The 144,179-nt window shown below is 42.8% G+C and overlaps 2 protein-coding genes across 4 annotated transcripts; one reads left to right on the top strand and one right to left on the bottom strand.

Moving 5' to 3' along the window:
• Window positions 1-82,938: 82,938 nt before the first annotated feature.
• Window positions 82,939-117,212, bottom strand: Ipmk (inositol polyphosphate multikinase). 2 transcript variants are annotated; one of them, XM_051186890.1, is made up of 6 exons: window positions 116,900-117,212; window positions 101,828-101,913; window positions 99,492-99,588; window positions 94,080-94,255; window positions 89,395-89,476; window positions 82,939-85,905 (listed from the first exon to the last, which is right to left on the bottom strand). In XM_051186890.1, exons 1-6 carry the CDS (start codon window positions 117,036-117,038, stop codon window positions 85,292-85,294), a joined length of 1,194 nt encoding a protein of 397 aa, XP_051042847.1. In that variant the 5' UTR covers window positions 117,039-117,212; the 3' UTR covers window positions 82,939-85,291. The 2 variants fall into 2 exon arrangements, with proteins under 2 accessions (XP_051042847.1, XP_051042848.1); XM_051186891.1 differs by having other exon boundaries at window positions 94,080-94,252; window positions 116,900-117,209.
• A 1,181-nt stretch (window positions 117,213-118,393) lies between these two features.
• Cisd1 (CDGSH iron sulfur domain 1) lies at window positions 118,394-131,530 on the top strand. Of its 2 annotated transcripts, none has more exons than XM_051186888.1 (3): window positions 118,394-118,577; window positions 126,286-126,491; window positions 130,833-131,530. In XM_051186888.1, the coding sequence occupies exons 1-3, from the start codon at window positions 118,547-118,549 to the stop codon at window positions 130,920-130,922; spliced, it is 327 nt and encodes a 108-aa protein (XP_051042845.1). In that variant the 5' UTR covers window positions 118,394-118,546; the 3' UTR covers window positions 130,923-131,530. The 2 variants fall into 2 exon arrangements, with proteins under 2 accessions (XP_051042845.1, XP_051042846.1); XM_051186889.1 differs by lacking the exon at window positions 118,394-118,577 and adding an exon at window positions 125,204-125,360.
• The last annotated feature ends 12,649 nt before the right edge of the window (window positions 131,531-144,179 follow it).

Genomic DNA, 144,179 nt, shown 5'->3' with positions numbered 1-144,179 from the left:
AAATTATTGCAAATGTAGTCAGTACAACATGATAATGACTAGACTGTCCAAAGAATGGAAAACTACATTTTAGAAGGTTGTTAAGAGATACATGGACATTAACTCTGCCTTCTCCTCGCTAGCTCCTTTAACTGGAAGCACATTCCTCAAAAGACAAGTGTGTGGATGCCAAGCATTTTATCCAGTAAACTGCTATTGTATCTCAATTGTCCAAATGGTGACAACTGAAATTTCCTGATTTGGTGAGCCACTCACATACAACCTGACAGCAACAGCTCCCACCCCAACCCACCCCACTTTGCTGGCCCAAACACATATTGCAGATAGATCCTGTGTCCTGGTATCTCTATTGCAGAACAAGGGCTCTGTCTCAAAACTTTACATTTTCACTATGTTTTGCATTTCAAAAATGAAGGTACATGCTCTACTTTCTAGTATCTTTAAAAAAAAATAGCTCAGGGACTGGAGAGATGGCTCTGTGGTTAAACATACAGGTTTCTCTTGCAAAGGACCCAGGTACGATTCCCAGCACCTGACTCTATAATTCCAGTTCTGGGGGACTGAACTCTTGAGTATTCCTCAAGTTGCTACACATAAGTGGTACACAGAACACACATGCAGGCAAGCTATCCATACACTTAAAATAAAATCAATTATTTTTAAAAAGCTCGTGCATGAGAGCTCACATGCTGGGAAAGAATCCTAAATATCTCTGCTGAGTTAATGATTACTGAAACTGTTGTCCGCATACAGCACAGGTGTCGGTCAGACGTTGCATGGGGAGGGAGATAACTCAGCTTGTTCCATGCTATCCCATCTCTGCCTAGTTCATTTTTAAAGTGGCTACAAAAGAAGTGGTTAATTTGTGGTCATTTTCCCTTCCTCTCCAGAAAATCATTACAGAGTAGCACTTTTCTGACTTGTCTGGAAGCCCTGGGCCACTCTAGGTTTCAGCCATTGGACTTGAAGCCCTAGCGACGCACAAGCGGAGATTCATCTCCACTTTCAGAGCGCTTCCGTTACCCAGGAAAGCTTTGGGATTAGATGCCCTGGACTCTCTGGCTCATATACATAGACAGAATCTGCTATCAGGTTTTCAAGGACCCTGGCAGCTTATCATCCACAAAATCCCAAAGGATCAGCCAACCGACAAGGAGTCTGGCATCTATGAAGCCTCTGCCCTTCAGACCAAAATATCTAGACATGAACTCCAAGGAGACAGTGCCTTAGTCTCCACTCTTTTTATAAGAAAAAAAAAAACACCATCTTTTATTCCTACTGAAAGATTGCAATAGCTAACTGGCTAACTAAGAAATCTCACTGACATTTCCAGAACAGCCAGTGCCAGAGTGGCAGCAGAGGGATGGAAACAATGAAATCATTACAGTCTTTGCTGACAAACAAAATTGAAGAAGGGCGCCCTTGTCTCTGAGAAGTAACAGTTAATCAGCAAGTCTTGAGATAGGGAAGCTGGGAGTCTCTGCAGCTCTTGAGCAAGAAACAATAACTTGGGGGGAAATGAAAAAATAATTGGCTCTCTCCTTATGCCCCCTTTGGCTTACTCTGTAATTTTGTGCTACAGCATAACAGCAAAAATGGTTTTTTGAATACTGAGAGGGGTCATCTCATAGAAATGAGCTAACACTTGCTGATGATATTACGAATAGATAATTATTGGATTGTCCTAAGTTTGGGATAAAAGGATTAACTTAAAACCCATTGTTCTGTCTTCTATGTCATGAGAAACATTGTCCCCAACAAAAGACTTACGAGGGATGTGGAAGTTTTTATCCACACTTTTATGTAGATTTTGAGAAACAGGATGGAAAAATAAATGAGGGCAAGGCTTAAAAGAAGGGCTGTGTCATCTAAGCATTGAGAGCATTGATATTAAAAGTACCTCAAATGGAAAATATTCTCTAAAACCTACCTCAGGATGGTGGAATGACCACCCACAAAAGCAAATAGGGAATTGCAAGCATTGTGGGGAAAAGTCAAGAGACAGAGGTTTGATTCTCAAATCAAATCCTGGTAGAACCAAGGTAGCACCAATTATTGATGCTAGAATTCAGCACAGTATGAAAACCAGAACTGCTTTCCATGCAAAGGGGCCTACTAAACACCCACTACAAACCAATTAACAAGCCAGGCAAGGATTTGGGTCTGAGTCCAGAGAGCATTAGAGAAGTCAACAAGAGGCACTGAGTAAGGCAGAATGAAGGAGAGAACAAGGGGGAAAAACGAGGCAGAGGAGAAGGATAGACTAGAGGAAAGGAGAAAGAAATGAGGCAAAGGACAAAGGAGAGAAAGGAGAAAGGAAAAGAAGAAAAGGGATGTAAAAATTGCAGAGGAAATAACAGCATCTTTATACGTAGTCTAATTTTCTATACAGTGAATTCGGGAGGCTTGGATGAGCAAAATTTAGAGACGAAAGAAGTTGTAGAGCTTTGTTGATCATAACATGAGTGATTCATTCTATGTGTAAGCCACTCAAAAGTGCCAGGCAAGTGCTGAAGAGGATGAGGGGGGCCTCACTGCCCCCCCACAGCCCCCACCACCATGGATATATTCAACTAATGGTGGCTCAGGTACAGGGAGACATTTTCTTTATTGGTATAGCTGTGGGTAAGCTGCCTGTGTTCCTACGAGCAACTCTAATTAAACACTTGGTTCCTCCTCCTCAAAAAAAAAAAAAAAAAAAAAAAAAAGAAAGAAAGAAAGAAAGAAAGAAAGAAAGAAAGAAAGAAAGAAAAGAAAAAGAAAAACTTGGAAATAAATCCAACAAGAAGGTGTGCCGGAATTTTGTGAGCAGAAACATAAAACTCAGTTGAAGGACTTAAAACTTCATTATTTATGGACCACAACATCTGATATCTTAAAGATGTCATGTAGTACCAAATTAATCTATGAATTAAATGTAATTTCAGACTAAGTCTATTAGGGCCTCCTGTGCAGCCACCTCTGAAGTTTATGCAGAAACAGTCACACAGATAACCACCATTACGACCATGAGATGACTGTCTCCGAAATCCAGTATTGAGAAACATAGTAAGAAATGCAACCTAAATATTAGACTCTCTGCCAAAGAGAGACAACTAAAACAATGGGAGGAAATATCCCTGAAGCAAATGTTTGCTTAAATGGACACAAAATTAGGCAGTCCAACATGGGGAGTGTCATAGATCAAAAAGATAGGGAAAGTATCCTGTGGCTTATCTCATCAGAGTTCAATGATGCCCCATGCTCCTTACATACAAGCATTGAAGCCTTCACTCTAGTCCTTAGGCAATTTGCTTTTCTTTTTTAATTGTTGCTTCCTTTTAAGCTACAGCTATCCTTTTCAGTAATTGCCACTTTGCCACTACCTACAGGGCTAGTCTGCAAGAGCCAAAGCCTGAGGGAATTCTGTTTGTTCCCGCAGGCACCTACTCTTTCAAAGCTACTAAAGCTTACTTAAATCTCTATAACACTAAAGAACTCAAGATTCAAATGTTGAGGTAGGATCCAACTTCCTAGAGAGGCTGACTAGCAAGCAACTCACTCAGCTCACCTCTTCGAGTCTCCTGAAAAGTCCTCGGGCTTTTTCACCCCTCCTTATAAACCCTTCTCCACCTGGCTCCTCCCTACAACTTCCTGTCAGTTAGTTGCTGACCCAGCCTCCTGACTGCAGGTGAATTTTATTTAATCAAACACATCTTTGCATCATTAAACAAATGTTCCAGAGCATAAACAAAAGTAACACACCTTAAAATAATATTCTATAATAGGTAACCAACCCTAAGAGCTTGACCAGAAATAAAAGGAACTGGGGGTGGGGGTGCCCCTGTCCTGTGCTCTTGGTTCTGGTCCAGGAGGCTGTGAACTTTGAAAGATAAGACTACAAACTTAGAAATCACTTCTGCCCTAGATACATGGAGCATAGTGCCAGCTCACTCATCACTATTGGCCACATAAAAGCAAGAAACTAGTGTTCATTGTGTAAAGTCAGAAACTTAAGCTTGATTTGCCTTAGCAGTTTAACCAACATATCCTAATAAAACTATTATTATATAGAAAAAAATCACTCCCTACCTCAAACCACGTAGACTTTAACTTACTGTAGATCTAAATATTAAAAAGTTAAACCTTTTAGAAATGTCTGAGAGGGGCTGGAGAGATGGTTCAGTGGTTAAGAGCACTGACTGCTCTTCCAAAAGACACAGGTTCAATTCCCACCACCTACATGGCTATTCATAACTATCTGTAACTCCAGTTCCAGGGAAACCAACACCCTCACAGAGATGTACATGTGTATATGCAGGCAAAACACCAATGCACATAAAAATAAATAAATTATTTTAAAATGTATAAGAAAACAAGCCAGATGTCACTGTTACATGCTTATAATCCTATTACAGGAAAAACAAAGGCAGGCAGATAGATTCTATGCAAATGAAATAAATACTGTGTCTGATGAGGGAGATGCTTGAGTGATATATCTCAGGACTTGCACAGTGACCTTCTTTGTCACATCACACGGCTAAACCTGGGCATCTCCAGATTAACAGTCCTCTCTTACCTCATCCTTTATGGCTTTTCTTAGGAATACATTGAGCTCATTAACTCTTGGTTCAGGACACAATCTTCACTCGATAGGCATATTGTGCCTGTAGCATTTGTGACTCTCATATCATGATGCTTTTCTCAGAGAATTGATTTAACTATTCCTAAAGAAATCAGTGAAGCCACAAACCCGTGGTTCTCTCCAGGCTTATTACCAGACCTTGACACTGCCCTGTGTGTAAATCTGGGTTACACATAACCAACCACATGACTCCTGCCTATAGTATTAGTCCCTAATACTCAGACAATATGCTGTTTTCTGGAACAACACAGATATCTAAAATACAGCCCTTGCCCTCATAGGCTCCCACAAGACCTCTTAGAAAGTGACATATAAATACTGAGTAAATTATAATAACATGGGTAACATTTCTAATCTGAAAACTGAAGTTCAAAATCTAAAGCCCTTCTTAACACTAATATGACACCACTAAGTTGGAAACTCCATGCATGATCATATATGGCAGTTCACTATCAAAGTAAGTGCCCTGAAAATAGTGTGCAGAATTATCTTCAGTTTGTGTGGATCAGACTGATGCAACACATAAGCAAGGGTTGTCTTTAACTTGGGTTTTATCCTCAACATCACTCCCTATCCAGATGTTCCAAGAGAATGTCTTAATCCTAGATTGTTCTGGTCTCAAACATTTTAGGTAAGGGATAGTCAACCAGGAGCAAATGCCATGCAAGCACCAGGATACCACCAAGAACTTGGAGCAAATGAGTAAACCCAGGGACTTGGGGAGTGGAGACTTAGTAAAGAATTCTTGGAAGAGAAAGCTACAATGAGAAAAACAACTTTCCAGCAGCCCAAATAAGGTTTATCAGTTACTTTTCTAGAGTAGTGACAAAATGCCATGACCAAAGCAACTTATCCAAGAAAGTGTTTAACTGGGTATACAGTTCCAGAGACTTAGAGTCATTGACAGTTGAGCCAATGCATGGAAGCAGGAACAGCTGAGAGCTCACGAATCGAATCACAAAGAGGAGGCAGAAAAATCACTGGGAATAATATGAGTTTTTGAAACCCCAAGTGACACACCTCCTTCAACAAGGCCACACCTCCTAGTCCTTCCCAAACAGTTCCACCAACTGGGGGCCACATATTGAAACATGTGAGTCTAAAGGGGCCATGGTCATTCAAACTACCACACAGGGAACCCTCAACATCATATGAGCAAGTGACCCAGCAAGTATAGGTGTACATATTTAGCTATCAGGGTTTCTCTAAGAAAGAACTTTAAAGCAATGGTTTAAAGCAAGTTTTACTCCTCATAGTGATTAAGGCTGGGAGCTCCAAGATCCAGGCCCCATCCAATCAAGGTCTAATTACTCAAAGACAATACCTTCCCTCTGCTCAACTCATGGAAGAAGCTACCTAATTTTCTTTATTCTCTTACATAAGGGCACTAATCCCAAACATGGGGGCTCCATCCCTGTGATCTAATCACCCCCCCAAGGCCCTATATCATACTATCATCACCTTGAGATGATATTTTCACATGTGAAGTGGTGACAGGGAGGACACACCAGCAGAGTAAAGAGCGATTGGAAAATATGACAACTGAAAAAAATTCGAATACATATGTCTTCCTGTGCTTATAATTAAAACCACATCTCTATCACCTGTTAAGTGTGACATTGGACCTGTTACTAAACCTTGGTGTGTCTTATCTTCCTCAGAACCCAGGTTTTCAACAGGATTTACTGTAGGAATGTTTGAGTTCTCTGTATGGCACCTAGAACATGAGAGCTGACATAGGGAGATGTTCTTTGTTGGTGCAGTCCCAATGGCTATACGTGCACACTCACACTTGCTGGCCTCCCCATACCAGGATCACTTCTTCCTATGAATTTGAGGGTTAACACAATACACTGAAGCATCAAACATGAGCAGAGGTCAGAGAACCTTTAGAAAAGAGTGTAGCCAAAATAATGAGCACATAGAATTTAGTGAGGAGATCTTAGACTTGTAAAAAAGCTGGAGCTCATTAATGTTGAAAACTGCTTGGCAAATGACTCTGTTAAGAGTCAAAAAAAAAAAAAAACAGATGGCTTAGACATTAAGAGAACTGGCTGCTCTTCCAGAGGACCTGAGCTGAGTTCAATTCCCAGTAACCACATGATGGTTCACAGCCATCCATAATGAGATCTGGTGCCTTCTTCTGGCCTGCAGGGATGCATGCGATAGAACAATGTGTATATAATAAATAAATAAATCTTAAAAAAAAAAAGAAAGAGTTAAAGAAAAACACAATCTGTTATGGGAAATGTCAGTTGATTGAACAGTTCTTAGGACTTTCTATTGAATCATTTGAGTGTTTCATGTATATGTATATATATATATATATATATATATATATATGTGTGTGTGTGTATATATATTTTTTCATTTATTTGAAGAATGTTGGGGGTGTTCCATGCATGCATGTGCGTTTGTGTTTACCAAGGTCAGAAAACAGCATGGGGGAAGTCAGTTCTCTTTTTCCATCTTACCGGTCTCAGGACTAGAACTCAGGTCATCAAGCATGAAAACAAGTACCTTTACCCACTGAGCCCTCTCACATTCACAGTGGGGAATGTAGAAGTTTTATGATAAGGTTAAGTGAAGCCTTCCTTCTTCATGACAGGTTACTTTTCTGATAGAGAACAGATTGGCCTAAAATTGGTGTAGATATACTAAAAGCTTGTAAATGCATGGTTTGTTGTTGCTGTTGTTTAACTAAAGGGGAGAGTGAAAGAAGGGAATAAGGCAGACTGACTGTGAAAAAACACATGATTTAAAAAGTTGAGAGACTCAGGCAAAGCTTATATCGCAGTTAGAGTTAGCAGGAGAGCATGATATTGGAGCAAAGACATGCAATAGATCAAGGGAGAGAAGCTACAGATAGTCACAATATGACACAAATATGTCAAATTGATTTTAATACAGGTATGAAGGCAGGTCAGCAAAAGGATGAACTGGCTCAACAAATGATCTAGAACAACTAGATGCCACCAGGAAAAATGAACCTGGGTCCAAACCTCTTACCTGCAATAAAGTTAATGTACAATACACAGCAGCATCAAATGTGAACAGTAACTGGAGAATCTTCAGAAAAGAGTGTAGCCAAAATCTTGAGCATGGAGAGTTTAGTGAGGAGATCTTGAACTCAATTGCAAAGAACAATTCAAACAGGGAAAATAGTGAGCTGAAGCTCATTGACGTTGAAAACTTTTGCTTAGCACATGACTCTATTAAGAGCTAGAAACAAATTAAATGGTAAAAGAAAATATATGCACATATCTGCCAACAAAAGATGTGTACCTAGAATATATAAAGAGATGGCTCCATGGTTAAGATCACCGACAGAGGGCCTGGGTTTAACTCCCAGCCCCCAGATAGCAGTCCACAATGGTCTGTAATCCCAATGTCAGGGGACACGATGTCCTCTGCTGTCCTCCATGGGCACTGTACACATATGGTACACAGACATATATAGAAGCAGAACACCCATATGTATAAAAAATAAACACATTTTTAATTATTAAAAAAAATCTCAACACTCACCAATTTTTAAAAGACCAATTAGAATGGCTAAAGACGTGGAAAACAGACACCAACTAAACATGGGTGAGAAAAAGCACATGAAAGGCACCCAAGGTCATTAACCACCAATGCAAAATAAAACCACAAGATGAATTACCATGCACCATCAAAATAGCCAGCAGGAAGACAGTGCAGGGGCTGTAGTGTTACGAGTACTCTTTCCCACCAGCCTGGTCCTACAGCCCCAAATAAATACACTGGATACAATATCAGTTACAAAGCTGTTGGCAGTTGGCTTGGGCTACTTACTGGCTAGCTCTGTCTTAATTACTAATCCATTTCTATCAATCTATAGATTGCCATGAGGCTGTGGCTTACCCGGTTATGCCCAGCATGGTGTTACCCCTCCGGCAGCCTACATGGTGACTGACTCTGCCTATCTGTCCCAGAATCCTCTTTCTCTCCTTGTTCCACCTGTCATGCTTCCCAGATGTGGTGGTGCAGGCTTGTATTCTCAGTGCTGAGAAAGCAGCTATAGGCAGATCCTGAGGCTCTTTAACCACCCAGCATAGCCCACAGCCAAGCTCCATGTCCCAGTGAAAGACCCCATCTCAAAAAGAACAGTCAATAGACAGTTCCTAAGGTTGACATCTGGGCTCTGCAAACTAGCACCTACACACACAGACACATGTCCATCTGCACACCCACACACACGCAATAGTGTTAATACTAAATGCTAATAAAGATGAAAAAAACCAACATCAGGGTAACATGCTGGTGGGCGTGCCGCAGTTCAGTTACTGCACCATGTAGCTAAGGGGACAGCTTTTCTAAATACCAGGCATTCATTTACCATACGGCCTGGCAATCACCCTGCTAGGCATCCATCCCAGAAAAATAAAATAGTCACATAAAACAGGCACACAAAGCCATCTTACCCAGAGCCTTTGGGAAAAACAGAACCAGTGGGGGTGGGGGTGACTGCAGTGTATGTCTGTGTGGGTGGGAGAAAGGGAGAAAGGCTGTGGCACACAGAAAAGGTGGCTTTAGATTCTTGGGGCTGAGGACAGACTAGGAGCAGAGTTCTTTTTCCTCAGAAATGTCTTGTCTTTACTCTTAAGACTTTCAGTCTGTCAGGCAAGGCCCGGCCACGTCAGGAAGGGTGATCTGCTTTATTCAGAATCCACAGGTTTCTGTGTTAGTAACTGCCTCATAGTACCATCTAGAATAATGTGGAAATGCATAACTGAAGCCACAGCAATTACAGATATTTTTTTTTCTTAATGACTGTCTTAATTAGGGTTTCTGTTGCTGTGAAGAGACATCATGACCATGGCAACTCTTATAAAAGAAACCATTTAATTAGGACTGGCTTACAGCTCAGAGGTGTTGTTCATTATCATCATAATGGGGGAGGCAGAGCAACACACAGGCAGACACAGTGCTCTGAGAGGTGACTAAGGGTTCTACATCTGGATCCACAGGCAAAAGGAAGAGACAATGAGCCACTAGGCCTTGGTTGACCTTTTGAAACTTCAAAGCCCATCTCTAGTGGCATACTTCCTTCAACAAGGCCACACCTACTCCAACAAAGTCACACCTCTTAATAGTAGCACTCCTTATATGGCTTTGGGGGCCATTTTTATTCAAACCACCACAATAACCAAAACCCAAATGACTGCAGCAGATAATATAAGAAAGTAGTAACAGAGGCAGGAGAGATGGCCCATCACTCAAAAGCACTCATTGGTTCTTTCAGATGACCCAGGACCCACATGGTGGCCCACAATCCCCCACAACTTGAGTTGCTAATCTGTCCTCCCCAGGTACCAGGCACATACACGATCCATAGACATATGCAGGCAAAGTGCTAATATACAAAAAATAAAAATCTAAAGTAAAAATTAATGAAAGTATATAAACCATGGCATACACCAAGTAGGACCATTCGGCAATGAAAAGAATTGATGCATGCAATACCTTAGACAGCTCTGAAAGGCTTTGGGGGGTTTCTGTTTGTTTGTTGGGTTTTATTTTGTTTTGTTTTTCTCCTGTCTCAAAAGGTAATTCACAGTTACCTTTATGTAATACTCATATAACAGAATTATACAAATGAAGAACAGATTTGTGCTTGCCACAAGTTAGGACTCAGGTGAGAGGTTCCTCTTATGATGATGAAACAACACAGCCAAAGTAACTTGGGGAAGAAAGGGTTTATTTAGCTTACACTTCCAAACCACCCTTCAGCATCAAAGGAAGTCAGGCCTCACAATCTTCCAGGCTCCTCCAAAGGGCCTGGGTCACTTCTCCTGCTCTGCTGTCTGCAACACACACAGCTGCCTTCTAGGATCAGGCCAGCTCCACTCCACAGCTGCTGATGTTCTTGGTTGTCGTCCCATGGTACTGGCATTGCCAACATGTGGGGATGCCCTTGGTGCAACTGGGCTGCACTGTCACCAACAGCCTCTTACAGGCCCTCTTCATGGTGCCAAGCCTCAACTCTCACCATGACCCCTTCAAGCCTGCCACTCCCTGGGCTGCTCTGGATGCATCTTCACCAATGGCCTCTCCTGGCCTCTCCTGACCTCTCACAGGGCCAAGCATCAGCTGCTCTCCATGACCCCTTCATGCCTTTAAAACCAGCACCTCCTGGCAGACTCTTACACATGACAAAGTGTAGCTGCCAGCACAAGGTACAACCTTAGTCACCTCTGGAACACAGCTTGCATGTTTGGGCTCTGAGGAAACACTTCCCGGAAGATTTCACCACAGTGATGCTGGTCTCTTCTTAATCACTATTAATTTCTTCAGTCCAGCTAACCAGCATTAATTGTCCCAGTAAAGTAAGGGTTCTGGCCTCTTGTCAGCCCCAGCTAACCAGAACTACAGATTCTTCTTTTTTTCTCAATTTAATAACTTTAAAATTATTAATTATTATTTTTTTATTTAAATTAGAAACAATCTTATTTTATATATCAATCCCAATTCCCTCTCCCTTCCATTCTCCCATGCCCCTGCACCGACTCCCATCACATCCCTCTTCTGCTCCATAGAAAGTGTGAGGACTTCCATAGGGGATCATCAAAGTCTGTCACATTATTTGGTGCAGGGCCTAGGCCCTCCCCCGTTTATCTAGGCTGATAAAAGAGTATGCCTCTATGTGGAATGGGCTCCCAAAGTCCATTTGTATACTAGGGATAAATACTGATCCATTACCAAAGGCCCCAAAGACTGCCCAGTTCTCCTAACTGACACCCATGTTCAGGGAGTCTGGGTCAGTCCTATGCTGGTTTCCCAGCTATCAGACTAGAGTCCATGAGCTCCCCCTTGTTCAGGTCAGCTCTCTCTGTGGGTTTCTGCAGCCTAGTCTTGACCCCTTTGCTCATGACTCCTCCCTGTCTGCAACTGGATTCCAGGAGTTCTGCTTAGTGTTTAGCTATGGGTGTCTGCTTCTGCTTCCATCAGCTAATGGATGAGGGCCCTAGGATGGCATATAAGGTAGTCATCAATCTCATTACCATGGAATGGCATTTAAAGTAGCCTTTTCATTATTGCTTAGATTGTTAGTTGGGGCCATCCTTATAGATCTCTGGACATTTCCCTAGTGCCAGATTTCTCTTTAAACCTATAATGGCTCACTCTACTTAGGTATCTCTTTTCCTGCTCTCCTCTATTCTTCCCCCAACTCAATCTTCCTGGTCCCTCATGTCTGCCTTCCCCCTCCTCTCCTCTCCTCTTTCTCCTAACTCTCTCTCCCATCCCCCCCCATGCTCCCAATTTGCTCAGGAGATCTTGTCCCTTTCCTCTTCTCCAGTGGACCATGTATGTCTCTCATAGTGCCCTCCTTGTTTCCTAGCTTCTCTGGAGGTGTAGAACAACATTTTCTTAACTCAAAACAGCAAACAGCCATGATAGAGTCATTAAGGGACTCTCAGAATTTTCTGAAACTTCACAAGCCAGGTCTCCATTGTCTGCATTACTCTCAACATTCTCATCTTCAAAGAACAGCTCACCAAGCTTTGAACATTCAGTGGCTTTTCTAGCACAGTCCTTCCACAATCCTCCCAAAAAAAAAAAAAAAAAACAGGGTCAGGCCTGTCATAGTAATACCCCACAATCCTGGTACCAATTTCAGTCCTAGTTAGGGTTATCATTGCTGTGATGAAACACAGTAACTTGAGAAGAAAAGGGTTTATTTGGCTTACACTTCCATATCACTGTTCATCATCAAGGAAGTCAAGACAGGAACTCAAACAGGTCAGGCTGGAGGCAGAAGCTGATGCAGAGGTCATGGAGGGATGCTGTTTCTGGGTTGCTCCCTCTGGCTTTCTCAGACTGGTTTTTTGTTTTGTTTCGTTTTGTTTTGTTTTTGTAGAACCCAGGACCACCAGCCCAGGGATGGCACCACTCACAATGGGCTAGGCCTTCTCAATCAATCACTAATTAACAAAATGCCCTACAGGCTTGCCTTCAGCCTGATATTATGGAGACATTTTCTCAATGAAGTCTCCCTCCTCTCAGATGACTTTAGCTTGTGTCATGTTGACATAGAACTATTCATCACAGAGCCTTTTAGTGACAACACAGTTTTATATAATGAGTTTAGTGGTATCTATGCAAGTCTAAAGATATGACTAAAATGCATAGAATGATTTGTATAAACACACATGCACATATATATGTAATAGACATATTTACACATACACACATGCACACAACTGGTTGAAATCACATAGCCCCTGTAGAGTCCTGCCCTGCCCTGTTCTTGTCCTGGCCAAGATATCTTACCACATTTATACAAGACAGGACCACTGAGGAAATGAAGAATAGAGGAGGCTTTCTTCCACAAATTGTTTTTTGCAAAATCCTGTGAATCTATACTTACTCAAGTAAGAGAGCCAAACCTTCAATATGGCTCATTGCATACAGGTACTTACCATACAAGCCTAATACATGTGTTCAATACCCAGAAGATATATAAAGGTGAGACAAGAAAACCAACTCTTTTTACGTGGTGGGAAGAAAAATACAAGGGATCTGGGAAAGTGGCTTTGTTGGTAGACTGCCTACTGATCAAACAAGATCCCAGCACCCACATAACAACTGGTGTACACTTTAATCCTAGCACTATTGACAGAGCAGAGGCAGGCAGAGCCCTGGAGCTTGCTGACTAGCCAATCTAGCCAATCAGAGATCTCCATATTCAGTGAGAAATCCTGACTCAAAAAAAAAAAAAAATAGAGGGAGCGATAGAAGAAACATCTGATGTGGGCCTCTGGTTTACACACATAGACACACCTACTTATACACAAACACACAAAGTATTAGAATTTTAAATCTCTTGGGAGTGTATTTCTAGTTTTTTTACAAATCAATTATTCATCAATGTTATGTCTGACTACCTATAAATCACTGTATTTGGTAGAATTTCTTCTAACAATTTTCCATACCATTGAGACTCCCTTGCCTCTGAATGCTTCTCCAAAACTGTTAAAATATTAATCATGGCCAGCTCTGTTTGCAGACACCAATAGAAGTTTCTAGCTATAAATCTATTCCATATAGCCTGTCCTGTTGCCTGAAGTCATCAATTATCAATCCTTTCCTAACTGCACCAGACAGTATGACCCTAATATGAAAAGGTCTTCCTTTGCTAGACTACCAGGTCTTCTCACAGAGACACAATAGCTCACTAAAAATGTGTCTGCAGCCTCCTGCTGTTGCCTTTGTAGGCAGCAACTCCATTTCTCATGGGACAAAAGAGAGATGGCTTCAGAGCCAGAACAAAACCTACGAGAGAATCTCTGCCAGTGACCTTCATTGCCTTGATCAGCAAGAGGCCTTACCAAGAGCAAAACAGAATCATTGCCATCTCTACTACTGCACTAAGGACTTCAGTCAAACCTAGAGATCTGTAGCTGCCTAAAGACAAACAAGACCCTGGAGCCTGAGCCTAAAAGCCCTCTCTATTCACAGCCTTGTAATCACAACCTCCCTCCTTAGAGAACAAGGTGGCCCTGGCCAGGGCACACACCCACCCCCCCCCCCCCGCATCTGCTGTGTCGTTACTGACCTCTGGCTCTCCATGATTCTCTTTCTTTACCCATGACCTCCTGTTCTCCTGGGGAGGAAGGTGAGGCATTTCATCTGGCTGGCTTTGTATTGGCTCCTTTTGAGAAAATCACAGCCAAGGAGCAAAATTGTCTGTGCTGGGCAATTGAGTCATGCAAACTAGCAGGTTCAAAGAGAAGAGCACAGGGCTAGATGGCAAAGAAGCCTGCTCATACATGCTCTGTTGCAGGGTATTTGATCACACTGTGTGATGATGTGTCTCTGTCCTTTCTTGCCTGCCTAAGGCACCTTCTGATTGGTTTAATAAAGAGCTGAATGCCAAACAGCTAGTCAGAAGAGGACAGGCAGGGCTTCTGGACAGAGATGGGAGTTCTGGGAAAGAATCTGATGTGAGGGATTTGATAACGAGACAGGTAAGAAGTCAGACATAGAGTATTAAAGAGAAGTAATGAGCCATGAGGAATAAAGTAGATTGACATAAACTTACTTTAAGTTTTGAGTGCTAGTTGGGAACAAGTGTAAGCTAAGGCCAAACTTTCATGCTTAGTAAGAGGTCTCTGTGTCATTATTTGGGAGCTGGTGATCCAAAGAAAGACCTGCTACAATGCTCCTTGCATATAATGTGAACTCCCGAAAGGAGCATTAATAAGATGTTAATTCCTGGAGAGGCATGGTTTCCTGATGGTGAAAAGCATCTACCAAGAGGGACAGAATGTCAAAGCAGAGGAATGGTCATAAACACAGCCATAGAGAGTTAAATAACAAGTAAACTGTAGATCTTTACAAGGTGGTAGTTGGTGGGTTAGTTGGTGGGTTAGTTAGTTGGTTAATGGGGCAAAGATTCACTCAATTGCCCAGTACAATTTTACTCCTTGCCTGTGATCCTCTGAAAATACTGTATAATCTCCCAAAATAGTATCACCAACTGGAAACCAAGTGTTCAAACACCTAAACCTATGAGACATTTCTTATTCAAATCACCACACTGAACATCTCAAATAATTAGATTTGCAGACTTAAGCCCTCATGGATAGAGTCTCTTCTTTTAGGATTTTATTTTTATATTCAAATGTGTCTGCATGTATGTGCATGTGTGTATGTGCTAGTGTCTGTGGCTATGTGTGCATGTGGAGGTGTGTGTGTGTGTGTGTGTGTGTGTGTGTGTGTGTGTGTGTGTGTGCGTGTGTGTGAAACTAAGAGCAGGTACCTACAGGTCCATAAGAAGGTGTTGGCTCTCCTGGAACTGGAGTTTCAGGAGGTTGTAAGCCTTTTGTCACCGGTTCTGGGAAGAGAACTCGGATCCTCTGCAAGAGTAGAACATACTATTAACTACTAGGTCCCTAGCGTCTTGATTACACTTACAGTTCAGATGAGTCTACAAAGAAGATATCTTGTCTACAGTGCCTAAAACAGTAGCAACAGAGACGAGTAAGAATCATTAAGAGGATGAAAGAAAGAGACAATGAGTCCATTCTCATTTAGGAACAGAACATAAACCAGGTTTCAGAGTACTGTGAGGTTGTTTGAAAGTCCCAACCATAGTAGTTTCATTTACAGGGTATTTTAATGCCATCTCCAACCTTGTATGAAACATTGGGGACTTTGTATAGAAGAACAACACAAGTTCTTAGTTTTGTAAAAAAAAAAAAAAAAAAATTACAAATCCCGCCCCATCTGTAATCAAAACTTTGCTTCTTGAAAACCGCCTGACACAATCTAAGGAAATCAGGTTTGTTTTGCTCACAACACTGAGGGCTAGAAACCCCGCTGTTCACCATATTTGTCGAGGACTATTTCTTGGCTGTGTTACTGCCTAATGGATAGCAACAATGATCACATGTGGAAAGGAAGGATCGTATCTGGATTAGTAGCCAGAGAGTTTGCTGGAGTCAGGCAAGATCTGACCAAGTTCTCACAGAAAAGACCTTAATCCCTTCTGAGACACTGTTCCCAGAATCCCAGCTGCCCCAATAGATCCCATCATTAAAGGTTCTGCCCTTTGCCAACATCACCACACTGAGGACCAAGCTCCCAACACACGAGCATTTGAGTGACACATAACACCCGCCCAACTCACTTTCACCCACCAATGAACTCCAGAAAGTATTTCTTTCACTGAAGGTAAATTTCTTTTTTTTTTTTTTTCTTTTTAATATGAACAAGCTTCTCAGATGAAGTTATAGCATGAGAGCTACCACAAAGAACTAAAGAGGGAAAGATCCCATGGGATGTTGGCTGGAACAGGCACCTGGTGTAAAGTAGTTGCTACAAAAGAAAGCAGAACTACATTAACATGCATACTTCATGTATGTAGGGTGATCACCTTTCAGGAGGAATAAGCCCCTGTGCTGGTTAGTTTTTTGTCAGCTTGACACTAGCTAGGATCATCTGGGAAGAAGGAACATCAGTAGAGAAAATACCTTCATCAGATGGCCTGTAGGTAAGCACAAAGGGCATTTTCTTGATTAATGATTGACATGAGAAGGTCTGACCCACTTTGGGTATTGCCACTCTGGGAAGGTAGTCTTGGGTTGTATAAGAAAGCAGGTTGAGCAAGCAAGCCGAGCAAGCCAGGAAGCAATGTTCCTGCATGATCTCTGCTTCAGTTCCTGTCTCCAGGTTCCTGCCTTAGTGCCTACTCTGAATCCTCTCCATGACAGACTTTAAACAGAAAATCAAAATAAACTGTTTCCTCTAAGATTGTTTTTTGACATGGTGTTTTATCACAGCAATAAAAAGCAATATTCTGTGTTCCATTCACACTTCCATGAACACCAGAAAAACTGTAATAAAAGTTCTCAAGTTCTACTTAAAAAAAAAAAAAAAGCAAACAAAGATAGTCCCCCAAAAGTTTGCTTTTGAATTCCAATTCACATAGCATCTTAAGCACAGAACAGTAAGTTCTTTGAAAGGTGATCAGTCAATGAAGAAGACTCTGACTCTCTACTGGTGGTAATTTTGAAGAAAGGCAAATGTAGAAAAGGCTGGCTAGCAAAGCTTATTAGGATACAGGCCCTTAGCATCATCTCCAAGCCAATATGGGTCCAAGGTAGTTCTCCGGTGGTCAAGCTGTTAAGCATTGCTCTCCTCAGTAGTGGGACAGAATAACATTTCATTTTTGTAACATTGTGTGCCCTATTTTTAGGCAAGAAGAGAGAATGCAGCTTTCCTAGCTCCAGATTATCTTCAGCTCAACAGCTAAACAATCTTCCTATTTAGGGGATGGTTGGTATATTCTGGTCTCCCTCAGAAGAGAATGTCACATCAAATCTAATCTGCACTGCATTATCTGCTAACGACTTTGAACTTTCCCTGAGCCCTGGGCTCCTGAGAAACAGAGATGGTTGAGTGTCATGTGCCTTTTTCTAAAGAGACATGAACAAAAGGCTTTTACCCTAGACAGGGCACTAATGACAGATGAAAGAAATGATCCCACCCGGACCTAGCTTAGTGACCCTGTGAGTTTATTGGGGTCACTTGCAGGAGCACGGGTGACTCAAAATCGGCTACATCACACAAAGGCCACCTCAGCGTAGGTGATGGCTCACAAAACCTGATTCTGGTGTCTCCGAACAACGTGCAGGCAGCTCGGCAAAAGCCCCCTCCACCCAGCAATTGCTCACTGCCCATGAAGGCAGGAGGAGGGGCTAGAGAAATAGGGGGCGTTCTGAGCTTCCTGAACCTGCAAGTTATACCAGCTTCCTGAGTCCTAAATGCTTCCTTCTAGGAGGGGATGCTTCAGTTCTGCGGAAGTAGCTAACCAACACAGAAGGACACCATCCCACCCACCCCTTCCTGTCTCAGAAAAGGGAATACTGCAAAGGCTGAGTGCTGATGATTAACAGACAGACAGCAAGCTCCAGGTGCCACCCACACCTATCTGTGGCAAGCCAGACAGACCATCCAGATGTACCCTTACTAGCCGTAGCAGTAATTACCTGAGCTGTCTGCCCCACTAGCCAGTCTAAGCCAAAGGTACACTGTATGAACCTAACCGAATTTCAGGGTTTCTCTTCTACCTGGGCTCCTGAATTTTTGCCCACCTTTGACTTTACGCAAGCACTGGGAGCTTGTAGAAGCTTCTGGAAAATAAGACAGGCCTCTATAAAGATGCCTGTTGAGCACAGGCTGGCCACAAGACAAACATCTTCAGCTCAGCTGCCCATTGTATTGCCTGCTGGCTGTTAATTCCCTACCTAGTTCTTCCCCCCTCCCCCCCCCCATCTCTTGCTTTACTCCGCCTATAAAACAATTACAAATTTAAGAATAAGTCTCATGCCTGTGGCTCAGGCTTCCCATATGAGGCCAGAGAATTCCAACATGATAGCTCCCTGTCCCTCCTCATCAGCTGCAATGCCCTTTGTAACCATCTTTCCTTAGTAGGTCTGAATTTGTTTTCTGTTATTTTTACACTACCCAAAGATAATGTACAATACTTTAGAAGTGCATCTTTCCCTCCACCCTGCTTGCCTTTATTAATGATTCCCTTTAATGGCTTTCAAGCCTTCATCCTTGCATCAGAAGCCACATGGGCAGAGAGATCAAATTCTTTAAGGTATTAACAAGCTCCTGCCTCCCTTGTAAGCTAGAATGAAAATGAATAGGTAGGGGGGCCCCTTCATATGCAAACACCCCCAGATAATCAATTCTATCTTAATATCATGCTGGCTGCACAATCATGGCTTCTGAGTCCTTTAATTCACTTCCAGCTGATGCCTGGGGTGCCAGAGAATAACAAAGGAAACACAAGAAGGTGGGTAAAGCTAAAATGTTTCATCAGATCACAGCAAGTTAAAAAACCCAGCCAACTGTAAGCTGCAGAATGTCATTGTCAGCTTGTCCCTGAACTAGTCCAAATGAAAGTCATGAGTGTTTATAAATTACTGACTCTGTATTCTTGAAATACGTCCAGGTACAATGGTACATACCTGTGGTCCAGCTACCTGGGAGGCTGAAAGAGGAAAGTCACATGAGCTGAGAAGTTTGAGATCAGCCTGAGAAACATATGACCCTACATCAAATGTTAATAATAAAAATAATTGAATAAATAAATAATTTTGTCACCAATAGCAGACACTGGAAACTACTATGAGCAATTCTGCTCATACCTCTGACTTTGAAGGATGATAAAATTGACTCTTCCAGGCTTCTGTACAAATTGAATATCTATTCGAGTGTCAGGATGCTGGATCAGGATGATACAGTATCTGCATCAAAACATCAATCTTTTAAGATTTAGTGTGTGTGTGGGTGTGGGTGGGTGGGTGGGTGGGTGTAGGAGCCCTCGAAGACATCGGATTCCCTGGAAGTAGAGTTGCAGGCAATTGTGAACTGCCCAACATGACCACTGCAAATCAAACTCCAGGCCTCCACAAATGCAGCAGGAACCCTTAACCTGAAGCCATCTCTTCATCCCTAGACACTGATCCCAAGCAGGAGAGCCGAGAGCACTGGGGCTTTGATTTTGCTGTGAAAGACTATAACTGAGAACCCATCAAGATGGCTCAATGGGTAAAAGACCCAGCCTGATGAATCTAAATTCAATCCCGGGGATCTAAATGGTCAAAGGAGAGAACCAACTCCTGCAAATGATCCTCTGGGCTCCATACCTGTGCAGTGGTATACACAAGCATGGGTACACATACGACAGACAGACAGTTTTTTTTTTAAACAGACTGATTATTCTTGAACTGTTCTTGGATCAAAAGCCCGTTAGACAACTTAGAAGCCAATGCTCCCTGTATCTTACACAAGAATCTTACACAGTCTTCAAAGTCAGCCAAAATAAGGTTTCAAACACTGCAGTGTGGACAGTGTGCAAATGCAATTAGCTAATATATTTAATCTGAACGGATATCTTTTGGTCAAAGATGCCCTTTCAACGAGATGATGCTGCCGCATGGACTGCTCAGGATAATAACCCCACTCACTTCTTACTTACTTGGTTACATGTTCTTGCTTCCTTGATTTATATTTATGATCCTGAAAATAAAACCCTCGGACATTTCAGACACAACCCAAAAAGTGATATGACACAGTTCCTCTGCCCATAAAGAATGCACCTCCATTCTTCCTAAACAGAAATCAGACACAAAGTAAGGCAAAGTTTCAAACTACACGTCAGAGAAGTGCTCGCCAAACGATCTAGCACTTAACTCATTCTGAAAACCCAAGATACCATGATAACCTCCCTGAGACACTAAACACAGAAGCAGGTGATGTGCTGGAAGCCACAGGCTGCCAAAGCCGCCAGATCAGAATTCTAGCTTATGGGACACTGTGGTGTCCACAAAAGAAAGGGAAGAACCAAGAGACAGAAGAAAAGTTCTGAGGCAGACTTGGAAGAAAGGCAGGAAGAGCCTAGACAATTACTTGGTGTTGGTTGACTGGAGACAGTGTCTCATGTAGCTCAGGCTAGCCTCAAATTCATTCTGTAGCCAAAGATGACAGGAAGACTTCTAATCCTCCTGTCTCTGCCTCTTCAATGCTGGAGTTACCAATATGTATTGCACGCAGTTTATGAGGTTCTAGGGATCAGAACCAGGAACCTAAGCATGCTAGGGAAGCACTCTGCCAGCTGAGCTATGGCCTCAGTCCACATTTGCTCTGTGTTACATCAGTTTCTCCATCCAATCACCCTCTGCCTTCTTCTAGTAGGGAATCTTGTGTTTTTATTAATTTCCTGTTGGAGAAACCAGAAAAACCTCCCCCTTGCCCTGTCAAGGTCCTGAATTTTAACACATACAACAAACCATTTTTGCCATGAGGTAACATCCATTTATTCCAGAGATGAGAACGTAGATATCTGTGCAGCCTTCACCTGGCCTTCAATACGATCCATCAGAAACACCAACACACCCCTTCACAGGAATATGTGGCAAGGTTAGAAGGAAGCCAAATTCCTTTTGTAACCGTGGATAGATAAGGCCAGCAGTTCCAGCATTTCAGGCTCTTTAGAACATTGAGGACTTTCCTGATCATCCTGTTTCCTCAGAGGAATTGCTGGTCACAACTGACCAGCTAATTTTCACAGTTCCTTTCCTTTCAGATTTTCACCTCTAATTAATACACAGATTGTGAATCAGCATAGAAACATGACTACTTGATGAAAATTCTATTTCCCTTGAAATATCCTTTGAAAGTTCTGCCCAAAGAGCTTCACCCAAGGAAACAATCATTATAATCATGAAACCGAATGTCAACAGACTGCAGAGAGACAGTGCCCAAAAGGCAAAGAAATATACAAAGTGAACTTGTTTGTAGTTTTTATTACATTGTTTTATTTAATATTCATTTTGAGGGCTGGAGAGATGGCTGAGAGGTTAAGAGCACTGACTGTTCTTCCAGCTGACTGAGTTCAATTCCCAGCAATTACATGGTGGCTCACAACCATCTATAATGAGATCTGGTGCCCTCTTCTGGCCTGCAGGGGATACATGCAGGCAGAATGGTGTATACACAATAAATAAATAAATAAATAAATAAATAAATAAATAAATAAATAAATCTTTTAAAAAAAAATGCTCATTTTGAAAGTTTCAAGTTAATAACAACCAGCCTGACAAAACATAACTGCTGATATAGTAATTGCACGTCGATCATGGAAGTTACCAACATTATGATGATAAATTGACACAGTATTAAACTGATTCCTACTGATTTCTTATTATACTTGAAGATCAGTACATCTCTCAGTCCTTGTCCAAGAAGCTTCTGCTTACAGTAGACCCAGGTCAAAGTGTATAGACTAAGAGACTGTGAGATGCTCAGCCTGAAATTGTACATCTGTGTCACACTCCTTCCTCCAAAGGCTCAGGGATCACTGAAAGATAAGACAAAAGGAAGGTAAGAGCCAGAGGCAGTGGATGACTACCAGGAAACTCTCTTCCAGACAAGGCAGGGCAGCTGCCCATAGGAATTCACAGTGGTTGTTATAGCATGAAGATCTTTACAAGCCCAAGCCAATCCTAATCCCAGCATAGGCAGGGGAGTTTGACATGATATTGTGCACTTAGCATAGGAGCTATTGGCAATTGTTAGCTGCTGGAAAGAAAAGGCTGGCTTTTCTCTAAGAATGCAGACCTTTGTAAGTTAACTATGCCCCAGTGGAAGACCACATATCCAAGAATATCTGGGCAGCACAAGGTGGCCTTCATACATACATGCATGCATACATACATACATACATACATACATACATACATATCCAAGACAGGGTTTGTCAGTGTAGGTCTGGATGTTTTGGAACTCAGTCTGTAGACCAGTCTGGCCATGAACTCAGAGATCTGCCTGCCTCTGCTTCCCAAGTGCTGGAATTAAAAGTGTGTGCCACTACCACCCAGCTAAAAAGAATTTTTTTTAAAGACAAAGTTAAATGGGAAGGAGATGGATCTGAGAAGAATGGACAGAGGGAGGTTGAATATGATCAAAACACATTTCATGGAAGTATCAAATAACTAGTAAAAATAAGATGTAAAAAGGTAAAACTAATGAGAGATGTACTAAGAGATTGCCAGATTCTGAGGTCAACACTCACACTGTGGTTATAGTCCCTGGCCCCATTGTGTTCTCTAGATTATTTTCAAACAAATGGAGATGTCAATTTTAATTTTTTTATTTAAAAAAAAACTTCCCTTAAATGTCAGCTTATATTACTAAAGGAACTGATTTCAAAATATTCGATGCATATCAACAATGGACTTACCACAATTACCATGGTGGTAGCTAACAAAATTGTCATCTTGTCAGGGTCACCAAGGAGACCCAACTCTGGGCATCTCTGTAAGGGATTATCTAGATTAAGTTAACTGAGGTGGGTAGGCACACCTAATCCATGTGGGCAGTACCAATCCAGGTCCTAAACTGAATAAAAGGAGAAAGGGAGCTGAACACCAGCCCAGCAGTCATCTTTCCCTGTCCTAAACCATGGCCAGCTAGCTGCCTCAAGCACTCCACCATGCAAGGCTGCATAGTCAAACTGTGAGCCAAAGTCAACCCTGCCTTCCTCCAGGTGCTTTTGTTGGGATTTTGTCATAGCAACTAGGAAAGTAACTACATACAGCAGTAATTCGTTAATGGTTTTCAACAATGGTTGGTGTTCAATTAGCCTCACTTATAAGAGAGTGCCTCTGTACATTATTAAATAATTCTGCTTTTTCTCACCCATCCCACACAAGTTCTAAAAACAAGTATCTGTGTTTCTATCAGCTTTTATGTAATGCTGAACAATGAGCCTCAACCAAGAGTATAAGGGGTTATTTATTTGTTTTGAGACAGGATCCTATGCTATAGCCCAGGCTAGCCTAGAACTCTCCATCTTCCTGCTTCAGTCTCTCTGAATTACAGGTGTGTGCCTCTGCATCAGATTGCTATCTAAATCTTAACCATTGCATTATGGGACTATTACTCCACTGGGCACAGGCAGTGGGTTCAAATAAGAACCAAAACAAAGCTTATTGGTATCATTGCAAAATTCCCATCATGTCTATAGCTTTTACTCATTTTTTTTTTATTTTTTGTATCTTTGTATGCTTGTTATTTTCTGTGTTATTATTGTTTTTGTGTGAGACAGGGTCTCTCTATGCCACCAAGGTTGACCTTAAACTTGCAGCAATCCTCCTGTCTCTGCCTCCCCTGAGTGCTAGGGTTACAGTTTACCACCACACATGGCATTTTTATGTCCTGCCCATCTTTTTTCCTGTTTAGCCTTGCCAAATATTCACAAGTTTTAAGTCCTGACAATAAATTCTTTTATTTTTCTGTGATTTTTTCCCCTGGTTGTCTTTGATTCTGTTAAAAAAAAAAGTACATAATATAGTAAATATTTTTTTAAAGTGTTTAATTCATGAGCTAGGTGTGGGATTACAGCTAATACCTGTAATCCCAGCACTAGGGAGCCTGAGGCAGGAAGGTTGTTTTGGGCTCGAGGCCAGGTGGAACTGCCTAGTTAGTTCCAGGTTGGCCTGAGCTACAGAGTGAGCCTGTGTGGACAAACAACCAAAACACAATTCGCTGCATTTCATACATTTACCATCATCGCCAATATCATTTCTAGAACTTGGAAGTGAACACTTTCATAAGGAGACCCAAATGAAAGATGTTCACTTTTAAGACAATCTCCCTCCAGAGGAGGAGTGGAGAATTCACAGAAAAGTCATTACAAGTCTCTGACATCATGGCCATTTTTAATGCTATTATCTAATGCAGTCAGGTCTAAGTCACTGGTGTTTAATAAACAGCATTTATAAGAAGGAAGCCGTCTCCTCACTGGCTCACATTTTGAACACTTGGTTCCCCAACTGGTGGCCCTGTTTGGAAAAATTACAGAACTTTTAAGCAGTGAAGCCTTGCTGGAGGGATGATATTTCTAGGGATGAGCTTTAAGGTGGGTGTTCTGGCCCCACTTCCTGTTCTTTCTCTCTCTCAGCTTCCTGTTTCTGAGACTATGCCATACCTTCCTTGCCATTATGGATTCTATTCCCCTGGAACTGTAAACCAAAATAAGTCTTTTTCTCATCTAACTTGCTTTTCTTGGGATATTTTATCACAGCAACAGAGAAGTGACTTGCACAGAACACTTAACTATATTAACCCTCATTGCCAAAAGCATCAGGCTCCTCCCTGGGGTGAAATCCAGTTAGATATGGGACCCTTTGCATTAAACATCCTCTCAAACAATGCTATGCAATAAGTAAAACTGTAGCCTCATCCCAGGGCTCATTGAATTACAAAGAGGTTTATAAAGATTAACTCACTAATGAATGGCATTTCTGTATAAGACCTGATTCCCATCCTGGAACACTGGCATGCCATCAATAGTCACAGCCTCACTTAGCCATTTTCCTTGCTATTATTATTAATTAGAAGTGAGACAATCAATTCTTAAGAGTATAACAAGCAAACTGCTGGCAGTATTCCTTGAAAATGTATCGGGACAAAAACAATTAGCAGAAACGTAATTGAATTAAAGTAATGGGTAAACGGGAAAGGCTCTACTGGTAGATTGATGGCCCCTTGAGTTCCACCATCAAAACTTTTAAATAAAATGTGGTGCATGCAATTTTGACTAAGCATTTATTCAGGGAAGTTAGCAGCATGAGAAAACAGACATCCTGAACAGACTGTTCCACAGGATATGTAGTCATGGCTTCACAGCTCACCATCTTAGAAAATGGGAGGGACCCACTGTGTGATGGGACAATCCATTGCATACAGTGATAAATGAGTCTCCCTAAAAATGGGATTTCTTTTTCAATCAGAAAACAAACATCACAGGATGGAGGAAGAGAGAAGAGATCATCTCATTTTTACAGCTCATTCAAATATGAAGATAGCACTAGAAGGTTGGCAAAGAAATAAAGTATGAAATTGCTTTCACGGTGTGTGAACATCATGGTCAGCACTGTGCAGTCACAGTGTTCTTTAAGGGACATTTTATTCCAGATCTCAGCTCCTGGGTCCTAACAGCCTATAAAACACCAACATGAGCTAAAAATAAAAGAATAGCAAAACCCTAACCTGACAAGGGAAGCTTGTTGTAATTTGGGCTGTAGATGGGTAATTAAGATTAAATGGGATAAATCTTTCTCAGAGACCAAAACATCTTTGTAAAGGAAGGAAACAGAATGCCACCAACATAACCACTTTGATTCAACAGGGTGCAAATGGAGCGCTGGTTGGGTAGCTCAGCCACTGCTGATTTTCCTGACTCAGAAGAACAAGCAGCCAGATCTGTTAGTTGCTTTCCTGAGGCTGTGACCAAGTACCTAACTAAAACAACTTCAGGAAGGTGGGAATTGTTTCAGCTCACAGCTTCAGAGGGCTCTGTTCATGGGCATTCAATACCACACATTTGGGGAGAATGTGGGACAAGGGAAGCCTGTGGTGGAAAGAGCTGTTAGCTTCATGGAAGACAGGAAACTGACAGATGTGAAACCGAAAGTTATGAGGGCAAGCTACAGCTCCAAGTGGCCTACTTCCTCCGATGAAGCAAGAGTCTTCGCCATCTCCCGAGAATCTGTTCAGATGCTTACTCCATTCATGCACTTAGCTGTTCATTATGTTAGATACTTCATGATCAAACCTAATCTCTTAGGTGTTTCTTGATTTAATCAAGATTAAGAGTCAAAGCATTAGTCCTTGATTCTTGGAATGTTGGGTGTTTGCCAAATAGTAATAGGGACTTGAGTTATCTTCATGGAGTGTTCATTCTGATAGATCAGACAGGTGAGAGATAAGTAACCATTCTCTTCTCTTCTCTCTCTCTCTCTCTCTCTCTCTCTCTGTGTGTGTGTGTGTGTGTGTGTGTGTGTGTGTGTGTGTGTGTGTGTTACATGCATACAAGTATGAATGTGTTGTAAGCCTTTCTTTTCTTTCCTTTTTTTTTTTTTTTTTTTTTTTTTTTTTCAAGACACAGTCTCTCTGTGTAGCCTTGGCTGTCCTGGAACTTGTTCCATAGACCAGGTTGTTCAGATGCTTGAACTTACAGAGATCATCAAGTGCTGGAATTAAAGGTGTGCACCAGCACCACCTAGGTGTGTAGGCCCTTGCTTGAACATGATAAGGCCAGAGGAGGGGGTTGAATGTTTTCTCTATTTCACTCTACTTGAGACCTTTGAATCAGAGTTTCTCACTGAACCAGAAACTCTGCATCCAGACTAGAGTGCCTGACCAGTGAGTTCCAAGATCTATGTGTCTCTGCCCCACTAATGCTGGAGTGACAGGCATGTGCAACTATGCCCAGCCTTTTTACATGGGTGCTGAAGTCGTGTCCTCATACATACAGAGGAAGTGTTCTTACTACCTAAACCATCTTCCCAGCCCCATAGTAATGTCCTTTATGGTCACCACTCAAGTTTGGCAGAGACCCACAAAACCAATAATTACAGCAATGTTGACAGAAAAGCAACAATGTCTCATAGGATATTGAGTGGCCACTCACTGGACAGTAATTATGGAGTGTATAATTTCACTTGATGGAAGGTGTTTCATAACAAACAGTCCTCCAGATCCCTAGAGGCCCGTATTTCACTGGTGTCACCAGTTGTGGACATAAAAGCAGAATGAGTGATTCATGTGCCAAGCACTTCCTCTAGAAGTGTCCTTAGCAAAGGATTCAAAGCAAGCAGATTCTGTTCTTATAAACATAAACACACACGCAGAAATGGCAAAGAAATGCAACATATACAATCTAACCAGGCTGCCTGTGCTACAGGACACAACGGAGCAAAAACTGTATGGCTCACTGGGTCCCATGCTGATCTGCTAAGTTCTTGTTACAGTGCAAAGACAAGCCAGAAGCAAGTGCCTGTCACTCCACGAGACTTCCCTGGCAACCTATTGGTCGGTATAGATTAAGGAAGCCACCATTTACCCCCATTGTCTCCACCAATGAACACTTCTGGAGACAGAAAATCTCATCTAAAGTCCTCCTGTGTATTTAAGTTTTGGAGCTTTCATTCACATCCAAAATGTTACAGCAGGGAAGAGTACCATGTCTGAGAGAGAACCCACAATGTGATAGCCTGGAGTATGCCCCCCCAACATTGTTAGATTGAAGCTATCCATATAATAATACTGAATGTTGGCGATGGAATGCTTAGGGGGTTTTAAAAGGAGAAATGATGTTTTAGAGGAGGAATGTGTATCATTATTGTTATAAGAAGAGAAAGGGACACAAGAGAACTCTTCTCTTTGTTACAGAGTTACTCTTTAGCCATGAGAGGACAGGGAACACAGTGGCTGTCTGCAACATGCAAAGACAGAGCTCATCAGAAACTAGAGCTGCCAGAAGCTTCAACTGGGACTTCCAGCCTCTAACACTAATAAGAAAAGACTCATTTGTTTCATGTACTGGGTCTGTTGTTTTGTCAGACTACCCTTATTAACACATATACCAACTGGAACACAGAGCTGGAAGGTGCGGGAAGTAAAATAAATAAATAAATGTAGAAAGGGTTTTAAGTAAAGAAAAGAGGCATCCAAAGAACAAAGACCTAAGAAATACCCTAGGGTAGGAAATGCCACCATTGGAGGTTGATAATTTTTTTTCAAAAAGCAGTTTCAATGTTACCCTTGAAGGAACAGTCTGACTCACAGTGGCTCTCCCCCTGAGGTACAGGAGATCTTGTGTCATGGCTAAGCCCTTGGCGGGAAAGGCTCCTCTGTTTCTAGGTTCTGAGTCCTTTACTCTGGGAAGCTGGCACAGATTGATTGCTGCCTGCCAAAGTAAGAGCCAAGGCATGTCTGTCTTCCACTCCTTCCTGTTTATTCCATCAATCAACTGCTTGCAGATGAATCTCTGGCACAGCCTGCTGTCCCGGCTAACAGAGTACAGTCCATGCTAATTTCTAACCAAGGCTTCCTGATGGAAGTATGACCATGAGTCACATGCTGTTCTGGCTACACCCCACCACAGCAGGACCATCTGACACCATCTGCAAAATGTTGAAAGGCTAGAACCAGAACACATGTAGGAAATGGGGTCACTTAGCCCAAGTTTTCACTAACTTTGCATCATTTTCCTTTGCCAAAGGAATGATTTCAGTTCCAGGAAAAGCAGCTGCTGTAGGAGAAACAAGATTTTAAATGAACCCCAAGCAGAGAGCAAATCAAACCAAGAAAATAAGATGGGAAGGTAGCTTTAACCTATTTTTTTGCCAGTCTATGTGTGCATTGTGCAGATGCATGTTTACTTGTGTGTGTGTGTGTGTGTGTGTGTGTGTGTGTGTGTGTGTGCATACACAGATATATGTGCATGGCATGGAGGCCAGAGGCTTATATCAGGTCTCTTTCTTGATCACCCTCCAGCTCATTTGGACCCAGAGTTCACCAGTTTTGTGAGGTGGGCAAGTCACATTAGCCATCTCTGCTTCCCAGCTCTAGAGCTACAGGCAAGCCACGTGGCATTCATGTGGATTCTAGGGATCCAAACTGTGGTCTTCATGTTTGCACAGCAAGTGATTTACCCATTCTGCCATCACACACACACCTCACTCCCAGTCCTGACCATTGTTTCTGTGGCAAAATGAGAATGTAAAATCCACATGATAGTCAAGCTCATTTGCTAGGAAAAATGGAAGACTAGACTCACTACCAGAGTTCAATGCTCAGCTCTCAGCCTCTTAAAGCACTAGGTGGTAGGGGGGCCTGGTTAATGTCCTAGATTCATCCTTGGGCTTGTATGTCATTTAGACAAATTACTGGATCCCCTGGACCTCAAAATATCTTACTTACAAATAAGGAATTTAATTATACACAAACCAGTGTCCATCTGAAAGCCAAATTAAATAATGCCTTAACAGTATCCAGCATATAACTGTTGGTCAATGAAAACTGCATAATATTGTGGCTGCTGTATTTATATGTGCTTGGTAGAAACAGTACTGTGATTTGGGGTGGCAGAGGAGGGGGATCAGGAAACATGCAATATTGAGTAACCACTTGTGTAGGGAGAAGTGCCATCTCATGTACATTAAACTATTATTTATTTAGCAGGCATCTATGCATTTACCACAATTCTATGGAGTAGATACAACTACTCTGCAGATTATAACATCAGCTTTGTAAAGTCCATAAAGATTGATCATCTTAGTAGAAACAACAAAAAAAGCTATTAGTTACTTTGCCCATCAATGCCCAGGCAAATTGACTACAGGGTCTATACTCTTGATGGAGAGCTAATAAACCTATGTCAATATCTATAAAATTAGAAACAGAAAGGTGGCCCTCCAGGTAACATAGGAGGGAACTCATGAATCACTTTAAAATGTGGTATGGGCAGCATTTGGGGCACTCACAAAAACCCTGAGGAGCAGCCTGCATGGGACCAACCATTGCCCTCTGCATGTGTGCTACAGTGTACAGCTTGATCTATTTGTAGGGCTCCTAGCAGTGGGATCAGGAGCTGACCTGGCATTTGAGCTGCCTTTTGGGAACCTGTTCCCCATTCTGGATTACCTCATCCAGCCTTGATTCAGGGGGAGGAGCTTGGTCCTGAGTCAACTTGGTGTGCCATGCTTTGTTGAGTCCCATGGGAGGCCTGCCCCTTTCTGAACAGAGCCAGAGGAGTAGATGGAAGGTGGTGGGAAGGGATGGAAGGAAAGGAGAGAGGGGAAACTGTAGTCACTATATAAAATAAATTAAAAGTTTTAATTTAAAAAAAACCCTAAGGAGCAAAGCACCCATCTCAGTATCACAGAAAGAGAGGCAGGAATGGAACCATTGGATCCAGGACACATGTGTCTCTGACCTTCAAAACTCATTCTCCTCCTAAACACAAGCATCTACCCCTGGACCCATCTTGTCCTCTGTGTCTGTGTGCTGTGTGCTGTGTGCTGTGTGTGTGTGTGTGTGTGTGTGTGTGTGTGTGTGTGTGTGTGTGTGTGTAGTTAAGGCCCATGAGAGAAAACACCAGGTTTTTTTTTGTTTTTTTTTTTTGTTTTTTTTTTTTTGTTTTTTTTAATTCCATTGAGTCCTTGTTGCTGGAGATGGAAGACAGGGCTGCCCTCTGCTGGAAGGACCTTCCTGTTTCCACTTCAATTTTGTCATCTTCTCTCTTTTGAGACTGAATTTACTCAACCAGAGGGGAAAAGTAACCCTGGATGTGGTATTCCTTCCTTGATGTTTCTGAAACATCTTGCTCTTTCACCCACTGGCGCTGAGGTCCTCCAGCTCTTGCTGTCGACACAGGAGAATGAGAGTCACTGCTACCTAGTGGGAAGCAAATGGGAGACAGGGACCCACACCCTAATGTCACACAAGAACCTGCCTTCATTACAGTTTTACATTAGCTGGGATAACTACATGCCAGTCTTTCAAGGAAGATGTGACAGTTTGAGTGTGAAATGTCTCCAATAAGTTCTTGTGTTTGAATATCACCAAAAGCTGATGGTACTGGTTTTTTTTTGGGGGGGGGGATGACTTGGTTTGGTTTGGTTTAGTGGGTTTTGTTTGGTTAGTTGGTTGGTTGTTTTGGGGTTTTTTTTGTTTGCTTGCTTTTGTTTTTGTTTTGGGGGGGATTCCCTGGAGGAATTACTTCCTGAAAGCAGGGAGATATGTCTTGAAACTGAATAGCTGGACCCCACTTCCTGTTCCTTATCTGCTTCCTGATCTACTAACATATTAGGAAACAACCTCAGTGCTACGTCTACAGCTAGTATTCCCTCAAACCACCGGGTGAAGCAAGCCCTTCCTCCCAGGGGTTGCTTCTTATCGGGTATATGGTCAGCTGTACAAGGGAGAAAGACTCAAGCAATAGCTTTAAATTCGGACCAGGTGACTTGTAAAGTAGGCCACTACTGTTTATAAACCTCAGGACTGTCCTTAGGATATGAAAACAAATTCTCCATGTGGTTCAAGGCAGGCTATGCTTAAAGCTTCTGCAGCCAGTTCTAGGACCAGAGACACAGGAGGAGAAAAACTGTTCCTTGTTTCCATGGCTTCTTAATTAATATATCCATTCCCTCTGGGGGTTCTGCACAGATACATTGGAATAACACTCCCAGGTCAGGGGGCAACATACTCCTCCCAAGTTTAAGAACACAGCTGTTTCTCTAACTATAATTACACTCTCTCCCCTTCCTGTTTCCCTCAAGTTGCCTACATCAGTTGAGATATATATATATATCTAGAGTTTATCCCAAACCACTGTATGTGTGTCATGAAAAAAAGTCATAGTTATATTGTTTATTGAACTAACAAATACCATATATTACCTATACTAACTTAAGTTTTAAATTTCACTTGTCAATCACGTGTGTTTGTGCTCCTGCTTGTGTACATACATGGCATAATATACATGTATGTGGTTGTCAGAAGACAATTTATAGGATTCATTTCTCTCCTTCCACCATGTGGGTCCCTGGGATTAAACTCAAATAGTTAGGCTTGGCTGCAAATGCCTTAACTCACTGAGCCATCTTGTCAACTCAGACAGAAAACTTTCTAATGACTTTTATGCACAGGGGAAAGAGGTTGAGTGATATCAAAAAGAAACAACTATGACCCCAGGCAGTGGCTCTTAAATTCATCCACTTGTTACAAGCCCCTTTTGTTTAAGCACTGTCTGAACGGGCTGTAGCAAAAGCTCAGCGAGTAAGAGCACTGACTGCTCCTGTGGAAGCCCGAGTTGGATACCCAGCATTCACAGAGGGGACCCACAGAGTGACTCAGACCTTCGGGAATTCCAGTCCCTGGGATCCGATGCCCTCTTCTGGTCTCTAGAGGCACTGCACTCACATAGTGCGTAGGCTAAATTCAGGCAAAACGTCTATACACATTAAACATAAAATAAATACATAATTTTTTTTTAAAAAAAAACGAAAGCGAAGGACCATCGAACGCTGATTTCCCTGGGTGAAAGGGATGCATCTTTGGTTCCTTGCTAAAGCGCCACGGGTGGCTCTGAAAGCAGCGGGGCTTCAGCACCTTGGACAGCTGCACGCTGCCGGGCAGTACTTTGCCCTAACAGAGATAGAAAGGAGAAAGGAGATGGAAAGGCTGGGAGTACAAACCATGCGGAGAAAACTAAATCCTTCTTTAAAATGATGTTTTAAACAAAAAATGAGTCTTAGAGACCACGTAGAAAATGTTAAGCAGCAAATTTTTGTCGTGTAACAGGAATTACGTTGATTTTTTTTTTTTTTAAATATTCTGTGAGAATGGAAACTCCAGTTTCACACACATAAGAACCAGAAAATCCACAACATCCTCGGTCCAGCTTTTCCTTTTCATTTCTGATAGAAAAAAAATACCTATAAGACACAATTGCATTTCACTTTTTATTCTGCTATGAGAGTCAGCAAGATACAACAAATGAGAAAATTGGAGGACAGCAACACAGAATGTCTTCACAGAACAATTTTCATCTTTGTAACAAGGTAAAATGAAATCAACAAAAATACTTTTTTTTTTTTTTTTGGTTTATTGAAGCAGGGTTTGTCTGTGTAACAGCCCTGGCTGTCCAGGAACTTACTCTGTAGACCAAGCTGGCCTCGAACTCAGAGATCCGCCTGCCTCTGCCTCTGCCTCTGCCTCTGCCTCTGCCTCTGGAGTGCTCGGATTAAAGGCATGTGTCATCACCACACGGCTAACAAAAATACCTTAAAAGACAAGAAACTTTCTGGCCCACATCCAAATTGGGTTCAGAATTAATTCTCATAATGTACTGACTTATGAAACCGTTAAGAGGCCAGAGAGTCTTGCCATTCATCGCCCATCATCATATTTTCCACATCACATTAGGTGATTCCTATCTATTGATTGGTCAGAACCAATGCAGAGAAGTACCACATACATTAACTCCTGAGAAGGGGGCCTATCACATGGCATCCAGAACATCCTCCTGTTATCCTTGTTACAATACAAGCAAATTATGTCTTGGGAAACCAAATAGAGCAGTTCACACTGATCGTGCTCCTCAATGGCACAGCACCAATACTTCAACCCTCCTGTCCAATGAGATGCCTCGGCCCATTTATCACTGAAAACCCCTCTCATTAAGAAAGAAGTCTAAGTGTAGAAGCTGAAAGCCAGGAAACTCATCTTATCCCATCAATCATGGGAAAACACGGCATGGCTAAGTTATCTAATTTGTTTATAACTGATTAGTTACTGAAAATCAAAAAAAAAACAAACAGGAGACAGGGGACTAGGAAGGTGGCTCAGCTATTAAGGAGCATGGTATGCATACTTGGGGACCTAAGCTCAAGTCCTAATCACCCATACAAAAGCCTGGTGTAGTGGGGTGCTTCTGAAATCCCAGCAATGGGAAGACAGAGAGGCAGAACTTGGAGATTCAATCGTCAGCCAATCCTAGCTGAATCAGTCAGCTGCAGTTTCAGTGAGAGACCCTATCTCAAAAAATAGAGTACAATAGAGGACTCAGCATCAGTCGAAATATGCAAGATGTGTGTATCTGTACACATACAGACAAAAACAAACAAAAAAGGAAGAAATGTGTTTTGGTCATAATTAAATGAACAATATGAAGTAAGATTTCTCAAAGGGCAGGGACTTCCTCAAGCTCATCTTATGTGTGGCATGAGCCCTCGATGACTTTCCTTAAACATTCAGCTGCCACAATTAGAGCCATTCCTTTCCATCTATCCCACTGCCTATCTCACAGCACCCAAGCAGCCTTGGGTGATATTCTTTCCAAAGCAAACTGTGAGCACTGCACCAAGCTTCTTATGGCTTTGAAAAGGGAAATCACAGAGGCACGATGTCACAAATATTGACAGTTGTCAACAACTGCACCTCTGCACCAGTTACAAACACACAATGAAACTCTAGAGGAATATTTATGAGATTTCTCCCTTGAGAAAAAAAATTACAGACTCTAACAATGTCTGTGATTACTTTGTACTTTGGAAAAATGCATGTTTGTTTCTGGCTTCGTGGAGTTTTTGAATGTACAAAGCCAGCTCATCTCTCCAGCCTGACTGTCCCCAGATAGATGCAGAACATCAAGGCTTACACCTTTTGAGAGGTGGTTTAGCTGCCCTGGGTAAAGACCTCCCTCCTAGGACCTGTCTTTTTCCATTGTAGATCAATGTGCCCATTAATTAGCAACTGAAAGAAAGTTGTAATAAATATTGGTTTCCAAGTCACATATTTCTGAGCTTGATTAAGTACAAGGGCAAGCAGACAACACCGAGCTCAAAGCTCATCACACATCCTATATTCTATACAGAATTCTAAATGTGCTTACCTGGGGTTTAATAGAACACAGTAGATAAAAACTCAGTGACTTACACTAAAAAAACACTGGCTGATTTAGATGGATACTTTAGAGTTGGTATGTATCAGGCAGGAAGACTCTTCCAGTAGAAAAATATACTTTTTATAGATTTTTTTTATTGAAGTGAAACTCACATAACACACATTCATCATTTTAAAGTGAATAATATAATGTCATCATTAAGGTATTGGAAAGCCTATATCAACTAAAGATACAATACTAAACATGAAAGCTATAATCAATCAATGTATTTTGTACTTTATTTTTGTATTACAATTATTCAACAATGAAAGATTCAACTGAAATTCCCCCTATGATGCTAATTTTGGATTTGATTGACTCAGATTGGGTGATTATTCACAATATGCTTTTAGTCTATTATTGTTGTGTCCTGGAGATGTAGTGTGACCTCCATGAAGAGGAACCTATTTCTTACCAGGGACCTGGATGGTATCAGCATCCCCAGAAATGCAGCATGCCCCTGATACTGACAAAATGACTCACATGCCACCCAGGAAGAATGACACTGAAAACTTGACTCTTCCTTACTATGCAGTAAGCCTGGGTCACCATGGAAATTTGTGAAACACACTAAATGTGCTTTAGGAACCTCCAGATCAACTAATCATGTTCCTCCTCTGCTATGCCAGCCCTCAATAGCCAGTAAACTTCTATGGTGCCACATACTGCAGCTTTCCATTCCAGAGAATGTAAGACCCTAGACTTCTATCAGCACTGCTCAGCCTAGTGCTCCATGCCCAGCACCTTGTTGATTGCTTCTGAGAATCTAATAAACAACACAGAATTATACTGCTAACCGCTGAAGGTGACACTCACACTACTGTGACACTTTAACCTTGGAGATGCCAAGAGGAACCTGTGACAAGCCATAAATATCTTACTAGTATAAACAGAACTCCGTGCTCTTGGAGTGCTGAGTCCTTTCTGTGACCAAGTAACCATATCTGTGGGCTGTGATACTATGCAGCTAAAACTGCGAGGGAGATAGTGACTGACAGAGATAGATAGATAGATAGATAGATAGATAGATAGATAGATAGATAGACAGATAGATGATACATAGATAGATACATAGATAGATGATAGGTAGATAGAAGATAGATGATAGGCCAGGCGGTGGTGGTGCACGCCTTTAATCCCAGCACTCAGGAGGCAGAGGCAGGCAGATCTCTGTGAGTTTGAGACTAGCCTGGTCTACAAGAGCTAGTTCCAGGCCAACCTCCAAAGCCACATAGAAATCTGTCTTGAAAACTAAAAAAACAAAACAAAACAAAAAGAAGATAGATAGATAGATAGATGGATGGATGGATGGATGGATAGATAGATAGATTGTATGTGCATATATATGTGTGGAAGGCAGAGGTCCATGCTGAGTGTCTCCCTCAATTGATATATATAATTTAATCTATATTACTATGATTTAAAAAAAAAAAACCCTGACCAGACGCAGCTTAAGGGATAAGAAGCTTGCTTGTCTTACACTTCCTAGACATAGTGCATCATTGAGAGAATACAGGGCAGACACTCAAGAAGAAACCTGGAGCAGAAAGGATGCTGCTCACTGGCTAGCTTCCAGTTCATAATCTGTTAGCTTTCTTATAAGCCCAGGACCACCTGCCTAGGGAAGGTGCCACCCACATTGGACTAAACCTCCTCCTCGATTAACAGTCAAGCCACTCCCCATTTACACCCACATATCATCCTGATAAAGATAATTAATCCACTGAGATTCTTTTCAGCAATGACAAGTTGAGTTATTGCTAACTGGGGCATTCTCCACCTTGTGTTTAAGTCTCTCCTTCAGTCCGATGCCCATCAATTAGGTTAGACTTTCTAGCCATTGAACTCCAGGGATTTGCCTGCCTCTGCTTCCCCTGTATTTCTTTTACATAAGAGCTCTAAGTTTCACATTAATCTATCAATAGCTCGTCACCGCAGATAAGTGGGAGGCCAGGATCCAGTGACTCTGTTCCATTACCGAAATGAATTAAAAGGCTATACAAAATCATCCCCGGCCAAGCCATCAATAACGTGAAAACATGCTCCCTGGGGACTGAAAATAGATGACTGCTTCAGTGTGAACATCCTGTGTGGGGAACGACTCTAATTAAAAGAGTCATCTTCTCTGTCAAGCAGTGGCTGCAAAGTTGCTCATCCATTCTTAGCAAGAGCACGCCTGCCACCTAGTGTTCATAGCTGGAATAATACTCTCTGGCATTTGGAGTGGACCAGTTCATTTTTCCCATAGAAGACCCTATATGGGATAATAAGGAGTGGTGCTTCTGTTTTAAATCTATAAAAACGCAAATAGTCACACTATCACTTAGGCACTCGTCATGATAACTTAATCATTTATTGAAGACTGAGAGGTGTGGTGGTACACATCTGTAGTCCCCAAACTTTGAAAGCTGAATCAGGAGGCCCCTAAGTTCAAAGACAGTCTAAGACAGGTAGAGAGACTCTGTCTTGAATGACACAAAAGCAGCAAAAATCAGTTCAATATTTCCTGAACCCATACCTGGCCCTCATTCTCACTACACTGACTCCACAAAATTGGCAGCCAAAACCACACATTTGCAACCATGGGTTTGTTTTAGCTGACATAAGAAATCCGCATTCACAGAATACAATTACCATCAGAATGCCCTATCCTGATAAAATATCTTGCTCCATCTGATGCCTGCAGTTCACTGGCCTAAGCTGCTCTGTCAGGCTGGTGACAATGATGAAGGCATTTAATCTCTCAACTAGGTTTCCTGAGATGGAAAATGGCCTGAATTTATCACAAGGAACTGTTGAGGAATTGTTATTATCCAGAAGGTACAAAAGAACTTTAGGAGCCAAAGTGCAGCCAGAAGCAGACCATAGCATCACTCTTGTGATGGAGAAAAGTCACCAGAGATGGATGCAGAGAGGAGGCTGCAAGGATAACAGCACTTTCCTCCTCACTGCCCTGCATCAACCATTGACTCTACCCAACTGTTTCAAGCCTCCAAGGTGAGCCACACAATAGTTCTGGACTACGGAAGCAAGCTAATTGTCATGGGGGAGGTATTTATCCAGCCACCACTGTGAACCTGAGTCTTCCTCTAGGCACTGTACTTGGCCACAGAGGAAAGTCACTGGCATTGGCTAAGCACTCATTACGTACAAATGATCAGAGCCTTGCCCACATGAACTGTTTGGCTCTTGCAGTGATACGTTATGTATGATTAATTAAAGCTAGCCTGAGGATTCAGAAACAAAGTCAGCCACAAGCCATAGAAGCCAGGCACACACCTTTAATCTCAGCAGCCAGAAGCTAAGAGGTGGTGGTACACACCTTTAATCCTAGGACTCAAGATTAAGAGGTAGACAGATCTCTCTGAATTCAAGACCGCCCAGGGATACATGAGATTAAATCAGTCTAAAAAGTAACAGATCACACACCTTTAATCCCAGAACTAGAAGGGTATGAAAGATAGAAGCAGGGTCTTCTAATATTCATTCTCCAGCCACACTGAAGGATAGGAAGACAAGAATTTTTTTTTAACTCATAATCATTTAGTCAGTCAATCAGGGCTCAGACTTTCTGCTTTAGAAACAGGAGTCCTCCTTTTTCTTTCACTCAATGACTGTGTTAATTTGTCAGACATTTGCATCTCATGTTGTACCTTGTCAGGGGGAAGAGTCTATCATCTGCGTCCTTCACTTACTTCCACACAGAGGACAGCTTGACCTGACTGATAAGATGAGCGAGAACTCTATTATGCACTGCCCATCCTCTATACTTAGCTGTGGCTTTCCCCCCAAGCAGGTCTGCTCCCCACTGGAAAATGCTCTCCAATAAGCTTCTGCTTGCATAGCATGTACACCCTGAAGAGCTAGATTCCAGCCTCGCTTCTTGGTCCTCTGATTCTTGTCTCTCTAAACGGAAGGGATTTGGAAGCAGCAACTGCCCATCCTGACTCCTCCTACATGCAGTCTGCAAGGGTATCTACTAAAAAGACATAGACCCTTGAAACAACCTCAATGCTGTGTCCCCAGGTTAACACACTGAAACTGAAGATCTAAGGTGGGGAGACCAGAAATGATTACATTCTAAGGGCAGAGATTTCATGACTGCAATCAGAGGAGTGAATTGCTATCCTTTCTAAGCCATTGGCTTGCTAGTATCTGTTATAGCAACACACACAGAATAGAAGGTGATGAGATTAGTTTCCTACAGTTATACATGGAGATGAACCTCAGTGGTAGAATGATTGCCTAATGTGTTTCATCCCTACTACAGTCCCCGGCACTGAGAAAATATTCAACTGCAAGTAGTGGGAGTTTCAAAATTAATATGCTTATTAATTAATTTCCATCAGGGTCCTCTAACTTAGCTTACCCATTAAGTTCTCTTAGGCATACCACTTCGCCCTAAACGAAGCACAAGGTGGGAGGTTCTTGCTCCATTCACCCTTGTGAGAAAGTAACAGACAGCTGGGTGGTGGTAGCGCACACCTTTTATCCCAGCACTTGGAAGGCAGAGGCAGGCAGATCTCTGTGAGTTTGAGACCAGCCTGGTCTACAGGAGCAAGTTCCAGGACAGCCTCCAAAGCCACTGTCTTGAAACCCTGTCATGAAAAACCAAAAAAGAAAGAAAGAAACAGACAGCAAGGCCTCAAAGTAAAAGCAAGGAGGAGCCTAAAGTCAGGCAAAAATTTTATGAAAGACATTGTGCATGGATTCCACAACAAAGCTCTCTGTGGTGTCCACATTCTAGGGATGAAGTATAGGAAGAGGCATTAATTAGGAATACTAAATTAAAAAGTGCTTAGGAACTAGAGAGAAAGGCCTTCCCTCGAGTATCTTCCCTTGATGGAGTCAGGGTCCGGCCTCTGTGGTGGAGCACTGAGCCTCCTGACACTTCTTATACGCACGCCTGTGCACACAGCACAAACCCAATGCCCTCTTGCTGTTCCTCCTTGAAGTACTGGGCATTAAACCTAGGTCTCTTGCATGCTAGGAGAGCACACCTCCACTGATCTATAGTCAGTGTCTTCTTTTTACATTTTTAAAAATCTTTTATGAAACATTTTATTTGCGTGTGAGAGAGAGAGAGAGACAGAGACAGAGACAGAGAGAACAGATGTCAGAGGACACCCTGAAGGAGTTAGTTCTTTCCCTCTACCATCTTGGTCCAAGGTACTGAACTCAGGTCATCAGGCTTGGAGGCAAGTGTTTTTATTCTCTGAGCCACCCATCTCACCAGCCTAACTGTTCATACTAAGACAGAAACTTAATTCTCATTCAGCTTCCCAAGCGGTACTGGAACTTATCCATGATATAACCCTGACAGGGCCAGGATTTGTCATCCCCCTGCCTCACCTCCACAGTAGCTGGATTATAAGCCTGCCACCAGACCTGTATAACCATCTCTTTCTAAGGCCACATGCATTGACTGGGTCACGGTGCTCATGGGGCGGGCTAATTTTGCTGAGTTTCTTTTAAGTTATTATCGTACAAAAGAGAAATAGCTTTTCCAAAGGGATGGCTATTTTTTAAAAAATGCTCCAATTTCCAACTCCCAACCTATGTTCCATATGCAAACTCCATTTCACCGCAGGTAGAAATAGACAGGTAATTTTGATGTCATTTAAAGAAAAGTGCCCAGCTCTTTCCAATTTAAAGGCACAAGTTCTTTTTTTTTTTTTTTTTTTTTTTTTTTTTTTAAACCAGTCTGCACTATTCTTTGGTGCACTCTCTGTTTGAAATGGGTGTTTAATCTCATGTCAGAGTGCTGCCTTTTGTTGCCACGTGGCAGGTGGGAGGGGGCTTTTTAAAAAGATCCTGACCACTGGAATATGCAGCCACAAATGATCCTGTCATTTGTTCTTTCATGAAGTTTTCCAGGGCAATAATTTCATGAAAACACGATGAGCTATGAATGTGCATCCAACACTACCATCCTGTCCACAGCTAAAAGGACAGAACTGTGACCCTCACCCAGGTCCCTGGTAGAGCCAACTTGAGCAGTGGTGGCTCTCCAACTGCATGCTGCACCCACACATGCACAAGCAGCACAAACAGGTGAAGGCAAACATCTCGGAGACACCAATGCCCTTAATTCTTGAGTGAAATGGAAAGCCCTGCCTATCACCACAGTCCTGGCCTGCCCAAGGTCTGAGGAAGAAAAGACACAGGACCCTTACAGAACAAGGCGGGGCTCACAGAGAAAAGCAAATGTGCATTTTGGAGCTCTCGAGCTGGGGATGCCACTCAGTTGAGGAGGACTTGGCTAACATACATGGAACCTGCATCTCATCCCAAAACCAGGCACAGCGGCACATGGCTATAATCCCAGCCTTTGGGAAGTGTACAGCAGAAGGCCAGCCTAAGCTATATGAAAATGTTTCGTAAAAGATGGGGAGAAGCCTGCAGCCTAAATCTTCAGAGAATATTAGAGAAGTGACCATGAAAGGAAGAAAAGATACATCAACTGTTACACGTGACTTGGAAGATGACAGACAGGGCTGACAGCGTCCCAAGCTGTGAATTCTCTGCCATCACGCTTCGCTCTGACAAGCCAACTTATGCTGAATCTTTTTAAAATTTTCTTGACAAAGATAAAAATGGACTGGCATTGGTGGTGCATGCCTTTAAACCCAGCACTCGGGAAACAGAGGCAGGCAGATCTCTGTGAGTTCAAGGCCAGCCTGATCTACAGAGCTAGTTTTAGGACAGTCTCCAAAGCAATTCAGAGAAACCCTGCCTCAAAAAAAAAAAAAAAAAAAAAAAAAAAAAAGGTAAAAATGGATATGTAGACAAGCAATGGATTAAAACATAGAGAAGAGGACCCCCCAAAGCAGGGCCTCTGTTAAAGAAAGAGGCCTCAGGCAAAGAGTGCCAGTTCCCACTGAGATCCCACTACCAGTGCAGAAATATCCCGAGTACCAGCCCAGCCTTTGTCCTCTTCCACCAGCCATTGGCTAGAGGTGAGTCTGGGACCTATTGGGGCGGCCTCTCCCCTACAACCTCCCCCTACCCCGAACTCCCTGGGTTGGCCCCTGATTCCCCTGCTCCTGTGTCCTGTCCCCATCGAGACCACCCTTGGAGCTCTGATACACCCGCACCCATCCCTACCTGGTGCCTGCCCACCTACCCTGTGCCCTACCCTCCACACTGTCCTGCCTCTCTGGTTGAGCACTGGGACAGAGGGTGGAGCCAACAGTCCACACTACTTTGAGGACTTCCTGGAGCAACTCTGAACAAGGAGACCAGCCTATCCACGTGTGACCACCCGAAATTTCCACCTCCTTGGTCTCTGACCCCCACCTCCAGTCCTCTGCTGGAGCCCCAGGCCCCTCCCAGAGACCCGCCTATCTCTGCGGGACCACTCTGAGTTTCTGAAGGAATCTTCTACGGGACCCTCATCCCTGACCCCATCCCTGGGTCCCTGTCTGCAGAGAGACCTTCTAGAGAGCTTGGACCACCCAGAGCTACAGATATTGAACCTCTGACCCACATAAGCCCACCGGGGAAGTACCATAGAGAGAGAGGGAGACCCACCAACACCTACTGGAAGAAGCTATGGGAAGACGGCAATACAAGAAAACACCTAATAACAGAAAGACAAGCATGACACCATCAGGATCTAGGGAATCTACACCAACTAGAACGGAACACAACAACAAAGCAGAAGAAGCAGAAGGGAACAACTTAAAAATTACTGTCATAAAAATGATAGAGACCCTCAAAGAAGATGTGAGAAAATCCCTTAAAGAAATTGAGGAAAAAACAAACAAAAAAAGTGGAAGAAATGAACAAATTCCTTAAGGAAAGTAAAGAAAGTACAGAAAGCCAAGAAAAAACAATTAAGCAGGTGAAGGAAACGGTTCAAGACTTGAAAACTGAATAGAGAAAATAAAGGCAACACAAACCGAAGGAATGCTGGAAATAGAAAAATTGGGCAAAAAAATCAGGAACTACAGACACAGCATAACCAACAGAATTAAAGAGATGGAAAAGAGAATCTCAGGCACAGAAGATAAACTAGAAGAAATAGATTCATCGACCAAAGAAAATCATAAATCCAACAAATCCTTAAAACAAAACATCCAGGAAATGTGAGACACCGTGAAAAGGCCAAACCTAAAAATAATAGGCATAGAGGAAGGTGAGGAAGCCCAGCTCAAAGGTGCCGAAAACATATTCAACAAAATCATCGAGGAAAACTTTCCCAATCTGAAGAAGGACATGCCCATGAAAGTACAAGAAGCATACCGAACACCAAATAGGCTGGACCAAAGAAAAAAGACCCTTTGACATATAATAATCAAAACACCTAGCATACAGAATAAAGAAAGAATATTAAGAGCAGCGAAGGAAAAAGGACAGGTAACATATAAAGGCAGACCTATCAAAATTACACCTGACTTCTCCATGGAAACCCTCAAGGCCAGAAGGTCCTGGATAGATGTTCTACAAGTATTAAGAGACCACGGATGCCAGCCCAGGCTACTATACCCAGAAAAACTCTCAATCACTATAGATGGAGAAAACAAGATATTTAATGACAAAACCAGATTTTCCCAATAAGTATCTATAAATCCAGCCCTACAGAAAGTATTGGAAGGAAAACTCCAACCCAAGGAAGGTAACTACACCCACAAACATGTAAGCAACAGATAATCTAACTACACCAGAAACCAAGGGTAAAGCAGAACAAATATATTCACAATACCACTGCCAACAACAAACCTAAAACAAACAAGCATCAACAATCAATGGTCCTTACCCTCAACATTAATGGTCTTAACTCACCTATAAAAAGACACAGGCTAACAGAATGGATACGAAGACAGAATCCATCCTTCTGCTGCATACAAGAAACACATCTAAGCTTCAAAGATAGACATTACCTCAGGGTAAAGGGTTGGGAAAAGATTTTCCAATCAAATGGAACCAACAAGCAAGTAGGCATGGCTATCCTAATATCTAACAAGTTAGACTTCGAACCAAAATTAATCAAAAGAGATGAAGACAGTCATTTCGTATTCACCGCAGGAGAAATCCATCAACACAAAGTCTCAGTTCTGAACATCTATGCCCCTAATACAAAGGCATCCACATTTGTAAAAGAAACACTACTAAAACTCAAAGCTCATATAAAGCCTCACACACTTATAGTGGGAGACTTCAATACACCACTCTCAACACTAGACAGGACCACATTTCAGAAACTCATCAAAGAAACAAAAGAACTCACAGAAGTTATGTCTCAACTGGGGTTAACAGACATCTATAGAACATTCCATCCAAACACAAAAGAATATACCTTCTTCTCTGCTCCACATGGAACCTTCTCTAAAAATCAACCACATACTAGGTGACATAACAAACCTCAACAGATACAAGAGAATAGGAATAGTCCCCTGTACCTTATCACACCACCATGCTTTAAAATTGGAATTCAACAACAACACAAATAGCAGAAAACCTGCAAACTCATGGAAACTGAACAATGTGCAATTGCACCACTCCTGGGTCAAAGAAGAAATAAAGAAAGACATTAAGGACTTTCTAATATTGAACGAGAATGAGGACACAACATACCTGAACTTATGGAACACCTTGAAAGAAGTGCTATGAAGGAGGTTCATTATACTAAGTGCCCATATGAAGAAAACAGAGGATAGTCACATAAGAGAATTAACAGTGCAACTGAAAGCCTTAGAACAGAGAGAAGCAAACTCACCCCGTAGGAGTAGACACTAGGAAATAATCAACCTGAGGTCTGAAATCAACAAAATAGAAACCAGGAAAACAATACAAAAAAATCAATGCAACAAAGAGTTGTTTTTTTTTTTTTTTTTTTTTGAGAAAATCAACAAGATAGACAAACCTTTATCCAAATTAACAAAAAAGCAGAGAGAGAACATGCAAATTAACAAAATCAGAAATGAAAAGGGGAACATAACAACAGACACAGAGGAAATCCAGACAATTTTCAGGTCATACTTGGAAAATCTATATTCCACAAAAATTGAAAATTCAAAGGAAATGGACAAATTTCTAGATAACTATCACTTACCAAAATTAAATCAAGTATAGACAAACAACTTAAATAGACCTATAACCCGCAATGAAATAGAAGCAGTCATCGAAAGCCTTCAAACCAAAAAAAGTACAGGGCCAGATGAATTCAGTGCAGAACTCTACCAGACATTCAAGGAAGAACTAATATCACTACTCCTCAAACTGTTCCACAAAATAGAAACAGAAGGTTCATTGCCAAACTCTTTTTATGAGGCCACAATAACCTTGGTACCCAAGCCTCACAAAAACACAACTAAGAAAGAAAACTATAGACATATCCCTGATGAACATCGATACAAAAATACTCAATAAAATACTGGCAAACCGAATTCAAGAATACATCAGAGAAATCATCCACCATGACCAAGTAGGCTTCATCCCTGGATTGCAGGGATGGTTTAACATACAAAAATCTATCAATGTGATCCACCATATAAACAAACTGAAAAAGAAAAACCATATGATTATCTCCCTAGATGCTGAAAAAGCCTTCGACAAAACTCAACACCCTTTCATGATAAATGTCTGGGACAGATCAGGGATAACAGGAACATACCTAAACATGATAAGAGCAACATACAGCAAACCAACTGCCAACATCAAACTGAATGGAGAGAAACTTAAGCCAATTCCTCCAAAATCAGGAACAAGACAAGGCTGCCCTCTCTCTCCATATCTCTTCAATATCGTACTTGAAGTTCTAGCTAAAGCTATAAGACAACAAAAGGAGATCAAGGGCATCCAAATTGGAAAGGAAGAAGTCAAACTGTCTCTATTTGCAGATGATATGATAGTTTACATAAGCGACCCAATAAACTCTACCAGGGAACTCCTACAGCTGAAAAACACCTTCAGCAAACTAGCAGGATACAAGATAAACTCAAAAAAATCAGTAGCCCTACTTTTTTCAGACGACAAAGAGACTGAGAAAGAAATCAGAGAGACGTCATCCTTTACAATAGCCACAAGCAACATAAAGTATCTTGGTGTAACGCTTACCAAACAAGTAAAAGACCTATATAATAAGAACTTTGTGGCTCTAAAGAAAGAAATTAAAGAAGATACCAGAAAATGGAAAGATCTCCCATGCTCTTGGATAGGTAGGATAAACATAGTAAAAATGGCAATCTTGTCAAAAGCAATCTACAGATTCAATGCAATACCCATTAAAATCCCAGCACAATACTTCACTGACCTTGAAAGGATAATAATCAACTTTATATGGAAAAACAAAAGACCCAGGATAGCCAAAACAACCCTGTACAATAAAAGAACTTCAGGAGGCATCACCATTCCTGACTTTAAGCTCTACTACAGAGCTATAGTTCTGAAAACAGCCTGGTATTGGCACAAAAATAGACAGGTAGACCAATGGAATCGAATTGAAAATCCTGATATTAACCCACACACCTATGAACACCTGATTTTCGACAAAACAACTAAAATTATACAATGGGACAAGGACAGCATCTTCAACAAATGGTGCTGGCACAATTGGATGAGGGTGTGTAGAAGACTGCAGATAGACCCATGTCTGTCGCCATGCACAAAGCTCAAGTCCAAATGGATCAAAGACCTCAACATCAATCCAGCCACATTGAACCTCTTAGAAGAGAAAGTAGGAGGTACCCTTGAACAAATTGGTATAGGAGACCGCTTCCTGAACATAACTCCAGGGGCACAGACATTGAGAGAAACAATTAATAAGTGGGACCTCTTCAAACTTAGAAGCTTCTGCAAGGCAAAGGACACAGTGGACAAGACCAAACGGCAGCCCACAGACTAGGAAAAGATTTTCACCAATCCTATATCTGACAAAGGTCTGATCTCCAAAACATACAAAGAACTCAAGAAACTAGTCAACAAAACACCAAATAACCTATTAAAAAATGGGGTACAGAACTGAAGAAAGAATTCTCAATAGAGGAAATCAAGAAGGCTGAAAGACACTTAAGAAAGTGCTCAACATCCTTAGCTATCAGGGAAATGCAAATCAAAACAACTTTGAGATACCATCTTGCTCCTGCCAGAATGGCTAAAATTAGAAACGCCAATGATGACTCATGTTGGAGAGGATGTGGAGAAAGCAGAACACTCCTCCACTGCTGGTGGGAGTGCAAACTCGTACAGCCATTTTGGAGATCAGTATGGTGGTTCCTCAGGAAAATGGGAATTAATTTACCACAGGACCCGGCAATCCCCCTCTTAGGCATATACCCAAATGATCCACATCCATGCAACAAAGATATCTGTTCAACTATGTTCATAGCAGCACTATTTGTAATAGCAAGAACCTGGAAGCAACCTAGATGCCCCTCAATTGAAGAATGGTTAATGAAGATGTGGCACATCTACACAATGGAATACTACTCTGCAGAAAAAAATAATGGTATCTTGAAATTCACAGGCAAGTGGATGGCACTTGAAGAAACCATCCTGAATGAGGTAACCCAGTCACAAAAAGAGGAACATAGTATGTACTCACTCATATATGGATTTTAGACCTAGAGCAAAGGATCACCAGCCTATAATTCACACCACCAGAGGAACTAGGATACAAGGTGTACTCCAAGAGATTCATATAAAGTCCCTCACAGAAGAGGGAAGGGACAAGTCCCCCAGAGCACAAGGGAAGTGGGGGGCAGCAAATAGAGAGAGAAGTAGGAGAAAATGAGGGGGAGGAAAGGAAAACACATGTGACTAGGAAGATTGAGCCCGGTTAGGAATAGAAGACAGGAAAGAGAGAGAGAACCTAAAGGAGGGTGCCAATATTGGTTTGAAGATAAAATTGAACACAAGGAAAGGTTTAGAGAACTACAAGACTGCCTCCAACTAACAATTTGAGCATCCGTGGAAAAGCTACCATAAATGCCCCTCCTGGATAGTGAGATCAACAACTAACTTATCCATGGAGCCCTCATCTAATACCTGTTGGAAACAGGAGCAAACACCCATACATAAACAATGAGTCGAACTAGAACCAAGATGCAGATGGAGAGGACAAGACCAGGTTGCAGAAACACATAGAGACAGCTTACCTGAACAAGGAGGAGCTAACGCCCCCCCCAGACTGATAGCTGGGAAGCCAGCATGGGACTGACTCAGGCCCCCCTGAATATGGGTCTCAGCCAGAAGGACTGAGCAGTCCAAGGGACCTCAGGCAGTGGAGCCAGGATGTATCTCTGGTGTACAAAAGGACCTTGCGAACACATCCCCCATGGAGGGATAACTGCCTTAACCTAGGGACAGAAGAGAAGCCCTAGTCCCTACTTCACATGACCTGTCAGATTTACATGACCCCAACTGGATGGCAGTCCTCTACACATGGAATTTTGGTGGGGGATGGGAGAGGAGGGTGGCTAGGGTGCATGTGAGAGGGCAGAGAGGGTAAAAGTGAGGGACAGAGGGAGGGAGGAGGGAGGGAGGGAGGGAGCTAGATGGTACTATGTCGACATGTAATATAATAAATTTTAAAAAAAAATGCTTTGACTCCAAAATTTAAGTTCAAGGACAAGTTACTGGGGAAAAGGATTTCTATTTTTGTTTCCACAGAAAATGAAAAGTGGTGGATTCCTTCCAGACTAATGTGGTTTGATCAAGCCAGACCGCCTGAAACAGAGTACCAAGTGATCCTACATTCAAAACAGCTGGACAAAGCAGCCTCGCAGACTACAGCCAGGATTTCTGCATCTTCTTAGAATCCCCCATAACAGCACCCCTTACCAGCAGGAAGTAGTTTGGAAAGAACAACGCTGAAATTCCCAAATATTGTCTATAAATATAAATGTTGTTTGTTTTCATTTAAGTGGACTTGGTTATAAAAAAATAAAATAAAAAAACATAGAGAAGAGAGAGCCTTTAAAAAAGGGTGGGATTAAAAAAGGCTGCTCAACCACTTTCTAGGGTTTTGTTTTTTCTTGTTGTTTTTGTTTGTTTTGTTTCAAGAAGTAATATCCATTTATAAAACAAACACAAGGCTGGGTACATAGCTCAGTAGATGGGGTGCTTGGCTAGCATACACAGAGCTCTGGGTTCAGTCCCTAACAATACACAAACTGTGCATAGTGGCACATACCTATAATCCCAGCACTCAGTAGGCAGAGGCAGGAGGACCTGGATTTTAAGCTCACCCTTGGCTGTATATCCTCAGGATATGTGACACCTTAACTCAAAACACAAATAATGAGACTGGAGAGACATCTCGGCGGTTAAGGGCACCGGCAACTCTTCCAGGGGACCAGGGTTTGAGTCCCAGCACCCGCACAGCAGCTCACAACCATGTCTTCTAGCCTCCTCAGGCACTTAATGCATGTGGTGCACAGACATACATGCAGGCCAAACAGCCATCCAGATAAAATTAGGTCACCAAGATTTGATCCTGTCAGTTTTATTCACCTTCCCTCAGATGCATTGCTATCCACTCCCCCATCTCAGGTATTGATATTCTTAAGTGATCTGGCAAGTGGCATCTCAAGCAAGATGCAATTTAATCAGAGCGTTGGAAAACATTCAATTTCACATAAGAGCAAGCTAAAGAGAATACACTGGCTGACAAAGAAAATGTGTTTCCACCTATAAAAATATTGATTTGCCCACACATAAAGGAGAGGCTGGTTTACTGTGCCAGCAAGAATGTCTCATCCAGATCTTTCTGATCTGTTTTGCACTATAATTTCCAACATTTCCATGTTAAATTCTTCCACCAAGTTGCAAATGTATTCTTCTCACATACCAAAACCACATTCCTCTGTGTGATGTGTTTCACTTTAACATAATTTCTTGCTGGCCACTTTCTTAAGACAGCAGGGAACCCACTCACCTCTGTGACAGCCTTCATCTGAAATGACCTGGACTCCACAGGGAACAAATATCTAGAGGGAGGAAACTTCACCTAACTTGCTATTTTCTTATGAAGATGCTGAGAAAGAAACTGTGGTGGTTTGAATGAGAACACCCCTGGCCCCGTAGGCTAAGGCTTGAACACTTGGTACCCAGCTGCCAGCACTGTCTAGAGAGGTTCATGATGTGCACCCTTGCTTAAGGAAGTACCTTAATAGTGGGGCAGAATTTGAGAGTTTAAAACCGTGTTTGGCTCCCAGTTTTACTTTATTCGCTTCATGTTTTACAGTCGAGAATATGAGCCCTCTCTGCTTCCTTCTCTGGCCACCATGTCTGCTGTCATGCCTCCCACCACAAAGGACTCCTCTTCCTTCCTATAAGTTGCCTTGATCATGGAGTTTCATCACAGCAACAGAAAAGTAACCAATACAGAAACCCTGCCAAATAACTTGTGCTATTCATTATATCCTGCTCCTAAGAGAGAAAGCCAGAAATTGACCAATAGACAAGAAACCTGGCTCATCCTGAAGCTTTCCAAAATACAGCTGGTATGGAATTCTCATTCCTTCACCACAAAGAAGACAACCACTGCTTAGGTCCCAATATTACACAGAAGGAATCCTCCAGAGGAAATAAATCCCTGCATCCACCCCAAGAAGTCTTCAATTGTGTGACTATGACAGCATCGTAGCATAGCAACAGCTGTTCTGTTTGAACCACGGTGAACTGTAATATTCACAGAATGCCTAACCATAGATACCATGAGCACAGGCAAGGAAACCTTGTACATCAGTTGTCAATTGAGCAAACTTCAAATTGCATTGTTTGGTGCCATTCAACTCATGTTCTGCACTATTGGGCTGATTTCTCTATGCATTCTGCTTTACAGGGAACACAACAGCAATGTCCCAACAGGAAGGGGTCCTCTTATTATTTCCTATGACTGTGTGTTCAGTCATGGATGTAGAAACATCTGGTGGTTGGCTCCAGCTATGTGCTCAGAAGACCCAGCACTCATCCTGGAAGCACTGGCCTTGTCTTACATAGTCATCACCTGGCCAGAACCTTCTCAACACTGATGCCAGCAACAGCATGTAGCTAACTATGTCCTGCGGGTCCTCAGGAGATACTTGCCCAGAGACTGCAGACCAGCAAAATTCTCTGCCACTCATTGGCTGCATCCACACCTTCTCCTAGTGCACTTGTATGAACTGCTTCCCAGTCCACTTGTATGAAATGTCCCTGAGCTCTATGGCACCTGGGAGGTGTGTTTATATGCTGTAGGTATACTTATGTACTTATATGTTACTCTTGGATAGTAGCTTCATAATTTTTATGTCACACTTCCCATATCCAAACCATTGAGTATTGCCATTTCCTGATTGAACCCAATAGAAACTTTTACCAGAGAGGAAGCTACAGCCCAGCCCAACCAAAAAACATCCCAAAGGGTAGAGAGAAATAAAAGGTTTCCCTTTTCAGAACATAAAAAACTGAACCAAGTCACCCAATAAACTTGACACCTGTTTTCCTAACCCCTGGGGTCCTGTTGTGTTGAACAGGGTACAAAAATTGAGTGCAAAATGGGTTGCTATCTGAGGACTTGCAAGAGAATTGATGATCTGGGGGCTGAAAGAAATGAGAGAAGAAAGTAAAAGGGAGAGAAGGATAAAGCACGGTTGCTTAATCACGGTTACTAGTGCTGTGATGAAATACCATGACTGAGAGCAAGTTGGGGAACAAAGGGTTTGTTCCACTTATACTTCCACAACACAGTCCATCACTAAAGAGAGTCAGGACAGGAACTGAGCTGAGACCTGGGGGCAGGAGTTGATGCAGAGACCGTAGAGGGATGCTGCTTATTGGCTTGTTCCTCGTGGCTTGCTCAGCCTGCTTTCTTATAGAATCCAAGATCACCAGCTCAGGGTTGAAACCATCCACGGCGGTCTGGGCCCTACCCCATCAACTAATTACTAATTAGAACTAATTAAGAAAATGTCCTACAAGCTTGTCTACAGCTCATTCTTATGGAGGCATTTCCTCAGTTGAGGTTCATTCCTCTCCAGTGACTCTAGCTTCTGTCAAGTTGACATACAACTATCCAGTGGGCAGCTGGAGAAATCAATAGTGTAACTCCAAATGCAGAATATATCTTTCACAGATGCTGGAACTTTTGGTCCTGTTAGTACAGGAGGAATCCAAGTATATCCAAAGGTTGAGTTGTAGGCAGAGTTTTCCTGTCCCGCAGCTGTTCTCAAAGAATCACTCAGAGGCTTAATATTAATTACAAATTCTTGACCAATAGCTCAGGCTTATTACTAACTAGCTCTTACATTTTAAGTTAACCCATATTCCTTATTTCCACTCTGACATGTGGTAGTACCTTTGTTAGCATGGCATATTTACCTCCTGCTCCCTCTGTGTGTGGCTAGTAACCCTCTAACTCAGCTTCTTCCTTCCAGCATTCTCTCTGTTTTGCCCAATCTTTTCCTGCCCAGCTATTGGCCAATCAGCTTATTTATTAACCAATGAGAATACTACATATTGACAGTGTACAGAAAGATTATTCCATGGCATTCCTCCTTTTGTCTAATTAAAAAGGAAGTCTTAACATTAACATAGTAAAACTAGATACAACAAAAACACTTATAAAGTAAGAATTACAGTTGCAATATCCAATCCACTTGTATTTGGCAAAATACCAATCATTTGTAATTAATATTAAGTCTCTGAATGTTATTTAGGAAGTGGCATAAAAAAACTCCACTTACACTGAGTTAAGCTGTTTCCAGCCTCAAAGTAAGCCCAGAGCACCAAAGAGTTTGTCCACAGGAGTTCAGATTGCATAATGAGAGACTAGTCCTCCATCAGTCAGGGCATGGTAATTTTAGAATGCAGTTAGGAATTATGCTGGTCTAGTAAAGTGGCAATAGACAGCTGAAAATAGATCTCAGCTGAAAATAAAACTGAACTCTAAGTTCTATTACCTCACTAATATTTGGCTACATTTCTAATCCCAGGCATGATTTTCCTCCTCTTGAGTCTCACTGGAGAACTGTTGGTTACTGCCTGCATAAGAGTGCCACTATTGGATGTTTAGGTAGTCATTGCTGTGGTTCATAGGCATCATAGCTCTGTAGGAATAGTGAGTATTTCCCTCCCTTCAGAGCTTGCATAACAGTTTCTGGTACTGTGAAAGCTAGACTTCAGAAAGGAGGTTTTCCAGTCAGATTCAACTCAAATCTCCTGAGCCCTGTGTCTGACTGTGTAATGTCTTCAGCAATGGGGACATCACACAACACGCATCACCCTGGGAAACAACCAAGAACAACAGCAAAAAGATATGCTGTTTGGGGAGTCTCTTGGGCTCTCCTTACCAACAACTGCAAAGGAAGTTTCCCATGCCTGGTCATGAGTTTTCATTAGGTAGTCTATGGCTCTTGAAAAACAGAAGTCTTCGCATGAATTTAAATAAATATGATGCAAGACAAGCCAGAAGAAAAACGGTGGGCTTGGCTTTATAATTCCAGAACACTGAGCAGCTGTAATTAAAATTAGTTCTCATCATGACACCACCAATAGGGAATCAGCAATCCAGGAGAATAGTAAAAAGTGACCAAAGTAAAAATGTAACAGCCAGATGCTTCCAACATATCACCTGAGAATCCTTATAACACTAAATAATGATCAAAGTGAAAACCAGACAGCCATAGATGTCAAACCCATCACGCACATAGTTTTAGACACCCACCAGAGACGTGTCTTGGAGAGTAATAATGATGTTGGAAATTTATCATTTCAGATCATGTCACTATGGTAACTAGTAGTTTACATGACAACGTTGTGAAGTTATTAGGGAATGTTATCCCTGTGCTGTTGTTAAGGAATCACCATCAAAACCAAGATGACAACGTACTTACAAAGTCTACCCAGTGCGCAGAGGGAAAAAAAGAGCCTTATTGCTAAGACCACCACTCCTGATCCTTTCCCAGCTCCTCTTGCCAGCCACAGTGCATGTTCACAATCTCTGTACAATCTCCAAGATTCCCAGTGAATCCTTGGGTATTTTGCACAGTGGCAAAAACAATAGACCATGTCTTAGACAGGACAATCTCAATATTGTCCTCTGGCCTCCACAAGCAAGCACCTGCACTCACACACCCAAAGAAGAGTAAAAAGGTGGGAACATGGAAACCCCTCACTTTTAAGGGCATGGCTGGAACAATGACATCATCACCATACCCCACTGAACAGAACTCAGCTTCAAGACCACCAAGCTGAGGGGTCTAGGAAATTAACACTAATGGGCCTCAAAGCTTCATGATGAAAGAGGGTTAGCCCATACCAGAGAAGAGACTGGGTAGCCTGTGTCCTCTCATGAAGAATATACTGAAGTGATATACCCCTTGCTCAATTCTTAGATTCTGTAAAGGACTCCTGCCCTGCAAAATCCTCCAACAGATCATTGGAAGTGAAGAACTTTCCACTGATTAAAAGTCTATACCTGAAAAATGGGTCAAAAATGACCCAAAAAAAGGGGGGGTTAGGCAAATCTTCCTTTTAAAAGTGCATGTTAGCCAAGCAATGGAGGTTCGTTCAAACCACATTGGGTGTCATTTTGTTAGGAGCATTTTCCAGCCGGCCTGGTCCCTCAGCCACATGAGCCCCAAATAACACACACAGACTTGTATTAATTATGAAACTGTTGGCCAGTGACTAGCATTTTTTAATTAGCTAGCTCTGTCTTAATTATTAACCCATAATTACTAATATATGTATTTCTACATGATCTTACCTTACCAAGAATGCCAGACTTACATGTCCTCTCCTCCTGAGATCACATTGTGACTCTGTCCTACATTTCCCAGAATCCTCCACTTCTAGTCTTACCTATCTTGCTTCCCTATTGGCCAACAGTGCTTTATTCATTAAGCAATAAGAGAAACATTTACAGAATGACATTTCCTACCAGGCATCAGGCACACACCTTTAATCCCAGCACTCAGGAGGCAGAGCCAGGTGGATCTCTGTGACTTGGTGGCCAGCCAGGTCTAGAGTGTGTTCCAGGATAGCCAGGGCTACACAGAGGAACCTTGCCTCAAAATAAACCCACATGTTAATTAGTCCAGTGTGTATCTATTTTGGAGGAAATTAGGGGGCCTTGTGGAAGGGCTAGGGTTCCTGTAAGAGACCAGAGAACTTACCCAATAAAAACCTCCATTGTCCAGCACTGCCTTCATCCAGACAAGGACACAAGGGGAAGTAATTTGCAATCCAGAAATTGGGTCCTCACTAGGACCTGGTCACACTGACAACCTTCATCTCATATGTACAGATTCCTACACCCTGAGAAAATTTCTCTTGATTCAACCACCTAATCTACAGCTCTTTATAACAACAGCCTGAGTTGAGACATCAATGCTACCCTTTGTCCAGAGAAGATACACAGGACCCTGTCCCTTCCTCAAGGACCTCATTTCTTAGTCATGAGTCCTAACTACTGAGTGATTAAGTGCAAACTAGAGTGGTGTACACCACTAAGAGGTTGAAAAAAGAAATATAAAGTTCCCTCCCCCAAAACACACATATGTAGGCACACATGTACGTGTGTACACACAAGCATACAACGCACGTGCTACATAGACACACTTAAGTAGCCACCTGTACATTCATGTCACTGTCCCAACCCCTTGCTTTCCAGCCTGTCAGAAATGGGTTCAGTAGCTCCCCTCTCTCTCCTTCCTTCTCCTTCCTCTCCTTCTCTCCTTCTGTGTGCGTTCGTGAGGCCATGCATGCAGGTGCTTATGCCTCCTCCTGTGGTAATATTTTGTTTGTGCTCTAACAAGTAAAGCTTGCCTGAAGGTAGAGGGTGGAGCTAGCCACTAGTTAACCATAGAGACTGGGCAGTGGTGGCATATACCTTTTATCCCAGCCCTTGGGAGCTGGAAAGCATGAAGATCAGGAGTTCAAAGCCACACTGGGCTACATAAGATTTAACCAGTCTAAAAGGGAAACAGAGCTAACACCTTTGATTCCAGCACTTTGCATCTTGTGTCTTTAACCCAAGCACTAGGGAGATTGAGACAGGTAGTGATATGGCTGGGCAGGGAGAGGAATATAAGGTAGGAGGAGACAGGAGCTCACCCTTTTCAGTCTGTGATTTCATAAAGGTAAAAACTCTAATGGCTGGCTGCTCTGCTTCTCTAATCTTTCAGCTTTCACCCCCTAATATCTGACTCTGGGTTTTTATTATTAAGACCAACTGGGATTTGCACTACATTCACCATAATTTCAGTAGCTAAGGTTTCCAACATTACTCCCTGCTGACCTTTGTGGTTTCAGCACCTCGGACAGTGCTTTATGCAGCTGTTCTGAGCTGGTCTTTTGTTGTTTTTTTTTTTTTCAAATTAAAATATGATCACATCATTTTCCTCCCTCCATCCAACCAACTCTTTCCACATACACTTCTCACTCTCTCTCTCAAACTCATCACTTCTGTTTCTTTAATTATCACTACACACACATATACATAATATGCATTATATGTGTACATGTGTATATTCCTAAATATATAAATATAATACGCTCAGTTCCTATAATGTTACTTATAGGTGTATCATTTCAAGACTGACAACTTGTTATTGGATAACCAACTGTGGAGTTCTTCCCTAAGGAAGACTATTCCTCACCCACCCACCCCACCTCCACCCTCAGCATTTCATGGTTGCCTATAGCTCTTTGACTAGGAAGGCCCATAAGATTTCTCCCTACCATGTTAGCATATCTATTGTCATTACCCTTGTTAGGGTCTTCTTCAGGCAGTAGTGTTGATAAGACTTCACTGGTGTAGCTTCTCTGACATTTCTAGGAGATGTAACCCTCACAGCAAACTTCCTGTTCCTTTGGCATTTACTTTATAGTCTTTCCACCACCCCTTTTTTGTTATAATCATTGAGCCTTAGTTATGTTGTAGACTTACCTATTGGTTTGGGCATTTTGATACTTTATGGTTTTCTATAATGATGGTCTCTGTTATAAGAAGTTTATCTGATGAAAGGGGTGAGCTATCTAAGGATAAATACTTAGAACTCAGTGAGAAATTACAAGATAAGTGGTAGTTACATGTTCTCCTCTAAGGTCTATGACTTCCTTGGCTCTGAGTATCTGGATAGATTTCCATAGCAGACATCTCCCTCTCGTTGAGAAGGCTTTAAGTCCAATTTGAGAGTTGTTGGTTACTGCCAGGGTATGCATGCCACAGTTGCACTGTTGGGGTTATCATGCTAAGCTAGTCATTGTTTTAGTTCAAAGTCATCATAGCTGGGTAGGACTATTGGTTGCTCTCCTCACTTGGAAGCTTTCTTGGCACCTTCTGTAATCAGGAAAAACTATTCCCCAGAGAAAAGGCTTTCGTGACAAAACTAGCTCAGGTTCTGTGTCTGAAGTACATGGTATCATCAGAATTATACTTTCAACCTCTGGGAAGCAACCAAGGACAAGAGCAATAACCTATGTTTTGGAAGTCTCTTGAAAACCCCGATCAACAACTCAAAAGGATCTTCTCATGCTTGGTGTTGGGGTTTTCATTAGATGATCTTTTGCTCTTAGAGGGAACATTGTCAGCCAGATGAGAAAAGGGGCCCTTTAAACTGCACATGTATATTTATACACACACAAACAAGTATTTTAATTAGGTAGACAATGTGATTCCTTGTGACTATTTCAGACATCCATACTGATGTTTTAACATCCTCTCTCATTTCGCATTCATCTTCCTCCCCCTCCCTAATTAAAGTCCTTCTATTTTTGCATTTCCTCTCCCAAATCACTTGTACCCTGCTATCCCACTGTCTATTGCTACTCCCTGCTCTTAGTTCTCTTTCACTTTTCTAGTCTCTGTAGTTACTCCAAGCCATGTATTTATATCTGAACATTTGAAGCTAGGAGCCTCCGATGAGAGAGAACATGTGATGTGTTGTGTGATATTTTTATTTCATTTTGAAAATAAAGTTGGCTTTGAATCAGAAGGCAGAGCTAGCCAGTAGCTGACCAAAACTAACCAGAGAGGTTTGGAGGACTGTGGACAGACAGAAGGCAGGAAGTAGTGAGAGCCCTTTTTGGAGGAAGGAATGGGATAGGTAGGAAGTGACAGTGGCTCCTCTGCAGATTCTTTGATTGTTCATGCTCTTACCCCAAAATCTGACTCATGATTTTTTATTGATAAAGGAATTGGTTAAACACATCAGTGAAGTTAGTCTTTCCTGGGTCTTGGTTAACTCTTTCAATGTGATCATTTCCAGATCTGATTGTTTACCTGCAAAGTCCATAATTTCTTTTCTCTGTATAGCGGAATAGTATTATTACACAGTGTATGTGTACCACATTCTCATTGCCCATTCATCCACTGAAGGATGATTGTGTAAATGAAATTTCTGTTCTGCCTAGTCCCGCCCACCCTGTGAGAGAACCTTCCGCTGATATTTTTAGCAGGTTGAGGATTATTAGAAGTAGGCTGATTTTTCCCTATCTTTTTCTTGTAAAGATATAGTAAAGAAAGTCTTTTTTTTTCTTCTTTTTTCCCCAGTTTCCTCTCCCTCCATCCTCCCATTCCCCCTGACCTCCCCCTCCCATCCTATTCCCCACCCACTCCACAGGGAGGGTGATGCCTTCCAGGAAGGACCATCAAAATCTGTCAAGTCATTTGGAGTAGGGCCTAGGCCCTCCCTCCTGTCTCTAGGTTAAGGGAGTATCCCTCCATGGGGAATATGCTCCTTTCATGCACCAGGGATGAATCCTGGTTCCACTGTCAGAGGTCCTGTAGACTGCCCAGGCCTTCTAACTGAGACTCATGTTCAGGGGGTCTGAATCACTCCTATGCTTGTTTTCCAGCTATCAGTCTGGGGTCCATGAGCTCCCCCTTATTCAGGTCAGCTGTCTCTGGGTTTCTGTAACCTGGTCTTGGCCCCTTTGCTCATCACTCCTCCCTCTCTACAACTGGATTCCAGGAGTTCAACTCAGTGTTTAGCTGTGAGTTTCTGCTGAAGAAACAGCCTTTTGAGTCAGTAACTATAATATGTATCCATTTCCTAGCTATTGTGAATACAGCAGCAAGGAACATAGCTAAACAAGTATCTGGGGATTGAGTCCTTTGGATCTATGCCAAGGGGCAGCACAGTGGAGTCATATGGTAGATTCATTTTTAGCTTTTGAGAGTTCTCCCATTGGTTTACGGAGCAGCTGCACCAGTTTGCAATCTCACCAACAGTGAATGAGGATTCTCTTTCCCCCATACCTTCTGCAGCATTTGTTGTGGGTGATTTAGTTGCTCTTGGCTATTCAGACTGGGATAAGAGGAAATCTTGGAACTGTTTTAGCTTGCATTCTTATTTACATTTTTGACATGTGTCTTAGACATTTTTATTTCTTCCTTTAAGAACTTTCTGTTCAGATTTCAAACCCATTTTTTTTTTATTTTAGCATCTCACTTTGTTTTGTTTTTGTTTGTTTGGCTCTTTGTTTTTCTTTTTTCCTTTTTAGCTCTTTATATATTCTGGATATTAATCTTATATCAGATGTATAGCTAACAGAAATTCTGTCCCATCCTTTTGGCTTTCTAGTCACTGTAGTGAGGTAGTCCTTCTGTAGCACTGACCACGCCCATTGGGGGGTGGAGTGATGGGCGGAGGTGACCTGAGGAAGGAGGTCAGAGGGGGCCAGGAAGGCGCTCTCTCTTTCTGGCATGACTCGGACAGGAGAGGATTGGGTTGAATTTCCTGGTGTTCATCTGTCTAGGTTGTAAGTTATTTCTCCCTGATTAAACATCTATTCGGCCTATTTGTTTATCCTGATCCTTATTTACGGCAATATCTGGTGTCAGAAGTGGGATTTACCTGGGTTTTGCCCCCAGGCGGCAGAAGCCGCCCCCCTCCCCCACCTTCCCTAACGGGCAGGGTTTAACCAGGTGGACTCACCACAGCTTTGGGACATTTGCCTCTTCCTTACTGCAAAGGAGATCTTTGCCGCTAAAGCAGACCTGAGAAGGCACTTACCGCTTAACATTTTTTGCCCATTTCCGCACGGGACTTTGCATTCGCGCAGAGCCTCTCGGCGGCACCTGCCCGGCGGCACCCACCCAGCGGCACCCGCCCGGCTTGCACGCGTTTCGTCTTGTGTTACAAGTAACTCCAAAAGTCCCCTTTTAACAAAATTCTGCTTGCCATAGTTTGTTAAGAACTTTTTACAGGAACTGGGATCAGACGAGCCTCGGCGGCTAGGCGCTATTTGGTGACACACCTCCAGGCGTAGCTACCACAAGCTGAGATATACAACTAAAAGCATCAAAGTTCCAGGACATCAGAATTACACCTAAGGTAATTGTAATATCCTTTGCAATTTAAGCTGATATAAAATCTGAGATAAATTGTTCCATAACTATGGCAGATAATTTTACTATGCAGAACTTTAGGAATTATTTTACTTCATATGTAGAAGGGATTTTAGCAGAAGAAACTTATGACTGGACCAATATATACTTTTATTTTGTAATAGCAATGGGTTTCATCATTAACATGATATTCTTAAAGAAATGGTTTGAGATTACAGCAAACAATAAGGAACTTGTACAAACCATGGGAGACTTAGTGACAAAGATTCGAAACATTGAAAATGATGGAATTCAAAACATAGAGACAAAGATTCGAAACATTGAAAATGATAGAATTCAAAGCATAGAAAATATAGAAAGAAAGGTTCAGAATATTGAAGATGGCGTTGGCGAGCTGAAAGGTATAATTTGTTTAATGTCAGATACCTCAATAACCAGAACAGAAACAATGCAATGCATTAACAAACTAGCAGAAACAGCCCACTCCTGGTCGGAGGAAGCTACTAATAAGTTTAAAAAACTGGAACATCAGATAGAAAGACTAGATGACAGAATCTCTTCCATGTCTGAGGATAATGGCAAGCTAGCAGATAGAACATTGTTTCTGGAAGGCAGTTTACACGCCATTCAGATAATATCTAAGGATGATAAGATTAAAAACATGGAATCATTTGTAGTTGGAGAAAGTAAGAAACTGACTGATGCAATGAAGTCTCTAGAAAGTTATTTGATTCAAGAAGTTCAGACACTCAAAGAAACAATGGTGAATAGATTTCAGGCTTTAGAAGACCTTCAGTCTGATACATCAGAAGAAGAACTACAGGTAACAGGGCATGAAAAAGATTTAAAATTTTCCACACCATTTAGGGTCAGGGGAGCTTTCCCTGTATCTATTCATGAAAAGCCAGCAACGAAGAAACATCCAAAAGGTGTCCTTGCATATCAGTGGGAACCAATACGTATGAAAGATTTAAAAGGTATAAAGGAAGCAGTAGTCTCTTATGGCATGCACTCACCTTATATGAAGCAATTAGTAGAATCATGGGCATGGAATAACAAGGTAACCCCTAAGGATTGGGATCAATTAATATCAGCTGTCCTTGAAAGCTCCTCTCAAATAGAATGGAGGGCTTTATGGAGAGAGGAAGCAAAAGCTCTTGAACTTCAGGGCTTAAAGAAAGGGTATAAAGCTCCCCAAGATAAAATTCTTGGTGAGGGTCTCTATGCTGACCCAGAAACCCAAGCTGCCTATGATGAACACATCTTGTCTCTATGCAGTACAGCAGCTTTGAATGCTTGGGATAAGGTTCATGAATTAGGAGAGAGGATAGAACCCTATACCAAGATAAAGCAAGGACCTAGAGAACGTTTTAGTATCTTTCTAGAAAGATTATCTAGGGCAGTACAATTAGAGATAGCAGACATAGATGCTAGGCGAATACTCATAGAATCTTTAGCTTATACGAATGCGAATCCTCAATGCAAACAGGTGCTTTGGCCTTTAAAAATGCGATCAGCACCCTTGGATGAATGGGTCCTATATACAGGCAACATTGAGTATAATGACAATAAGACTGAAGCATGGATAGGAGAAGCCATATCTAAAGGTCAGAGAAGATATCAAGATAACAGAGTTCCTTACTATGGTGACTTAGAAGCTTGGGTAGGAGAAGCCATCCCCAAAGGTTTGAAAAGATATCATAATGTCAGATGTTATAACTGTGGTAAGATAGGACATCTAAAAAGAAATTGTAGGCAAAGCTTCCCTAGAAGTAACACCCCCAGGAATGAATCAAACAGAAGGCCTCAGCCTCCTGGGTTATGTAGAAGGTGTGGCAAAGGCAGACACTGGACAAATGAGTGTAGATCGACCAGAGACAAGCAAGGAAACCCATTACCATCGGGAAACTCCTTGGGGGCCTCTCGAAGGCCCCCACGTCACAGGTGGTTCGAACATTCCCAGTCACAGTGGAAGACAATCTCCCACAGGACAATTAGAAAATTCTGTGCCTATTATAAAAACTCATACTGCTCTGGATGACGAACTAGTGACGGAAGTTGAATCAAACATGACAGAAGGAAATGAAAAACGTATATTTTGGCAAACTGCTATAAATAGTCATAGGCCTAGATTGATAGTTAAGATGAATAATAGACTGTTTGAGAGTCTGCTGGACACAGGAGCTGATGTAACTATCATATCTAATAAATCTTGGCCTCAAAGATGGCCCCTGCATGAGGTAAATGTTCAATTCTTAGGGATTGGAACCCTGGCTCAGGTAAAACAAAGCACGAGATGGATTGACTGTATAGGACCAGAAGGACAGAGAGGGAGGTTGAGACCATATGTGGCTGATGTAGTGATAAATTTATGGGGTCGTGATCTATTACAGCAATGGAATACACAGATTAACATTCCTCCTGTATTAGATAGGAACCATAGACGACCTCATGATTGTGGAAAGAATACTGTTAAGTACTATACAAGACAGAGACCAAATATCCAGGCAGTACAAAAACAAAATACAAATGCTGAACAAACAGAGGAACCAAAAGCCCTACCTTTAAAATGGCTAACAGAGGAACCTGTCTGGGTAGGACAATGGCCTATGACCTCTGAGAAGTTAGAAGCTTTAGAAAGCCTGGTTCAGGAACAGCTAAATGCTGGACATATTGAGGAATCAACCAGCCCTTGGAATTCTCCTGTATTTGTGATCAAAAAGAAATCTGGTAAATGGAGAATGCTTACAGACCTGAGAGCCATCAATAAAGTTATCCAGCCAATGGGCTCTCTACAGCCTGGAATGCCCTTGCCTTCTTTGATACCCAAAGAATGGCCTATTATAGTTATTGATTTAAAGGATTGCTTCTTCACTATACCTTTACAAGAACAAGACAAAGAGAAATTTGCCTTCACGGTACCTAATTATAATAATTCTCAACCGGTGAAGAGATATCAATGGAAGGTTTTGCCACAGGGAATGCTAAATAGCCCCACTCTGTGCCAATATTTCGTACAAAAACCGTTAGAAATAATTCGTAAACAGTTTCCACAATCCATAATCTATCATTACATGGATGATATATTGTTAGCTGACTCTAAAGGAGAAATATTAGAAAAAATGTTTGATAAAGTAAAGGAAGTTTTACCTTGCTGGGGATTACAAATTGCACCTGAAAAAATACAAAAAGGAGAGTCTATCAACTACTTAGGATATAAAATAGGTCTACAGAAAATTAGACCACAAAAAGTACAGATCAGAAGAGATCGCTACCAGACTCTTAATGATCTTCAAAAATTACTAGGAGAGATTTCTCAACTGCAAACCATAATTGGAGTAGAAGGGCATGATTTGAAAAACTTGAAAATGGCCCTAAAAGGAGATAACGACTTGAATAGTCCACGAATACTATCAGCTGAAGCTGAGAAGGAATTAGAATGGGTAGAAAAGAGGATACTAGAAGCACATGTGGACCGTGTGGATCCAAACCTAGACTGTATTCTGGTTATATTACCATCTAGAGAATATCCTTCAGGGATTTTGATGCAGAGAGAAGATATCATATTAGAATGGATATTCCTACCACATAAACAGAATAAAAAACTGAAAACATATATAGAAAAGATCTCTGACTTGATTATAAAAGGTAAATTAAGACTTCATCAGCTAATAGGAAGGGACCCAGCAGAAATTATAGTACCTTTAACTAATGAGGAAATTTCTTCCTTATGGAAAGATAACGAATATTGGCAGAGAGCTTGCAGTAACTTTTTGGGAACAATTAGCAACAACTATCCCAAAACTGAGAGAATCAAATTCATAAAGAAAACGATTTGGATTCTTCCACGCATTGTAAGAAAAACACCTATTTCTGGAGTTCATACATTCTACACTGATGCAAATAAATCAGGTAAGGCAGGTATAAATCAGGAAATATTAGCAAAGTGGTTCAAAGCCCTTACAATTCTGTACAAAAGGCAGAATTGTATGCCATTCTCATGGTACTTATGGATTTTAAAGAACCCCTCAATATAGTTACTGACTCTCAATACGCAGAGAGAGTCGTTTTACACATTGAGACTGCAGAATTTATTCCTGACAATACAGAATTAACTTCATTGTTTATACAGTTACAAGATACTATCAGAAAGAGGATTCAGCCTATATATATAACACACATCAGATCCCATACGGGTCTGCCAGGTCCTCTAGCACAAGGCAATGATGAAATTGATCGTTTATTGATAGGAAGTGTGCTAGAAGCCTCAGAGTTTCATAAGAAACACCACGTGAACAGTAAAGGTTTAAAAAAGGGATTTTTCTATCACTTGGGAACAAGCCAAGGAAATAGTAAGGAAATGTCCTACTTGCTCATTCTATAACCAAACTCCTTTACCACCAGGCAGTAACCCTAAAGGTATAAATAGGAATGGAATATGGCAAATGGATGTGTTTCATTTTGCAGAATTTGGAAAATTAAAATATGTACATCACACTATAGATACATTTTCAGGGTTTCAGTGGGCTACTGCTCTGAGCTCTGAAAAGGCTGATTCTGTTATAACGCACCTTTTAGAGGTAATGGCCATTATGGGCATACCTGCACAAATAAAAACTGACAATGCTCCAGCATATGTCTCCAGCAAATTGAAAGAGTTTTTTGAGTATTACAAGATAAAGCACATAACTGGTATACCACACAATCCTACAGGACAAGCAGTGGTTGAGAGATCCAATCGTACTTTAAAAGAAATGCTCCATAAACAGGCAGGAGGAACCAAAACACCCAAACACAGATTACATAATGCTTTATTAACATTAAACTTTCTTAATGCTGATGAAAAAGGAAAAACAGCTGCAGAAAGACACTGGACAATAGAAAAAACTTCTGAACTAAATCAGCCAGTGTATTTCAAGGATGTACTGACCTCAGAATGGAAAGCAGGATATGTGTTACGTTGGGGTAGGGGTTTTGCATTTGTATCTACAGGAGAAGAAAAACTATGGATACCATCTAAGTTAATCAAGATCCGAGTTGAACAAGAGAAACATCTTAATGAAGAGAAATGACAAGTCATCCAACAAACTAGGTCCTATGAGGTGTGCGGAGGCCTCTCAAAGGTAGGGGAAGTGTTCTGTTCTTGTTTTTACAGGAAAACAGAGAAAACCTATCATCAAACAGCCAAAAGACAATGAACATGTAAGTGCCTACAGAAGAGAAGACAGCTCTTCAGAAACAATCACTTAAAGAAGCAGAATCTGATATATGGTTTAAAAAAATTATTTAATTGTAGTAAACTATTTCTATATAGAAATCTATTTCTCTCTACTATCTAGTATTCCTGAAGTCCCAAATTTTGTAAACCAATGCTGGCTTTGGAGTTGGATTTGGCTTTCCTTCTCTAAATTCAAGCATGTTGTTAAGATTAAATTCATGGTTTCTGCCTTAAATCAAGAAGCCAATTGGTGTAAGGCAGAAGAAAACAAAATCTGGGGACTCATATCTTATGCAATTTTCTCTCTGAAATCCTAATTTTCTCACATACTTTTAATGCTTATTGTTGTCTTTCCCTAATGCATACCTTAAAACTTGAAAATTTTACTTTAATATTGATGTGTAACTTTTCCACAAGGAATAATAACGATTCCTAACAGCAGTCTTTGAACTTTCCGGAAAGAAGATGGGGCCCCACATCATCATTTCCACTTGACTCAACCTGATGCATCGGAACTACAAACATCACCCTAAAACCGGTTTGAAACTGTTTTGCTCGAGACAACTCATGACTAGCTAGCTGTAATGGTGCACCTTTTTATTACACCCTGGCCAGTTTCAAATAGAACTACAGTCAAGAATTTTCTGCCACACAGTGACTAACTACATATGTCACAGCCAGTTCTGTTGAGAAATTTGGTTGCTAAAAATTTTCTTCCTACAGGATCCATTGGAGCAATCATCATCCCATTTCAGCAGGAAGTAATCTTAATATGACTACGCCCCCTTTCCCTACCCTTGGAATTTTGGGATAATAGCCATCGTCTTTGGGTTGGTTTTAGTTATTTGGGATTAGGTGATGCTTACACTCGGGTTTATCTTTTAGACAGGAATAGGGAATGGTGGGTAAAGGTATGGTTTAGATGGGATATAAGTAGATTAGCCTATTTCCTTGAGAATTTGAGTATGAATGAGATAGTATTTTACAGCTTATATTGTTATGTATTCCTATGTGGTAAGCTATGTAAAATTAAGTTTATATTTTGTTATATTGTGTTAAATGTTTCCATTTATAATATTTTATGCACATTATTTTTTACCATATTCTATGTATGTATACTTTTCCTGTATTCAAGACATTTTGTATATTGATACAATTTGGGATATTTATCTTGCTGCCCTTTATAGTTCTACCTCTTGTCTTGACACTTATACTCTACCTCTATTTTAGGGATTTACATGTAGGTATATGTAAATAGTTATATTGTTTAAGTATTTGTTCCTGCTTTACTCAGGAAAGTTTTAATCAGTCTTTTTAGCTAAGTTTCCGAGTATTACAGATTATCTTCACTCACATTTCCTGTACCTATGAGATTAGTCAGATATAGATGCTTAATCTTCAATCACTTCATAGACATGCAGAACATGGCATTTAAATGTTTTAATATTAGTACTCCATTGACATGAGACACTGTTGCTCCTGACAGCACCGTGCACTTTCCCGAAAATATGTTGGACACTGTTGTTGCTCCTGCTGGAGTTCAATCTCGCCTCAGCTAATGGCCTGTTGGGCATAGAATTGCCCCCACCTTGACCACTGATTTGGACATGCAGTCCTATGTGCTTGCAGGAGACAAATATAGAAGACTGCTTGACCTTGCCAAGTCAGGATAAGACAGCCATTCTATTTCCCTGCTGTTGTTGTGGTCTGTCAAGTTCTCTTGGCCTTAGCCAAATCTGGGTGTACCAACGTCGCTGTGAGACCTAGGGTGACTGTTCAGGTGGCTTGCTGTTTCTGTCCTTGCTGCACCTTTTGGAAGTTGTCCATCCGCATTTCCTGTCTACTCTAGTATTGTTAATTTCCTTCTCAGGTCTTGATGAGATTGAAGATTAAACTATCACAACTATTATTCTCTCTTCCTAGTTAGATATATTAGGTACTAGACTTACGTTTTCCAGCTTAGGACAACTCTATTGTAAACTCCATTATGCCCTCACCCTAGGACTAGATATGTAGGTCATTTTGTTCTCGATTTTCCTTTTCTTAGAGCACACTTGTTATTCACTGTTTTGTATATAGTTTTGTATTAAGCCTAAATCTTTTCTTTAGACTAAAAGGGGAATTGTAGTGAGGTAGTCCTTCTGTAGCACTGACCACGCCCATTGGGGGGTGGAGCGATGGGCGGAGGTGACCTGAGGAAGGAGGTCAGAGGGGGCCAGGAAGGCGCTCTCTCTTTCTGGCGTGACTCGGACAGGAGAGGATTGGGTTGAATTTCCTGGTGTTCATCTGTCTAGGTTGTAAGTTATTTCTCCCTGATTAAACATCTATTCGGCCTATTTGTTTATCCTGATCCTTATTTACCGCAATAAGTCACTGATTGGGTTTTTCTTTGGCTGTGCAAAGGCTCTTTAGTTTAATGAGGTCCCCCTTGTCAGTTGCTGGACCTCCATAGCAAATAGGGTCCTATACAGAAAGTTCACCCTGGCTGTTTTCATCTGCACCTGCTGCAGTAATTAATGTTATCAGACTGTTCCTGGGGTCACAGTTAAGACAGATCTCAACCAAACAACTCTAAGAAAACACAGGTAATAGCAATACAAGATCAGCAAGGTCTGGCATTTGTTGAAACTTAACTGATGCTATGAATGTTCAATTCATCTAGTTCCCAAGACAAGTATTTCTATTATTTTCACAATACCAGAAACATTAACTTGATGGCCCAATTCAGGAGGAAGTCAAATGACTTGCTTCCACGTCACATGAGAAGTAAGAATCCGAGGCAGTGGGCTAGAGAGATGTTCTTGAAGAGGACTCAAGTTCTACAACCAGAACCCTTTTCACAGAAGGCAGGTAACTATAGCTCCTGGAGATATGATGCTTTCTTCTAGCTACTACAGGCACCCACGCATGTGCATCTACCCACACATAGGCACACAAAACAAAATAAAATAAATCTTTCTTTAAAAAGAATAGAAGTAGGGTTGGGTGGTGGTGGCGCATGACTTTAATCCCAGCACTCAGGCAGGCAGATCTCTGTGAATTTGAGGCCAGCCTTATCTACAGAGTGAGTTTCAGGACAGCAAAGGCTGAGAAGAGGGAAGAGGAGAAGGAAAAGAAGAAGAAAAAGAAGAGAGGAATAGGCAGGACTGGAATATTCATTGGACTATTATACTTTTGGGGGTTTTCGAGACAGGGTTTCTCTATATTGCTTTGGAGCCTGTCCTGGTATTAGTTCTGTAGACCAGGCTGGCCTTGAACTCACAGAGATCCACCTGCCTCTGCTTCCTGAGTGCTGGGATTAAAGGTGTGTGCCACCAACACCCAACTAATTATTATTATATTTATTATATATTCCTACTCCCATAACTTCCATAACTCTGCTAAAATTAATTTCTCCATATCAGTGTTGTGTGTGTTTCACCACATAAAACTCACTCCATTGTGCCCTGATGAATCTTCCTATCCTGAGCTTTATGAAGTCAGACAATTTGTGGAGTTGTCACTCAAGGCAAAGAGTCACTCAAGGCTGAAGCAAGACACCCCAGTGCCCTGAACATCAGCTTAACCCTGCTGGAGTTACTACCTGCCCTGAGAGAGCAAGAAAGGGAAATGGTAGTCCTGGGAAATGAATGATTTCCCCCCACCACCACCACCAAGATTTTCTTTTTTTGCAGTATTTTGAAATCTTACATTGCCTTTTTTAAAAATACAGTTTATTATACTTTATCCTAGAGCATATGCACACATTCAAGAGAAAGATTAACCCAAAAGGAAAAACACATTGATTCTTCTAACACCCAACGATGATAAGCAGCATTCTGTTTCCCTGAACTCCTCCATCTTTTCATTTATAGAGTCCTCAACTTTTGAATCAACCGCTGTTTCGTCAACCCCTGTAAATACAACCCGTGCCATGAGTAGGAGAAAAGCTAGCTAGGGGGTATGCTAGCACAACATCCCTACAATAACCAGGAATACTGAGCATCCTGGGCTCCAATTCTCCTATAAAAGAAGAGAGCTCCGCTAGTGTTTAAAATTAAAGCTTTGACATTTCACCTAGAAATATTTATATAGTAAGGCCTTTATATGAGGATGTGGATATTTTTGAAAGTTAGTTTTAATGATAGGTGGTTAGTATCCTCATGGTAGAACTTTTTAACTGGGTTTTAGCAACTCCTTATCAACTTTCAACTTGCAGTTCAATTAACTACCACAAGGTGGCAAAAGAGTGTTTTTCCAGAGGAGGGAATGGGCGAGGGAAAGTGGAAAGCTAAAACAAGATTTGGGGGCTTACAAATTTAAATTAAAATTTACTAAAAATGCCTCGCATTACTCTCTGTAAAGCTATGGAAAAAAACTTTGCATTTATGGTGAATCTTGAGAGCTACATATGTATAAGGAAGTTCTTTTCATATGTACTATATTTATATAATCTGACCAAACTCCCAACATTGTAATTTTTCTCCTCTCAGACCTGCCTGCCAACATCAGAAAATCACCATCATGTCGTAAATATAACTTATTAGCCAGTATAAATCAGCACACATTAAAACATCTGTTCTCGGGTATGCAGGACTCCCAAATGAAAACAACCCAACCTTATTCCTCGGCGCTACCATTCAGTGTATATCCATGAATTCCAGGAGCCCAGAAACCCACATTTTTAAATTTATGTGTTATTTTTTGTACTTAATTCTATTGTAGATTGTTTTCCTTGTCACAGCAGGAAAAAAAAAATTGGACAGCATTTTTTTCTTTTATTTACTAATCTAGAAATCCCCTGTCAAGTAGTCCAGAGAGCTGAGATAAGCAAACCTTCAGAAAAAAATGATCTTTCTGGCAGTTATGTAAACTGAGATGTGAAAATAGTAATAATAATACGTAAAAACAAATGCCCAACTTAGATTCTCATTCTGGCTGATTCTTACTATTAATGGGACCTTAAACAAACTATGGTGACCTCCTCCTGAACTCCTTCCTCATTTGTTAAATAGGGATATTCAAAATTGACCTTAGTCACTCTTGGTCAAACATAACTGAAATTCCAGCATTTGGGAATTGGAGGCCTGAGAAGCAGAAGTTCAAGGTCATGCTTGCTCCTACCGGGTGAGTTTGAGACCAGCCTCAAAAAGCAAACCTACCTTATACAGCTGTGAAAGAAATTAAATGAAGTAATGCATGCCTAGAGTTATGATTCCAACCTCAGCTCTGTGGTTGTGGTACTAATCTGAAGGCCTCGATTGATCCCTGGCAGTGGGAGTTGAGATGGCTGCCTGTTCACACCCCTGGGAAGCAGAGAAAGTAGGCTGGACACAGAGGAGGGCATAATCTTCAAAACCTTGCTCCCAAGCGATTTGGGGAGTTGTAGTAGTTTGCGTGTAATTAGCCCTCATAATCTCATAGGGAGTGGCACAATTAGGAGGTATGGCCTTGCTGGAGGAAGTGTGCCACTGTAGAGTAGGGTGGGGTGGGTGGGGTGAGGTGGTGTGGGGTGGGTAGGGTGGGGTGAGGTGGGGTGGGTTGGGGTGGGTAGGGTGAGTGGAGTGGGTGGGGTGGGGTGGGGAGCAGGCTTTGAGGTTTCCTATGCTCAGAATACTGCCCAGTGAATCAGTTGACTTCCTGTTGCCTACAAGATGTAGGACTCTGAGCTACACTCCAGTACCATGTCTGTCTGCATGCTGCCACACTCCCCATCATGGACTGATCCTCTGAAACTATAGTCTCTTCACAGCAATCGAAACCCTAGCTAAGTCAGGAAGAAAGGATTTATTCGGCTTACAATTCCATACACTGTTCATCATCAAAAGACGTCACCACAGAAATTCAAACAGGGCAGAAATGGGGTGGGGATGGAGGAAGCTGAGGCAGAGGCCATAAAGGAGAGCAAATTATTGGCTTGCTCATCATGGCCTTTTCAACCTTCTTTCTTACAGAACCCAGGACTACCTCTCCTCTCCTTTCACCCCACTCCTCTCCCCTCCACTCTCCTCTGACCCCAGCTTGTGTCAAGCTGACATTATGTCAAGCCAACACGAGTCACTTGTACACATACACAGGACAGAGGACACAGAGTCTGCCATTGCTGCAATGCCATCAGAGACAACATGCATTATCTACCTCCTTATTTCAGCCCTCAAATTATAAACACCCTTTTCTTTCTCTCGTGGTCTTTGCTTTAGAAAGAATCTGACTGTAAAGGGCACCATGTAACCCTTTACACAACAAGCCTCCTGCCTCAGCCTCCCAAGAGCTGGACTGGCAGGCATGCATCCTGGCCCCAGCCACACAAACGTCTCCTAGGTGTTCTGTGCCTTCCATGTGTTTCACATTTGTTCATTTTCAGGGTACTGATGATTAAAGGGGCCTTCCCAAATGTAGCAGGGAAGGGTTGTCTGGGGTCAGACAGAGCTGTGATGTGCCTGAGAAAAGACATGCATGTAGAAGGGCAATGCCTGGGCACAAGTACCAGTGCTGCTGGTGCAGCTTCCATGGTGACACCAAGGATGTGTCAAGTAGCACATCTCTAAGCCTCAAGGTACTGAAAACACACGATACCAAATGTGCAATTAGCACTGCAAAAGCAGCCAAGCCACCAGAGATTCCACCTGGCTTGGGCTATGCACACATTCCCCTTCACACAATGTACTTGGAAGCCTGAGAGAGGAGGAGGGGAGGGGAGGGGTCAGGAGGGGAAGGGAAGGGAGGGGAGGGGAAAGAGAGGAGAGGACAGGACAAGACAGGAGAGGAGGGGAGGGGAGGGAAAAGAGAGGAGAGGACAGGACAGGAGAGGAGGGGAGGGGAGGAGAGAGGAGAGGAGGGGAGGGGAAAGACAGGACTAAAGCAAAGTAGTAGACTAACCCACACTGCAGTTCCTGGCAATGTGATTGTGAGTTCTCATTTCCTGGATTTTGATGATGAAAAGACATCTTTCACTGTATTAGTCAGGATTCTTTAGAGTAACAGAACTTACACAATGAATTTCTCTATATAAAAAGGACATTTATTCGAACTACTCACAGGCTGCAGAACACAGAGCCTGACTGGCTGTGAACAGAAAGTTCAAGAATCCAGTAGATCATTGCTCAGTCCACAAGGCTGGATGGGTGTCTCTGCTGGTCTGCAGTAGACACTTGTGCAGACTAGTTTTATGACAACTTGACACAAGTTACAGTTGCCTGAGAGGCAACTAAGAAAATGACCCCATAATTTCAGGCTGAATACGTGATTGCTGGGGGGAGGGCCCAGATCATTTTAGGTGGTGCCCTCCCTGGGCTGGTGATCCTGGGTTCTACAAGAAAGCAGGCTGAGCAAGCCACCAGGAACAAGCCAGTAATCCTCATTTCTCCATCCTGCATCAGCTCCTGCCTCCAGGTTCCTGCCCTGCCAGAGTTCCTGTCCTGACTTCCCTCAGCGATGAACAGTGCTGTGGAAATGTAAGCCAAATGAACCCTTTCCTCCCCAGGTGGTTTGGTATGTCTTTCTACCTCCAAGATCCAGATAACATGGGAATCTTCCCACTTCAAAATTTCCTCACAGGTGTGCCTTCCATTTTGGGGATGTTAGTTGCAGGTGTAGTCAAGTTGACAACCAAGAATAGCTGTCACACTCGTTCATCCCTCTTCCTCTCATTCAGCAAACAGACATAAGAGCATTTTTACTCCAGCTCAGTGCATTACAGGTGTCATCGGGCTGGATGAAACATCGTTGTTCACCCCCACAAAACCTGCAGCCACTAATTCTATAACAAGCCATGGGTCAAGAAAAAAAACAGAACCAACAAGTCCTCCATGACACGGGAGTGTAGAGGAATTCCTTCCGCCAATAGTTTGGGGGTATGGTTCTTAGGATATGGCTTCTGTGTGCTGATATGATCCCGTATAATGAAGAGGAGGGGTCTCTCTCACGCTCTTTCTCTCTCTTGGGTGTTGGTCTGAGACCTGATGGCAGCATCCAGGACAGAAGACCTCAGCGACTCTACCTTCACTGTGTGAGTGTTTGCCCCAAACCTAGGAATGGTGTCACACACTTTCAGGCTGAGTCCATTAAAACAGTGAATACAATGCCCATGGACATTTCCACAGGCCAACCCATCCCAAACAATTCCTCATTGAGATTCTCTTCCCAGATGACTCCAGGTTGTATGACATTGACCATTAAAGCTAACGATCACGTAAAGTTCCCAAGGCCATCAATCAGAATCAGACTGTACAGCAGCCCCTGTGGAAGGAGGTACCAGCTGGTTTTACCCAGGGAAAACTTCCTGACCATGACACACAACCTTCTTGGAGTTTGCAGAGCTCAGAGAGCATGTGACAGTCAGGAGTTCCCAGTGAGGCTGAGAGGAAATGGCAGGGCTGCAATAAAAGGATTGACGGTCAGGAGGGGCAGGAAATGAGATAAGAGGAGTAGTCACAGATACCGGGATAGATGATTCTAGAAGAGATTGTGAGGGTCTCAGGTTCGACCCAAGTGCAAGAAGAAATTATTGTGGGATTCTGAGCCTGCAGTGGAACAACTTGATTTGTATTTTAGAGACTCTTCTTGAGGCTAAGTGGGGTGAAGATAGGGTCATGGGAGGGTAATGATGGAGTAATCAGGGCTGCACTGAGTAGCCTGGGGTGGAGCAGAGAGGAAAGCAAGCTATAGTGGTAGCCCTGAAAACCCTGAGGGGAAAGCAGAAGCTGGAAGTACAAACAAGCCCAGATTTGCTAGTGAAATCGATTGGGAGTGTATGAAAAAACAGAACTGAAAAATGCCCTACAAATTGTGCTTCAAAGACCGATGGAAAAATACTGTTGACTTGACCGGAGCTGGGTATTACCAGGAGGGAACCTGAGTAGTTTTTCTAAGTATTTTTGAAATGCTTAGCATTCTAGAATAGTTGAATTATACTATGAGTACAATAGTTAGCAGTACTTCCTTGCTAAAGGCCAATTGCTTGAAGCCTGTTGGGTGTTGGAACTGAGTAAGGAATCCATAACAATTAGCTAATAGTTAGCCACCACTAAGATCACAGTTTAACTTCTAAATGAAGTCAATTATTTCCTAAAAGAATACAAACCAGCAACCTGAAAATAAGGATAGCCCACAAGTAAGTTAACCTTGTGCTTGCTGGTTGAGTGACTTGTGTCTAAGAAGTAAGGGGAAGGTATTAAAATGTGTGGCCAACTCCAATGAGACTGAATTTGAACACAAAACTCTGACCTTTCCTTTGCAATAAATGCAGTGAGCAGTAGGAATAGAGGCTGGGGAAGGACCTTTGACCTTCGTAGAGAAGAAGATACTTCCCTTTCCAGCTACTCCTGTCTGCTCTTTGAACCTGTGATGGACTGCTTTGTTTCCATGAACACAGAAGGTGTGTCTTACAAATAGATAACCTGCCTGGCATGAGCAGTCAGTGCTCTTAGGGTGAATCACTGTGACTGATGTCTGATTGGGGCACCTGCTGGGGTCAGCTCTGCCAGGCTGCCCTCAGTCACAGCAGCCCTGCCCTAGAGGTTTGGTGGGAATGGAGGTAATGTTTTCCAGACCTACCTTACACTTGGGGCCAGTTTTGTTTCTGGCCTCTCAGGTGTGGCCTAACCTTTCACACACAAGAAAAGTAATATCTTTGGAAAGCCAAACCTTGATTATCTCCAGCTTCCCAGCAACTTAATACCTGTGCCTTGGAGCTGAAAATGTTTGTAGGAAACACAGCAAACCCAGCTGTCCTGCAGCAGCAGCAGGACTTGTAGTTTGATGGCTTCAAACAGCAGCAGACTCTGTGTTCTATGGAGAAGCCCATGTGTACATGCCACCATTCCTTTTTTATGCTTGTTTGCTTTGTTGGTTTGTTTGTTTGTTTGTTGAGATATGGTTTCTCTGTAGCTCTGGAGATTGTTCTGGACTCTCTCTCATCCATGTATGAAACTCTCTCTCATCCATGTATGAATATATATATATATATATATATATATATATATATATATATATATATATTCAGGCCTCAAACTCAGAGACCCACCTGTCTCTCCCTCCCAAATGCTGGGAATAAAGGTGTAGGTCACCACCACCCAGCACATGCCACCTTTCCTACACAGAACCATATCACCTGCCCTCTCCCCCTTTCTTATACTAAGAAAATAGCCTCAGTCAAAAGAGATCCTGGGGTGGGAGGGGTATGACCAATAGAACAATGAGTGTTAGGCTGTGTCAGGTGGGGGTGGTTAATGATGGCCCATGTCCTATCTGGCTACTGAGGTCAGGCCAGCTGTGCCTTGAGGTTTCATTGTCCCACCATGCCCTGGTTTTGCCCTCTCTGTTCTTCTTGCCTTGGGGGGGGGGAGGAGTCATCTACAAGAGAGATGAACCTAAGACCGCAGCAGATAGAGTGGAGTAGTCAGTAAGTAGCCCTGTAAGGTGCACCCATTCAGCTGAGAGGCTGAAGTGGGAATGAGAACAGTTGTTGGAACTGAACTGATGAGACACTGAATGGTTAGGGTGCTGTGTAAAGACACCTGCGCCCAAACTCACCAAGAAAAATGCCAGAAAGGGGAGCGCATGAGGTACCATGTTTGGCATGGGGTCGGGGGGTGAAGAGGTAACTACAGTTCTTTCAAAGAACAGTCAAGGGACCCAAGCTATTTGAATATGGGTGGAACAGCCCCCACTTACCCTCAACACATCCTTGTGAAAATACTAAGAAACAGGCAATGTCTTTTGAAAAGACTACCGTAAACAAGTTAAGGACACCAAGATACCTGAAAAAAATATACTTTGGTTGTTTGAAGACAAGGTAGAGAAGAGGTTCCACCGTTACCTGCTATGTGTGGGTTTACTTCAAAAAGATAATGCCACATGCCAATGAAGTAAACATTCGACGGCCTTTTGTAGAATCAAGGTCTCTACAAAAACACCAAAGAAAGAGTTATCCTGGAGAAGCCACATGGTGCATCTGCAGCTACTGAGCACACATCTGTCCACTCATTCTCCTCAGATCTGGTAGTTTATGGAAAGGCTGCAATCTAGAAACCAAGATTAAGTCCAGTAACAAGAGGAGTCAAGCCTAGATTGTTGCATATTGTCCTGTGTCCTGGTTGGCTTTCTATTGGTGTGATAAACACCACAACCCAAGCAACCTGAAGAGGAAAGGGCTTATTACAGTTCACAGGTTGCAGTCTCTCATAGAGGGAAGTCAGAGAAGGAACTCAAGGCAGGCACCCGGACACAGGAACGTAAGAGTGTTGCTTAGTGGCTTGCTCCCACAGCTTGCCCAACCTTTCTTATACAGCCTAGGACCATCTGCCCAGGAACTGCACCGCCCACAGTGGATTGGACCCTCCCACATCATTAGTCAAGAAAATAACCCCACAGACTTGCCTAAAGGCCAATCTTATGGTGGCATTTTCCTCTCAGATGACTCTAGCCTGGGCCATGTTGACAAAACACTAACCAGTGCATCATTCTTCCAAGAAGACACAGTCCTGTTGCTATACCAGCAAAAAACGTACTCAAAGCACACTGGCAGATTGCTACACTCTAGAGAAGGTTTGAGTGCTAAAAGCCCAGCCCCTGTGCAACCATCATGACAGATGGTGAGAACCTTTTGCAAGTGGGACCTAGATGGAGGTAGTAAGGTCATGGAGATCCCACCCTTAGAATAGACTAATTCTGATTGTCTGGAGTGGGTTGAGCAAGGCCCCTGAATTATCTCTTGCCTCTCATGCTCTACAACTGCAGACCCCATACTGTGATACAGGCCAAACACCTCATCCTAAGGTTATGCAGATAGGGTCACCTTTCTGCCTCCAAAACTGAGAGCCCAATGAACATGTCTTTATTTTATTTTTGGCTTTTCAAAATAGGATTTCTCTGTATAACAGCTCTGGCTGTCCTGGAACTCACTCTTTAGACTAGGCTGGCCTTGAGCTCACAGAGATCCACCTGCCTCTGCCTCCCAAGTGCCCGGATTAAAAGCATGCGCCGCCATCACTAGGCATGAACTTGTCTTTATACAGTTCCTAGATGAGGAGTTCATCCCTGCAACACAAAACAGTAATGTTTGCCTAAAAGCAGCAGGCATCTCCTCTGGGGAAAATGCATGAGAAACACATGGGGGAGGTAATTATAACTAAGAAGCATGTTAAAGCTCAAATCCTGCATAGAGTCAAGCAGCTCTCACACCTAAACTGAATTTGGTCTTTCAAGAAAAGTTCAACAGACACTTCATGAGCTAACACTATGCTAAATATAGCACGAAAACCATTGTCACTGACTCTTAACAATTTCTGTACACATGGAACTTGCCATCACTGGGGCAGTTCATGAATAAGATACATAAGATTAACACTCTAAATTTAAAATTGAGGGGGGTGGGTAATGAAGAGGAATCTGGCAAAAGGGAGATTTTTTTAAAAAAAGGTATTTATAATAGTATCCAGTCTTATGATAAGACAGCTGCCCAATGAAACCAAGGACCATGAGAAGGCAGGTATGTGGTCTGAGGATGAAGCCTGAAGCTGGATTGTGCTGTGGCCTCCAACATCCAAGGCCCTCTCTAGTGCCATTCCATAGGGACTGACTTGGTGACCTATACAACTCAAACGGAAGGTCACAATCTGTTTTACATATTCAGGTTTCACTTGCACCCTGGGCTAGCCTAGCCAGAGAATGTCCTGAGTTCATTGCTCCACACCCCAGAGTGCAAAGCCAACTGTCCATCTCCTATTGGAGAGATTTAAGTGAAGCCCATAGGAGTAGATCCATCCACTTGGCTTAAGCTAATTACACTTGGGTGGGATGCAGTGTCAATTATTGCTGGAGTGATCAGGCCCACCCAGTGAAAATGCAAATCAAGATTGATGAGGGCTGCCAGTTTCTGTAGCGGCTTCTTTATAGGTGTGAAAGTTTTTCTCTAAAAGGCACCCAAGTCCATTAGTTGTCTGCCCCTTCCATCTATCATTATGGTCCTCAGGCTTCATGGTCAGGTTCTCATACCTGACACCTTCCTTGTGCCTGTGCTTTCATGGGCACAAGACTAGAGCTAAAGGTCAAGCCACAGAATGTTCCAGATCTGGATAAAGTACTGAAATCACTATCTGTAGATTTTTAACAGCGACAACCCTACCTAGCCATTCAGATCTGGCTTGCCATTTCTGCCTAGCCCATCACCCATCTCCCCAAATGATGAGCACAGGTCTCCATAGAAATCCTGGCCCACATTGACCTTTGTGACACAGTTCAGGGCTAAGCTGTTGCCTGGCACACAAACTGCAAATGTTTCCAAAATAAGTGATTCATTTTTGTCAATTTTTATTGACATGGGTGCGGGGGAGTTCAACTCCCAGAACTGTAGGGAAAAAATAGCATAAGGGATTTTATCCATTTTGTTAACATGGAATCGTTTTGTGTGTATGGGTTGGGGGTTGGGGTGTTGGATGCAGGTATGCTTGCCCTTTCAGAGGCTAGAGTAGGAAGGAAGTGGGTGTCTCTCTACTGTTGACACAGGCTACCTCATTGACTCGAAAGTTCAGTTTTTCAGGTAGGCAGGCTGACAAGAGACAGGATTACAAGTGCCCAAAGCCACGGCTGGTTTTCATTTTTACACTGGTGCTGGGAATTCAAATTCCGGTCCTTATTGCTTACATAGCACTCTTATCCCCCACCCACCCACCCCCTGGGCTCTGAAATAATAGTTGTAAGGACTACAGGTGTAGCTCAATGGTCAGCACTTGCCTAAACAAACATCCAGGGCAATGGAACCAATCACCCAATGGTAATTTACAATGAAAACACCTGTACTGTGTTTGAATGTCCAGGATAGTTTGGTTCACACAGAACTCACTCCTGAACTTGCAAGGCTCCTCAGCAAACATAGAGCAAAGGCCATCATACAAGTAATAGAAAATGGCGAGTCTAGTCTGTCATCCCAGAATGCCAAGCCTACATCAGGAAGTAGAACCGAGGTCTGGACAAAGTTAAAATTTTACCTTCCAGAGAAGGGCAACCATTGAGCCATTGATGGTTGCACCCATAAAAACATCTCAAAGCCATTGTGTTTTGCTAATTTGTTTGAGATGGGGGTGGGGTTGTTACTCTGTGGCCTGGCTGGTCTCAAACTTGCAGTGATCAATCATCCTAGTTCAACTTTCCTGCCTATTTCTTTTTTACCAGCTCTGGCCAGGTAGCCCCGTTGTACTGTACTGCAATCTCCAATCTCCACGTCCAGGGGGTGGTGTTTGCACACAACCAGCTGTACCACAGACACAGACTCAGAATTTTCTCAGCAAACCCATTAGCTTCATTTTTGGTTCACTTGAGCATTTAGTCTTTGTACTTAGCTTGTGACATAGGGACTAAGGCGGGGATGATAGTCTGCTCTCTCCAGGATTTGAGCAGTCTTAACCAGTTAAAACAAAGACTCCAAGTATTGACTCAGTTTGGCAGGTGTGAGGGCACCGCGGCTCCATGAGCCTGACAAGGAAGGACCGTGCCCTCTATATGCCATCAGCACATGTGTCTTACAGCTTCATCACTTGCTTTTTCCTCAGTACTAACGAGCACACATCTTGACAAAGACTTATGGAACTCTGTTTTTACAATCTCAAACCGGGATGTTGGCAAATAGTAACAACACCAACCACAATCCCAGCACTGTGGAGGTGAAGGTAGGGAGATCAGGAGTCCAAGGACATCCTGGAATATGTGATAACCTTGTTTAAAAGCCAACTGTGGATGGGCAAGGTAGCTCAGTGGATAAAAGTGCTTGCCTCAAAAAGCTTCCCAGATCCCATCATAGAAGAAGCTCACTCTCCAAAGTTGTCCTCTGTATTTGGACACAAGGGTGTCCAAATGTATCCCAGCCTGTGTTCGAAAGCACCACTCAAATATCAGACTGGGGTGGGAGAGATGCTGAGTGGTTAGGTGTATAAGGAGGTCCTTAGTTCAATTCCCAGCACATACATGGATCGACTGACAATTGCCTGCAACGCCAGCTCTCCCAGGATGCAAAACACCTCTGGCCTCCAAGGGCACGTGCATTATTGTGTATACACCCACATGCGTAATTTTTCTAAATCAAATACTCAAGCAGATAAGTATCCCTAATTCTTCCTAATGACTGAAAATACCTTGGTCACTCAGTAGTGCTGAGACCAATCCACAATATTTAAATATATACAAGTTTTTCCAAGTTAACACTTCAACCCACAGTATTTTAAGGAAAGCCTGGTGTGGTGGCCACATCTCGAATCCCGGCATTCTGAAGGCAACAGCAGGGAGAGTTTGAGGCCAGCCTGGTCTAGTCTACATAGTGAGTCCATCTCACAAATACAAACAAACAAAACAATAACAAAAACGCCCATACCATTTTCACAGCAGCACCAATTTCCCCAAGATTTTGGTTCATATGACAGGGGAAAAAAAAAGCATTCATACAAATCGATTCGAGCAAGCTTTGCCCAACTCAGTCATCTTCAAATCCCTCCTGATCATGCCACATTTATGCAACAGCGCCCAAACATTTGCTGAGTGTCTTTTACACCATAAGATTATTCAAATGCCGTAATTAACAAAAGAAACTCCAATGCAAAACATTTTAATAAGTTGTCGAATATACAGTTATTAGGGTTATCTAAATATCACTTATAAAAATCGATATATCACATTAAACGATTCTAGAAACACAGTGATGACCCTTACACTCCAAGAATATCCTGTTAACAAATTTACATACCCTGAAAAAGAAAACTAGAGACATTTAGACATTTACACCCAAGTACAGCAATACATTCATTCATCAAGTATAGGGGGCTGGCACTGTCACCTGTGTTCACTATGGACACAATTTGGGTGCCATTTTCCATGCTTTTGTATATCTTCCAGTATAGATCCCACAGCAGAGTGTCTCTGTATGCTTTTCCCCTTATCTAAGGGGATCACAAACCCTACCTTCAATAATTAAACTGTTAATCCTGTAAGTGGACACCAGGCCAATGTTTAACTACAATGATATATTTTTAAAAATTAAAAACAAAACAAAACAAAAAAAACTTAACTTTCTAGCAACTTAATGGCATGAATCATGGTGGCTCTTAATACAAGCTAGCAGAACAAGTTGGAAGACTTTCAAAATTGCCAGCAAAGAAGCCGACTCCTTCTCAAAATACCAGTATTTTATTTTATAATGCAATTACTCTGAAGTGAAGAAGTAACATATTGCTGATGTAAAATCTGAGGTCTACAATGTTCGCACTAGTAAGGGGTGACTGCAGTAACACTATGCTAATATTGTTCTAGAGGTGAGGTTAAACATGCCTTTACAAGCAAAAGTGGAATTAAAGTTGTTTTATGTTGTCTCTTAACTGCCACCCATCCAGCTGGAAAGTCAAGTGGTGGAAAGAGCTCTGCACTTCTAACCTCGCCTCACTTTCACTTGGTCTCAGCCCAAAAGTCAAAAAATGATCTGCCTCATTTGTAACTCAGTACTCACCACTTAAATCTTTTCCCAAACACTATCCTTAACAGCTTTAAATGCAGCTGTCTGTAGATCTTTGTGTTAAGGAAGTCCCTAGCAGCCACTACACCTACTTAGTCTGGTTCGCAGACCTACATTTGAGAGGGGTTGAAAATGCTTGGTGCATCTTGGTGAAGGAATCTCAGTGGACTGAGGGGCCAGGCTTCCAGAAACTACCCTGAGGGTAACCACATTCTAAAAAGGACTTGCTGTTTCTGGTCAATTAAACCATTGTAGGGGGAGAGAGAAAGAGCAACTGCAGCTACAAATAGACAAAAAATCAGGGTCAGGGGTCTGGGAGATAAGGGCAGCAGTGTAAATGGCTGGTTAAACAAAGCAAGTTTGAATGTTAGACTGTTACCAAGATTAGACCTCAAGTGGAGTGGTACTAACATTCGGCATTCAGAGGACAGCCTCAGTGCCTGTCATTTCTCAGTTTAGTCCTCCTCCCTGCCTACACATTCCAAATTCAAAAACAATGGCAAAATAGTCCGGCGTTGGTGGCACATGCCTTTAATCCCAGCACTCAGGAGGAAGAGAGGCAGGAGGATCTCTGTGAATTCAAGGCCAGCCTGGTCTACAGAGCAAGTTCCAGGACAGGCTCTAAAGCAATACAGAGAAACCCTGTCTCATAAAACAAAAACCTAGAAAGAGAGAGAGAGAGAGAGAGAATTGCAACTAAATTATGGAAATTCATTTCCCCCCAAATGTTCCCGATGGGTAGAGCATCGCCATAGAGCATCTCAACCACTGAATTACAGGACATCACCATTCAGAAAATAGTTCTTACTCAGTTGAGCAGCCTGTATGTAGTGTGGGCAGTAAGAGTGCACAAGCCCTTTCAGGCATACAAAGCAAAGCATCCCATCCTAATTTAACACCCTGACTGTCAGAGCCACTTACACACATTTTCAAAACACTCTTGAAAGACTATTTAAAGATTTAGCAACAATTATAATATATGCAACTTCCATCCATATTAAAATAATTAATGTAAATACTTTATTATAAAACTATTTTACAATTTAAACTTTTATTTGAGAAACATATTCACATCCACAATTTCTTAAAAGTACTTTCCATGAGTGCATCCCATAAGAAATACACTAAAATCATGTTGGGTGGGGAGGGGCTAGCATTCTCATCAGTCCAAATCACCTTCTCATTTGCTTAGTTCTTAAGTATCTGTGTGTTCACATATGCTTGGCTAGGTGATGGATGCCTCGTCCCCAAAGTGGCAAATCTCAGCATCATTTTATAAGACAGGACAGACTAGAAAACGCCACAGGTTGGTTACATAAACACATTAATCACATCATCAAAAAGCATAATCAAAAAATAACATAAAGTGGGCAACAGTGGTAAAATGTAAACAAGAAGAAATGAATGTTAATCCCTTCCCTGAAAAGCAGAGATAAGAATTACTTCCTGTTTTATTCAGACAAAACCTAGTCTTCAGAAAGGCAGGATGCTGGCTTTCAAAATGTTTGAAATAGCTGTAGATGAAGACTTCACTGAGCTGAAGTGTGCCCGAGGCTTTGTATACTTGAGCTGACTTATTCATGGTACATAGCCTGATACCATCCCAAACTGCCCCTTAAGAGTCAAATAGTGTTCCCCAGTTGAGCTTGAGAGATACTGAATCACACCGTAAGGAAAAGGTAAGACTCAAAGTTCTCTAATAATTATGCTTGAATCTCACTCCCACAAAATGAAAGAAAAAAAAACATCTATAGCCAGCACACACTTGGGCAGAGAACATTAAGTCCTTATGGAGAACATTTACTGTGCCCCCCCAAGTGAAAACCAGGAAAACTTCTGCACATGCCCGAGTCACTCTGGCTAATGACCCAGTTATGTAGGGTTCATGTTTGGGTGTAGGCATTTGAAATCTACCCTTCGATGGGGTAAGCTAAGTGAGATAAACTTAAAATTCCCTCCACATTAAAGAAAATGGTTCAAGGGCATAACAGTTTTATTTGTAATTCTGAATGAAAAAGGGATTTAAAAAAAAAAAGGTCAAGTCATAATTCAAAAATATTTTCCAGATACAACAAGCTGTTCAATTATTTTAAAACATCAGTGAGTCAAAGTGCAAGCAATTATAGCATTGACCTGACAGCAAAAGGATTTGCAAATTTAATTCAATTTTTAAAATATTTTATCAATAAATAACTAGCCAATTTGAAAAAGGTGGTGGGTGTAAAATAAACATAACACTATACATCTATTTTTTTTTTCAAGTTGCCTGCCCTTGCTCTGAGTGAAATTAAACTATGATTTCTCTGTTAGATGCTACAGGGGTGAAATCTAGGCAAGGTTCTGTTCTATGCCAGGCAGGCATGGCATTCCGGCACTGCCTAACCAAATTCTGAGAAATGCATTTATGCTAAGGCCTGATAGTAAATGGGGATACGTTTTTTTTTTTTTTTAAATGGATTTTTTTTTTAACGGAAAGACTCTCAAAAATAATTTAAAGAAGAAATAAAATCAAGTCTCCACCATCCACCTCTCTGAAGCCAAATTGGTGACAAAAAGCATCGCCCTTTATGACACTTTTCACAACAGAGTAAATTAAGACTTTTTCCATAAATAAAATCCTTGAGAGAGAGAGAAAAAAAGTAATTTGTCCTTTACAAATAATCAATCTCTCTTCTCTGGACCCTAGCGAGGAAAAATTTGTGCTCTTAATTCCAAAACTGTTGCTGCTGTGGCAAGCCATGTGCCTCACTCACCCTTCCCATGAAGGGTGGCAGGGAGCACGGAGAAGGAACTTCGGGGACCCTGCTGGTGGAACGTGCCCATGTAAGCACCTTTTATCCGCTGCTCTCTGCTCTTTAACATGGAGTCCACACTGCCTTGTCTCTGTCTAAAATGTTTTCCGGTTCTAGGGAGCCTCGGGCACACTGGTCCTGAAGAAAACAAGAAGCACTTTCCAGATCTTAAGGTGGTCTGACAACGTCATAGTTTACATACGGCTCACCGGCAAGGCTGGGTGGACAGAGATTCCATGGTGACTGACTGGCTTACACAAAGCTATGGGAACTCTGAATGACTGAGTAATGGTTTGCACTTTGTGAAAGTGTTACAGCTGTTTACTCCCTGTCCCACATAATTCCCTGCTCGACATTCCTGTTTCTTTATTCTTCATAGTTTTCTAATGAGCAAATTAGTATTCCTGAGTAAGAATATAAAAAAGTTAACCTTCTACCAAAAGTATAAAGACAAATAAAACGTTGACTCACAATACAAACTTTTTACAGAGCGTTACAGGTACACAGCTAATGCTCTCCACGGTGATTGGCCCACTCATTCATAGACTGCAGTGACGCTCAACTGTCTAAAATACTCCGAAGTACAGCAATCAAATGCTTCAGACCGTAAACATAGCCCTCATCTACTGTGTTGCTAGGGAACACATGAGCAAAGTCTATCATCCTCACTTCTGCTTCTGTGATCTCCTGACGACCCGCGGGAAGGTGGTAGAACACCTTTTCCAGTTGGGAAAGTACGTTTCCGTTTAAATGTTCCTGGGACATGCTTTTCCACCCATTGTCTTGCTCCAGAGTCTCGACTTTCAATGAAGTTTGACTGTGGTGCTTTTTGGAGTACAGCTTCCTGTGTCTCGCGTACACCTTGGATAAGCTTTTGCCTACTGACGTCCCATTGGCCGGGGAGCCGAACAGGTGAAAGTTGTTATTGCACTCCAGTGCGTCTGCGTCCGACAGGTGGCCTTTGGAGAGAAACTTCCCCGCCAAAGTTCTATCATTTGATTTTGTAGTAGCTGGCTGAGATGAACCTTCATAAACAAACAGTAATGAGCTTGCATAAAAGTTAAGCTGCTTCTGACTTTCAAACCATTGAAGAATCTTCTCAACCTTCTGAATACTGGCCGCAATCGCGTCTTTTCTTAAACAGAAGCCATTGTGGAAAAACTTGGAGACACCTGTAAACGAGATACATCAGTTAGGGTCAAACTGTGCAAGCGGCCACTTGAAGAGGGAGCTCATAGCAGATAAGTCTTCATTCTGCCACCCCTTGCCTTCAAGCTAATCAAATCATTAATTCCTCAGTGAGTGGGTGACATGTAGTAACCACAGACAATAAAATTACTTAAATGACACCAATACACCAATATTAAAGCAAAATTCCTATAAAGACAAGCATTCGTTGCAGGTAGACAGGTGGTTTAGTTCTTGCTGTAAATGGTATTAATTAGTATTGAGAAGGAATCCAAGGCTTGGGGTGCAGCCCTCTGCCAGCCATGAGAGGCAGGAAGACTACATGGTCAAGGCCTGCTGGGCCGCTATGAGCACAGGCCAGAGCAGGGAACTTGGTGAGTCCATCAATCAAAATTAAAAAAAGCAAGAAGATGGCTAGTGATGCATATTGATTGAGCACCTGCCCAGTGTACACTGGAAAAGAAGAGAGGAACGGAGAGAGGAACTGAGAGAGGAAATGGGGGGGGGGTTATTAGCCCTCTTTTTAAACCACACCTTAATGGGCTGAACAAATGGTTGAGCATTAAGCACTGGACTCTCTTCCAGAGGACTCAGGTTCATGTCCCTGTACCCACACGGGACTCACAACCATCTCTAACTCCAGTCCCAAGGGATTTGATCCTTCTTTTGGCCTTCATGGGCACCATGCAGGTATGTACAAGGTGAACATACATATATACTGGGGGGTCGGGTGGGTGGGGGAATCCATACATATAAAATAAAAATAAGTCTTAAAGAAGTAAAGCTACAATGTAATATTTAATCATACTTGGGAATGTACTGGTTAGGCAACTTGCTTTTATGTAATGTATTTCTCCACTATGAGACACAAACTGTTAAGAAATGAAGTCAATCATCAAGGAAATGCAAATCAAAAATACTTTCATCCTAAACCAGTCAAAATGCCAAGATCAATAAAACAAGTGACAGCTCATGCTGTCAAGGATGTGAGAAGAGTAACACTCATTCATTGCTGGTGGGAGTGTAGTGCAAGCTTGTACAGCCAGTGGAAATCAGTGTGGTGTTTCCTCAGGAAGCTGGGAGTTAATCTACCCCAAGATCCAGCTATACTACTCTTGGGCATATACCCAAAAGCATGCTAGAGTCACTTGCTCAACCATGTTCATTCTGCTCTATTCTTAACAACCAGAAATTGGAAACAAACTAGAGGTCTGTCAACAGATGAATGGATAAAGAAAATGTGGTAAATTACAAAGTTGGGTATTACTCAGCTATTAAAATAAAATAAAATCATTAAATTTGCAAGTAAATAAATAAAAAAAAAAAGAAAATAATCATCCTCAGTGAGGTTACCCAGACCCCCAAAAGACAAATGGTATGCATTCATTTATATGTGGATGTTAGCTGTTTAAGTCTTCAATAAGCAGGCTGCAATCCATATAATCACAGAGGTTAGGCATACAGTAAGGGACTAGGAAGGAGGTCGGGTCACCCCGGGGAGGGGAAATAGAATAGTTAGGGACAGGAAATGTAGTGTTTGAATGGGAATGGTTCCCATAGGTTTACAGAATTGAATGTTTGGTTACTAGGGAGTGGCACTAATTGGAAAGATTGGGAGGTGGTACCTTGTTAGAGTTGGTGTGGCCTTGTTGTAGGAAGTATGTCACTGTGGGTGGGCTTTGAGGTTTCAAGAGCCCAAGCCAGTCCCCATGGCATTCTCTTCCTACTACCTTCAGATCTGGAAGTGGGAATCTCAGCTACCGTGTCCGCCTGCATGCTGCCATGCTCCCCATCCTGATGTTCAAGGGCCAAACCTCAGAAACTGTTAGCAAGCCCCACCTAAATGCTTTTCTTGATAAGAGTTGCCATGGTCATGGTGTCTCTTCACAGCAACAGAACACAGACTAAGACAAGGTGAAGGGAACAGAAGGGAGTAAGATAGGAGCTATGGGAAGGGACAGCTAAAATGAAGAGCCATTTGAAGGGTTGTGTGGAAACCTAATACAGTGGAAAGGTCCTAAAATATAAACATATCATGAAGATGATCTAAATGGAATCACCAAGTAATGGGGAGATGGAGCCCTAGATGGACACCAAATGAAGCATCCCATTGTAGAAATGGATTACATCTAATTGAGTTGTTGACCGAAGGGAACTCCATAAGAACCCCCAAGCAACCCAGGCTGTTACCAAGGCCATTGGTTGCTACCCACAAACTGGTGGTAAGACCCTATTGCTGAAGTACATATACAACTCACTGAACATGAGGAAGTTGACTGGTCCCTACCTAGAGCCTTCACCCCTAATGACTAGTGTTCAGGGTATGGGGAGGTACGCTGCATACTACCAAAGGAGAAAGGTAAACACCAACCCAGCTACAGACCCTTCTATCTACTACACTGGCCTACCTTCAAGATGCACTAGTGCAATAGTGGCACAAAGATTATGGGAGTAACCAGCTAATATCTGATTGAGTTAAGGTCCACTCCATGCAAAGGAACCCATCCCCAACACTGATCAGGTGACCAGGAACCAAACACTAGATAGGCCAGGAATGTAAGGGAAAACCAAATACTACTGTTCTGCTAAAGAACTGGGCCAATAAAATAGTACCTAATGCCATTCTGCTATACCCATGTATCAGTGTCTTGCTCAGCTATCATCAGAGCTTTTTCCTGCAGTAGATGGGACCAAATACAGACACCCACAGTCAGACAATGTGAAGAGAGTGAAAGACCTAGAAACACTCAGTCCTAAATGGTACTCTCCATCAATTCCCTCCCCTCATGTACCAGGGAACTCTGCACAAGAGGAGGAGGAAAGATTGTAAGTGTCAGTGGGGATAGAAGACACAAAGAAACAAGGCCTTCTAAACACAGCAGGACCACGGCAGCACACACAGAGCCTGATGGGGCTTTTGGCACTGAGAGGGGAAGTGGACACAAGCCCCCATCCCTAACACAGAAGCTATCTCCAGCTGATAACTGCTCTCAAAAGAAATATAGTTTCCCCCAGTGCAGTCTTGGTAGATACACAAACCACTCTTAAGTCCAGGCCTTAAGACCTGTGGGTCATTGGGGCCTCCCTGCCTCCTGGTCACCAATTTGCTCCTCATGGCTCCTTCAGTAATGTGTCCAAAGCAAAGATACCACATAACACACTGAAAACCGAACCAGAATAAAGGCTTCTTCCTGGATGGGTTGCCTTAGAGATTTTATCTCAGCAGTAGGAAGCAAGCGGGCTAGCAAGCTTCCTAGTACGATACTAAAGGAAGCATAAAAGGAAGGGGTGCACTCACAACTCACATTTGCATATATTAGGGTTCAGGGATAATGGTAAACCTACTTCTGTCTATTTAGGTTACTTTTTTTAAGTTTACGAGTCGAACCGTTATTCCACAGGAGAATTGAAACAAATGCGATTAGAAGCATCTTGCTAACTGCAATAGGGAAGCGTTCACTTTTGGCGCTCACCTTCCTTTAAGGTCTCTTTTGTTAAGTTTCTTCCATAGTGCTGGTTCTGTGTCTCGTAGCTGTCAGAGTGAACATGATAAACCTGTCAAGATAAAAGAGCAATGAGCATTCAAACACTAATACGGGTGCCCTTGGCCATGCCAGGTGATTTCAGGCTAGTTACACTATCCCTCATGCAGATATGAAGAGACTCATACTGCCACATGAGCAGGGGCTAAAACAGCACCTAGCATTCAGGAGCCCCACTTCTGAGAAGCTGCTAAGTGTAACATGGATTTTTAATATGACAGAATTATCTTTTTCAACTCATCAGAATTGATGACAAATTTACAGGGCCAAGGTGAAAGCATTTCCTAAAATTGCAAGTTTGGGGAAGGAGAAGCAAAAGGTCAGAAGTTCAAGGTCATCCTTGGCTACACAACATGTTTAAAGCAATGGACTGCATGAAATTGCACAAAAAAAGAAGCTGAAGTGGAGAGGAGCTGGGATACAACTCAGTGGTACTTTCCCAGCATGCCAATGGCCCTGGGTTCATTCTCCAGCCCCAATAAAAGCAGGTGTGGTTGCACAGGCCTGTACTAATCAGCACTTGGTATCAAGGGGATCAGAAGTTCAAGGTGAGTTAATCCACACAGCAAAAATGACACTTTAAGAGATGGCATCTTCAAAACCAAAACAAAGGCTTCCCAAAAAAGCATTTTTGCTACAATGTCTTTAATCATTACTTACAGCTAAAATTATTCTAGAGTCTGGTGGCCAGGTGGTGGTGCATACCTTTAATCCCAGTTTAGGGGAGACAGAGGCAGGAAGATCTCTGAGTTCCAAGCCAGCCTGGTCTACAGAAGAGTTCCAGGGCAGCCAGGGCTACATGGAGAAACCCTGTCTTGAAAAACCAAATAAATAAATACAAATAAAATGAAAAAAAAAAAAAAAAAGATTATCCTAGAGTCATTAACAAATGCAAATGGATGAGAAAAAGCAATGAGCTTAAGACTTGGTTCAGCCCTTAACAGCTTGAAGCGCATCTGTAATCAATCCCAGCACTCAGGAGGCAGATGAAGGAAGATCTCTGTGAGTTCAAGGCCAGCATGCTCTACATAGTGAATTCTAGTACAGCCAGAGCTATGTACAAAGACCTTGCCTGAGAGAAAGGGAAATAATAATAATTAATAAAAGCTTGTAGTGCTCTTGCAGTGGACCAGTATTCAATTCCCAGCACCCAAATTAATTGGGTGGGTGGCTCATACAGTCCTGTAACTTCAGCTCCAGGGTCAGAAGCCAGGGACCTGTCCTTATGTGCACCTACCCTCCCCCACATACACATAGTTTGATTGGCTAGAAAATGCAACAGAAGCAAACACACACCTCCAAGACAATGCAATACCAAAAGTGTGACTATACTAAAGACAATCTTCAATTAAAACACAATTGCAGTACAACCATTTTTAAACCATATACACTAATTCTAAAGCTCACAGAGAATGGGGTACAGGTTCGTGCCTGGAGGCCCTAGCAACCGGTTTGTTTCAACCCAGGAGTGTTACATCGGCCTAGGCAGCATAGGGAAGATCCTCTGAACAGAGGATAAAAAGGGGGAATATTTATACAGTACAAGAAGAAGAACTAGGGAAACCAAGGCTTTAAAAAGTAGGACTAACCATAGTATATTATCTGATAGCAGAACATATTTTGAATCAAGTACATGTGAGACTTTAGTATATAACAAAAACTTGGCTCACTATAAAAAAATGGACCATTCATTAAGTGGTGTCAATATAACTAGGAAAAAAAGATGCTACAAATAAATCCCAAACACAACAAAGATCAAAATACACAAAATCATAATAATAAATAAAACCAATGTCCTCTCTTTAAAGATCAAAGACTAACCCTGAGGAACTGACTGATACAGAAATCTTCATGCCATAGAGTACAGCATTTCTACACTGAAGAAATCTAAATACAAGTAGAGGAAATCTCTGTGAAATTTGTCTGTGAACACACTGCATGATCCCACTTCAAGAGACTTCACAGAAACCACACAGCCCTCATTCTTACCAAAGCAGAGTTCCTGCCCCAAATTCTAACCAGCAAAGCCATCTAAGCAATTAATCTCAACCGCGGGTTGTGACCCCTTTGAAGTCAAACAAGCCTTTCACAGAGTTCACCCAAGACCATGAGAAAACACAGACATTTACTCTATAATTCATAACAGTAGCAAAACTAGTTAGAAGTAAGTATCCATGAAAGCCTAGCTATGGCGGCACAGGCCTTTATCTCAGCACTTGGGTGGCGGAGGTCAGCCTGATCTACATAGCCAGGGCTACACAGAGAAACCCTGTCTCAAAAAAGAACAACAAAAAAAGGAGTATCAATGAAAATAATGTTATGGTTGGGGGGTCACCACAACATGACCAACTGTATTACAGAGTCACAGCTTTAGGAAACTTGAGAACCACAGGGTCTAAGACATTGCCAAATGCCTGGCCAGGAGCAAAGTTCCCTGGCTGAAGACTGCCTTAGCCATCAAAAGCTGTAGGCTCATATAAGCCAGCACTCCACCTCACAGACTTGTGCCAGGACACACTGCACAGTGGTAGAAAGAGGCAGACCCATGGCTCACGGTGACATGGTGGGTGAGAGCAAAGCCTGGAAACAATCATGGAGCCATCAAAAGGAGCATGCTCCATTATGGTATGATATTATGAGCCACTGAGATCCCAGGATATGTTAAACAGGGAAAAGAGCAAGACACAGCTTTTTGTGACTGAGAGCTATGTTATGGCAACAAAATTACACAGGAAAAAGACTGCTTTGGTTTTTATGGGGAGATGGCTCAATCTGCAACTCAACAACCCACCCAGCATAGTAAACATGGGGTTTCTTACAACAAACAAGAGCAAAAGCCCACAATGAATAGGCAGAGGTTGAAGAGGTTTGAGAGCTGGGAGGGAAGGAAAGCCAGGGCTCATGGGGAGAGCTCCCTTTAAGCTGGAAACCCCGTCCTAAGAGAAGGTCAGAAGACTGCAGAACATGTGAGGAGTAAGGCGAGAGGTTTGTGGAGTTGGCTCCCTCTTTTGCCTTACGTGATTCCTGGGGCCATACAAGTTGTCAAGTTTTCACAGAAAGCTCTTCTGCCCAATGGGCCATTCTACTGGCCCCCTTTTGTCTTTTTTTTATGCACTCATGTTTATTATAGTTTTTTTTTTTCTTTTTTTAAAGACAGGGTTTCTCTGGTTTTGGAGGCTGGGAGGCTGTCCTGGAACTAGCTCGGAAGACCAGGCTGGTCTCGAACTCACAGAGATCGGCCTGCCTCAAACTCCTGAGTGCTGGGTTTAAAGGCGTGGACCACCAATGCCCGGCTTATTATAGTTAAATGAAAACCTGCTTCAACAATTCCTTTACTTTACTGATCAAGTTATCAAGTCCAGCATGGGATGTACTTTGCTGTCATTGCTGGCACGTTAGCAATCTCCCACAAAGCTTCCTACCAACGCCTGAAAGGAAGATCATCGTTCACTTGACCATGTTGCAAGCTGCAATCACCAGGCACATCTAGACACACTATTGGTTTGGAGGACCACATGCCACATTACTTCCCAGACATAGTGACGTCTACAAAATGGTTTCAGCAATCCTTCCTTCCTATCACATGCATTCTGGTATTTACTTGTGTTGTGACATCAGAGGTCGAGAGCAATCACATGACAGCCCAACTAAATGACACAAGCTGTTCCTGCCTCTGAGGCCCCTGCGCTGGCTCCTCAGATTATAACCCCAGGGCATGGATGCTCAAGTCAACCTTCTACCAGATGGCACATGGACAAAGGGCCAGACCATGAGAGACCCAAGCAGCCCCAGTCACCAGATGACACCAACCCTACGTCTATCCTGAGGTGAACAGTATGTACACATATCAAAACAAATATCTGTCTTATGTGTCAGTGAAAATAAAAAAAAGTATTTTATTTGGGTTTTTCGCGACAAGGTTTCTCTGTGTAACAGCTATGGCTGTCCTGGAACTTGTCCTGCAGACCAGGCTGGCCTTGAACTCACAGAAATCCACCTGCCTTTCCTGGGATCAAAGGCGTGCACTACCACCGCCTGGCTAAAATAAAAAAATTTAAATGTTAATTCATAGAACTCTGTGCAAATAAAAAACTATTTAAATAAAAATATGAAATAATGTGGGTTTTTTTTTTCTATTTATAAAACAGTTCTTTTTTTCCATAGCACTTGGGAGGCAGAGGCAAGTGAATCTCTAAGTTCAAGCCCAACCTGGTCTACAAAGCAAGTTACCAAACAGTTAGAGCTGCAGTGATAACCTGCGTCCAAAAAAAAAAGAAAAAGAAAAACCCCAAAAGTATAAAATAGTTATTTTTTTATAGGGAAGCTACAATAAATATGTAGCTTTTAGCATTTATTGTGCACTTAGACATAAAACTTCTTTAAAACAAAATTACCAGCCTGTTAGGGCCTGGTCACTATATATTAATTACTTACTAGGCGTCAGGACCAGCCACTGACCACAGACCAGTGAGCAACAGTTAAGTCCTGCCCTCGTAGCTCACACACGTCATGGACAACCCAACTGCACAGGGCACCGAGCTGGGATAGCACCTGCAGCCCCATGGAGTGAGTGGTATGTAAGGGAAACACGCACACCTCACCAACACCACTCTTACCCTCATGCCGAGCACCAGGAACCCGATCTCCTCCATCAGAGGGTACTTGCTGACCTGCTGCTGGATTTTCTCTGATGAGGCAAAAGGGTCGTAGCTCTTCCGTCCTATCTTCACATCCATGATGCAGGGCTTATTAAACTTATGGGTCACATCTTCCAGTTTTAGGTATACATCTGCTGTCAGAGAAAAACCTTAATTAACGAAAGGCCATCATGTCACTCAGATAACCTCCAGAGAAGAGAGAAGAGGAAATGCTGGAGGAGAAAAGACTTAAGGTAAATCTGGAGTCCACAGATTCGTTAACAAGCATAAACATCAGAGAAATTCCTCCCATGTGTGACCGCAGATGTCACAGTAGCAAAGTGAGTGTGCAGCATTAAAAAGCTATGGGAACACCATCCCCCATGAACAGTAATGCCATCTGGGCTCAGAAAGAGATTTCTTAGTATTTAAGAATCTTGTTCTTTGTTTAACATCAGTAAACTGGGGACTGAATCCAACTGACACCACCAAATTCCCCATTGCTACTTTCAAATGCATTGTTGCTCTGTCACTCACCTCAGCGCCCTGCACACACCTGCCCACAGAAAACTTGCTGTCACACCACAAAGACCCCTTCTTTAAAACTACCCAGGTGCAAGGAGAAAAAGAAGAGAAATAATTCTCCCTCTTTCTAAGGAGAACAATCCTGACAAAATTCTCAATGAGATCGTGATTCATGTTTTAGTTCTCAGGCTGAGGAGATGAATGTGTGGGTAGACACATACAAGCACCAGGAGTGAGGTGAGTTAGCATCCCTAGGACCCACGCAAAGCTGAACAAATAATCTATAGTTCAAGGCCCTCCTACAAAGAGATGGGAAGCAGAGGTAAGATCCTTGGGAACTTGCAGGAATGCCATCTGGCATATGCAGCAGCCATTAGGGGATCATGTCCCAAACAAGGTACAAGGTGAGACCCAAGGTTGTCCTCTGACTGCTGCATGTATGTGGTGATTTATACATGCACATGCATGCAAAATGTGTGTACACATAGTACATAGTTAAGTTGGGAAAAGTGTGCATTTCCTCTAAACCAAGTAAAAGGCACCTGTGCACTAACGATGTCCCTTTTTCCTGTCCCACCCAGACTGGCACAGTTTTGAAATTACAACAAAGATGCTTCTGTGGAACCAAATGAGAACAACTTGGGCCTTCAAAATTGTCAAAGCCCTCAGACTTGTTGGGTTAAATCTTCTGCAGAGGAAGAGGGGTAAAGAGGTAAACATCCCTTGATCAAGCATGGCAGGCAAGTTAGCATTGGGTCAATGGGACAGCAGCCTGGAAGAGCACTACAAGCAACCTTGGAGCCTGAACCTGAAAGCAAGCTGCCCAGGCACCTTGCCAACAGGCCTGGACATAGCACCAGCACAGACCCAAATAGCAAAGGACAGGTGGACAGATCTCAGCTGGACACAGCCAAGCTTCTGTGTTTGAAAAGACAACCACAGGATGGAGAGTCTGGGAAAGGATAGCTTCACTCTCACTACAGTGTTGAAGAATATCAAAGACAAGGCTCACATCCCAAGTATAGTAAAGACGAAGGACCGTAATATGGGAGATACCTAGCAATGCAACAACATCATCATTAACTTGGAGATGATATCGGAGTCAGACTGAGGTAAGGCTGAGTATGAGTGTGTACTGTCAGCTGGGAGGCCTGCACACATCTCAATGGAAGGCTGTTTTCCATGTGTCAAATGTGTGTCTCTTGATAATTTAGACATTGACCTGCAAACCCAACGTTGTTCTTTCTTTTCCTCCCATTCAGTGAATGTCTACAAAACTGCACTGGACACTGTGGACCCAGCCTGCCTTACACTACAAAAGATTAAGTGATTTCTTCAATAACTAGGGCCCAAATGCAAGGTTTTACTTAGTGTTTAGCTCAAATAGCCAAGTGCATGTTTCTTTAATTTACTGGGTTCTCATGTGTCTATGCTTGGAATTACATCACAGCAAGATCACTAGCATTCAACATGAAAATGAATTAAGGTCTTCTGAGGATTGCATGGGTGTTTTCTTTCCATTCCCTAGCCTCTATTTTATATACACGCACCCAAACACACATATGCACATGCACACACACATACACACACAGAAATCAGAATGGTAACCCACTCCCTTTTTTCTTTTTTGGTATTTTGAGACAGGGTCTTCCTAGGCTGGCCTTGAACCCACAGCACTCCCCATTTTAGCCCTTCCCAGTGCTGAGACTACAAGGGTGAAATACTTTGCAACTAAGATTCGCATTTGGCCAGGCAGTGGTGGCCACACCTTTAATCTCCGCATTTGGGAGGCAGAGGCAGCAGGATCTCTGTGAGTTAGAGGCCAGCCTGGTCTACAGAGTGAGTGCCAGGACAGCCAGGGCTACACAGAAAAACCTTATCTCGAAAAACCAAAACAATTTTCAGTTGTATCTTTTCTTCAAAGCTGTAAAAACTAAACATCAAAATCTGCTTTAGGCATGCTGAGTTCTAGGCCTCTGGGGAGGGAGATGCTTGTCATCTCAGCACTCAGGAGGCTGAAGCAGAAGCTCTGTAGACTGAAGACCAGCCTAGCATCATAGTTATCAGGCCAGCCCTGGGTACAGAGCAAGAGCTTGTTCCAAAAAACACAAAAAGAAATGAACACAACTGTTCTTAGGAGAGAACTGGGGCTGTGTCATGAGCAGCTTAACACAAGCTTTTAAAAGGGAGAAATAAGAAAGTGGGCCACAACCTGAGTGCCAGACTCTTAGGCCCACAGTTGTCTTGGCTTTAAACCTGAATACTGTTTTTCACTTTGAAAAATGTCACTAGCAAATTCTCTAAGTGGTATAAGTAGAATAAAGCTCAAGTCAAAGTAGGTCAGTCTGGGACTCAGTTCTGTAAAGATCAAAGGCATTCTGGTATAGGACTGTCTTCTGAGGCAACTGCACACCAGTAACAAAAACTGTCTTTTCCTGGAGGTCCCTCTGGGTTCAGAGTAGAGTGGTGTTTTTCATGTGTAGGTCGCAACCATTAATGAACTGTGGACTGAAGGGAAGGAGGAAGAGATCCCTAGCATATAGGAAATACAGATGTGGGGCTGGTCTCCCGCTATACAGCCTAAGGCGTGTCACAAAAAGTTGCTGTGCATCATGGAGCAATACAGACCTCAGAAGTGCTCTTGTCATAGTCTGGAACCCAGCCCACAGACAGTTATTGGGACAGGCAAACATGTGACACTTGGGATTCAGAGGAGACCTACTTGTGACAGTTCTCTGGGTCTTCAGTTGATGTCACAACATGTAATCCCCTTTGTGAGAAGTGAGTGATCCCTTTAGTTGGGAAAGGAAGGGCACATGCAGAAACAAATGTCAGCTCTACCATGTCCTGTGTTAGCCTGTGCCATCTAGCATGTCCCTGTACTTCAATGGGATGTACAGATTAGGGTTCAGCAGAGACCCACCATGAAATAGAGGCATCATGGTCCAGGGTGCCAACGACACTCTGTGTCTGGACCATGTGTCCAGAGTGTCGTGCCTCAAGTGACAAGGCACCACCCTGAGGCACACAGGTAACAGCATTTAAGCCTTGCCTTCCAGAGCTGCTCCAGAGGAACAGAAATAATGTTTTATCTACAACAGTGCCTGGTGCCACATGGTACTCACTGAGCACTGGGACTGAACGGCAAGGTCACCATGCATGCAAGTTGAACTGCAGCATCCAGGATAAGTATAAGTGCAAGTTGATTCCCTGGAGCGAACCCTTCCCCTCCTCAGGAAGACAAATACAATATAATAACCACAAAATAAAAAGGCATAATCACAACTCAATCAGGCCCTTGATAATAGATGCCCTCCACCCTGAAGCTAATCCTAAGCCTTGGCCCACAGTTAAACATTAACAAGAACATCTATTTATTACATATTGATTTTATCTCAAGCTGAAAAGAGCTAAGACGGCAAAATGCAATCTGACTGCCAGGTTCAAGCAGGCCCTTGCAGGTGCTCTGCCCAACCATCATGGGGATCTTCCTAATTTCCTCCCTTCCCACACAGACACACCTGCTTGAGCTGCTGCCAACTGCACCGGGTTTCTCCCTGCTTTGATCCTGCTACGGAAAGCCTTATGGATTAGTTTCTACCGTACACAGGAAAAATATTGCAACAGATGTGAGACCTGCTTTTCTGATGCTGTATTTCCTTTCTAATATGTTGTATTCATAGCAAAAAAACAAAAAAACAAAAAAAACATCAGGCAGTGGTGGCACACACCTTTATTCCCAGCACTCTAGAGGCAGGTAGATCTCTGTGAGTTCCTGCCTTGGTGTCAAATTTGACTGTTTTATCTGCATATATGTATAGGCACCAAGGGTGTACAGATGCCTGATAAACCAGAAAAGGTATCAGAGCCCCTGGAGTTCTAGATGGTTATGAGCCACCTTGTGGGTGCTGGGAACTAAATCCAAGAAAAGCCAGTGCCCTTAACCTCTGAGCCATCTCTCCAAAAACCTTATTCACCCAAGTATCTCACTACCTAGACCCCTACCCACACTGCCCTCAGGATCAAGCAGCAGTGGTCAGCACAGTTCACCAGGACCTGGATAACCAAGCTTCATCTCCAGTCTCATGAATGGCATTCTTGACTCGTGCTGCTCCCAGCAGAGGGGTAAGGAAAGATGCTACAATGGGAAGTTCACAACCACGTGTTAGACAGAATACAGAGAATGAGGACCTGTGGATGTAGCGGCATATCACATGCCTTTAATCCCAGTATCCAGGCAGCAGAGGCAGGCCAACCAGAACTACACATCGAGACATAGTTTCAAAAGAATTTAAAAATTAAAAAAACAAACAAACAAAAAGGACCCACGGGCAGTTACAATTAAAGGTCTGTGGAGTAATTACTCAGAATGCTATTCTCAATCATAAACATCTGCATATATTTGGGACTAAGTCCTTTAAACCAGAAAGTGAGACAGACAGCAGAAGAAAACTAGACTCCAAGACACATGCACAGGATCTCATTTCTCCTCTGTGGCTCTTCCCAGGGGTTCTCAAAAGACTGAAAGTCAAGGCCTGCAGATTGGGAGTAAGGCAGAAGACAGAAGCTATGCCAGGCAGGCACTTCTGTCTGGGCTCTTAATGTTTTACTCTTTAGATAAGAAACGGACATTTGTAAATTAGTACAGTACTAAGATGTTCTCACAAAATTGTAGCAGATTTATCAGTTAATGTGTAACATGTCATTCAAGAAAATGGTGATAAAAGTGAAAGCACCAGTGAGTTTTGTTTAGTGAAGGTAGGAAGGGAAAGTACACGAGAAGTTCCATGTTTTACAGCTTTTACACAGACCCTTCGTAAAGCCAAGCTTGGAACTAAACTAGGACATGTACTTAAATCACATTACCGTTTGGTGCGGTGGGAGGGGACCAGACGCCATAGTATTTGGGCAGATGTTTCCGCAGCTCCAGGAGAACAGTGTCGGCACAGTCAGCAGCGTAAACCTGGACAGAGGTGAAGGGCTGGTCAGGTTTCCATGACCCCTCAGGAAAACCAAGCATAACAGACCTGCAATTCATCCTGTATGGGTTTGTAAAATTAACTAGCTACTTACAGCACACCATCCTGACAGTCCACAACAGTCTCCTGGTGTTAAGTCCTGCCTGTCAACATCTTTCAACTATTTGCTACTATGTGAGTTGTACATAACTGACGCCAAATTCAACGCAATTCTCTGAACACAGGCAAGTAAATTCTAGGGTATAGGAGGCACTCGGGTAACTTTTGAGCCATTTCCATTTGCATCTCTTATATTTGTTCATTTAGTGTGTGTTTGTGTATGTGTGTGTAGAGGACAACTTAAGGACATCAATTATTTCCACCATGTAGACTCCAATCAAACTCAGGTTATTGGGTTTAGAGACAAGCTCCCTTACTGGCTGAGCCACCTTGCCAACCCCCTGGAATCATCTGTAACACTTGCCTGGTTTTCTCGCTAAATTAAATATCTTACACATTATCTATTTTATATCTATGAGACAAGCTTTACTCATTTTAAACTTTGAGGGCCAGCTTTAATATACGCTTAAATGATACATAATTTTGAGTGAGCACACTACACAGGTTAAGAGAATCAAACTACGGTAAACTTTCACTCACACATGCTAAACTCAAGGCTGGCACACAGAGCTCTAATTCCAGTCTTCACGGCCAGGCTCTCACCATTCCTCTGGAGGGAAAACAATCTGTACTTCTTGGGAATGGCTCACTTACAGGGTGAGCTGTGAGCTGCTATACCGGTGTGGCCCAACCCCAGTGCCCCAGATGTGAACACATCTGGAGACAGCATACAAGATCATTGTGGTTAAAACCAGGGCTCATCATGCTGAGAGTGTTCTCAGGATGTGCATTAGGACACAAACCCACAGAAGAAGATCTGAGGGAACTGCCCATGGGCAGGAGAAGGAGAGGCCTATGGAAGAAACTCCTCTGAGTGCAGCCTGACCAGGAGGCTAAGCCAGAACTTCACTTCTGTATTTCAAGCCAAACAACTTGTGTTACGTTGTTATGGCTGCCCTAGTGAGTCAGCTTGCTACCTAAACTCCCGCTTCTTGTGGAGGAGAGCTTTTAGGGGGTCAGAGACAATACAGGACAGAAGACAGTAGTACCAGAGGGAGAGGAGCTCCCAGCAGGGTGGAGGCACCTTCAGGCGCTCTTAATCAGAGCAATCAATAAAAGCCCAAACAAAACCAACTGGAGTTGGGAGTGGCGGTGCACACCTGCAATCTCAACACTTGGGAAACTGAGGAAGACTGCTGCAAGCTTGAGGCTGTCCCGGGCTTCTTAGTAAATTCCTAAGCTATACAATAAGACCCTTTCTCAGAACAGCAACGGAAGAAATAAGCTGGGCCTCATCAAAATTTATGACTTTGTGTTTGAAGGGTTACTAGCAAGACAGTGTAAAAACAACTGTAGAATGGCAAGGAGTGCCTACAAGCGAGCCGGTGTTTGGTCAGGGGCTTATATTCACAGTGTACTACTGTAGGGATGTAACTGAACTTTTTATATGCACTTCAACTGCAAGGGGGGAACATTTGACCAAGCATTACCCAAGAGAAGGCACACAAAGGCCAGCAAACACATAGGGAAAATGTATGTCTGTGGCTGGTGGGCAGGCAAGGTGGAAACACATGGTTAAAATGTTTTGAAGTTAAGAAATAACTGGTGGTCAGGGAACACTGTGAACACACTAAAAATTCATTCTGGGTCATATGACGAATTAGGTATTAGAAACAAGCCCTTCTCCCACAGTGCAGAGAAACCTTGAAGACTCAGAGGCAGGGCATGGTGACACATAGCACCGGGGAGGCTGAGGCACTGTGATAAAACAGTGAGATTCGGCCTCACAAAGCAAAACAAACAAGCCTCTAAAAAGCTTCAATAAAAACCCTAACTTGGCAATTCTGAGTGTGACAAACTCTCTGTTAAGTGTTTTTCAAATTGTGGGTCACGACCAGTTGATTGAAATCAAGTTAGTGACTCAGAATAAGAAATTAAGATGTGAAACAGAACAGAAAATAATAGGCTGAAGCAGAAGCACTGGGAGATAAACCGTTTCCACAAAGCATGAGGCTTGTCTGTTACATGGGGACCCAGGGCATGCTATCAAACACGTTTCCCACTCTGAGTCACGGCAGAAAACTGAAGAGCACGTAAAACAACAAAGCATCTTGCATCACTTACCATGGTATAAAATTCCAGCTCTCTCGGGCCCCGTGGCGGCGGCTGTAGCTGTTTCAGAACTGTACCATCTGGGTGTTGGAGTATGCCTGCATAACAGAAATCAGATGACAGTCAGTGCTTTGCTTACAGTCTCCTGCTTCTCAGGGAGCATTTGCTTCTGCAATAGCCGACCAAAAGCTTTCATACATGTAAAGACTTACTGTTACTTGTTGCTGAAGTTTTAACACTCAACCAACACTTTCTTCTCTCTAAATTTGGAAGCAAGCTTGTTTTACATGTCAATACCAGTTCTTTCCCACTCCCCTACTTCCCCTATGCTCCCCCTGCTCCCCAGGGAGGGTAAGGCCTTCCATGGGAGATCTTCAAAGTCTGTCATATCAGTTGGAGCAGGGCCTAGACCCTCCCCCCCCCCATGTGTCTAGGCTGATAGAGTATCCCTCTATGTGGGATGGGCTCCCAAAGTCCATTTGTATGCTAGGGATATATACCAGAGGCCCCATAGACTGCCCAGTCCTCCTAACTAACACCCACATTCACGGAGTCTGGGTCAGTCCAATGCTGGTTTCCTAGCTGTAAGACTGGGATCCACGAGCTCCCCCTTGTTTAGGTCAACAGTTTCTATAGGTTTCTCTAGCCTGCTCTAGACCCCTTTGCTCAACACTTCTTGTCTCTGCAACTGGATTCCAGGAGTTCAGCTCAGTATTTGGCTGTGAGTGTCTGCTTCTGCTTCCATTAGCTACTGGATGAAGGCTTTAGGATGGCAACCAACACTTTCAATACTTGTTACAAAGAGAGACAGACCAGTGTTACTGTGGAAGCTTCACCCCAGCCCCTGGCATCCATATACCCAAAGAGTCTGGGATGTTATGGTGGAAGTTCCACCCAGCCCCATCCCCTATCTCCAAACCCTGCTGTGTCTCAGAGAGCCAACCAAATGGTGACCCCTCCCACAGAGATGCTCAGAACCACTCCCACTGGGTATTTCAACTGCCTCCCAGAAAACAGACTTGTGGCTTTTCCAGTCTCTCCCATCTCCTCTTTGCGGGGGAGGGGGGGGAGGCTGGAAGGCCATAGGGAGTGTTGTATTCATTAAACGTGGGTTTTTTTTTTTTTTTAATTCGGTCTGATTCAGTCTGATTGGGTTGCTGCATCGGCAGAGAAGCTTGTTGGGATACAAAAACTTTTCAACCAGCACACACTTAAGCTTTATTATCTTCAATTCTCCCTTAGGGAGATTCTCTTATGGCCCCATGGTTTTTCTGGAAACTTCTCAGTAATAGATTTTCTATGATATGTTATGATTAAATAAAGAAAACAAAAGCAGTAACACAAATCCAGCCCATTTTTATAAACAAGAAAAAAAATGTGTGTTTACAATAGCCATATACGAATTTCATATTTGGCAATGTTTTATAATTCTCTCATCTTCCCAGCTCTGATGTACTGTGTGTGCACAGCTGTGCAAGGTCCCAGCCTGGAGCGGTCACCGATGCCTTTCTATAATCTGCCCATGCAACAAGGGAGTCTTTTTCCAAATCCCCATACACATACCAACACTGGCACAATCCATGCTAGTACCAGCACTCATTATACACTGAAATCTTAAGAGATACATGTATCTCTACAGGCCAGAAGAGGGCACCAGATCGCATTACAGATGGTCGTGAGCCACCATGTGGGAGCTGGGTGCTGGGAATTGAACTCAGGACCTCTGGAAGAGCAGGCAAATCTCATAACGTCTGAGCCATCTCTCCAGCCCCAAAATCTTAAATCTTTATCTACTGGGATTTCACAGAGCCATGACTGGGACATAATTCTACTTAGAATTTATAAGATACTCCACTTTGTCTATCCTGCCTTTTGGCAAGTAACAGCTACTCTTGTTATTGTTGTTTGCTTTTCTTTGATATTTTGAAACATAGTTTCTCTGTGTTATAACCTTGACTGTCCTGGAATTTACTTTATAGATCAGGCTGGCCTTGAACCCACAGAGATCCTCCTCCCTCTGCCTCCCGAGTGCTGGGATTAAAGGTGTGTGGGGTAGCAGACTGGACCCAAGACTACAACCCCAGAGGGACAGACCACTGGGTCCGACCAAATAACCAAGTTTTCATAATCCCAGTCCCAGGTAAATGAAGTCAAGGCCCAACTGAAGCGTGGCATCTGAGATAGAAGCTAAAAGTCCCAACCAGCAAGCTCCATGTTGCTTGGACGGCGGCCATTAACCAACTCGCAGCATGGTTCTCCAGAGCTCTGCTAAGACAGGCCCTTTGGAGGTAAAACCAAACCATTCACTCCTCTCTCCAGTGTTCTGTAAGCAGGAATGCCCTATGTACAATAGCAAATTATGAGGCATACTAAAGAACAGGAAGAATGGTGTGTAATCAACAGAAAGCTGACGCACGACGGCCACATGATTATAATTAGGAAGCAAGCATGTTCAACAAAATCCTGGGTATGCTACAGAAATTAGAGAAAAGTGCAAAGTCTGAGAAAACCCAAGGAAATTCCAGAATTGGAAAACAGCACATGAGATGTGGACAATTTTGGAGGAGGGGTGGTAGATCAAATTATCATAGAAAAGAGCAACATGAACTTTAAGAGAGGCCAGCAGCTAGTGTGATACCAAGGAAGGCTGAGGAAGGACCGTACAAGTTGTAGGTCAGCCAGAGTAACTGATAAATACCCTCTCTCAATATAAAAGGGAAGTTGGACGTGGTGGTATACACCTTTAGTCTCAAAACTTGAGAAGCAGAGACAAGCAGGTCTCTGAGCCCTAGGCCAGCCTGGTCTACATTGCAGGTTCCAGGACAGCCAGGGTTACAAAGAGGTCTCAAAACAAACAAACAAACAAAAGTAATAATGACAAAAGGGAAAGGGGCACACATGCTGGCACAAGACATTATCCCAGCTCTGAGTCCCAGGCCAGCAATAATCAAGTATACCTAGGGGAGTGACAGGAACATGTAAGGATCCATGTGAGGCAGGGCCAGATAGCTGGGAGCCACCCAATGGAATGCTGGTACCTGAACCTGGCATCTGCACAACAGCAGGCTGTCACAGCTGCTCAAGGGTTCTCCTGTCCCAGTCTGGGGCTCTGGCCATCTTCATCTTTGAGAACTCCATACCTGCTGAACACTTGCCTGTCATTGCTGCTAGCCTGTGTCAGCCACTGTTCTGCTTTCTAAGAGTGTGAACACATTAGATGCTTCAGGAGAGTGGAATCCAGAAGAACCTGGCTCTTCGACTGGCTTATCTCAGGCACCATCCTAGGTAATTTGTTACGCAGCTGCTGCTGACTCATTGAGCCTTCTGGCTTTGAAACAGGCCCTAGGTGTTAGTTCCTGGTGTGGCTGACTAGCTGGATCACTGCTCTCAGCTGTTTTACTCCATCTTCCCTCAAATGCCCCTGCCTCAGAGTGGAGCCCCACATGTTCCTGACCCTCCCCTAGGTATACTTGATTGTTGCGGGCCTGGGACTCAAAGCTGGGCTTAAAGGCATGTGCCATTTCATAATGACAAGGCCAGTTTATTAAAAATACAAAATTATTAAAGATACAAAATTACAGATGTGCAAATTAACACAGCTTCAGGATACAGGGAGCAAAAAAGACAACTGAAACAATAAACAAATCCACAGACTTTCTAGGTATTTGGTGGGGATGGCATTGCAATGATTTGTATATATATAAAATCATTGCAATGCCAAATATATCCTGAACAGCCAAAAATTGGCCAATTTATATAGTAGAGAAGCTGCATCCAGCTTGCACCTTGTGACTACAGTCCCAGCTGAGGTAGAAAATCCCTGCACATTCAAGAGCGTCTGGAAACAGGACAGGAGAAAGAACTACATCCTGCAGAACACACAAGCCCTTTGAACGTAAAGGCTCCATTTACCAAGCCCCAAATTTACAAGGATTTGAATCCTGCAGGATACCCTCAAATCACAGCAGCAACAGCAAGACATGTGTGGAAATACCAAATAATAGGAAATAAACAGCACCAGTGTAATCACACATGGACCAAACCACCGGAGAAACGAGGAAGCACTCTAAGTGATAGAGAAAGCACAACACACAGCAGTTTGCCCAGGGCAACTCACAGTGAAAAGTGTAGTTTTGCTGCCAAATCTAAGGACATGAGTGCAATCCCTCTAAACCACATGGTGGAAGAGAAAACATTCCACAAGTTACTCTACTCGGGCATCCTGCCCATCCCTTACCACCACCAAACTAATAAATGTAAAAAGAAGGCATTAAATATTTCTATCATTCAGGAAATGGAGCCATGCTTACTATAATAGAAGAGGATGTGCTAGCTTCACATAAATACTTAATACTTAAAGTTCTGTCAAAAGGACAACAGAGGATAACAACAAAACAAAACAAACAAACAAAAAAAAAAATCAATGAACTCAAAAGTGACTGATCTAGAAAACTGGTAAGCAACTTGATGAACAGATCAAGGAAAAAGAAGGTAAGTTATTATTATTTAGGAATAAATGAACACACAAAAGAGGAGGCTCATGATGTTACCATCAACAAAAGCCACAACTTCCATCAAACAAATTCTTTTAAATGCATATCATTACACCTGACCAGGGGTGAAACAAATCTAGGGGCCAGGGCTGAGACAGGGGCTGCTGACAAAGAGATCTCCCTGTAAGCATGTAGCCTTCGGTTTAAGCTTCAGCATGGCAAAGAGAGTGGGTGGCAGAAGAGAAAGAAATCCAAAGGCAGCCAAAATGGCCTCCTAGTGACTGTTCCCAACACAACAAAATCAAACAAACAAAAAGAACAATAGTAATCTCATCAAATTTCTCAGGAAATAAGATAGTATCTTTCTCAGCTGTTTTGTTTGTTTTGAGGTGGGTCTGAGAGGGTTATGGTAAGAGGCTGTATAGCCCAGAATGACTTAGAACTTACTGTCCATCCCCATGCCAGCCTTGATCCTCCTGCGTCAGCCTCCCAAATGCTGTTCTCTATGGTCAATTCTCTGTATTAGTAGTTCTCAACCTGTGTGTCTCAACTCCTTGGGGGTTGCATATCAGATATTTTCATTCCGATTAATAACAGTGGTAGAATTACAGTTATGAAGAACCAACAAAGTAATTTTATGGGTGGGGGTCACCACAACATGAGGAACTGTATTAAAAAAAAGTAGAAGTCTTAGGAAGGTTGAGACCTGCTCTATGTGAAATCATGTAACTGATTCCTCAACATTCCAACAAACAGATGGGTGGTGGTGGCACACACCTTTTGGAGGCAGAGGCAGGCGGATCTCTGTCAGTTCAAGACCAGCCTGATCTACAGAGCTAGTTTCAGGATAGCCTCCAAAGCCACAGAGAAACCCAGTCTTGAAAAACAAAACAAAACAAAACAAAAAAAAAAAAAAAAAAAGAAAGAAAGAAAGAAAAAGAAAAAAAAAAAAAAAGCAAAACAACAAAAAACCAACCAACCAAACAAACAAACAAAAAAAAAATCCAACAAAATATAGATAGGCCATAATCTTAAATGAACACCACCACAAGGGCTGGGAATATAACTCCACAGGTATACTGATTGCCTGGTTGCCAGGGTCCCAGAGTTCAAGGTCACCTGGTCACATAATGACTTCAAAGCCAGCCTGAGTTACATGGCAATCCATGTTTAAAAAGTAAATAACTATAGTTGCAATTAAAAAAAAAAAATACCCGGTAAAGGGACTGGAGAGCATTTGCTACTCTTCCAAAGGACCGAGGTCCGATTCCAAGCACCCACATCATCACATCATAATTCACAACAGTCTACAAGTCCAGTTCCAGGGGATCTGAAAACCCTCTTCAAGTCTCCAAAGGCACAAATGTATGCAAATGGTACACAGACAAAGTAGGCAAACAAAACAAAACAAACAAACAAAAACCCTCATAGAAATAAAATGAAAAATAAACAATGGTAAAAGCCAGGATGAGCTCCAAGCCAACATAGACTACACAGGAGTTCCAAGCCATCCTAAGCTATAGGGTTGAGACCTGTTTTAAAAAACAAACCAAAAACAAAACAAAACAAAAAGGTAAAATTAATATGGCAACAATACATATATGAGAATAATTTTCCAGGCACAAAAGTTTATCTAGGTTTTCAAAACACAATAATACGTTGAGAAGATTGGAAGACAAAGCCCTAAGATCCTGGGCTCAAAACACAGGCTCAGGTCCAGGGAACAGGCTGCTCTAGCTTATGCTCCATCCCGTATGGTGGGAAGGGCCCTGCCTGCAGTCTCCAGGGTGTACATTCATGCACACGCATGCAGGTAAACACACATAACCTGGGTATATGAGGTATGGTGCTATCTGTCTCTTACTACAGGCTACTCAAAGGACAAGCAGAACCACACATAATCACCAAGCAAACCTGGAATCCAGTTTGAAAAGCCATTCATCTCTGAAAGACATGTTCGGGACAGGAACAAGGAAGACAGGAAACAAGTATGCAACATCTTTTTGATGGCAGAAGCAGAGAAGACACTTTAAAAGGGGAAAACAACAAACAAACAGACCAGGAAACCCAGAAATGTCAAAAACACATGGGAGCAAGCCACTGTCCAAATTTAGGAGAATGGCATTTTGGTGATGATTAAAAGTAGCAGCAACAATACGGATAATATCCGATGTCTGAATTCTGAGACATCCTAGTCCAACCTAGAAAAGAATCCATGGGGAGAGAAGTGGGTCCCCAGCGCACAATGCCAACTACTAGGGAAAGACGGGAGTGTTGCCTGGTGTGGCTTCCCGGTGATACATGAGCTTGGCAATTCTCAGTGGGTGCTTACTTACAACATTACATAAGTGAGGAATGGGGTATGTAACACTCATATATTCCTCCCAAGTTACTATTTACAATGGCAAAAATGGCAACTCCAGGGTGGAAATACCAACAGCCAGCATTTAGCCATGTGAGCAAAGTTCTGTTCACAGCAATGCCACTGATAACCTGCGCCTCATGACCTGAGAACACATGATCTCACACATTAAAACTGCACAATCTGTCTCTGACCCGGATTATAATGAAACGATCAGACAGTTTAAAGGTATGTGGAAAACCTCACATCTCAGATGCTGTAAACAGTGTCATGATTATCTGGTGTGGTAGAGCATACCTATAATCCTGAACTTGGACGGTGAAGGCAGGAGGCAGAACTGGCAGATGCCCACACAAGCTAAGCTGGATAGCGCAAGAGTGTTAGAATCATTGAGCTCCAGGTTTAGCAGGAGACCCTACTAGTAAATACAGTATAGTAATAGAGGAAGACAATTAATATCAATACTTGGTCTCCACATGCCTGCATACCACACACACACACAAAGTAGATGCACATATACCAACATACATGCAAATAATAAAAAGGCTGGGAAGAGAACTCAGTAAAATGTTTGCTGGGCAAACGTGAGGATTTTAATCCCCAGAGCCCACATAAAACACTGTACATGATGCCTATAATCCCAGCTCTTATAAGGTTCAGACAAGGGGAAATCCCTGGGGTCTGCTAACCAACTAGTCTAGGGTCTAAGTTCCTGGCTTAGTGTGTGACTTGACCTCAAAAAACAAGTGTACAGAACTAGATTTTCAGAGAGCATATACCCTCATTGCAAGTCATAGAGAAATCAAGATAGAAATGGATTAGAACCTCCTTTCTCCTGGCCTGGCCTCAGTGGTGGGCTCTACTTGGAATAGTACTGATCCGTCAGATGGATGTGCCAGGTCTGGGATGAAAGGCATCAACCACTTGTATTCTCATTGGATTAAAGATCCTCTCCAAAGAGAAAATTAATTTCTGGTACTGTTAGTTTGGGCTGGAGAGGTCACAGCCCTAGTGGGGATGTCACTAATGTTTTCCTAAATATACACCATGTGCCCTCCAAACTGTCCTCTAAATAACTGTGTTTGTGCCCATAGGGGAGGGAATAAGATGAATGCAAAACTGATGATACTAGAAACTTCTGGCTGCCACACACATGAGCATGTTCACACCACCTCTCTCTCTCTCACACACACATATAAAAATAAAAAAAAAAAACTGTTCCAAATGTCAGAACAGTAACACACTAACACCAGTGATAATTGAATGGGCTACCTTGTGCTAGAGGAAAGAACAACTCCATGAAAGGGATCACAACATAAGGTACCTACTGGGTCAGCCCCATCTTTGAAGTCACATTTGAAGTCAGGTTTCATGGCAACTGCCAAATACTATATTCTAAATTGTATTGTTTTATCCTAAGCAGGCAAGAAAAATACTGTATTTTTAGTAGATATGTGATAATATATTATTTATGATTTATTAAAGCTTGCCTGAGGGTATAGAAAGCAAAGCTAGCCACAAGCCATAGAGCCAGGCAGTGGTGGCACACACATTTAATCCCAGGACTCGGGAGACAGGCAGATGGATCTGTTACTTCAAGGTCACAACTGAGCTATGTGAAACTGATCCAGTCCTAAAGAGAACACACAAAGGTGAGCTCAGCACTTGGGATCACGAGCCTTTAATCTCAAGATTTGAGATGTATAAAAAGAAGTAAAGTCAGTCTTAGCCAACTAGACTCCAGCCACGTTGAGGGCAGTATTGCTTCAGCCTGGGTAAAGGTAAGAGCTCCTGCTTGGCTACTTTGCTTATCTGATCTTCAGCTTGAACCCCAATATGTCTCTTTGGGTTTTCATTAATTTGTGTTACAGAGATAAACAATTATTAGAACAAAAGGTCATGATATGCTTTATTCTTAAACAGTTCTACAAACCATCACCCGTACACACAGCACCATCATAGGGACTGGGCACAGCTGGTTTACTGACATTCTGGCAATTTTTATATATCTGAACGTCTTCCCCCAAAAAAAGTCCATTAAAAAGTCAGGACAATTTGAGAGTACCATTAAGTAGCAGCCCAGTGAACTCTGTGTATGACCTCTCTCTTACGAACACTGGCACTCAACTGCAGAAACTAGGGAAGAGAGGCATGGCAGAGACAAAGCGCCACATGTTTGAGCTCTGGAGGGCTCAGGGCAGTGCAGAAATTAAATTGATTGCTCCAGAGCAACCTGTGATGTGAGAAAAACCATTGCCAAAAGGGACTTCATTGGGTTTCGTAGGAAAAGTGAGGAGGAGTTGAAAATCTACACCTGGTCCCAAAGGGCCAGGAAAAGGCAAGACAGCCCTGAAATAGAAAGTAGTGCTTACTCAGTTATCCTGATGCCCACTACACAGCACTGAGCCATGAGCCAGAGCAGATCCTAGAGACTGGCTGAACAAACTGTGGTCCACACACATCACAGGGCACAGAGAGCTACAAAGAGAGAAAAGCTGTAGCCGCTGCTAGAGAGCAGTGATTTTAGGTGATGGTGTGAACACTTAAAGCCACCTGCAAAAATGTGTCTACAGCATACCACCCTATGTGTTCAGGCAGAGGAGAAAAAAAAAGAAAGTGTTATTAAAGAGACCCAAAAGACACATGAAGACTTCCAAGGAATGTGGTAGATTCGGTCTGGGACTTGCTGGCCTCCAACTCCTAGAGATCAGCCCGCTTCTGGCTCTGCCTCCCTAGCTTTGGGATCTAAAACCTTGCACCACCATACCCAACCCTTTCTATGGGTTTGACCTCTGGAACAAAGTGAGAAGGGGGAAACTAATTAATTTAAGAAGAAACAAATGAAACCAGCTAGATTTCTAATAAATATAAAAGGGAGGGGAAAGAAATGACAATTAAAAACTCTAATCCCAAAAAGACTTGTGACCAGTTTCTAATCTCATCATCTCTGTGTAGGAATCCTGACCAGGGATCCGAAGAGACCACATAAAGATTAGAGTGCTTACTCTGAGTACCCAGCACCTACATCAGGTTCACAGTCACCTGTAACTCCAATTACAGGAGACTGAAGACCTTAAGCTTCCACAGGTACCACTAGTGCAAGCACAAAAACATACACATAAATAAATCGTAAACCAAAATAAAAAGACCCGGCCTTAAATTACTGTAGGTTTGTTTTCTCTTGAAATTTGCACATAAAAATTCTAAACATTTTATTATCATGCAACAGAATAAATAGACTGAGAACACTGGGAGTTAGGGCTCTCACTTCAGGAAGGGAGAAAGGCAGAAAAGGGAGAAGGACTCAGGTAGCTATGCATCAGCTGCATCCACAAAAAGCCTGCCAGCGATGACACCCCAAGGGACATTTCTTGTTTTAGCAAGGAAAGTGTCTTGGTGGCCCTGCCAGCAATGACACCCCAAGGGACATTTCTTGTTTTAGCAAGGAAAGTGTCTTGGTGGCCCTGTGTTCAATCACAGAACTGAAGTAAGAGGAAAACCAGAAACAGCATTTCCCATTAAAAAGGGAGTCAGGGTTCTTTGCACAAAAGGCTAATTCTACAGCTGGGGGAAGGGTGATGCCACTCTAGGGTAACATGGGACAAAAAGGAAGTTCCAACGACAAGGGGAAAACTAGTTCTGTGGTTGTGTCTGACAGGAGTGGCGACTGGTAATAAATAATGATGTACAAGCTCACCAGTAAAGAGGGGTGATTTCTTAGAACTGTGATTGTTAATGGTAGAATTAAAGGGAAAATCATAATTTCACAACTGTTTACTTCAGAGAGGAGTCATCACTAGACATCAAATTCTAGAGGCGAGGTCTGATGATACCCACACTGCTTTGGCCTTCAAGTGTCTATCACAGACAGTTTGCTCATTCCAGGGGTAAAAATACTAACTTCAGGGTGAGAAGCCAGACCATACTTGAACCAGACGATCAAAATTAACCACCAATAAAGGTCAGACAGCTGCCATGGGACTCCAGATGAACATTATGTTTACACCCTGAATCTCATCCTATGGAACCTTCATAAACTCTAGACTGGAGCTGTAGAGATGGCTCAGCGGTTAAGAGCACTGGCCGCTCTTCTGAAGATCACACATGGTGGCTCACAACTATCTATGATGAGATCTGATGCCTTCATCTGGCATACAGACATCCATTCAGGCAGGACACTGTATTCAAAATAAATCAATCTTAAAAATAAACAAATAAACTCAAGACTGGACAGCATTTCATGAAAGGTGCAGCATGTGTTTTCTTCGGTGTCAATACCATTCAAGAGAAAGGATGCGGCTGTATTGCAAAAACACGATGAGACACAACTGAATGTTGGTGGTAAAGATGGAGGGCTTCTGTCAGTATGAGTAGGATAAAACACATTATTCAAACTTGACTAAAGGAGGATGGTATTATAATGACGGAGTTATGTCAGTTAAACCCCCACATGCCATAAATACACCCTGGCTACAGAAGAAAATACAGACGTTCTTAGGAAATCCACACACAAGTGTCACTATATAAATGGCAGGACATATGTAACCTACTTTTACAGAAAAGTTTAGAAAAAAAAAAATGTCACATGTAAGGAGTTGAGATCACAGACTGGGCAACATGCCTCATTCCCTCTCTCTGCTGAAGGCTCCCTACATCTCTCCTGAAGGCTTCCTAGTGTTTCTTCGTACTAACTTCAGAACAAGTGGACCAATGATGCCAAATAGCTGTGAGGGTTCCTACCATGAGCATCAGCTTAAACCCTCTTTTCCCTCTACAAACTACCTCACTTCTGCGTACCAAATTTGGCCAAGGCAAAAACTCCGGCTTTCAGCCACTTGTTTAAAATTTTCAGGCTTTTCTTCAAATCATAAAATACTAAGACAGAAAAGGGATCATAAACGAACATTTGAGATGGGTTTTGGTGGTGCACGCCTTTAATCCCAGCACTAGGGAGGCAGAGGCAGGCAGATCTCTGTGAGTTTGAGGCCAGCCTGGTCTACAGAGTGAGTTCCAGGACAGGCTCCATAGCAATACAGAGAAACCCTGTCTTGAAAAACAAACAAAACCAAAACCAAACACCCAAACAAAAACAAAAACCGGAACATTTAAGAATTCTGTGGATTTAAACTGATGTAGCTGTTGCATTTCAGTGGTACAATGTGCAAGATGAGCTACGGAGTCCAGGAGTATCTAACACACCTGTTACAGCAAACACAAGGACATCAGCAAGAGAGGAACCGGCCAGCAAAGACACATACACTCTTGTAGGAGATACTCTGAAGTGGGGCAAAGGGAGGCTCCCAGGTGGCCACCAGACAGCACAGTGTTTGATGAGGTTAGGACCCCCATCGAAAGTCAAGGAATACCTATATATACATCAAATGAACGTGGATCGCTACAAGGTACAGCACAGATCAAAAGGGAGCACGTGCCACAGCATCATCTGTGAGAGGGTTCAGAATGCTGTTAAAGGCAGTAGTAAATACCCAAAAACAGTGGCCCAAGGACAGGCAAAATGTCTGTCATTAACCCTTGGACAACCAGAGTAAGGGATACCACCCTTTACTTTTCCTAAAAGATCATGAGCTGTTTTTATCATTTTCAGGAGCCAAGCACTTTGAGTCTGGAGAATTAATCTGCAGTGTTCTTTGATGAAATACAATCTCAGTATAGAAATAAAACCAAAGCGGTGTCAGAAAGACTTAAGTTTTCCCTTGGCTAAGCTTGTTGTTCAAGGACTTGGGTTCTTGCAAGTTCCATGTTTTTCATCTTTTTAAATTAATTAAATCAACAGCTCTTTTTGCTTTTGGAGGTAAGATCAATCCTAAAATCAAAGTTCCAGTTACATGGCAAGAGCGACAGCAGTTAAAAGTGACAACAAACACAAACACCGATGACATCTTCAAAAGCACAGAGCAGGGTCTAAACCAGCAGTTCTCAACTTGTAGGTCACTGCTCCCCACGGCACCCCCTGTGGGTAGAAAGAACATTTCTCAGGGGTCACCTAAGACCATCAGAAAACAGTGATGTTACATTACGATTCATAGTGATAGCAAAATTACAGTCATGAAGAAGCAACAAAAATAATTTTATGGGGGGGGGCACCACAACTGTACTAAACTAAATTGTACTAAAGGGCCGCAGTATTAGAAAGGTTGACAACCGCTGGTCTCAATAACATGACCTATCTGTGAAAGTGGAGAAACAATAATAGACAGCTGAACTTTGAACTGCCGACTACCTTGCTATCTATTTATGAGTAGAGAAGATGACAGGTGTGGTGTACAGGGTAAGTATCTGAAGATCCAGAGCGACAAACAGCAGACTGCTGGCTAACAGGAAGAATTTGTTCTCTCGTAGTCAAAAGAATCTAGTGAAGCTGAAAAAAACTCTTAATACTAGAATTGGGAGCTACTTTCTTCTTATTCTAAATTATTCTTTCACTTGGGCAGTTTGGCTGAGAAATTAGCTCTTTCTGCACTGTTTGTAATATAGTCACATTCGGGGCACTTTGTAATCAATCACCTATGACTCTAAAGAGGTCCATGGCATCATAAACTAGTCTCAAGTGCCAATCGCAAATGATCTTTATTTGGGTCTGGTCTCCTTTGCATAGAGGCAGATCTCCAGGACCCCCAGAGAAACAATCACTTTCCTCCGCCTTTAGGCTTTAGGAATCCTGTCCTTAGGGGCAAGCTGACTGCAGATGCCATGCATAGGAGGAAATATCTTAGCCAAGAACCTCAAGTGTGTAGTTCCCTGTGACGTGGTCTTTCAACATTTCCTGAATGTAGCTCTGCTCCAGTCTGTGTGCCTCTTACAACCACAATATATAGTGGGTGTTGGCTTCCGATTCTAGTACACTGTAGCAATGAGACTGTCTGAGTCACTTCACCAGGCTTGTCTTAAAATGTGTTACCTTAGCAGGGCCTGTTGCCTCGAACCTATACCCCCAGCCACTCAGGAAGATGGAAAGTTCAAGGCCTGCCTGGGCTACAAAGTTCCAAGTGGCATTTAGGGAACCCTGTCTTAAAAGGGGAAAAAAAAAAAAAAAAAAAAAAAAAAAGGAGAGCTTGGGATGTAGGTCAGTGGTAATGCTCTTACCCAGCCTGTCTGAGGTCTTAAAACCAATCCTCTATACCACAGAAGGAAGAAAAAGAAAATGTACTACCTTACCAGCCTAAATCTGAACCACTTTATCAGCAAAGCACAAACCATCTCTAACGATTGTTCCGGGTCAGATATCCACAAAGTCCCAAGTCCATCCTACTTTACATATGTCCACCGCCCATCCGCTGTGAGTAGTGGGATGAATTAGTCTCTGCCCTAGAGTAGACCCTGTGCCTTTCTATAAATCATGAATTCACAAACTACGCGACAAATGCCAAGGAACAGTCTATAAAAATGAACAAGTAAAGAATGCATAGTTTATATGTGTACTGATCTATGTAACAGCCCAGGGCGTGCAGCCTACCCAGGAGGCAAGGTTCTGTACTGCCGAACCACGCCTCCCGGCGCAATCAAAGACACCGAGAACCCTCCTCAAGGGACTGGGAGTGATCTTGGATGAGCCAAGGCAAGTTTAAAAACATGTAGCAGTTTGTTTTTCTTTCAACCATGCCGCTGCACCAAGCAGAGAAGCATCGGATTAGCATCCTATGCATTTGGGTTCCTTCTTCAATTACAACTCCCGTTTATAAACAGATCTTGAGCTCCAGGGAGAATTTACTTCCCGGTCCAGAGAAGAAAACCAAGTTCCTTATTTTTACTAACAACGCCTTCTCCAATCAACACTCGCCTTCCCTGGGGCAAAGGGGCACGCCTCTCCGTGCCACCACGAGCCTGCGGCCGCTCCTGGGGGCTCCCGGCTTCCTAGCCCCGGGGGCAGGGGGTGCCTTGGGACGCCGGGAGCTGGAGACTCGAGGCTGGGAGATGGGGACAGCTGGGGTCGGGAACAACGGAGGACGGGGACTGCCGGAACATAAGATCCTTGGACAGCTGTGATCGGGATGGGAGGCCAGGGACTACCAGGGTGGGGGACAGCTGAGACTACGACCGGAGGCCTGGGACTGCAGGGTGGGGACAGTGGAAGCCGGTGACTGTAGGGGTGGTGGCGGCCAAGTACTGAGGACCACCGAGGCTGGGGACAGCGGAGGCCGAGGACTGCCGGAGCAGGGGCACAGCGGGATACAGTGGAGAGCGGGTTAGGGGACCCGAGGCTGCACTCACCCACTTTGTCCTTGCCATACATGTGGCCAGCCACCTGATGCGACAGCGGCACGCAGCCTCCGAGCAGGCGCGGCACTGGCGGGCTGTCTCCGGCGTTTCCCGGCGGCCGCAGGCGCAGCGCAGGGGGCTCGGCGGCCATCGGGGCGGCGACACTCGGCGTCAGGCGTCAGGGAGGACCGGGCGGAATCGCCCGCGCAGTCCCAGCGCGCGGACCCATACCGAGACCGCGCTGCCCGCTCCGCGGCCCGCACTCTGAACCCGGGCCGCCGGCGCCCGGGATAAGGGCGCCTGGGCCCCGCCTCTGCCCGCCCCCTGCTCTCTCCGGCCCGGACGGCACCACTGTGAGCATGCGCAAAAACTACTAGACTGGATCCAGCCGCGCCGTGTTGAGCATGCCCAGAGGCTACCCTACTGGCTTTCCGCCAGCACATGCCTGAGCATGCGCAGAAGCCACCGACGAGACCCGTTCATCCCTCCACGAGTCCAGAAGGTTGACCTGCACCGAACTGATCTAGTTCTGAGTCTGAGCCTGCTGCCGAACAGCAACTGAGCATGCTCAGAGACGTCAGGTTTGGACTCTTGTCCCACCTGCCCACTGTTTGCTTCATGACTACTAGCACCCCAGAGTGTGAGGAGCACCGCTCCTAGGAGACGGCAGCAGGGCAACCCAGAGAGGAGGCTGGCTATAGGCAGACCTCCCACCACGTCCTACTGTCCTAGATCAGAGACAGGAGCTTCCTGAGTGAAGATATTTTCTCCTTACACCTTCCAGTTGTCACTCAGTCGGAGAGCTGCCTCAACGTGCTCATGTTAGAGGTTGACAGTAATCCTAATTCACTTTTTTTTTTTTTTTGAAGAGTGTTAATTGTATGTGTATACTGGTGCTCCGGGAGGCGTTGTGAATCCACCTACGTGGGAGCTGGGAATCAAACTTGGGTCCTATGCAAAAGCTATATGTGTTCTTCATCTCTAAGACTCTGCGGGCTTCTAAACCGTTTTTCTAAGTGGACACATACTTTAAAGAGATGGACACTATATTTATTCATGGCAATGCTAGGAATTGAAGGCAGAGCATTGCACATATTGAACAAGCACGGTCTCACCAGCCGGAGCAAGTTGTTTTTGTTTTTGTCTTTCTCGGGCTCTCTGGGTACATGGCTGGCAAGGTCAAAGACAGAAGGGATGGAGGCCCAGTGTGGCTTTGCGGGACCCACAGCGGAGCCGGACCAGATTTGCTCGCAGGACCCACAGTTGAGCTGTCCACACCTTGCGTTACCTATAGCCAAAGCGGGTTAACGGCCAGACATAAAGAACTGGCAGGCCACAGGGCGACAGTCCTCCAGGTACGCTCACAACTGGACCACCTGTAAAACCCGGCCAGGATAGGCTCGCCCGGCCGGCGCAGACGCAGTCACCGCCTTGGCGCCCAGGGCTGTCCCGCGGCTGTCAAATCCTCACCGGTCCTCCGAGTTGGGGCCTCCGCGCATGCGCGACTCTACCGGCGCGCCCTCACACGCGCTCCTCCGGCCTGCCGCGGCGCCTGCGCAGTGGCTGTGAGTGGGCCCGGAGGTCGCGTCTTTCCCGGATCTCCGTGGTCCCCAGCGCTCGCCCACGCGGTCCTGCCACGGCCTTCCCGCTGCCCGCACCATGGGTGCCAGCTGCGACTCCTCAGTGCGAGGTGAGCCGCCCGCGGCCGGTCCCCGCCACTCTTCCGGACCGTCACCTTGACCTGCACAAGGGCAGGCGCAGGCCTGCGGGGAGGTCTCGGGTTGCCGGATGCTGATGCGGGCCGGCATCCCGGTCCTGGACCACTTTCCCAGCCAGCCACTTTGTGAGCAAACCAGGCTAAGCGGGTCACAGTCCACCCCAAAACTCCTCAGACCCTTAGTCCCTCCCAGGGCACCGAGAGATGTGGGGAAACTGGCAGCTTCCTGTGAGCCTGTGACCATTCCGGGAATGGTCATGTCGTAGCTATCTTGCTGGCTTTGTGATACAAGGTGAAGAAACCCAATCCGAGCCAGGTCTTGACTTTCCCAATTTCTTATGCACTTGCACCCGGCCACTTGTGGCAGTGGTCCCAGGAACAATTGAAAATAGCGTTCTTCCCTAGCTTTGAGAACAGTATTTTGCAGAAATCTGGTTGAAATATTGGGAATTTGTGAAACTTAGGGTAAGGTGATAAACTGTTAAAATTAACCACAGGCTATGCGGTATACATGATAGCCTCTGCCCAGGTATAAAATGCCGCACCCCAGGGTTTGGTTACTTTTAACCTTAGTTGAGTAAAGGTAAAAGTTAATTATGATGAGCCTCATTGATTCATTCAGCAAATATTGATTATAGTACTCGATTCTGTAACCATTCCTAGTTTGGACCTTAATTTTGTAGTAAGGTTCTATATACTGGATGTCGATGTAACTGAGAGAGAAAAACTTTTTGTTGTTGTTATAACATTTATTTGTGTGAGACAACTTGTAGGATTTGATTCTCTCCCACCCTGTGAGCCTCAGGGATCAAATTCAGGTTATCAGGTGTAATAGTGGGCACCTTTCCCACAGAGCCATCATGCCCAAACATTTTTAAGCAACTAAAGACAGAGATAATTATTTCGAAAAATTTACTCCAAAGGTTAGCCATCTTGGGACTCTTTTAAATACACTAACTTTGGTGAGTTTAATTTTCCTTATGGTTTTTAAAATCTGGGGTTTTGTTTTATTGTTTTGTTTGTTGTTGGAGGATTTGTTGTTGTTGTTGAGCCATAATCTTTACTTGTAGTCCGGGCTAACCCTGCACTCAAAATCTTCCTGTATCAAATTCTCCAGTGCTGAGACCTATGCCACCATACCTGAAAGAACAATGTTCTTGGCAATAAGACTATTGCATAAAATAAAATCCTCATGTGGTTTGTGGTGCAGTTGTTTTAATTTTGTAGGAGCACTGTTGCACATTCGTGAGGTGAGCCAAAAGATTGCAAAATATGTTTTTGTTTGAAATTGGGGATCAGATGTTGAAAAGGGAGTTAAATACCCAGGGACTTGTCACCATTTGCAAGCTAGTCTTTCCTGCAGTCAAAAGATAAGGTTTTGATTTTGCTTAATTTGTGGACACAAGGAAACCCAAAGATGACTCTCCATTAGTTTACCACTATCTAAGGAATATGAAACCTCTGGGTGGAACTCCCAGGTACTTCAAGTTTATGGGGTAACTTTTTAAAAATAGGAATGACAGATCATTATGAAGGCCATGGGGAATAGGGAGAGTCCCAAAGGCTTTGCCAGTCTCTTCTACCAGCTGCTTCCCTCTCACAGTTGAAATATAGTCTGTCTTGGAAATAAATCCCACCCCCTTTTAAGATTTATTTATTTTATATGTAGGAGTGTTTTGGTGGCTTGTATGCTGGTATATGGTGTACATGAGGTGCCCATGGAGGCCAGAAGATATCAGTCAAGTTACTCTAGTCCTGGTGCCAGGTACTCTGGAAAAACAGCTTTGCTCTTAACTATTGAGCCACATCTTTCCAGCCCTGGAAATACACCTCTTAATGTTTACTTCTACCTTGTAAAAGTGTTGTGGTTTGCTTTTTTATTATTTTTTTTTATTTTTTATTAACATAGAGTCTTGTGTAACCCAGGCTGACTTCTGACTTGATACATAGCAGATGATCACTTGGAATTCCAGATCTGCCTGCCTCTACTACCTCTTGGGTGTGGGGATTGTAGGTATACAATATCATACCTAGTTTATTTGGTGCTGGAAACTTTACGTAGGACTTTGTGTGAACAAAGCAAGCAGTGTGCCACACCCTGGACCCCCATAGTTAACATTTCTACTGGTATTTAGTTGAGAAATAATATATTGATTTACAGCCAAGTGTGGTTGCAAATAACCTGCTATCCCAGCCCTTTGGAGGCTAAGGTTGGAGAATCAAGAGTTGGAGGTCAGTTTGGGCTATGCAACATGACTATCTCAAGAAAAAAAAAAAATTAAAAGGGGAGTGTCTATGCTTGTAGAATTCCTTATACTGGGGAGGGAAAGCCTGGGGTCCAGAGGGAAGGTGGTTAATAAATAATAAGTAGGTATCAATCCAGGACTGGAGTTAAACAGAGAGAAAGCAGAAAGTGATGGAACTTTGGACCCTCCCCATAGTCAGATGAGATAGTTTGGGCATGTATCATTATGGTTTCTGGAAAGTGGCCTCTGGTGCCCACATATGCAGTCTCATGGTTCTTCCTCTTACCCAATAGATGGCCTTTCGGAACTCATTCTGATCTCAATGCCTCTACACCTCACAGAGCCAGCTGTCATCCTTCACCCTTTCCTGTGCGCAAGGCTGACTAAAGTCACTCTCCTGGCTGTCTAGATAGCATTATCTTGTGCTATCTTACCAATGCTTGTTTTCGTTTGTTTTGTTTATTTGAGATAAGTTCTCCCTATGTAACCCTGGCTGGCCTGGAACTCCTATGTAGAATAGGCTGGCCTCTAGTTCACAGAGGTCTGCCTGACTCTGCCTCTCAGGGCTGGGTTAAAGATACAAGCTGCCACACCTGGATACTTGCTTTAAAACAAACTCCACATAAAGGCTATACTCTGTTCAGCCAAAAGTCAATCATAATTCACCTTTACCCCTAAAACCAAGAAGCCAGCTAAACTAAATATTCTCTCTCTCAACCTCTCTCTCTCCCTCCCCCCCTCTCTGTGTGTGTGTGTGTGTGTTTGTGGGCATTCCACACACATGACGTGGAAGGCATGCATTCTGCTGAGTGGAGTAGAGGTCAGAGGACAGCTGTGTAGTGTCTGTTCTTCAGTCCTGTGGGTAACATGGACTGAGTTCGGGTCATCTGCCTTTCCCAGCAAGTGCCTTTACTCACGGAGCTATCCCGCCCGCCAGTCTCTTAAATAGAAATTTCTGTTTAATAGATTACTTATTTTGTATGAGTTCTAGGAGACATGTCTCAGGTTACAGCACTTGGATGGAGGTCAAAGGACAACTTGTGGGTGTTATTCTCTCCTCCCACAGTGTGGGTCAAGGATGAAACTCAGGTAGACATACTTGGCAGCAACCACCTGTGTCACCAGAGCCCTCTTGCCAGCCCCAAGCCTTGTGCTTTACTGGCTGCCTTATCCAGCCTTCTCTTGCACATTTTCTTACTTGGACCTGTCCACAGGTTGTAAAGAGGGATTTATGTGTTTTCATGGGCTTTGTTGTCCACTCCAGACTCAGGTCATCCTAAGCACATAACCAGTGCTGGCCTGTCTGTTTATTTTCTTTATTTATATCCTTGCTTTCTGCAGACTCCTTTATATTTTCCCAGTTCATCCTATCACAGTATATAAATTCAGTAAGTTTTTTGACTCTTGGAAAGTTATTTAATGAATTTTTTTCCTGCAAAAGAGTGCACAGGTCACACTGAGAAAATAGTAAGTTGATAATAAGCAGTGGGATTTGGAGCTGAAATAGGAGCTTTGGAGGATGTTTTCTGGATGGGGAAGAGTAATCCAGTGCATCCCTGTGGGTGCCTGAGGTGCCCCAGGCTGATTGATGCTTTTTGTTTTCTGAGTCTGAGAAAGTAAATCTCAGGTCTAGAAAAAGTCATTTGATATAGGAGCATTGAGGCCATGGAAGTGACAGGTAAAAATCAAGGTGAATTGGGCATTCATCAATGTGTATCGCTCCCTTTTGATGCCAAAGTCATATGTGCCAAACCTTGATGAAGAAAAGAGCAGAACGGGAAGGCTTGGTTTCAGCACACTGCCCCTCCCCCTCTCCTGACCCAAGCACATTCCGGTTCTGTGGCAGTTGGTGGTAGTGGGTAGGTGAAGGTCCTTTGGACAAAAACTAGTCTAAAGGAAAAGAAGGGTGAGACTAAGTCAAAGCAAATGAACCCTCCCATCCCAGTTAAGCAGATCTGAGAGATTGGTCATACAGAGAGGGCTGTGGGTTTAGGAACAAGTCCAAGAGAAACCAGAGGCTGTAAAGCAGGCCCCAGGCAGCATGAGGAAGCAGAGAGCATGTTGCCCTGTTGTCTATCTCTAATCTTCCCTTAATGGTGTTTGTGTAGAAGAAAACAGGTTTGATAGATCTACAGGAACAACCCACCCTTAAGAACTGTATATAGCTAAGGAAGGAGGGCAGCCCAGGAAGAGGCTGGGAGGTGCTCAGGGTCAGAAAGGTGCCAGTAGAGAACAGTCCTGTCCTGTGTTGTCTCTGAAGTTGTGAGTGAACTTTAAGACTAACCCTGCCATGCTCTGAGTGCAGAAAGGTAGGACCCCAACAGGCACTCAGCTTCTGATGGTAAATTCGGGACTCCAGCTGACACCACGCACGCGTGCGTGTGCGTGTGTGTGTGTGTGTTACTACTCCTAAGAGGCAGACTTCTGCCATGCTTTGAGTGTTCCTGACCTGCAGTGGCAGGATGAAGCACTGAGTGTTCTTGAGTTATGTTATTTGCTCACTCTCTGATTCTTTTTCCTCTGGGTCGGCATTTGGATCGTTTTTATCCATCTCTGTCCTTCCCTTTTCCTTCTTTGCCCTGGAATTACCAGGCCAGGGGTTGTTCGCCTCTTTTTTGACAGAAAAAAAAAAAAAAAATGATTGAGGCTGCAGTAATGGAGTGATAAAATAGCAACATTTTTCCTTCCATCTGGAAACTAGCAATTTGTCTCTAATGAGATTAGAAAATTAGAATTTGGGAAGAAGGAAGAATAGACTCTCCCCCTCCCCCAGGCCTTATGTAGCTCTGTGAGTCTAAAGCGCTCACTTGGAGTGAGTTCAATGCTGTTCCTCTCGAACGCACATGATACTGTGACATTGTCAGGGTGCTCACTGCCTGTGTGCTGACTCTCACAGGACAGGCACCCTTGACTGTCCAGGGTCTGCATCTGTTGGGACATCTGTGGTATGGCTGCTTTTCTGTGTCTGTTCCCCTGTCTTTTCTTCCCTGGTCAAAAAATCTGAAGAAGGTAAAAGTTAATTTGGGATTTTTTTTTAATGTCATCCTATATATTAATGTGGTAATGTGAGAAAATAGGAGAAATGTTTAACACCTTGAACCAAGTTGATGTCGGCCAGTTGTACAAATCTCAGGACATTTGAAGTTTGTGGGTAATCATTAAAATAAAAACAAAAAACTTAACAGGAGGCGGAGCCTGGGCATCAGGGGTGGGATAATTTACCTGCAAAGTGAAGTTCTTGCCAAATAGGGACTAAGATCACACTGTTTAAGGAGTTATGCTATCTTAATTTTAAAAAAGGGTTATAGCTGCCTTTTGAGTTCCTATCACAAGTCAGCAGACACTGTGAAATTGAGGGTCCAATGTCTAGCTAAGGTTGGCCTCAAACTCTTCCGTCTAAATTGTGAGTGACTTCAAATCGGATGTGTTCCTGAACTATTTGTTGAAGGGGAAGGCTGGGAGTCAGGCAGAGCAAATTAAATGTTGGTCCAGCTTGAACACTAAATTTCAAGAGAAATTTACACAGAATGCATAGGTACAAAAAACATTCTGAAGGGCCGGGGGGTGCAGCACAGAGGCAGAACATTTGACTAAAATACCCAAAGCCTTGGGTCAGTTCCCAGTACTGTGAAAAGAGAAAAATTGCCTGATGAGGTCCAAAGGTGTGAAGCTGTCGGGTGAGCACTGGTCATGTGGCACCTGGGAATAACAAAATGCCAGTTAATGTTTATTTTAGGTGCCCCAGCAAGAAGCAATGGAGATGGCCTGGGATGGGAACCAATCTAAATTGGTTTTGCAGAGAAAAATGCTACTGTAGTTGAAAATAGAGTCCCTGATCCATAGAGTGTGCCCATTGGAAACATTGGATGGAAGCTATTAAATAAATGAGAAGACTAGGATAAAAAGGGTTGCATGGGGATGAAGGATCTTCTACTTGAAGCTGTTACGATTTCACTCCAGCCCGCCTTTAATCCCAGAACTTGGGAGGCAGAGGCAGGTGGATCTCTGAGTTTGAGGCCAGCCTGGGCTACAAAGGGAGTTCCAGGACAGCTATAGCTATACAGAGAAACCATGTCTCAAAAAGAAAGAACAAAGAAAGGATTGAGTTCCAGTCTTGGTTTGTGTAGGCACCATCAGACCTGTCCCACTGTGAGACAGACAAAGCAAAAACATCCTGGGGTCCACTATGCCTGTGGGATTGTGTTTGGCAATAAAATGTTTTTTGTACTTATCTCCTTAGGGCTTTATCTGATAGTCTGGGAACTCATTTCAGACACTGAAGACCTGACTAAGGAAGTGCTAGGAAGCAGCCCAGTGTGTTTATCCTGACCCTGTTCAACTTCTTCCTGCAGCCCCTCCATGCTGGGACTAGACAACTCTCTTCCGAGGCTAAGGCCAACCAGATAATGCTGAATTTGGCTTCTGCCGTCACTGTCTGGAGCCGGGGTGGCTGCTAAGCACTTGGGTTTCTAAGGAGTCCTTGGATGCAGAAGGAATAAATACATGGCCTGTTAGTCCAGTAAATTTTTTTTTTATTATTATTAGAAAGTAGAATAACATTTTGCTTAAAATGCAGTTTTAGGAAATTCAGAAAGAAAATAGAAATGAAGAATTTATTGAATGTTTCATTTGAGACTGTTAACAGTTTGCTTTGTATTTTAGTAAGAAAGCAATTTACAAATTTTGGTATCCTCTGAATAACTTCAGACCTAGCACCAGCCCTGCCAGGCAGATGCTGGGGGTGCTCTGTGATTGGGGGTGGGCTTTACAGGTCTTTATCTTGTCTAGATCTGGTTCTGTTTGTGTTAATGTAGAGATTCATTGGGTTTTAGTAAATTAATACATTTCAAAGCCACTATGGGTTTTGCTCTTTAAGTGAACTCATTTTGCCAATAGCATCCATTACCCCCCCATCTTTCTGTTTTGTTTATAGCCTGAATCTTACCTTTCAGGTTTTGTTTTCTTTAAGCAGTAGGTATTGCAGGCATACAAGCTACTGAAAATGATGGGCACTTGGAATATTATCGAGCCTTGCTTTCCTTCCCTTTGCTGTCTTAGAGAAGGGAAAACCATCTCTGCTTTCCCTCATTACATTAACTTAGCTGTCCACTCAGTAGTAAAAACACATCTGCATAAGTGAGGGCCATGGAAAGCCGTGAGAGAAGAACCACTCACCACCATGTTAGAGTCATTTCATAACACTGGCATGATGGCTCAACAGGTAAAGGAGCTTGCTGTCAAGCCTGTAAACCTGAGTTAGATTCCCAGGTCCCACATAATGGAGGGAGATTCCAGATCAACTCCCACAAGTTGCCCTCTTGACTCCAGCATGTGCTGTGAGCACATGCCACCTGCACATAACAAATAAACGATGCTTGTCAGGTTTCACGAGCATTGCTGTCTCTAACAGTCCCTCCTTCCCTTGCCCATTGCAGTTGAGTGGATTGCAGCCGTGACATTTGCTGCTGGGACAGCTGCTCTCGGTTACCTGGCTTACAAAAAGTTCTACGTTAAAGATAATCGTACCAAAGCTATGGTGAACCTTCAGATCCAGAAAGACAACCCCAAGGTTGTGCACGCTTTTGACATGGAGGACCTGGGAGATAAGGCTGTGTACTGCCGATGCTGGAGGTCCAAAAAGGTGAGCACTGCACCCATGTGACATTCAAGGCTGGCGGAGAACTCTCTCCCTTCTTGCTTCTGTAAGTCTGTTCCTCACTGGTCTTCACATACTGCTTTCTGTTTGTCTGAAACAGGGTCTTGCCAGGTAGCTCAGATTGGCCTCAGACTTGCTGTCCTGCTGCTGCCTCTGCCTCAAGCTCTGGGATTGCAGGCTTGTCTAACCATGCACAGCTTTCCATGTGCTTGTGGAATATATTTTCTCAAATTTACAGTTGTCATGCAGTGAAGTCACATCATACCCTCACTGAATTAAACTGAGTTAACCATCATCTTCTTGCTTCACCAAAGGTGGAGGAAAAATCTCGTTGATTTTCTGTTGGGAATTCTTCCCCAAAGGGACTTCAAAGGAAAGTCTACAGCCTGAGTACAATGAGAAATAGATTCAGCAAAGTGTGTGTTTGAGACAGGATCTTGCTGGGTAGCCCATGTACCTACAGAGGCTCACTTCATAGCCAGGCTAACCCTGCACTGGTGCCAGTCTTCTGGCTTTGGCTCCAGAGTGTGGATTACAGGTGTGTAGCGCCTCACCTGGCTTAGATTTCTTACTGGTAAATACCCTAAGACTTCCTTTAGCTGCAGTTTCTGTAATTAAATACCTGGCTCTTTGAATCCTTTAAAATCCACTCAATGTGATGAGAATTATACTCTTCGAGATGGAGGTGACACCACAGCTCTGGACATGGACCATGGATTCCTCTTCCTAAACATCTTCACATATCTGAATTTCAGATATTCTGAGAGACCCGGTGCTGACACTGAATGTGCTATTGTTCACATTCATGAAAAATGGATTTCCCGAGATTAATTTCCAAGGCTATAGCATGTGCTGGGTTGGGAGTATAAGCAGTGGTGGAAAGCTTACCAGAAGTCATGAGCTTGGTCCCTAAATCAAAAAGAGAGAAAAGATGGAAGGAAGGGAGGGAGGGAGGGAGGGAGGGAGGGAGGGAGGGAGGGAGGGAGGGAGGGAGGGAGGGAGGGAGGAAGAGAAAGAACACACATAATTTTAAGCACCATTTTCTGAAATTGTAGTATGTTGGAGGCTTTCCACCGTGGAGAATACTGTAATGAATTGTGTCATAAACATGGAGAGGACTATATGATACCTAGTAGAAAATGTGTTTGAGGAAGTAGGGGAGTATTTTATTTACTTATTTATTTTTAGATTTTTAGCTTTTAATATCTCTGTGTGTGTGTGTGTGTGTGTGTGTGTGTGTGTGTGTGTGTGTTGATATGTTCACATGGGCACAAGTACCTGCAGAGGCCAGAGACATCAGATTCCCCGGAGCCTGAGTTCCTTGCAGTTATAAGGTGCCGGGAGCTGGGCTTCAAGCTCAGGTCTTCTGCGGGAGCAGTGCACACACTCTTTGCTGAGCCCTTTCTCCAGCGCAGTTGGGAGGGGGTGTGCATATTTTAGTTTTTTAGTTTGCATGCTAAGAAATGGGCTTCACGTGCCATTTTCATGAATATATATCATATTTTGTTCTTCTTTGCCACCCCGCCCCCCCACTGTCTTCCCTGCGCTCCTCCACCTGTCACCTCTTACTGATCCCATTTCTAACCCCTAAGAGTGCCCCTTTCAGCTTTAAAGTTAGTGCCCTCTCCTGTTCTGGTTCTCCCTCCCTTTATCCTCCATCATCATCACAGGAAATTATGTTTCAGTGAGCACTTCTAGTAGCTCGGTGTTGTGTGGGCCAGGAAAATGCATTACTGTGTCCCACGATGGCTTGATGTGAACACAGGATGTGAACTGTAGGTACTCCTGGAACTACTGTGACATAATCTCTTGGTGTCTGTAGACTAAACATGTTTTAAAAGGTGTGCCTGCATAGGCCCCGTTGTTACTGATGACTAAACCAGACGAAATAAAAATGGAGGCTTTCTCTCAGTCAGACACTCTTCTGTCAGCGAGTTAAATGTAAATCCCTAAAACTGCTCATTGTGTATACCTGCTCACATGCAAACATGGGTGTCACAGGTAAGTCCTGTGTGTGTGGTTCAGGTGCATTGATAAATGGGTGTGCTATGCCTGAGGCTAACATTTTCTGAGAGTTGGGCTGCCTCTGGGAAAATGGAAGACATATGCACAAGCATACGCAAGTATTAGGAATGCTTTCTCAACATATGAAGAAAGCAGTCATGAGGAAAAGTGGGTGGGTGAAGACTCCGCCCTCCAGGGATGAGTCCATGAGGAAAATCAGTATGATTTTACCTTGTGGTTTGGGCCATGGGTCTTTCAAAGGTAACTTACATTAGGGTGCGGCTTTTTGTGGAAATGGAGAGAAATGAACGGGACCAGTGGGAAACAGTGACCTTTTCAAAAGACTCATTTTTATTAGTTTTAATTGTGTGTATGTGCATGGGTATAGGTGCCCACAGAGTTGGGTCCACCTGAAACTAGAGTTAATAGGCAGTTGTGAGCCTCCTGACATGGGTACTGGGAACTGAATGCAGGATCTCTGGAAGAGCAGCGTGCTCTTAACCACTGATGTCTCTCCAGCCCTGGCAAGGACTGCCTTGTCAGGGAGACTGGGCAAGAAACCACAGGATCTTGATTTAAAGGGGAGGAGGGAGTGTTTAACAAAAACAAGGAATCCAGTTCAAATAACTAATGTTCTCACAGCAGTGCTAAAGAGTTAGTTGCAAAGAGTGGGTTTGAGGTGATGGTTGAGTGGAAATGTGTGGCAGCAGTGGGTGTGACGTAGGGACACGGTGGCAGCAGAGGCCAGCAGAACTGGTGAGTCAAGGTGGACTTGATAAGAATCAGAGATGAAATCTCCAAGAATGTTCTGCTTCTGGACAGCTCAGAGTCAGGAGATAGCACAGGCCCTGGGGGAGAAGGAAAGACAGCGTCAAAGGAGAGCTTTGGCCCTGGTGCTGAGCTGGCCTGTCAGGGAGGCCAGGTGAGTGGGTGATGGTGGGAGGCTCTTGGATTAAGCAATTAGCAGCTGACCTTTTGCTGTTGTTTCAACAGATAATTAAAAGTCTGTGTCCAAGTCAGGTGAAAGCCTATGTCACCAAAAACCAGACGCCATCAGTATGAGCATCTGTGCTGAGAGTAGATGGGAAATAGGGCTCGCAGAGGCAAGAGGGAACATCCTAGGGTTGACTTGTCCCATGAAGTAGATAGACATGAACCTGAGAAAGAATCAAGGACGGGTACAAGCTAGTGCTCCAAATGCCTATTAAACTGTGAGCCATCCAGCTGTACACCCCAAGGATGTTCTTCTTTCTCACAGTCCAGACGGCCATTTCCTGTCCCCAGCACACCTGTGGCAGCCACAGCAGTCTGTAGCTCCGGTCCAGGAATTAGACACCCTCTTCTGGCCCTCATAGACACTGCATACACACAGTGTACTGATGTACATGGAAAGAAAATAGCCATACACATAACATAAAAATAACTAATTAAAAAGAAAAAAAGCCTGCCATGACTCCTGGTCTGTTTTGTAAGCACAGCAACAGGAAGCCCCTGTCCTGCAGATGTTGGCTCTTTGGAGTCTCTCTGAAAAATACTGGCAGAGACTAGCTTGTCCCTCTCCCAACAGACCCAAAACTATCAGTTATGCCTGGGATGTGGAATTAGTAAAACAGAGGACTGTTGGGAATTTATAGTTATATTTCCAGAAGAAACCGTCTCCATGAACCATTCATAATGAACTACATTAAAGGGGAAAGCACAGGGGCTCAGGAATTAGCAAAATGGAAACCCTGGAGCAAAGGTTACTGCAAGGGTAATTGACACAAGAGTACTAAGCAAATTGATCCTTTGTTTTGGTTCTGTGAGACAGGATTTCATGCAGCCTAGGCTAGCCTTGAACTTTTGATTCTTCTCCCTCTGCCTCTCAAGTGTTGGCATTATATGTGCCTGCCACTACACCCGACCACAAATTGATTTTAATGGACTAAACTTGAACTCTTGCAAGTAGAATCATGGGCATAATTGTGGGTAGAGTGTTCATAAAACTCAGGATTCAACCCTCAGCTCACACCTCAATTTATTTTTATTTATTTATTTATTTTGGTCTACTTATAAAGAGGGAAAATGCATAGGTCACTAGAATAGTAGCCAGTAAGTAGTCAGAGCTAAAGCCTTTAGAATGCATCACCAGATGGCAAAGGGAAGTTCGAGTAGCAATGTAGATTTTACCCTCTGTCCATTTCTTCCTCCTGTTCAATGAAGTACATTTGCTAGCCAAGAAAAGTAGGAGCTATGATACTTGGGAATCAGGCATCGCTACCCCTCTGCGAGCACAGAGTGATGTAGGGAATCAGACCGTTTACAGTTTCTCTCTCTCCCTAGTTTCCGTTCTGTGATGGGGCTCACATAAAACATAATGAAGAGACTGGAGACAACGTGGGACCTCTGATCATCAAGAAAAAAGAAACTTAATGGACATTTTCGGTGCTGCACCCCAGAGTGTTGTGATGTCACCTGATTGTTTAATTAGAATTAATTAATTAATGAGATGCTCACTCTGTCTGATTGGCCTCCCTGGGTTCTAGATATGGTTGGTACCTTGCAAATCACAGCTTTCGTGTTCATGGCATCAGCCTTGCTGTTGGAACATCGCGGTGCACACTTGTTGAAAGGAGGAGGAGATAAAAAAGAAAGGCTAAACCAACCTCATGGTATATGGGTTATTTTGGTCTTGCAAGGATCCGTTCCTTTACAATAATGGTCTTAGAATATAGTTGTATCTTGAAGTTAACGTATTAAATTATTCTCAAAATCATGTACATGTACACTGTACTTGTAAATTTAAAGAAAAAAATCACCTTTTCGTATTACTTAGTTAACTTGGAAAGTAATAGAGTGTGATGACTTTGCATTGATTTCTTACAGCATAGGAGAAACCTGCCATGACCTTGACTGTCCCTGTGGCCAAGGTGATGACATGGATTCAGCTTGTGTATCTTAATGCTTTCAGTCAGAATTAATTGAATGTTATCCTCTTTAAAGTCGCCCAGGTCAACAATAAAGGGGCAACAACTTCCTTATGCTCATCTCTGTGGATATTTAATTGATCCACTCTAGACACCCATGACAGAAACCTAGACCACAGTGATATCAGTTAAGTAGTCACAAAGAGTACAGGGGTGGTGGCTCTGTGGATAAAGTGCCCATGTAATAGCCAGGCGGGCATGGTGGCTTGCCAGTGATCCCAGCCCTCAGTAAGGGTCAGCAGAGATACCTAGCCAGCTAGACGAGTCAGAATCAATAGATCTAAATTCAACCAAAGACCCTGCCTCAGTAAATACAGTAGGGAACTATCAAGGAAGACATTGGCATCAACCTTAGCCTCCCTTTGAACATACCTCCACCGTGTGCAGCACACACATGTGAATTGATTATACACATGTACATCACACATCCATATGTGAAAACAAAATAGAATATAGTCTTTTAGACTATTTAAGCTCAAGAGCAGAAGGGCAACAAACCGAAGGTCATGATGAGATTCAATAGCCATGCTCAAGTATATTGATCTCAAAGCCACACGACCTTGCAGAAGGTAACACGTTTCACTTAAAAGCATAAGAAATTCTTATTTCCCACTCTGGATAACCAAGTGCATGGCTTAAGCTAGTAAAGAAACTACTTTTGAAGATAAAAAGGACCCCATCTTCCTTTAAATTATACAGTCTTTTTCTCACAAAGGCTTGAAGACAAGTATTAATATGCACAGTTGCTACTCTGCCTGAACACCTGAGGCTTCCCTCCTCCTCATTGACAAACTGAGCCCTGGTAAGCAATGTGCTGCCCTCTATAACACTTACTGACCTCAGCAAACCACTTGGCTTCTCAGCCTGAGTGTATGAATGTTGTGTGTGTTTGTATGTGATCACATGTGGAGGCCAGGGGTCACTGTTGGGTTTCACCAGTTTGGCTACATTGGCTGGCCAAGGAACTCTGAGGATTCCCCTGTCTTCCCCCATGCTCCAGCACTAGATTCCAGTGCTGAAATTCTAGGTACACCTAGCTTTTTTATGGGGGCCTGGGGGTCCAGACTCCAATCTTTACACAAACCACAACAGGCATTTTACCCACTAAACTATGTCCCCAGCCTGTTTCTCAACCTTTTCAATCAAGGAAATTGGACTAACTGACCCTTCTGGGGTTTGTCTCCAGATTGTAGACTGACATGAAATGTGTGGCTGTTTCCCCAGGAAGGGGAACCACTAGAAGACTATCAACCAGGACTGACTGCAGAGAGGCCTTGAACTCTTGGTGTTTCCAGTGTGAGGGGCCATGTCCAGAGATGCAGTGACATGTGTCTGACCAAAGTGTACTCCCCATAATTGGAAATCACAGTTTGTAGTATAATGGACAAGATAAACATTTAATCATGGCATTGTATGATAAGGGTTATTTGATAAGTGATAGCTGCTCCCAAATTGGTGGATGTTTTTTTTATCCATTATGGTGACATTTGATGTTAAGATAAACGCTGCCTAAGGTCTCTGGTTAGTAGCCTAAGTGGTATAGGCTCTCTTTGAGAGTGTACTCTGCTGGTGGACCAGATTTGTTAGAGACAGTGTCTTACTGTGTAGTGCAGGCTGGGTTTGAACACAGGCATGCCTCAGCCTCTTGCATGCTAGAGTCACAGGCCGAAACTACCACAATGGCCTGTCTATGACAGGCAGAGCCACATCACTTCTCAGCTTTTTAAATAGACATGATGGTGCTGAATGACACATGAGACATTGGTCCCCAAATTTTGACTAAGATCAAATGTTTAGCTATTCAGGAAGGAAAAATAATAATAAAAAGTCATCTGCATGAATTTACATTTTATTGTAAGACAATTCCAATATCTATGGTAATCCAGTATTCATTGAAATGTTGATAGTGATACCAGTTCCTTTAAGTATCCTTCCTTCCTTCTTTCCTTCCCTTCCTCACTTCCTCAATCTCTCCTTCCCTCCCTCCGTCCCTCCCTCCCTCCCTCCTCTCTTCCTTCCTTTCTTTTTTTAGATAGGCTTTCTCTGTGTAACAGCCCTGGCTGGCTGTCCTGGAACTCTCTTTGTAGACTAAGTTGGCTGCTCAGGATTAAAGGCATACTCCACCACCACCCAGCGAAGTACTTTTCTTGACAAAAAGAAGATTGCAGCCATATATTTGTCCCTACTATCTTTAACTGCTCTAGGAACTCACAAAGTCTGAGTTGCACCAAGCCACAGCCCTGTCTAAAGCTCTAGGGTGTGTTGATGTCAGTGCAGTTTGATGCTTGACTTAAGTTTCAAATCTGATAGTGGGTTCAGCATGTTGCGGGTTCATGGGAAGTTAGTAATTGCTTTCAACGCTTTAGACTTTACGCTCAGTTTACCCCCATGGGTCCAAAGCAAGGGCAGAGCTGCCTGACTTCAGGTGACAGCCACACCATGTTTGAAGGAAGATTCCCAAAGGTGAATTTCCGCTGAGCCTTGGCCTTACCCGAGCAAAGCCCAGGATTATTACAGCATAACAAGACTGGGCCAGGAGTCAGCTCAGTGATTTAGTCCCTGCCTTGCATTGCAAGGCCCAGGTTTCATTCATGAGCACCACAGTCTCAAATTTCATAGAGGGATTGCACACATGAATATGTTAGCTGAAATCAGGATTAAAGTAGAGAACAAAGATGAGTAAGATTTTTCCATCTGTCAGTAGTACTGCCGATCAGAGGCATTACCTCTCGTGTATCTGGAATTAGTTATTCTTCTCCTTCCTATGGCAAAAATACCTGAGAGTTTGGGGGTACATCCTACAGTGGCAGAGAAATCCTGAGGCAACGGGTCACATTTTTCACCCTTCCAATTAAAGCAACTTCCCTCAGAACCCTGCAAACCCTAGATGAATTTACATACTGTTTCCGCTTCAGTCTTGGGTCAGAGTGCCACCTAGTGCACAGCCTCTGGTACTGACAACATAGAACCATAAATTTCGTGATTTTTTTTCTTTTTTTTTAAACCCATCTGGTTGTGTACTGAAGTCCCTGACCTTGTGTTCCCCCTAAAGTGGGGGGGTCTCTTTCAGCAGCTGACATTTGAGACTTCCTGTGGTCTGGACATCTGGTTTGGGAAATGACCAGTGGTGCTCTTAATCCCTGAGGGCAAATTTTAGTTAGTGCCTAGAGCAGCATTCAGTGGATACTGTTTCATGTTAACACCTACATGGGATGCACCTTTAAAGGCTACAAAGAAACCAACCTTTCTATTTTCTCCTCTCCAAACCCAAAAATCCATCTTGGTTTCTTTATTTTACTTGTTTGTTTTCTCTGTTCTGGTATGCTATATCTAATATGCTAAACTTGAATTGTTATGTTTTTTTGTTTGTTTTGTTTTTGTTTTCTTTCCCAACCAGGAAAACATGCTGAATAGCTTGTCCTAACAGTCTTGGCTGTAATATATCTAATCACTAGTAAAGCTAAGACTTAGCTGGCATAAAAACCAGCTGATAAACCAAGTTTCACCCAGTTGAGGGTGCAGCTACATGGTAGAGTGCTCACCTAATGTGGCTTGATTCCAACACTGAAAAGGTAAAAGCCACACACCTCTGTCCAGGCTGTTCTGAGCTAGCATGCCCAGGGTGCATCAGAGAGAGGGGTAGTGTCCTTGATGCTGCAGCTTTCTTGATACAGCCCATCGCCCCATGACAAGGTCATCTGCTTTGTTTGTCCTCACTCCCTCCTCTAAAAAATTACATTGGGACTAAAGATATGGGTTAGACGTTAAGAGTATGTAGTTTGTGCTCTTACAGAGGACCCAGGTTTGGTTCCCAGGGGATTTAACACCTCTAGTCTCCAAGGACACTTATACACGTTTATATACCCACATACAAACACAAATGCATATGCATGATGAATTTTTTCATGTATGTGCATTTGTCTTTTTGTCTGTGTGTGTACCACATGAGAACAGGTGCCCAGAGAAGTCAGAAGAAGGCATCAGATCTCCCTGGAGTTGGAATTGGCAGTTGTGAGCTGTCTGATGTGAGTCCTGGGACCCAGGACCTCTGCAAGAGAACCAAGTTCTCATAATGGCTGAGCCATCTCTCCAGCCAATCCCCTACCCACTCCATAGTCAGGAGAGCCTCTTAGTGACTGAGCTGACCACTGTCTACAGTGCTGATCAGGCAACTACTCATGCTACAAGGTGATAGCCAGCCTTGACAGCTTGCCCATCTTCTGTTCCTTTGACCTCACTTTACAAAAGTTACAACTTCCGGAGCTGTTTCAAGAGATATGATGACAGCAGTTGCTGCCAAAATTGGGGTGACAGGCTCTGGGGCTGGGGTATACTGTATTGGAATCCTCATTGTTAATTAGGACAGGAACCTTTGAAGCAGTAGCCCTGCTACACCAGTCTGGGCTTTGTCCCTTTGTAGGCCAGGGCTCCTTGTCATTCTTCTCTTCCTCCAGGACATGTGAAGGAGTTTCTCCACCTTCCATTGTTTTCTCCAATCAGTCCTGTGCTCACTGTCACCTCTGTGTCCCTGACAGTCTGGACAAAATGATTGAATTGGGGATGGCAGAGAGAAGGTCAAATATGTATTATTAACTGTAAGCAAAAAAAAGCAACTGCTAGCAGGTTGTGGTCTGCCCAGCCTGCTAGCCATGTATCTTCTCCTTGGGGCAGCATGGATGTGTATAATGATTGAAGGCTCCCATACTAGACTGAGATTCAAGCCCCTACTCACTCTCACTTTGTTGGGTTCTTGAGATTATTCTCCGCAAAATTTTACATGTCAACTGGATAGGACATAGGATACCCAGATAATTGGCCAGTCAATAATTGGTGATATAGGTGTTTGTTTTAGAGTAAGATGGAATTAAATCATTAGGTGAAATAAAGCAGATCCATCAGTAAAGCACCACAGGCCTCATCCAGTTCTGAAAGGATCAGGAAGGCTGGAGTATGGTTCAGTTTCAGAGCCCCTGGCTCTGGATTCACTCCTTGGCAGGAATTTACCACCAGGACCTCATCAGAGAGCATAGAAACAGTGGCTGCTGCTTAGGCATCATCATTACATAACGAGGAGATGCCAAGCCAGATGTTCCCAGACCTCTGTACAAACAGTGCTGGCTTTTGAAAAAAATTAATTAAATGCAAATGTTAGTTGTTTTTCTGCCAGCACAGTGGCTACACCTGAGTCTACTGCTGTTTCAACCAGCAGTTTCAATTGCACAGTTATTGGTCAGCTTTTCAGGCAGTGGCTGTCCACCTACTGCCACTGCTACCAGGTGTAGTTTTCAACTAAATCTCTATCATTCTATTTACTAATAAAACTCAGGAGTCAGAGGCTCGGAAAGGTTGGGGAGCAATTAGCTAGACTTCCACTCTGCCAAACCAAAACAGATGGCCACACTGTCCCTCCCTGCGCCTGTCTCTATCCATCCTCCAGACTCTCTCTGACTCTCTACAATTGCTTTCTGCATACTAGTTGCTGGCCATGCCTCCTGACTCAAGGTTGATTTTTCAACAGGAAAGCAAACTTGGGGTTCACAGTGTGATGGAATGTGCTGAAACAAATTTTAACTGACACTAGATTATGACAACAATAAAAACTGCATGGGAGCATATAGCTCATTGAGAGAGCACTTGCTTTGCATATGTGCAGCCCTGGGTTCAATCCCCAGTATTGCAGTAGAAGAATAATTGCTTATGTGGATTATCGCATGCCATTAGGATACAACTATTCATCACACAGTGTTTAAATCAATGCAAACATCTACATCTTCAAACACTTGTCATTTTTCTATGGTGAAACATACAAAGCCATATTAGTTTTGTTTTTAGATGTGCTTCCTATGACTGCTAGCTTTGTCACCCTACTGTGAAATAGAACACAGCTTCTTGCTCCTTATCTGTAACTGAGCACCCATCTCTCACCCACTTATTGTCCCCAACCTCCAGTGATCATCGGTCAGCTTCTGAACAAAGCCTTTTCACAATGCATCTATGAAAAACTGCCAGATGCCTGTTTTTCTTCATGTGGCTTATTTCACTTAACAACATGTTGTCAAGTTCCATCTATGTTATAACAAATGACAGGTCCCACCAAGTGCTTACAGGTACCATGTTTTCTTTGGCCATCTGTTGACAGACACTGCAGTTGATTTCATGTCTGACCACTGCTGCAATAAACGTTAAGAAAACACATGTCTGTTGCAAATTAAGCTATACCATATATAATTTCAAAGGGGGTTGTGTTAATTATATATAATAATGGTACTATAGCACTTGGTCAGGTCGTTAACCCTCCTGAGCCCTTATAACACAGGAGTTATAGGACTGTCTCACAGAGTGGTCATGAAAACAGAACACAGGTCATACACTTGTCTAAAGGAAAACATGACAGAATTGGTTACAAATCTAATTGGCTTTTGTTAGAGATTCGTGACATTGAAATAGCCTCAATTCTACAAAATAGGACAAGGACTCCCATTGGGGCAGGAGTAAAACAAAGTTTTATTGCACAAGAACAGTACACAGACAATAAAAGTTCAAGCAAAGCTGATATGTATAGCTCTGGGAACTGAACACATGACCTCATACATGCTAGGCAAGTGCCTTACCTCTGCAGCACACCCCAGCCTCACATTCTTCTCTGCAAAGACAGAAGCAACGGCCAGCTGATCAACGTGGACTCTTGGTTTTCAGAAGAACTGCTCTGTACCAAGTGAGCAACATGCCCACTTCATGGCATGCTTGAGATGGTGTGTGCTAAATGAGTACTCTGCTAGCTGACTACATCCCAGACCCATCTTTCCTTTTTTTTCTAACTCCTTATTTGAGGTGACTATTGACAGACAAAGCAGATATTGGCCTCCCCTGTCTCATAGTACCTGCAGACAGTCAAAGCCCTTCATAACCTGAGCAGAGCTTAGCATTTTCTCTGTCATGCACACCTCCTCACCTGTTTGATGTTTAAGCCTCTATTCATCACTTAGTGTTGCCCACACTTATCTCCATCTTTCAGTCTTCACGTCTGCTTATACCACTCCATCTCACTCATGCTTTGTTTCATGGTGCTGGACATTGAGCCCAGGGCCTTGTCCACCATAGACAAGCTGAGCGAAACCTCCATCCGTGAATATCTTTTCCTTTTCCTTGCATTTTCTTAGAAAATCTTTCTGCTTCTACTTGCAAGTTTTCTGAGTATTTTTAATTTGCTACGTTCTGTGTATGAAGTATATAGTGTAAATGTAACTTGTGGCAGGATGTGGTGAGTCCTAGCACTCCAGAGGCAGAGGTAAGAAGATTGCTGTGAGTTAAAGGCCAGCCTGGGTTTTCATAGAAAGTTCCAGGCTAGCCTCGGCTATACAGTGAGATTGGTCTCAATAAGTAAATAAATAAACGAGTGTCATTTGCTTATAATACAACCATTCTTCCTTTTAATATATTTTAATGTGATTGTACTGGTACCAGTAGTCCAGTCCTATTTTTAAATGATTTCTTATTTTCAGCTTCTTTTTTAAAAGCAATGCTCTACTGTGTGTGTGTCGTGCTTGTTTTGTGGTTGGTTTGTGAGTTTCTTGTGTCGAGTTTTAAAACTTGTGGTTTTGTTAATTTTTTTCTCCATTATTACAAAGTATATTTAACCCTGTGTGTGTTTGGTAGCATCTACCCTCTGCAGATCAACATACAGCATGAGATGGATCAGAGGTAGTGAGAGAGAGAAAGAAAACAGATTGTTGCTGCAAGGCTTTTGAAGGAAATGTGTGCTGGGATGCTCTGCAGATGGCTGCATGAAGAGCAAAGCTATTATTAACTCAAACTAGCAAAGCAGAGAGTCACACCTAATATTAAACTGCAGTGACAAATGAGATGATGTGGGAATGGGAGTGGAGATTTAAAAAGAAAAAGAGGGTGGAAAACCTAGAAAGGACCTTAATTCAAATGAGACTTTAACATAAAATGTGTCATTTCAAGCCATCAAAGAAAAGAAAGAGACATTAATCAAAGCATGCTGCTGAAGTGACTGGGTAGCCAACTGGGGAAGTGTTAGACCCCTCGTACTGTCTCTGTTGTACAACACTGCAGACTTAAATGGAACAATAAACCCAATGGTAATTCATCAATGAAGAATTGTAAACCAAATTCCAGATTCATTCCCTCCCCCAAAATATAAAAGCAAAGAGACTCTAGAGTTTTGGAAGATAGGATTATCTTAGATAAAGAGTTCATAACAACTTTTGTATATTAATAATATTTTTAAAATATTGTACTACTTAGAAAAATATGTCTATAGGAAAATCACAGACAAACAAATACTCATTTTCAATACTCTACAACAATGTTATTTAAAACAAAACAAAACAAAAAAAGCCCAACCTCATAGCCAGGTGATGGTGGCACATGCCTTTAATCCCAGCACTTGAGAGGCAGACGCAGATGGATCTCTGTGAGTTTGAGGCCATCCTGAACTACAGAGAGTCCCAGGACAGCCAGCGCTACACAGAGAAACTGTCTTGAAACAAAACAAAACAAAACAAACTCATAACATTTAGAAAAATATAACGCTATAGAAATTAAGAGTTGGGTATAATTCTGTTTGTTTGTTTTTGAGACAGGGTTTTTCTATGTAGCTGAGGCTGTCCTCAAACACAGGGACCTCTTGTCTTAGCCTCCAGGGTACTAGGATTGTAGGTGTCCAAGGAGTGTGACTCTAAACCTGGCAGTGTGAGGCACGGCACTGGAAACAGGAGAGTTAAATCTCTCCCTAGAACACTGTGAGCACCATCCCCTTTCCTACCCTCAGAAGTGCCAGTGAGGGTTCACTGTGAGCATCTGTTGCTATGGAGGAGAACTCAATCCCAGAGTACCAGATACAGCAAGGGGCTGGACAAAAACACCCCTAGCATGGCTGGATGGAATTCTGCTTATGAAACAATGAGACATGAGCCCTTTTCTTCCTGCTTTCTTACCTTCCTACCCCCTATTAACCCCATCCCAACATGAAAACTGAAAGAAAGTGTTGGTATCACAGAGACCCCTGAAGTATACCCACCTATCACTTCTGAGAACAAATAGCCAAAGATCACAGACTTTGGAGGTAAAGATAATATATTAGATAATATGGAAATCAGAAGCAAACAAACAACATCCAGAAGAAATATGAAATTCTTAGCTACAGCCTCAGCATTATGACAGACGGGGAGCTTAGGGATTGTAGTGAAAGACCATTGCTTTTTGCCAGAGCCCTGAGTTCAATACCCAGCACCAGATAAACAAACAAATGATAGCCTTCTTTGATGAAACCACTGATTATAGTCATTAAATTATTAATCTCAATTTTTGCCAAAGCTGGATAGATGGGAAACATATAGTATTACCTGACTATTAAAACTGGATACAGACAAATCCTGGAGATCTAGTCGATAGTGTGTACCTGCGGGAATCAGGAATTGGGTGGCTCACATTTTCTGGTGTTTTAGCCCATGGTGACCCAGCTGTGTTGTTTCAGGCCTGTGACAGGGTGGCTCATCTTGTTGGAAATGCATGGCATAAGAAACCTGTTCACATCAGGCCAGCTCCAATGGCACATCTTCAGGGACCTCATTCCCTCCTCAGAGTATGGCTGAAAAAGTCTACTACCTACCAGGAGCTCCACTGGTTGAGAACCAAAGCTTTAACACATAGATCCTGGGAGGGTGGCATTCAAGATCTGTTTTAAACAGATACTAAAATCATTTAAAGTCTAGGAACCAAACTTGCAAGCCATAAATATAACAGAAGATACATAGATTTTTCAGTTAAAAACAAGCAAACAAGGATAAGTCAGTCATTAAAGTGCTTGACCTGCAAGCATGAGAACCTGACATTGGAGTCTAACGCCCACAGAAAAAGCCAGGCAAGGCGATGAACACCTCTAATTGTTCTATGGAGGTACAGACAGGTGGATCCTCACCCTTGGTCAATCAGTGTAGCCAAATAGATGAGCTCCGGGTTCAGTGAGAAACCCTCCAAAGACACAGTGGGAAGAGACTGAAGATGACCTACAGCATCAGCCTCTGGCAGCCACATGCACTCATACATATGTGCACATGCCCCAGCATGCCAGCATTCACATTCCCACATGAACATATACATACAACACACATACATATGAAAGAGAAATTTAAGCGCTCAAGCAAGCAAACACATATAAGACAATGAATAGATGGAGCATATAGCATATAAAACAGTCAGGATTATTGTTAGTAATGTCAGTTTCTCCTAGAGAAATCTGCATTCCATGCAGTTACAAGCAAATCCCCATGGTTTCAATGGTCTTTGGCAGGATGATCTCACATGGAAGCAGTAAGGAAGAGCTCCATTCTGGTTGTTCATGGCTGAACCACTGAATTTGAGGCTAGCCTGAGCTGCATAGTGAGTTCTGAGGTAGCTTGGACTACCTCAGTAAGACCCTGTCAAAGATATAAAGAATAAAGCAAATACAACTCATTATAAAGCTGAAGTAACTGAAGTAGAATGATTCGGTGTGGGACAATAATACCAGAGAAAGGAGCAGAGCCACAGCAGAAATTTACAGACAGCGACAGGACACACTGTCCACCACAGGGAAAAAGACAGACTGGCTTCCTGGACCAACCCACATACATTCCCAGTAACAATTCAACAATAAAGTGCAAACACTAAAGAGCTTAGAAAACCTAGGTTTGATCACATACAACTAACTATAATTACACTGTAACCCAGCATTCAGGGGATGAAGGCAGGGACAGCCAGATTTCTAGGCCAACTTGGAACTCAAACAAGAACAAGGTGAAGAAGAAGGAGGAGGAAGAGGAGAAGGAGGAGGAGAAGAAAAGAAAAGGAAGAAGGAGGAGGAGGAGAAACCCACCAAAATACTTAATGACCTTGAGATAAGGAGAGAATTCTTAAATAAGATTCTAAAACACAAACTCAAAAGGGAAGAGCTGATTGCATAGATCCTTTAGGGATTTGATTGCATAAATATTTAAAACTTCTATCTAATATGCAAAACTTATAAAGAATAAGGTTAAAAAAAAAAAAAAAAAAAAAAGGAAGGGCCAGCAAGATGGCTCAGCAGGTGATGGCACTTGCTGCCAAGCCTGACAATTTGAGTTTGATCCCCCATCCACAAGGAGGAAGGGGAAAGCTACTCCTCTGACCCCCACAAGCAGCCAATTTTACATGCTAAAGGAAGTGCAAAAGGAATTGTGTGAGCAGGGACACCTGAGCAGGCAGATGCTTCACCTCCTGTGTGACCAGGAAATTGCTGATTGAAAAATAACAGTAGCATACCAGTGAATGTGCATCTGATTATCAGAACAATCTAAGCATACTCAGTTTTCTTCTTGCATTGCTTTTTTTGTTTGTTTATTTGTTTTGGTTTTTCAAGATACAGTATTTTCTGATCACGGTTTTTCCCCTCTCCTATCACCCATAGCCTCTCCACCTTCCCACCCAGCCAACTCCATGACTTCTTTCACTCCCTACTTAGAAAACAGATACGTGCCTGGTGCTGGTGTCTCATGTCTTTAATCCCAACACTTGGGAGGCAGAGGAAGGTGGATCTCCCTGAGTTTGAGGCTGGCCTGTTCTACAGAGTGAGTTCCAGGACAGCCAAAACACCAAAACCAAAAAGAAAGGAGGAGGAAAGACAGATGATACATTTTTAAAAAAGCAGAATGAAACAAACCAACCCCCCCCAAAAAAAAAACAAAGAAAAAGCATGAGGAACACATATATGCACATACAAAAAAAAAAAATAAAAAATAAAAAATCAAACAAGCAAGAAAACCCAAAAAGAAAAGCATAAAATCGAAAATATAATATACAATCAAAAGACGGGTAGGGTAAAAAGTTCCCCAAAAAAGCAGTATAAAGAATCATACTAAATTTGAACAAGAAGGAGCAATCATAAATTGGAGCAACAGCTTCAGTGATTTAGCAGCATCCAGAGAAGATGCCAAGATGTGTGAACTATAAGATCCAGGAACTTTATGTCTAGAATTTCACCCAGAAAACCCTTTGGGTCATCGAGATGGTTCAGAAGGTAAAAGTGCTTGCTGCAGAAGCCTGATGGCCCCACAATGGATCTGGGAAGGAAAAGGCATTGTTAAGCGTAGTATAAGCCCAAACTAATCAAATCCCCACTGACAGGAACTAGCAGATAAACTGTGCTGTGTTCATATAAAACGTCAAGCATTTTAAATTGTCCAACAGGCACATACAAATTAAATAAGTCCCCAAAATGTTTGTTGTGCAAGAAAAGAAACTGGCAAGTTGGTGACTGTGTTATTTTTAAGTACAGATTAATATCTTTATAATAGGAACAAGATGGGCAATGGTACTTTAACCCCGGCACTCAGGAGGCAGAGGCAGGATTATCATTGTGGATTCAAGGCCAGCCTGGCCTACAGAGTGAGTTCCAGGACAGTCAGAACTACACAAAGAAACCCTGTCTTGAAAAATCAAACAAGCAAACAAAGACACAGTAACATTATAGTCAGTGATAATAGCTACACAGATACATGTTAAGATGCACAACAAAACTATTAAAAAATTATACCCAGAGACTGCTCTGGTGTGCAAGCCTGTAACATCCACATTATGGAGGCGGAGGCAGGAGGGTTACAATTTGAGAGTGACCTAGGCTACATAGCAAAATCAAGTCTGGAAAATAATAGATAAATAA

The sequence above is a fragment of the Phodopus roborovskii genome, unplaced genomic scaffold (genome assembly GCF_943737965.1).
Source record: "Phodopus roborovskii unplaced genomic scaffold, PHOROB, whole genome shotgun sequence".
Classification (NCBI taxonomy): Eukaryota; Metazoa; Chordata; class Mammalia; order Rodentia; family Cricetidae; genus Phodopus; species Phodopus roborovskii.
This window is presented reverse-complemented; position numbering and strand designations above follow the sequence as displayed.

Bases quoted from the DNA above. Each gene is read 5' to 3' on its own strand.
- Cisd1 (XM_051186888.1), top strand. From the start codon at position 118,547: ATGGGTGCCAGCTGCGACTCCTCAGTGCGAG. The intron at 118,578-126,285 runs GTGAGCCGCCCG...TGCCCATTGCAG, and splicing joins CTGCGACTCCTCAGTGCGAG to TTGAGTGGATTGCAGCCGTG. The intron at 126,492-130,832 runs GTGAGCACTGCA...CTCTCTCCCTAG, and splicing joins GATGCTGGAGGTCCAAAAAG to TTTCCGTTCTGTGATGGGGC.
- Ipmk (XM_051186890.1), bottom strand. From the start codon at position 117,038: ATGGCCGCCGAGCCCCCTGCGCTGCGCCTGCGGCCGCCGGGAAACGCC. The intron at 101,914-116,899 runs GTGAGTGCAGCC...TCTGTTATGCAG, and splicing joins GTATGGCAAGGACAAAGTGG to GCATACTCCAACACCCAGAT. The intron at 85,906-89,394 runs GTGAGCGCCAAA...TCTCGTTTACAG, and splicing joins AAAAGAGACCTTAAAGGAAG to GTGTCTCCAAGTTTTTCCAC.